Below are 101279 nucleotides of genomic sequence, written 5' to 3' on the forward strand. Positions count from 1 at the left end.
CATCACACAGGAGGCAGCCTTTTCTGATTGGTTTCTTAGTGATACCCCTTCAAGGTTCCTCTGTGTATTTTATAGGTTGATAGCTTTCATCCTCATGAGAAAAAAACATAGGTTATTTATCCATTTCCCTACTGGAGAACATCTTGGTTGTATCTTAGTTTTAAAAATTATGAATAAGGCTGCTAAAAATATTCACGTACAGGTTTCTGTGTGGATATACATTTTCAAGTTATTTGGGTAAATATTAAAGAGTACAGTTGGCCTATTGGGTTTTGAGACCCAACAAGACCTCTTGGACTTTGGTCCCTGATTTTTTCCTGGGGTACACAGGCATGACTTCTTCAGTGGAGTGGACCAACAGGATGGTGAGGCCCACTAGTCTCTCACACACAGACAACCTGTTGCCTTTACCAGGTCAAGGCACACTGTTGCCTTTACCAGGACAAAGCAAAAGTTTCTAGAAGTCCAGTTAACAGAAAGCAAGAGTTCCATCCCATGAACAGTGCCCCACCCTGGAGGGAAACCATGCTCCAGAACAGAGTTCCTCCAATGCAGCACAGATCTCCTCCAGGTAGGCACAGCAGGGCCCAGCTCTCACTCTTGCCTTGTCTCAGTAAGCCCCAGCTTTGCCCTGCAAGGATGTCTCTGCCACAAGAAGATCATAATTAACAGAGACAGTGCCTGTTTCAGCAGTCAGAAAGCTGTTTTCTAACAACAAGTAAAAACATAATTGATATTTCCCAGTTCTCTCCTGAGATTATTTTCCCCCTCACTCTTTACAAGTTGAAAAGGAAAATATAAATACATATATACACACACATATATAGAGGATATTTATCATATATATAAGATACATATGAATAAATACAAATAAAAAAGTATGTTAAGGGTTCAAACTGTGTCCCCTAAAAAGCTCCAGTAACTCTGAAGGTGACCTTGGAAATAGGAGTTTTTGCAGAAGTGATTAGGTGAAGATGAGGTCAGACAGCAGTAAAGTGGGCTCCTAACAGAACTGTTGCTCTTCAAAAAAGAAGAGAAACTTGGACATGCAGAGAAGGAACCACATGAAGACAGAAGCAGAGTCTGCGGTGATGCAGCTACAAGCCAAGGGAGGCCAAGGATAGGCTGACTCTCAAGAACCAAGAGGCCAAGTAGTCTTCCCAGAGGCCCATGCTGTCACCTTGACTTCAGGCTCCAGCCTTCAGAACTGCAAGCAAATATATTTCGGTAGTTTTCAACTACCCAGTTGCTGGCACTTGGTTCTAGCAGCCTCAGAACATGAGTCTGGGGCACAGTCACCTGACTCTTGAGTCTGCAGAAGAAATGCTTGAGGCCTTGGCAGGTGCAGCCACTTGCGTGAGATCCCCAGCAGGGACCAGGCAGTGAGAAAACCCAAAACACAATGCACCTGATCCGGCATGCAGTACTCACTGCACAGTAAGAGCTCTCCTCCCTTGTATGACAGCCTTACCTGGGGAACAGCCTTATCTGTGCAACAGGTGCAGGCAGACATCAGGATGCTCTGGATGTTAAGAGGTTGCAGCAACCAAGATAGAGGGGCGGCGGGGGGGCGGGGAGGGGAAAGTGTGATGAATGAAGAAGGGAAGATCAAAGGAGAAAGTGATTAATCTTGACAGAGCTCCATGCCAGGTGGTTTTCTCACACTGTCTCATTTACACCCCATGACCACCCTTTGGTGTGAGCTAATTATCCTCATTTTTCAGATCAGAAACTGAATCACAGAGAAGCTAAACATCCTGCAGTCAATTCGTGGTGGGAATTCAAGTCTGGGACTCCACACTTATCAAATTCTACATATGCTTTCTTTAAAAAAATTTTTTATATAAGTTTTGGAACCAGACATACAGAGAGAGAGAGAAGAGAGAGAAGCAGCAGCTCCACTGCCTACTCTCCAACGCCAACAATGGCCAGGACTGGTTCAGGGCCAAAACAAAGAGCCAGGAATATAATCCAGGTCTCCCACACAGGTGGCAGAATCCCAACAGCTTGAGCCATCGCTGCTTTCACCCGGAACCTTCTGGGACAGGCTAGGTACAGGAATCAAATCTTGTCACCCAGATGTCAGATGTGGCATCGTGGCTGACAGGCTAAATGCCTGCTCCTACTTGCTCTTTCTGCTCATTTCTTGCTCATTTCATCTCTCCCCATGTCTCTAATTGCTACGTCTATGCTGTGGTTCCCTAATGTATATCTGCAGACCCCACTCCCAGTTCAATATTTCCATTTCATTGTCTCACAGGCATCTCAAAGTCAATAAAACTTAACTCATCACCTTCCACCAAAGGCCTGAATGTACCCAAACTAGAAACCTGGGATCACCCTTTGTGTCTCATGCCCACCCCCTTAATCACCCTCAGGACACATTCCCAACACTCCAAGTCCTATTCATTCCTGCCTAGTCCCTGCCCACTGCGTCTGCCCTGGTCTGTAGCACGTCCTTACGCCAGGTTTAGCAGTCTTCTTTAACCAGGCCATGGCTCCCTCTTTCCCTCCTGCGGTCTAGTTTCCCCTCATGCATTCACAGAAATGATTTATTGACTCCTAAACATGATCCCATTTCTCTGCTGCTTCACTCCATGCAACAGCCTCTGCATATCCATACATGCTACTCACTGTCTTGCCTTCACGTCAATCAACTCCACTCATCACAAACTACTGATGAAGCAGGCATTTTGCTATTCTCCTTTCATAGGGGTAAAGATAGGGTGCTGAAAGAGCAAGTAGTTTGCCCAGGTTCCACAACTAGCAAGAGGCAGAGCTGGCCCTCTTGCCAGTACCCTAAATATCCTTCTGCTGCCAGGATCACTTTCCAAACCCTTATCATAGTCTACAAGGGCCAGTAGAGTCTCCAACCCTCCTCATTCTCATTCTCTCTTGCTTTCTGTTTTTCAAATAAATGAAGTTACAAAGGAAGGAAGGAAGGAAGGAAGGAAGGAAGGAAGGAAGGAAGGAAGGAAGGAAGGAGAAAGGGAAGGAGGGAGAAAGGGAAGGAGGGAGAAAGGGAGGGAGGAAGGAAGGAAGGGATTTTTAAAAATTTCATTGTCACCTGCATGCTTTCTTTAAACACACCTGCCAGTTGCTCTAAGACATGGAGGATGCTGAGGACTTGTGGATTGAAGGCAGAACAAAGGAGCTGCTGTACCGTGAGGCTCTGTGACTGTCCAGCCAAGAGGCACCGTTTCCTGATGCAATGTGTGTGCCTAAGGCGAGCATCTCGTACTCCAAGACCACCTGCAGATGGTGTGGGAGTGTAGATTTTGACTCAGCAGCCTGAACCAGCCCTGGGTTTCTGCATTTCACACAAGGTCCCAGGGATGCTGACATTGCTGGACCAGGGACTACGCACAGTAACACATGCTAAAGCACACCACTGTCCCCACCCCCATTGCCTCTGAGGGACGCTTTCTTGATCTTTTCCCTTCCAAATGGCTCCTTTTTTCTTTTTCAAGACTTTATCTATCTATTTATTTGAAAGTCAGAGAGGTTCCATCTGCTAGTTCCATCTGGGTCTTAAGCACTGGGCCCTCCTCTGCTGCCCTCCAAGGCACATCAGCAGGGAGCTGGGTCAGAAGTGGGACATCCAGGACACACATGGATATCACAAACGCCTGTCTCCAGCTCCCGGCTACCCAAGAGAGAACTGAATGTGGACTTTTGCCACAGGGACCAGGGACTGAGCAGCAGGTGGTGAAAAGCTGGGTCACACTAGGGCATCGTGTGCACAGGTTGTTTGTTGGAGACGCCTGTCAGCTGCGACTGATTGTCACGACATAGACTTCAATAACTGACAGATCACACAGCTAGTGGCTGGCACCATGCATTTTTCCCCCTTGCTCTATGGCAGCCTCAGGAACAGAGCTCTCAACATCATCATCATCAGGGAGGCAGGCAGCCTCCCTCCAGGTGACGAATCACAGCTGTTGGCTTTGACCTGCTTGGGCCCTGCCAGCATCTCAACCCAGCGTCCTCTTGTAAGCCTCAGTCACCTCTTAAAATCTACCGCTAGGGGCCCGGCGGCGTGGCCTAGCGGCTAAAGTCCTCGCCTTGAAAGCCCCGGGATCCCATACGGGCGCCAGTTCTAATCCCAGCAGCTCCACTTCCCATCCAGCTCCCTGCTTGTGGCCTGGGAAAGCAGGAGAGGACGACCCAATGCCTTGGGACACTGCACCCGCGTGGGAGACCCGGAAGAGGTTCCTGGTCCCAGCATCGGATTGGCACGTACCGGCCCGTTGCGGCTCACTTGGGGAGTGAAACATCGGATGGAAGATCTTCCTCTCTGTCTCTCCTGCTCTCTGTATATCCGGCTTTCCAATAATAATAAAATCTTTAAAAAAAAAAAAAAAAAAAAAGCTACCGCTCGGAGGGCTAACATGGCTTCCATGCACACTTGGCTGGAGTTGCAGAGGCAGGGCCACCTGGGAAACACAGCATCCTCCGCCCATACAGCCACCCATGGCACTGTGGGCTAGGAGGAAGGAGTGGCTACGGTCGTCTCTGCGGGGCTAGATCCTTTCACCACCTCTACGCCTCCTCCTCACCCACTTCCCTGGCCAGGCCTGGGGTCTTCTCCAAGTCACCTTTCCCCCCAACCCCAACTCGTCCTAGTCATGCAGCTTCACCCTCTGACCTCACCCACACCCTCCCTGGCAAGGGGGATGTCTTCCCAGCCACTCTCCCTCCACCTCCTTGATGTCCTTCAGGCATCTTCTGCATTGCCCCCTCTTCCTGGAGTCCCACACAGGAAGCCAAGCAAGGGTCCCGGAGTCTTTCCCACCTTCTTAACTCCTCTCCCCTCTCTCTGTCTGGAGGTTTGACTTGGCCCAAAGCTTCTCCTGCTTGGTCCCCTTTCCTAGTGCTTAAAACACTAGTTAGGGCCCAGGTCCCACACTGGCCAGTACAGATGCTCCAGGTCACAGCTCCAGGAGCTGAGATCCTACCACCCACCCACCCACGTGGGAGAACTGGATTGCCTTTCTGTATTTCTGGATCCCTGCCATGCCACCCCCAGCTACTGCTGTCACCAAGGGAGAGTGAGTCAGCAAATGGTTCAGTGTGTGTCACTTAAGACACTCCGGGATCATGAGAACCATGCCCACTGTCTTTCAACATGCGTGTGAGCGACCATAGTGTAGCCCTGAGCTGTGCCTCCTGCAGGATACTGTCCACCAAACTAGGGAGGAATGTGGGAGCGATTCCATGGATACCATGTGATGAGCTAATGGCTGATCCTTGTCCCTGAACCCCATCTGGCCTTGCCTTGTCCTTACCAAAACAAGTCCGCTGCTTGGCACCATGGGGCATATGGGATAACAGAAATGCAGCAGGAACAGGCAGCAACTCAAGGGATCAGCACATCAGGAAATCTACCGCCCACCTCAGGGACCCAAACTTTCATGTCCATGCAGCAGGCGGCAGACATGGTGACAGAGGTGGCAGTGCCCCCGGACTGTGGAGGGCAAGAACGAGGTTGCTGAAAGGAGAGAGTTAAGGAGCCAGCAGCCCACACAAACACCTTCCACGCTGCACTCCTGGCCATTGCTTTGCCGTGAATTTAAATGCATTCTGTCACACTGAGTTATGTCACCCAGAGGAAATGCCCAACTTGGCGACGTTTTTAAAGATTATTTTTTAGATCACCTATCACTATCCATTTGAGGAACGATTGTTCAATCTGGAAAAATAAATTCAAAACTGTCCCCATCTAAGCAAGATGGAAAAATAACTTTCTCTATTCTTTCCTTTCATATATATATATATATATATATATATATATATATATATATATATATATATTTGCCAGAAGGTTTATTCCTGAAGGACAGATCTGAAAATCGGCTTTCACCTTGACAATCTGGCTGAATGTGAGCACCTCAGTAAGCTGAACATCCTGCCTTGTCCTACAGGCAGACAAATGCAAACACAGCCAGCTGTGTAACCTAGGGCAATTCATTTAACCTCTCTGAGCCTTAATCTCCTCTGTGGTTTCCCTGTGATAACAACATTGACCGTGATCATCAAATGAGATGACGCCCTGGACAGGTCTTGAATGTGAGACAGATGTAAGTTGTCGGATCCACTAAACTGTCAATTCCTCAAGGGCAAAGAGCAGGCTTGGGCCAATTCTGCCCTTCCAAGAGAGCTTGTACAGGCCGTGGCACCTGGGAAGTGTTTAATAAAATGTTAGCTGGCCAGCTGGCTAGACAGAAAGGCCAACGGGGACTGGTTTGATAGACGGATGCATAATGAGGTCAGGAGCGCTGGAATGGGTGCAGTGAAATAGCTACCCAGAAAGCAAGCAGACGCTTTAAATCCCTCATGCGGTGCTCTCCCATCTCCATGGTGCAAGTACTCCCCTAGCGGCTCTTGAGCACTGACCACAGAGCTGGAAGCAGAGGCACACAGTAAGCTCTGGGGAGTCTGTAGCAGCCAGCACCTGTGTTCTTAGGATGCAGGAAGGTAGAGGTGTGGCAAGGTGGGGTGGAAAAGAGGGGAAGCGGGGGGGGGGGATGGAAAGAAGGAGAACCATGAATACTTACTATAGTGAGGACCAAGGGGCCAAGAGAGCCTTGGGAGGAATGTGGTCCACAGAAGCAGATGTTGGCCAGCACGTATCACGAACTGTGTCAATCCCATTATCTATTTATTTACCTTATTATTGATTTATTTACCTTAGTATCTATGTACCTTATTATTCATTTGAAGGGCATGGAGAGAGGGAGAGTCCTCACATCTACTGATTTACTCCCTCAAACATCCACAACAGCCAGGGCTAGGTCAGGTTAAAGCCAGGAGTCAGAAGGCCACCCCAAGCCTACCATGTGGGTGACAAGCCATCCTCAGTCGCCTCCCAGCATTGGCATTATCAGAAAGCTGGACCTTGAACCCAGACACTCCAAAATGTAATACACGTTCTCAACATGTCTTAACCACTGCCCTAAACATCTACCCATTTTCTGCAGTAAATGACTTCTTAAGCACCGAGCAGGAAAAGGGTCTGTGAGGGTACTTCATGAAAATGAAATTAAAAGATAAATTTCTCAGGGACCAGCACCATAGGATGCCAGTTTGAATCATGGCTACTTCAATTCCGATCCAGCTCCCTGCTACTGTGCTTGGGCTCCTGCATCCACATGGAAGACCCAAAAGAAACTCCTAGTTCTGGCTTTACACCAGCCCATCTCTGGCCATTATGGCCATTTGGAGAAGTGAACCAGCTTTTCTGTCTGCTCTTGTTCTCTCTCTTTCAAATAAATAAATAAATAAACATTTAAGGAAAAAAAAGATAAAGTTGTCTTGTTATAAGAAAGCTTGAAATTTGTGCATAATTTTTCAAAGCCACTCATACCTAAAATGAAATCTTACTTGGAAACACAGTAATAATGACTGCTGGTATTTCTTGGGCACTTGCTATCTGCTGGTTGCTTGCATACCTCATAGAATCTCTCTGATGAACTGGGAGGCAGATGTTCTTCCTATCCTCGGTTTACTGATGTGGTTGAGGCACTGGTCTAAGATCACAAAATAAAAAGGCTTTTCAGGTGTTGGTGGCCATCCTAATCATTCTGCTATCTTACCCTAAGAAGTAGGAAGGAAAAGAAAGGACTACCCATACAACTGCCCATGCAGGCTATAGGCCCAGTAACTCCAGCAGCTACACAGAGGACCAGGGTCTTGGGAAAGAGGCATGAGGAACAGATTAGTCCTGGTTTTCCCCAGGCCTGGCTGGGTATCTTAGGAAAGCTTCTCTGAACTTCAATTCCCCCTCCTAGAACATGCAGTGGTTGCCTTTTATGAGTATCACAGATGATGCCCTGGTCAATTCTGCTCCCGAGAAGGCTCCTGGGGGTCAAAAAGACTTTCTCCAAGAAGCTGCACTGTCTGGCGCTGAGGCCTCTAAGACCCCATGGTCTGTTGGATTTAGAATGCAGCCAGCACTGAGCTTATAGAAGGTTCCTGAAGGACCCTGATAAGTAACCATTGCTCCAATGAACGTAAATCTCACAGTATTGGCATTATTATTCTCAAGCACACTTATTTCAGGAGTCATTTCTGTGGACTGTGAGTTTAGTTCCTAGACCACCTTGCTGTATCATTTCACAAATGTCATGCAATTAAACCCATTTTGTGGGAATGAAAAATAAGAAAAATGAACACAACAAAGCGGTCTATCAACTTGAGGGGTCCATCCACTGGGACTCACATCCCTTTGAAATACCTGGGGAAAAAAAATCAAAAGGTCAACTTTTCTCTGCGGAGAAAAAGGCAACACTCACCCAACTTTGGCTGTAACTTGGGGACTGAAAGGACTCGGGGACTCTGAGTCCCAGGAACCAAGACAAAGAAAGAGTTTGGCCACGACAAGACGGTCAGCAAGACTCCAGGTAATTCTTCAGGCCTTCACTTGGGCACCCGCAATCAAGACAGGAAAAATAGTCCAAAGCCACCTGACACCGGCTGAGACTGTAAAATGGAGAACACTCTTGATAAATAAATCCCTTAATAAAATACAAGCAATTAAGCTAAAAGTCCTATCAAAAGTAGCCTGTCACTCAGCAGCCTGACACTTAATTGAATTTCACTTTCCATCCCCTGGCTCCTTCCCCCAATAAACAAATTCATTCTCCACACACCAGGTTTGCCCAACCCAGAACCTAGTGAGAGTCAATCAACTAATTGACACAACAAAGACTTCCCTTTAAAAAAAAAGTTCCCCTTAATAAAAGAGAAGGAAAATTTTATAACCCCTGTGCCTGATATCAATTTCTCCATGGTTAACCCTCTCCTCTTGCTTGGCTATCTGGCAGTGGGAAGTGGGGGTTGTGGGAGCCTCCAGACCCAGAAACGAGTCGGATTCCAGCCTCGCCCCAGAGTTCACTGTGTGACCTTGGGAGGCTGCTCACCTCCTCTGCATTTCACCAGCTATAACATCAGGGATAGAGCTGGGAGGATCCCAGGGCTGCTTGCAGCTCTCACTGCTACTTTTTCTAAATCAGGGGTCAGAATTTTGGCAGTGTCCTCCTATGATACACAGGGAGCCAGCACAGCTGTCAGGAGCTCTCACACGGCACCAAACCTCTTTGTGCACCACAGTCCCTCACACACATGCAAGGAAACACACACATACACAACCATTTAGACACATGCCCTTTGCAGAACAAGTCCCTATCAAGGCCAGACACGTGCATGCACATGTATGCATACACACATACATACACACAACCTTGAGAGAGTAGATCTTTGTAGGGCTATACACAGCTAATTCCTTCACCCAACACAAGCACACCCATTATACAGCAACCCCCAGTCGCTCCCTCCCAGCCTCCTCTCCTTTCCATGCCAACAGCCATGCACATGAGCTGGACTCCAGCAAATGTCTCCTCTGAGCAGGCCAGAGGATCTGAAAATCTCAGCCGCTTGACCCACCAGGATCAAACTTTCTTCCATTCAAACATGGGCTCCGGAGAGCCTCCCCTGTGCAGATGCTGCCTGGGGAGAAGCAGAGTGAATCATAGAAGCACAGCTTCCTGGAAGTGGCTCCATTACTAGCAGTACCCAGCCCCAGACCCCATGTGTGTGCCCAGCCGATTCCCTCATAGGTAAAGGGCTCCATCCCTAAGTGCTGGTTAGCCAGGACTCTCCATTAGAGGCAGTAGTTTCGTGACATTATGGGCAGCAGTGACTTTAGGGCCTAGCCTTTCAAGACAGGAGACAGGCAGCACAAACAAGGGTAAGAGAGGCTGGGAACTGGGTGTTGGGAGGCAATGCCATGCAGGCATGTGAGCAGCCCAGCTCTATAGCCCACTGGCTGCAGGGCATGGGAAGTCACCTAGCGTCTCTTGGCTTCACGTCCCTCATCTATGGAATGGGAACAATAGTAGTGGCTACCCAAAACAGACTGGAAAATTGCAGTGACTGTCTTCAAAAAAATTTACAGATTATGGGTATTATGAAAAAATAATGCACGATCTCAGGTTTTGCACCAAAAAGAATGAACCTTTCTTCTTGATAAACTTTTTTAAAAGATGTTTGTCCTATTTCTTTAAAAGGCAGACCAACAAGGGGAGTAACAGAGAGAGAAGAAAGAGAGAGGGAAATCTTCTCTGGCCAAATGGCTGCAATGGCTAGGGCTGGGGCAGGCCAAAGCCAGGAGCCAGGAGCCAGGAATTCCATCCCGATCTCCCACGTGAGTAGCAGAGACTCCAGTGCTCAGGTCATCCTCAACTGCCTTCCCAGGAACATCAGCAACGAGCTGGATCAGAAGCGGAGTAGCTGAGACTGACCCAGGCTCCGACATGCAAGGTTCCAATATAGCATATGGGCATCATTTCAAAGCGATCACATCTACCTGGGCAGAACCTTCGGAACATGTACCACTGTGACCTTAGGTTGTCATCGGGTGGCCTTTCTCCATGCTCGGGTACTGGACGGTAAGGAGGCTAGGTATGGCCTTTCCCCTTCTCTCTCCCATCCCCCCAGAAACGGAAAGAATAAATAGAAAGCTTGGAAACAATGATCACACCCACTTCTCCCTAACCCTAGATCCTTCCCACCCTGATCGACTATGTAATCATCTAAACTTTTTTAAAAATTCACAAGGGAAAAAAAAGACACAGAATATGGGCATCGTTTAACCTGCTGTGCCACAAATTTGTTTACTCCAGGTGCACTGTTCCTTTGCTTATATATATATATTTTTTTATGAATGCTCTGAAGTACCCACCTACTTGCCAGTCACTGTTCTAGATGGTTGGTGCTGCTGTGAAAGCTAAAATGGGGTGATGGCTCTTGGTGTCAGGCACAGGTCCCAGGGGGGTGGAGCAGGCAGGAGGCCCTGCTGGTAGTGGGACCCCAAAGTGAGTGAGGAGGGAGTGGCTTGGGAACTCTGATGCAGAAGAAAGTGAGGCTAAAGCAGAAGGGGGCAGAACAGCCCTGCACCCCCAGGCTGCCAGCCACACTCCCCAGCCTGCAACTCCTGAAGAGAGGCAATGCCTTCACCTTGATGCCTCTGGAAGCCCTTCCTGCCTGGAGGCCTGGCTGCTGCCCTGTGTGTTTTCTCAAAGCCAGGCAGGGGGAGGAGAGATGGACTGGGGGTCCCAGCTCTCCCCTGCTAGACCAGAGTGGCTGCTGCTCCCAGCACCCCGTGCCTTCTGCTTAGCCCCTCTCCCTGTCTCTGTTTTCGTGTTTTCTTCTCTTGCACTGCCAGTGTGGAGCACATCTCTCAGAAAATACTTGCTTTTGAAAGTTGTTGTCATAACAACCACTTCATTACCCGCCAGGCCCAGTATCTCAGAAATGCAGAATCTTTCCTTAAAAGCGTGCGCTGCACATCAAAGGGGAATAGGAGCTCATTATTTTTACATTATTTTGCAGGCAAATAGATATTTTCCAATACACATTTCTTTTCTAAGTTGATTTTCTTGTTCAGTGAAATGCACATTTCTTTCTTAACGCTTTCCTGCCTGCAGGCTTCAGGGCCTAGAAATTCAAGCTCCTCAAAGCAAGCAAAAGAGAGAGAGAGAGAATTTCCTCTCCAGTCATCCAGCCTTCAGCTCTCAACGTGGCAGCTCATGAAGGGTGGCTTGCTTGAATTCACAATTTGATGGCACCCAGAAATCTAGAAATGGAAGGTGTTGTGAAGCTTACACAAGCCTTCGCCGATTCGACTTTGTTCATAACAAGTAAAGCTAATTATTTAAGGAGCCAGAAGGAGCAAACCAAATAAATGCAACCATTTGCAATGTTCCAGGATTTGGTTTTCTGCGAGGGTGCTGTCAGCGTTTCAGAGCTCCTTGTAAGTGAATGCCTTGTGTGTCACCCGACCCTTGCCGGCAGGTGAGCCCAGGGGATCTCTGCTTGCTTACCTCGCTGCTTTACCGCCTCTCCTGAACGATGCCCAGGCTGCAGGTGCACCATACGTATCTGATGCATGGACCAACCAATGGGCATTCTGCGAGTACTGCACCATCTAACAATTCTGCCCAAACAGGTCAAAGTTCCCATTATACAGATGAAGCGTGCAAGCCTCAAAGAATTTAGCACGATGCTATCATGATACAAATATCATCATGATAAGATAGCCTATAAGGTTACACGTAAGAAAAATGCACATAACCTAGGCTCCTGACTTCCCATGGGTTGATTTTTTTCCTTAGGGACAAAACAATAGGAACAAGAAGGCTATGATTAGGCCCAGCTTCTCGCAGCACCAGTCCACCAAGCTGCTGCCTGCTGGCTTGTATGCACTTGTACTCCTGTTCCATTCCGCAACAAGAAGGACCAGCCCCCGGGGGAGCCACAGCCCACTGGATCCAGCAGCCTGGCCTCCAGTGGCGTCCATCCTCTTGGCTGATTTCACGATCTCTGGCAACAGAAACTTGGCAGGTGCCCCTGGGGATCTGCTCCGTTCCCTCTGCAGGTTTGGGAGATGCGCCCGCGTCAGCGCCTGTGACTGACCACCACTCACCTCTCCGCTAGTAGCAGCTCGTTCTTCCCAGACATCTACTCTGTGCTCTGTAAATGCTCATTTAATCCTCCAGGACCCTAGCACAGGTGGGGAACGTCTGGCCCAGGAACTGTATAAAACCTTCAATGTCATTTATCACAGGTGTAACTTGAAATTCAATCAATCCATAACAGGTTTTTTTTTTTAATTTATTGATTTTCATTGGAAAGTCAGATTTATAGAAGAAGGAGATAAAGAGAGAAAGCTCTTTCATCTGTTGGTTCACTCCCCATGTGGTCACAATGGCTAGAACGGAGCTGATCTGAAACCAGGAGCTTCCAATTCTCCCACGTGGGTGCAGGGTCCCAAGGCCTTGGGCCAACCTCTACTGCTTTCTCAGGCCACAAGCAGGGAGCTGGATGGGAAGTAGACAAACCAGAACATGAACTGGTGCCCATATGGGATCCCAGCGCACACAAGGTATTTAGCCACTGAGCCACCATACCTGGCCCCAAACAGGTGAGCTATTAAACCAACAATTTTGCATGGCCAGTGAATGTTACAAATACCCAAGTGGGGTCCAGCGTGGTAGCCTAGCAGCTAAAGTCCTTGCCTTGAATGCACTGGGATCTCATATGGGTGCCCGTTCTAATCCCGGCAGTCCCACTTTCCATCCAGCTCCCTGCTTGTGGCCTGGAAAAACAGTCAAGGACAGCCCAAAACCTTGGGACCCTGCACCTATGTGGGAGACCCAAAGAGGCTTCTGGTTCCTGGCTTCAGATTGACTCAGCTCCAGCCATTGTGGCCATTTGGGGAGTGAGTCAGTGGATGGAAGATCTTTCTCTCTGTCTTTCCTCCTCTCTGTATATCTGACTTTACAATAAAAGTAAATAAATCTTTAAAAAATATACCCAAGTGGTCACTGACACACACACACACACACACACACACACACACAAAAGGCCCAGGATGGTAGCCTAGTGGCTAAAGTCCTCCTCTTACATGCACCAGTATTCCATATGGGTGCCGGTTCATGTCCTGGCTGCTCTACTTCCCATCCGGCTCCATGCTTGTGACCTGGGAAAACCTGAGAAATGGCCCAAAGCCTTGGGACCCTGCATCTGCATGGGAGACCCAGAAGTTCCTGACTTTGAATTGGCTCAGTTCTAGCCATTGCAGCCACTTGGGGAGTGAATCAGCAAATGGAGGATCTTTCTATCTCTCTCTTTCTTTGTAAATCTGATCTGTGCCTTTCTAATAAAAACAAATAGATCTTTAAAAGAAAAAAAAGGGGGGGACTAGTAACTTGTCTAGAGTGACCCCCCTGCCCCACCCAACTGGTGAGCAGAGAATTAAACCCAGAACTTGCAGGTTGCAAAGTTTATATTGCTGTCCAGAACCCCTCCCCAGGTGACTCAAGGCTACTGGGAGGCACACTAGGCCAGACACAGGAGACAGCTCTGTTCTGACCCTGAGAGGCCCTACAGTGCTGTCTTTGTCTCTTGTAACTGCACTCTCCATCTCACTGTCAGACTCGCAGCTGCTCCTTCCTGCCGACAACCCTTCCTATACTTCTGATCTCAGGGACTGGAGTGTTGAAAATGACACAGCTATGTGTGTGATGACAGGCCAGCCAGCACACTCAAAGGCAAACAGGATCTGTGAGGTTTGCTCCCAAGTCCAGGCGGGAGATGATTCTAGGTGATGTCAGGCCTGTTCGAGTGAATTCTCCCCGTACATGCCGTCCGTGGGCATCTGTGGGCTCCACGCTGCGGGATCTTTCTGTAGCTCAGCTGATGGCCAGTGCCTAACAAGCTGAGCCTCTATCAGTTCTGAAGCCCCATCGCACAAAGCAGGCAAGAAAAACACAAAAGCCCTTTGCAGCTTCCAGCTCCAAGGTGGAAGTAAGAGCTCTGGCACCATTGAAAGGGATGGTGGGCTGGCTCAGGGCAGATCCAGGCCTTTCACAGGCCGCCTATTCACTCCCCTCTCCTGGGAGGTCCCCTCGCATCCTCTGTGCTCACAGCTCTCCCACATGTGGCACCTGTGCAGAACATTCGGGACACCTAGCAGAGGTAGGTGTCACCCTGGCAGCCTCCTGCCACTCAGCAGGGCAGTCCTCTCAGGTCCACTCCCTCGTCTGCCCACCTGTCCATGAGACCACTCCCTCACTGTACTGACTCCTTCCAGGCTCCCATATACATTTTTCATAAAAAACTACATCCTTCCCCCCTCCCCTTGCCTCTCCCGGAGGAAGCAGCTGTGCCTGTTAGGCAACACACTTCCACCATCTTGATGCCTGACATTCACAGCTGGTCCCTGCATTCTGTTCCAAACTAGTTTACATTTGAGCAGTTCCTTCATTCATTAATGAGTTTTTAAAGAATCTTTGACACATATTGAAAAAAAAAAGATGGCACGGGAGGACATGTAGAGCAGCAGGAAAGAAGCCATCAGGACAACCACACCCCTAAGCAGCGCCCCGTGTGAGGCTGGGCTCTACTCCTCTGGGCTCCAGCTTCCAGCTGATGCTCATCCCAGGAGGTAGCGAGTGATGCCTCAAGCATGCGGGGCCTTCCACTCAAGTAGGAGACCCAGATGAAGCTGCTGGCTCCTGGCTGACCCAGTCCTGGCTGCTGTGGGCCTTTGGGAAGTGACATAATGGATGGAAGACCTCTTTCTCTCTTTCTCTTTCTGTTTCTCTTTCTCTTTCTCTCTCTCTCTCTCCCTCCCCTTCAAATAAGATGAAAATAAGTACAATTTCTTTAAAAAGAACGAATCTGCCCCTTTGGGGGCTTTCACTGTGGGTGTGAGCGCTCCCTTTAGTACAATGCCTGGTACAAGGAACGGTATCTGTCTTCACGGGTAAGGACAGCCCTTTGCTTGTCTCCTCACACTTCTTCAGCAACCTCCATGGCGATGATGTAAAAGCACTTCCCCACCCCCCGGGCCTGCAGCTTACGTTTGGCGACTGTGCCCCTTTAATGGATGCAAACATTTCTATTGTAGGAACAGGCACAATGGTCTCCATGGAGACATGGTCCCAATGACTAATTAGACAAAAGAGAGCATTTCTGAAGCCTTGGAACACATCCTGGATGTAATACACGAGCGTCCTCATGTTCAGTGGATGTATTCCTCTCATTCTCCTGGAAACGTCAACAAAAGGCCCCTGGCAACCTGACCTTGTGACAGAATCGGGCTCCAGCCACCTGGCCAGGCTCTTCTAGAGCCTCAACTTCACTTTCCCAATCCCAGCACGCATTCCCAAAGCAGCCACAGGGGCACTGGGCTCTCTTTGGTTCCACTTACTCACACTCATGAAGCCCAGTAGGACCAGGGATGCTGCACGCTATGACACCTTGTCCTGTCACATCCGCCTGACTCAGCCCCGGCTGCCCCACAGAGCACACCCCAGCTGCTTTGCTAATGTAGTCCACGATACGGGGTTGGGTTCTTCTTGAGGCCCAGAGCAATGAGTCCTCACTCTGCCACATTCTCCCAGGAGGTATAATCCTAGGGTATTATATTAACAAAATCTCAGAAATAAGAGATTTGTGGTACTGCCTCAGTGAGCTTTTGCACATTCCTGTACTTATCCCACCATGACCCCAAGCTAAAGAGAAGGTGTTCGGAACACGAAATAACCAAACCTCAAACTTAGAGCTCAGATGTTTCAGATACATTGGGAAATGAGTCCAAAAGTCACTTTCCCAGCAAGAAAAAGAATACTTGGGTAGAAATAACTAAGCACCAATTAAAAACTGTGGTGGCAACTCTGCAAGCACAAGTCCAAGAAGAAAGTACTCAAAGGACAGTCGTCTTCCAATCTAGAAGAAAACCTAGCACTGAGACTGGAAGTCAATTCCACGTGAATGCTCTGTGCTACACAACCACACATTATAAACAGGATGTGGGGGCACAACACTTCAAAGATGAAGTGATTGAACATGAAAAAAAGAGACCCAAAGAAACAAGTTGAGACCCAGAGAGCATGAAAGAACTCATACATTTGAGCTAGCATTGTGACACAGCAGGTTAAGCTGACATTTGTAATGTCAAATCCCATATCAGAATGCCACTTAGAGTCCCAGCGACCACACTTCCTGTTCAGCTCCTGTTAATGCACCTTGGAAAGCAATGCAACATGACCTAAATGTCTGGCTCCTGCCACCCATGTAGGAGGCCACGGTGGATTTCTAGGCTCCTGGCTTCAGTCTAGCTCAATCTTGGCTGCTCTGATCATATTAAGAATGAACCAGCTAATGGAAGATGTCTCTCTCTTTCATATTCTCTCCCTTGTCTCTCTCTGTCTCTCTGATGTCCTGCCTTTCAAGTAAATACTTTTTTTAAAAAAAAAGATTCATGAATTTATAACAAATGTAAAAATAGAAAATGATGAAATGAGATTACAAAGAGAGATATAACAAAAGTTAAGAGACTCAAAGACAGGAAGGCAGATGCCAGCATGGTGGCACATGGAGTTTAGCCACTGTCTATAATGTCAGCATCCCTTATGAGCAATGGTTCAAGTCCCAGCTGCTCCACTTTCAATCTAGCCCTCTGCAAATGTGCCTCAGAAGGCAACAGATGATGACCCAAGATCTTAGGCCCCTGAAACCAATGTGGGAAACCCAGATGAAACTCCTGGCTCCTGGCTTCGGCCTGGCCCAGCCTCCGCCAGTAAGGTCACTTAGAAAGTGAATTAATAGGGCTCGGCAGTGTGGCCTAGTGGCTAAGGTCCTTGCCTGGATCCCATATGGCCGCTGGTTCTAATCCCGGCAGCTCCACTTCTTCTCTATCTCTCCTCCTCTCAGTATATCTGACTTTGTAATAAAAATAAAATAAATCTTTAAAAAAAAAAAGAAAGGAATTTCACATAAAAAAAAGAAAGTGAATTAATAGATGAGAAATCTCTGTCTCTCCCTCTCTGTGTCACTCTGCCTTTGAAATAAATACATCTTTCTGAAAAGTGAATGGATTACTTATAATTTACAAAAAGAAAGAAAATGGAGTTACATAGGGTACATCGAAAAACTTCATGAAAAAATAGAATTAAAAGATAAAACGAAAAAAAAAAAGATAAAATCATTTTACAGGGCCAGGGCAGTAGCAGAGCAGGCCAAACCTCCACACGAGGCACTGGAATACCATATGGGCTTCTGGTTCAAGTCCCAGTCTCCACACCTCTGATCCAGCTCCCTGCTTATGGCCTGGAAAGGCAGTGGAAGATGACTCAAGGCCTTACGCCCGGAAGAAGCTCCTGGCTTCCAAGTTTGGACTGGCTCACTGCAGCCATTTGAGGAATAAACCAGAAGATGGAGGATGTCTCTCTCTCTCTCTCTCTCTCTCTCTCTCTCTGTTAAAGATAGATAGATAGATAGATAGATAGATAGATAGATAGATAGATAAAGTTGATTTTGGTGCAAATAAATGGTTTAAATCCATGCATAGTTTGTTCATAATACAAGCCTTGTAAAGATCCCATGTCCAGAAGACAGAGCAGATCAATCATTCATCTCAGCTATATGTTGGCAGCGAAATATGGGGCAAACGGAGACTTTATGATGGACCATATCAATCAGTGGACGACCTCATCGAGCGAAACTGGCAGCGATTCATAACTGGAGAACTATTAACACCACTTGACCACATATTTCAGAGCATGCCCCACATCCGGGACTCGGGGTGGGCGGGAAACCGGGTGGGACTTCTCCCTCAATATCCCCCTTTACCTCAGATACATGATGGACACAATATGGACATAATAGTATTACCCACTTCCCTATCCCCCTGAACCTTTTTTTTTCTTTTTCTTTCTTTAACTGTAATTAACTATGTAAAGATTGTCAACAACAACACAATAAAATAGATTAAAAAAAAAAAAAAAAGCCCCCATGTCCATGTTCCTGAAAGGCAGGATACCTGTAAGGGAGGGTGGTGACAGAAGTCAGGGCTAGCCAGAGCCATCCTGAGGGCTGGCAGCAGCAGCAGCCACAAGCCTGTGGGATGCGGATTCAGAACCTGGCCCCCTTCCTGGCCCTGCTCAGCCAAAGATACTGCTTCCCCCTCCACCAACACACATACACTTAGCAGAAGGGTGAGGAATTAATTCCCTGCAGAGCAAAGCCAGAGGCTCAAGAATCAATGTCAATCACGGTTCATGACAGGCAGGCGATGCTATGTTGAAAACACCAGAATTAAGTCTGAATCCCCGTGCTAAACAGTAGGGGACAGAGGTTCTCTCCTTACCTACACCCCAGCTGGCTGAGAGGCTGGGACCCTGAGGCAGAAGAGCAAGGATTCCCCAAGAGAAACTAGCTCTGGGGGAAACATTTGGAAACATTCAACACCGGGGTGTCCAACAGGATACCTTGATCCTGACTCCTGCCCAGAGTGAGGCCCACCAGCCAAGAAGAGCTTCCAGCGATGCCCGCTTGACTGTGAACAGAGCCTGGGATCATCAGACAGCGGGAGAAAGCTCCAACTATGAAAGCAAAAAACAAAACGAGGAGAAACCTCCAAAAAATAAATCACACAGTAGGTGATTGACAGTAGGAATGCTGGGAAATCTCAGCGGAGAACGGCTGTCCAATGCAAGCAAGACACTTGTGGGAGGCCAGGATCCCATATCCGAGCACTTGAGTTTGAATTCCAGCTCTACTCCTGATTGCGGGTTCCTGCTAATACACACCTGGAGGGCCTGGCGCAGTAGCCTAGCGGTTAAAGTCCTTGCCTTGCACATGCCAAGATCCCATATGGGTGCTGGTTCTAATCCCAGTGGCCCCACTTCCCATCCAGTTCTCTGCTTGTGACCTGGGAAAGCAGCCCAGGATGGCCCAAAGCCTTGGGACCCTGCACCCGCGTGGGAGACCCACAAGAAACTCCAGTCCCTGGCTTTGGATCGGCTCAGCTCCAGCTGTTACGGCTACTTGGGGAGTGAACCAGCAGATAGAAGATCTTTCTGTTTCTCCTTCTCTCTGTTAATATGCCTTTGCAATAAAAATAAATAAATAAATCTTTTCACAAATGCACAACAAATGCCCAAAATGGTTGGCCTAAAGGAGAAAAGACATAGCAAAATAACCATATTAGTTAGAAACATGGATAAAGTGCCCAGTGCAATGGCTCAAAAGCTGAATCCTCACCTTGCAAGCAGCAGGATCCCATACGGGCGCTGGTTTGTGTCCTGGTTGCTCTACTTCGCATCCAGCTTCCTACCAATGGCCTGGGAAAGCAGGAGAGGATGGTCCAAGTCCTTAGGCTCCTACTACTCATGTGGAAGACCTGGAGGAAGTTCCAGCCCTGGCTGTTGAAGCCATCTGAAGAATCAACATTTGGGAGCCCAGTACGGTAGCCTAGAGGCTGGGCTCCTTGCCTTGCAACTGCCAGAATCCCATAAGGCACTGGTTCTAACCCCGGCAGCCCCGCTTCCCATTCCAGCTCGCTGCCTGTGGCCTGAGAAAGCAGTCCAGGATGGTCCAAAGCCTTGGGACCCTATATTTGCAGGGAGACCTGGAAGAAGCTCCTGGATTTGGATGGTTCAGCTCCAGCTGTTGCAGTACTTGGGGAGTGAATCAGCAAATGGAAGATCTTCCTCTCTGTATATCTGCATTTCCAATAAAGATAAATAAATCTTAAAAAAAAAAAAAAAAAAAGAATCAGCAGATGGAAAATCTGTCCCAGTCTGTTGACTTTTAAAAAGTAAGGAAATAAAAGTGAATTTTCAGTAATAAATTTGCAAGTATTGCAGCATTAAAAAAAAAGAAGTAAATCATTTATACAAGAGAAAAACAAGCCATCAGGCTGAACTCAGGCTCAGGGACAGTTGAAGCCAGAAGATCTGGGAGGAATGGGTACTTAGCATAAAATGGTGGCAGAGTTGGCATGCACTGTGGTACAGCCAGCTGTGACACCAGTATCCCAAGTCTGAGCATCATTTGAGGCTCAGCTGTTTTTCTTCCAAACCAGCTCCCTGCTAATGCTCCTGGGAAAGCAATGAATCACAGACCAAGCATTTGGCTTCCTGTCACCCACATGGCGGACCTGGATGCCTGAACTTGGCCTTGACCTGGCCCAAAGCTGGCTATTGAAGCCATTTAGGTCTACAGTCATACCCACCCTGAACGCGCCCAATCTCGTCTGATCGCGGAAGCCATTTGGGATATAACAACAAACTGAAGAACTCACTTGTTTCTCTCTCTCTCACCTCCAAATAAACTTTTTTTAAGGTATTACAAATGCTGTTAACCAAGATCCTATTTGCACAGAAATTAAGTATAAAGGGGACCCGGAGACATTCTGAAACATTAATGAACCAGAGTATATCAAACCAAAGCATGAATCTCTCTTATAAAACAACTTGATAATAAAATCTAGTACATTCAGAGAGAAATAAAGACAATAAACTTGTCAATGGAGATATTGGGACAAAATGATTGCTGTGAGCAATGAATCCAGTTAGAGTTGAAACCCAAAGTGTGTGCAAGCTAATCTCACAACTATAAAAATAATAATGGAGACAAGGAACAAGATATGGAGAAAAGTCTGAGGCTAATGAACTGTTCTTCATGGCAAAGAGTTCATTCATAGCAGCACATAAACATGCCGTCTGGGGCAGGTGTTGCAGCATACCTGTTGGGCAACCATTTGGGATGCCTGCATCACAGATCACAGTGCCAGTTCAAGCCCCAGTTACCTGCTTCCTGCTAATGTTCCTGGGAAGACAGAAGATGGCACGAGTCCTTGGGTCTTTGCCACTCATATGGGAAACACAGATAGAGTTTCTGATTCCTGATCTCACCCTGGCTCAGGTCCACACTTGGGGCTGATAGTGGGACACTGGGGCTGACACTTGGGACAGTGGATGGAACTGTCATTACGCTTTAAAAGATATAAATCTTGAAAAGATAAGAAGATTCACTCGTTTTTTTTAAAAGAAGCATATCATTTACCAGCATGATTCTCAGAGAGGCGCCAGTTAGATCTGTGGTGAAGTACATCTCAGCTATCAAAACTACTTAGCTTGCAAAACTGACAATGGCCAGTGCTGGGGAGGACAGAGAGCAACCGGCACTCCTGTGCATCGCCCACCAGAATGCAATGCGTCCGATACTCAGCAAGAGTTTGGCGGCTTCTTACGCAATGGAACACTTACCATATACCCCAGTCATTTCAATTCTAGATATTCATGCAAAATCCTGGATGCGATGATGACAGCAGCTTTCTTCAAACAGGCCAGCAACGTCCTTTACCTGGTGACTAGGCAAACAGGTGGCACACATCTACCCAAAGGAGGCAACACTTACAGCTGTGGAAGACTGACACACACAACAGATGACGCACAGCACAATCCCCAAGAAAGTAGAAAACTACCTTCTGGGTAACTAGCTGATTTTTCCAAGACAAAAGCACAGATACAGAAAGCGGATCAGTGGTAGCCAAGGTCTGGGTGAGAAGGTGCCCAATGGGGCATAAAGAATTGTGGAGGGATTCTTCCACATCTTGCTTAATTCAAGACTATGTATCTGTCAAAACTCACAGCACTAAAAAAAAAAAAAACCTCACAGCACTAACTCTTACATATTCTGTGAAGATTGGACTCAGAAAGGACAAGAATGGGAAAGTTCAGTGGCATTTTTTACAAACTATGCTTGTCGGGCTCAGCACAGTAGCCTAGTGACCTTGCTTCCACTGGGATCTCGTATGGGTGCTGGTTCATGTCCTAGCAGCCCCACTTCCCATTCAGCTCCCTGCTTGTGGCCTGGGAAAGCAGTCGAGGACGGCCCAAAGCCTTGGGACCCTGCACCCACATGGGAGACCTGGAGAAAGCTCCTGGCTTTGAACTGGCTCAGCTCTGGCCATTGCACTCACTTGGGGAGTAAATGAGCAGATGGAAGATCCTCCTCTCTGTCTCTTCTCCTCTCTGCATATCTGACTTTCCAGTAAAAAATAAAGAAATATATTTTTTTTGAAAAAGCTGTACTTGTCTTCTGATTTACTTGGGAAAACACTTGTGTTGCTTTCTTAAAAAAAAAATTACATTGGGACTGGTGCTATGATTTTTTTTTTTTTAAATGGAACGCTTCACGAATTTGCATATCATCCTTGCGCAGGGGCCATGCTAATCTTCTCTGTATCGTTCCAATTTTAGTATATGTGCTGCCGAAGCGAGCACAGGTGCTATGATTTAACACATTAAATTGCTACCTGCAGTGCCAACATCCCATGTGGATGCCCAGGTGGGTGTTAGTTTGAGTCCTGCCTACTCCACTTCTGATTCAGCTCCCTGCTAGTGTGCCTGGGCAAGCAGTGACAAGTGGCCCAAGTCATTAGTTCCCTACCCCAATGTGGGAGTCCTAAGAGAAACTCCCAGGCTCCTAGCTCTGGTCCTGGCTAGAGCAGCCTCGCTTTGCAGCCATTTGGTGAGAGAACTAGCAGATGGAAGATCTCTTCCTCTTTCGCTCCCCTCTCTCTGCAGTCCTATACTTCAAATAATTAACAAAAATTTTTTTTTAAAAAAATCCCATCATTGGATTTAACATTTTATCTGAGAATGCCACCATTGAGTGAGTTTATAATAATATAATAAACTATATGGATATTTGCATCCAATTTCAATCTTACCTCCAATTGTAATGCTTTCCCTGATTTCTCGTTGAACTTGGAGAATGTTTTAGGAATTAATTTCACTGATGGTGACAGTATTTGATTGAGATTCAGAAATTCCTTTGATTTTGCTTATTTCCCTTTCTTCTGTTTATGTCAAGTAACTTCCTTCAAAGAATTTTTTCTTTAAGAGGCAGAGAGATGAACAGTTCACCAACTTGCTTGTTTCACTTTCCCAAACGTCTACAATGACCAGATCTGCCCAGGAGTCAAAGCCTGGAGACAGAAATTGGATCCAGGTCTCCCATAGGTGAGGCAGGAACCCAACTTCTTAGCCATCACGCTGTCTCCAAGGGTCTGCATTAGCAGAAGCCACAGTCAGGAGCCAGAGCCAGGAATTGAACTCAAGTACTGCAATATGAAACATGGGTGTCTTAACTGCTAGGTTAAGTGCTTGCTCCTAAAATTACTTCTTAAGGCTTCAACTTTCAAAAAAAATCCCATTTTAAAAAGGCATTCCTGTCTATCACATTGTCTAGAAACTACACACAGAAAAATAGTTTAGGTGACAGTTTTGCGGGAGGAAGGTTGGGAGGTACTTCTACTTTCATCTTCTTGCATTAAAATACGTTAGTGCTTTTTAACGAAAAGACCAAGTCTTTCCCTGATCCCATCCCAGTTCTTTCCCCGTCCTGCCACCCTCCCTGTGTGGCTCTCCTTGGCTGTCACCACGCCCGTCCCCAACCCCTTTGGGGATTACACATCCTCCCTCTCTACTTCCTGGGGAGTGCCTCTGTGCACACCTGGGTCTTCAACACACAGTGCTGGAATAAAGGAGGCCACACGCCAAGGGTGCCAGAGGAGAAATCCTTTGTGAGTTCTGCAAGTAAAGAGCGTCTGGGGATTCTAATCCTGACCTCAGGTGACAGCTTCAAGAGAGAAACAAAGGGAAGGAGGGGACCAGCCTTGAAAGCCCTCAGCTCCTGGGAGCACGAGCAGCTCAAACATGCCAGCCTACCACCGAGTGCCAACTCTCTCCTCCCAGAAGGGCCTGACCCTTGGATAGAGCTCCATAGGCTGAGATTCTAGAGCCACAAGTAAAGCAAGTGAATTTCAGAATGGGACAGTGAAGCCTGGAAGACAGAGGCCGAGTCGATGATTCCATGGGCGACTTCTATCTGCAAAGCCAGCACTGTTTGTAAACCATCTTCCAAGACTGCACCATGAGCTCATCTGTTACTGCCCTGAGTAATGGACTCAAACCACACGCACTGTAGAACAGATATAGGTGCTGAAGCTGAGTCAGCTCTTTAGCCAGTGAATGAGTGCAACCCACAACCTGGCACATCTCTTTTCTCTTTTGATTCTTATACATCTCCAACTCCTCCTGCAAAGTGATGCAACTTTGGCCCTGAGATAAGTGCAAGTGTTCGTGTTGGCGGTGAACTACAGAGGAAACGAAGAAAAAGCGAAGGCCTCCAAGAAGTGATGATGTAGAACTATGAGCGGACTTTAAGACATTGATGAAAAAGGCATTAAAATAAGTTTATTCTGGTATAAAAATCCTTCAAATCCATGCCTAACAGAGTTCTTCAAAATCATCACAGGAGGGACCAACACGTGGCATAGTGTCAAAGCCATGTCTGTGATGCTAACATCCCAGTTGGGTACCAGTTCATGCCCTAGCTGCTCTACTTCCAATCAAAGCTTCTTGCTAATGACCTGTGAAAAGCAGTGGAAGATGGCCCAAGTGCCTAGGTCCCTGCCAGCCATGTGGTGGACCCAGATGAAGTCCCTGGCTTTTGGCTTTGACCTGGCCCACCCCTGGCCATTGCTTCCACTTGGAGAGTGAACCAACAGTTGGAAGACCTCTATCTCCTTCTACCTCTCTCTGTAACTCTTTCAAGTAAAATAGATAAATGTTTATAAAAACGCATACTGTGGCCAGTGCAATGGCTCAATCAGCTGATTATCTGCCAACAAGCATGGCATCTCATATGAGTACCAGTTCGTGTCCTGGCTGCTCTACTTCTCATCCAATTCCTTGCACCCATGCGGGAGACTTGGAGAGGATTGGCTCACCATTGCAGTCATTTGAGGAGTGAACCAGTGAATCTGATCTGCCTTTCCAATAAAAATAAATAAATAAATAAATAGAATTGCAGCTACTTGTGGCTCCCACACCCCCTATGGGAAAGCCTGCCTGGAACCCTGGCTCTGATCCCTAAATTCCTATTCCAGCATTCCTGCCAGTATGAGTTCTGGGAGGTAACTGGACTCACTTATCTAGGGTCCCCTGCCACCCACACGGGAGACCCAGAATGAGCTCCTGACTTGGGTCTTCAGCCGTGGTGTGCATGTGGAAAATGAAAGCCCAGCTAGAAGATATAAACAAACAAAATTTACATCAAATATAAACAAACAAAATTATAACAGTCAAGGTGCTATCATCTCTAAATGACACAGGTCACTAAACCCACAGGTAGTCCCTACTGTGTGGAGGTGAGGTTCAAGTACACACACAACCAACTCCTTCTTCAGGGTCAGACAACCAATGGCAGCCAGCAAGCACACTTACGATGCTTGGAAGGACGCACCTGCCATGCACCTGATCTAGTCTGGCTCAGGTTCAAGGGCATTGTTCAGGGGCAAAAATCACACACTTTCAAAATGAACACTGCAGGTGCTCAAGGCAGCTGGGGAAGCAGGCCACACAGGGCAACAGCCCTGGACATCACCCAGTTCAGTTCAGGCGCAGGATGCCTCACACCACAGAGCTTGTGGAAAGCTTGTGGGCAATGAAACCTGCCTGCCTGACAGTCGTAGGCCAGGAAGTGGAGGACAGGCAGAGAACTCCCTTGCTCACCCACACAACAGGCGCTGCTTTGATCCGAGACCTCCAAGTCTAAAAACTATTCATTAATGTCATTATTTGATACCATGAGGATTACATGAGCTGGTGGGGGGTCAGTTCCCAAAATCAAAGAGGGCTCAAAACAAAGAGGCTGGAGGCAACATGCCACCTGTGCCCTCACACAGTCAAGATGAAGACGCAAGGCCATCACACAGTCAAGTGCCTAGCCCTGCACTTGGCGCTCACAAAGCACCAAGCCATGTTGGCTGTGCTGCTAGCTCATGAATGTTCCCTGGTGAGGCTCAGAGAAGGAACATGACTCTAAAGAGGTTCGGGGGCTTGGGAACCAACTGAGTCAGTCTGTGGTTCTGGGCTACATTATGCCCAAGGTTAGAACTTCGGGACTTACACATCTCCATGCTAGGTTCACTCCTTAAATTTCCATCCTCAGACTAGCCACAGTGACCTCATATCCCCAGATCAAACTGCTGGCACACAGGGGAAAAGTCAAGATTGGTCTGTTCTCAGTGGGGTCTGGAGTCACTGGACTCCCAAGGTGGGCAGCAATCGACAGTGGGGAAGGAAAGCAAAACAACCCTCGTGGAGACTCTTAAAGCATCCAAGGGGAAACTAGAGCCAGAGGAACCAAAGGAGGCATCCAAAATCATACCTGTAGTCCACCCCACAGAACCCTCAAAGCCAGAATGATCCTCTGGTCTAGTCTTTCTTTTGCCAGATTGGGGAAACCAAGACCCAAAGCAGGGAGGGAGTTAGCCCAGGCCATGGGCTCAACACAACAAAGCCACCCCTCATCCTGCTCCCAGGCCCAGGGTCTCATGCCCTTCCATCCCCAGCAGGACGACTCTTTGTACTTGCTCTGCACCTGGCCAAGACCTTGGCCATGAGCTGCCCCGAGACATTCTGGGTAGCTGAGGCAGGGTGCTCTGCTTTGTGTCACACCTGTGGCAACAGCTGAGTTCAACTGAATGCTCACAGTCATTTCGCTCAAAGCAGGCTCAGCTTCTATCTTTTGGGGTTTCAGAATGAATCAGGCTTCCACCGGCTCCTGCTTCTGCCTAATGGCAGGGCTATATACGGTAACGTTGCAAAAATGATTCTGATAATTAGTCATCCGGACCAGGGGAAAGACAGCAGCAGACTCTCCAATCTCACTTTGTTTTCATCAAGAAAATGATGCCAGCAGTAATTCTCGCCCTACTTAAAACACGCTCCTCAGCTAGGCCCCACGGTCGGTCAAGTGCACCAGCCCCTACCCCGCCAATAGCTTCCCCACACCTCACTCCTTACTTTTTTTTTCCAAGATATTGCTATTTATTTATTTAAAAGGCATAGGACCCAGCACAGTAGCCTAGTGGCTAAAGTCCTTGCCTTGCACGCACTGGGATCCCATATGGTCACCAGTTCATATCCCAGCGGCCCTGCTTCCCATCCAGCTCCATGCTTGTGGTCTGGGAAAGTAATAGAGCATGGCTCAAGGCTTTGGGACCCTGCACCCACATGGAAGACCCGGAAGAAACTCCTGGCTCCTGGCTTCGGATCAGCTCAGCTCCAGCCATTGCGGTCACTTGGGGAGTAAATCAGCAGGTGAAAGATCTTCCTCTTTGTCTCTCTTCCTCTCTGCATATCTGGCTTTCCAATAAAAATTAATAAATATTTAAAAAGAAAGAAAGAAAGGAAGAGAGAGAAAGGCATAGAGACATAGAAGTCTCCTCACCAACTGCCCACAACAGCCAGAGCTGGGTGAGGCAGAAGACAGGAGGCAGTGATTCAATCCAAACACCCCATGTGATGCCAGTGACCAGTGACTGGGACCATTACGGTCTCCTTGCAGAACGTGCGTTAGCAGGAAGTTAGAACGGGAGATGCAGCCAGAACTTGAACCCAAGCACTCCAGTACAGCACTGGCTCCCTGGGGCACCTCAGATTCCTGCCGGTCACTCTGTAGGCAGGCAGATCCCTCCACTCACAGGCTTTCTACCACCTCGGTCCTGTCCAGATCCATCCCACACACTGACACCAATTATGTTTTGGGAATTATAGTGGAGGCCCCACGCCTGTCAGGACACTTAATCTTCTTTGCCAGACAGATCTTACTGTCTCATTCTGAGGATGAGAAGGGTGAGGACTGAAGGACGCTGGCCCTCATCTGCCAACACACCCTGCCTTCTTGCAGTGTGCCCGAGATGAAGAGCTCAATTCCACCTGCAGTTTCTGCAGACAAGGCGTCCCTGCCTGACACATCCCTGCCCAGTTAACTCCTGCTCACCCCTGAGAGCAACTCAAGTCTAACTTTCTAAGGAAAGACTCTCTCACATCCTCCCTTAAACTCCCTACACTCTCTTTTTTTATTATTATTTTTAATTCATTAATTACATTGTATTATGTGACACAGTTTCATAGGTACTTGGGTTCTCCCCACCCCTCCCCACCTACACTCTCTTTCAAAGCAGTGGCTTTGAGTTGTCATTTCATAGCTAAGGGATTATTTGCTGTGATCTGGCTCTTCCACAAAAGCATGGATTCTGGGAGGGCAGAGATGGGGTCTGTCTTGTCTACATACCCAGAAAGAACACATTACAAGGGTTTAGTGGCGATATATTGGAAAGTGGGTGGGTAGATGGATGGTGGCTGGATGGGCAGGTGATGGATGGATGATGGTGAATGGACAAATGGGTGGATAGATGAGAAATGTTTTTTTTAAAACAGTTCCACTCAACCAAGTAAAAGGTGGGTCAAAATGCCATCTGACCACTTGCTGTGTGTGATAACCACACACACACACACACATACACCCCACCCCACCTCCCTGGAGCAAGGGCCACAGCCTCACCTTGGGAACTCCCACATCTCCCACACATCTGGAGCTGCAAAAATACACCTATTTTCCTTGGGAGGTCCAAGAATCTACAGTTAACAAGCCCCTATGGAGTTCTGAGGGACAGGTGACCCAAACCCACATTTGAGGATCCCTAACTCAGGGTGAATCCAAACCAATCTGAGTCCCCAGGGGGAGCTGCCCAGCACCCTACCCCACAGCCTGTCCTACAACTTTTAGGGATGTCAGAAGTGGGGCCTTGCTGCCCTCTGCTGGTGGTAGGAGTGCTGCCGCTGCTGGGCCTCCAAGCCCCGCAGCACGGGCCTCCAAACAGGCGGGGTTCCTCTTGGCCCAGTTCTGCGTGGGACCAGAGGCCCTGGGGTCCACTCCCTGGCCATGTTCTGACTCCAGTGATCTCACCAAGACTTTTTCTCCCACTTTTTAATTAAAACACTATGTTTCCCAAACTGTGCTTTTTTTGGATAACACCTTGTTCATTTTGCGTTTCTCATTCATTTGCTACTTTAACTATTAGTCATCATTCCCCACATTAATTGTGAAGACTTCATTTGAAGAGAGAAACTTAAATACCCACATGAAAAGGAGGAATAGTTTCATTTAAAAACAAAAGTGAGAAGGCCCAGCACGGTAGCCTAGAGGCTAGGCTCCTCTCGTTTGCAACCACCAGGATCCCATATGGGCGCTGGTTCTAACCCCGGCAGCTCCATTTCCCATCCAGCTCCCTGCTTGTGGCCTGGGAAAGCAGTCTAGCACAGCCCAAGGCATTGGGGCCCTGCATCCGCGTGGGAGACCCAGAACAGGCTCTGGGTTCTTGGCTTCAGATCAGCTCAGCTCCAACCACTGTGGCCACTGGCAAGTGACTCAATGAATGGAAGATCTTCCTCTCTGTCTTTTCTCCTCTCTGTATATCTGTCTTTCCAATAAAAAGTAACATAAATCTTTAAAAATTTTAAATTTTTACAAGGCTTACTGAATTTTAAAAATAAAGATTCCTATTTTTTTGAGAATAAAAACTGGCAGGTGGGCAGCAAGAGACACAGCACCTATTCTGATTGGTTGACACTCATGCTCTGCCAGTTGCCACCCATGTTTCTGATTAGCCCTGCTGATATGCATCAAAATTCATGTGACAACTCAAATAAAAATTTTCCATCAAAGATTGGCACTGTGGAATCATAGGCTAAAGCCTCAGCCTGTGTGGCACCAGCATCCCATATGGGTGCCAGTTCAAATCCCGGCTGCTCCATTTCCCAACCAGCTCCATGCTTATGGCATGAGAAAGCAACAGAGGATGGCCCAAGTCCTTGGGCCCCTGCATCCACACAGGTGACCCAGAAGTAGTCCCTAGCTCCTGGTTGCTGACTTCAAAGCAGCCCATCTCTGGCCTCTGCAGCCAGATTTGGAAAGTGAATCAGCAGTGCAAGGCAAGGACTTTACCCACTAGACTATAATGTTGGGTCCAAATAAAAATAAATCTTAAGTAAATACATAGCCTGGGCCTGGTGCAATAACCTATTGGCTAATTTCCTTGCCTTATATGCACCGGGATCCAATATGGACGCCGGTTCTAATCCCAGCTACTCCACTTCCCATCCAGCTCCCTATTGTGGCCTGGGAAAGCAATACAGGATGGCCCAAAGCCTTGGGACCCTACACCTGCATGGGAGGCCCAGAAGAGGCTCCTGGCTCGACTTCAGGTCAGCTCAGCTCCAACCATTTGCAGTCACTTGGGAAGTGAGCCAGCAGGTGGACGATCTTTCTGTCTCTCTGTACGTGTGACCTTCCAATGAAAAATCAAAAAACCTGTTCATCACATACCGCCAACTATGACCACCTACCTCCTGTGGGACGTGGTAGGTATTACCCAGCCCTTTACAGTCAGACCCTAAGGATCTAAGTGGGCCATTACCAGTGAGCCTTACAGAAAGTACTGGGTTAACACCAGGCACCTCCTCACCCAGCAAATGTGGAAACAGGAATATTCCCAATGCTGAGGACGCTGACCCCACAGGTGCAAGGGAGTCCCCCAAAGACTCTGCCTGTGTCTTCCTGCTCCCTCAGAGAAGCAGCCTGAGCTGAGGCTGGCTAAGGCACCAACCATTCTCCCCCTCCACTCCTTGTTCACTTAGCCTTTCCTGCGTCCTCTTCCTCCCAGGAAATCAGAGTGCAGTTCATGCTAAGCGTTCACAGGCAACCCCGCCTCCCCTCCTGGCACAAGCAGGGAGCTGGATGGGAAGTGGAGCAGCTGGGACATGAACTGGCATACATATGGGATCCTGGCTCATGCAGGGTGAGGATTCAGCTATTGAGCCATCACACCTGGCCCTACAGAAGCATCTAATTAGGTGTCAAAAATATCACACACAAATGTTTTTAATATTTATGTTGGCACAAAACTATTTGAATTCCAGGAATATTTATTTCCCATTATGCACTTTCTCAAGAAATTTTGAAAACTCTTACAGGGAATGAGGGATCAGGAGAGGGATAAGTAAAGAAAAGGGCCTTTGTTTTCCTGAAAGGTGGTAAAACGTTTATAAAACTTCAAATTCTGATGAGTTATCTGTGTTAAGACGTGGAGGGACCACTCAGAAACGACGGGTGGTACAAAATAGTGGGAAAATATGGCCAATTTAAAAAAAAAAAAAACTATTTCAAAGAAGGAACAAGATAAATGGAGAACATAAGAGACTTAAATCCAGCTCTGTTGGACATCATACTCAACATGTACAGTCAAATCAACACAACACAGAAGGTCACAATCAGTCTGGAACAGCAGCTTTCCCCACGCCACCTACCCTGCCGAAGAGTGGACAGGAAGTGACCTCTCCGTGATGATGAAAGCTGCCCATTGTGACCGCTGCTGACATCACAGCATCTCTCGCACTCTCAGGGAAGGGGTTAGGTGTATCTCCTTCACCTCCCTGTGCAGCTGAGGCGATCTTTGGCTCTTTAAGCTGCTTGATGTAGCTCGTCTGTCTCAAGTGCTGTTGGCTAGCTGTGGTCTTCGCGTAGCTACTGCTGACGGCCTCCGGCCCCTCTTCTGATCCACCACCGGTGGTTCCAAGAACAAGGGGCTTGGCCTAGAGATTTCCAAGGGCCAACACTAGGCAGAGGACAACCACCTGGTATACCAAAGGACTTTTCCAGGAGATTCCGGGCAGTGCAAGACCCTGCTCTAAGAACAATCCCTCATGGAGCCAGAAGTCTTAGAAATCTGCCCTTACAATCCACACCACCGGATTCCACTCAGCAGATTCCAGTACCATCTGGCATCCTGTAGGAGAAAGAATCCCAAGAAAGCCAAAAAGATGGCCAGCTGCAAATATAACGCCTGCCACGTGGTTCCCATTAAGAAGCTGGGAGAGCACGAGGCTTCCTGCGTCAACAGAAGCTCCATGGAGGAAGAGAACAACTTGAGCCCTCTGCAAGTCAACCTCCCAGGCGCAGAGCCAGACAAGGATCCGCTGCAGCTCTCCCCCTGGCTTTCCAGTTCTGACATCTGGAACGTCGAAGGTGCCGACTGCCACCCGATGTTCATCCTGAAGACTTTTGTCCCACAAAAGCTGGTTTGTCAAAGTGATGTGAGAGAGTCGGCAACAGAGGAGACCAATGCCCAGAAGATCCTCAGACCAGGACAGTAAAAATGCCAGCCACAGGAAGGACCACAAGTGCATCCATCATACGCGTGCAACATGCAACTCATTGGAATAAAAGGTGTGCAAAGTACGCCCCAGCCGGGTAGCTTGTCTTTCTTTACCTAGTGTACGGGTAGACATCCCAAAGGCTCTAAAATGCTCCCCTGGCCAAAGTGTGTATGTGTGTGGGGGGTGGGGAGTGGGCACTGGGATTACATCAGGAAGGATGGAAGGCGATCTCTGCAGTCAACCGATGGAAATCTATAAAATCACACACGTACACTGTGTTGGACTGGGTGAGATTCCACTCCTAGAGTTTTGATCCTAGGATTTTTGAAGCAGGAACTTCAAACAGTTCCTAGAAAATGTATATTATTAGGAAGAAGCTTAACAGTATTTAAAAAAAAACTTCTGCCTCAAAATGATCTTTAAATTCCATTTCCCCACATAACTCACGCAGAACGCGAGGCAGGTGCAGGATAATGCATTGTAGCAGTACTAGCAGATCAGAAGGGCCCACTTCTGTGCACTACCTACCGCATGGCCACACTATGAAAACAGGACATGGCTCAAAGACCCAGCAGGGAAGCGCTTTCTGCACTGACAAGGAGATTAGGACCTACCGAGGAGCTTGGCAACCATCTTGGATCAAGGGCCAGAGAGTGAGTCTCTGCCCTCCACGCAGTGTAGGTGGCCACCTCTGGGCTCTGGCATTGCCCTGGGTGATAGGAGAGCCAATGAAGGCAGGTTCCAATGAAAGTGCGGAAACAGGCTGGGTCTGGCTTCCTGGTAAGAGAAAAGCCTGAGGGCCCAGCGGCGTGGCCTAGCGGCTAATCGCCTTGAACGCGCCAGGATCCCATAAGGGCGCCGGTTCTAATCCCAGCAGCTCCATTTCCCATCCAGCTCCCTGCTTGTGGCCTGGGAAAGCAGTCAAGGACGGCCTCATGCATTGGGACCCTGCACCCGTGAGGGAGACCCAGAAGAGGTTTCTGGCTCCTGGCTTCAGATCAGCACAGCACCGGCCGTTGTGCTCACTTGGGGAGTGAATCATCGGACGGAAGATCTTCCTATCTCTCCTCCTCTCTGTGATTCTGACTTTGTAATAAAAATAAATAAATCTTAAAAAAAAAAGTCAAGCCTGAACAGTCTTACTCAACCGCCTTGGGGGAGCACAGGATGGTGTGCCTGGAGCCTCTCTCCAAGGCCACGTCAGAGGAGGAGTATGACCATGGGCTCCCTTTACCAGAAGAGATGCTCCTCCCTATAGGCCCTATAGTACCTCTGACGGGTTATCTGGTTCAAAGTTAAAACGTGTTACTTATTTACATACATAATGAAGTACATGGAAGCAGATTTCCTATCTGCTAGTTCACTTCCCAAACGCCCACCAACAGTCAGGGCTGGGCCAGGCCACAGCCAGGAAGCAGAAACTCAGCCCAGCCTCCCATCCCACTTGGGTGGCAGGGACCCAGCTACCTGAGCCATCATTGGTGCCTCCCAGAGTCTGCACTGGCAGGGATAGCAGAGTACTGAACCTAAGTACTCCAACACAGTCCCTAGGTCATATCCACCCCTAATGCCTACATTTTATTTGAAAGAGTTGCAGAGGGCCCGGCGGCGTGGCCTAGCAGCTAACGTCCTCGCCTTGAAAGCCCCGGGATCCCACATGGGCGCTGGTTCTAATCCCGGCAGCTCCACTTCCCATCCAGCTCCCTGCTTGTGGCCTGGGAAAGCAGTTGAGGACGACCCAATGCATTGGGACCCTGCACCCGCGTGGGAAACCTGGAAGAGGTTCCTGGTTCCCGGCTTCGGATCGGCGCGCATCGGCCCGTTGAGGCTCACTTGGGGAGTGAATCATCGGACGGAAGATCTTCCTCTCTGTCTCTCCTCCTCTGTGTATATCTGGCTGTAATAAAATGAATAAATGTTTAAAAAAAAAAAAGAAAGAAAGAAAGAGTTGCAGAGACAGAGGTCTTCCATCTGCTGGTTCATCCCCCAAGTGAGGCATTTGCTCAGTACCTATGCTGTGCCAAGCCTGGCTGTTCACTGGGCAGAGGGCAGGCACTACTGCCAAGGGCATGGCCCCATGCATCCTCCCACTCTAATAAGGGGTGCACTGGGCACCTACGCCCAAGCTGGCACTGGCTGTCAAACTGACCTGTCCATACACACCTTCAACCTGAACATTTGTAGGTGACATGCAAGAGAGGTCTTCAAAAAGCTCAGACAACACCATTTTTAAGTCCCCAGCACGAGGAAAGCCATGATCAGAGAAGCTGACACCCAGAGTCCACATCGGGGGAAGAACTGTGTTCCAAGGGCTCCAAGACATGTCTGGCCACTAGTGGGCACACACAGTTCAACTCGGAGGTGTTTAATCACGGTCCTGGTTCAAGCAACACCTCCTTGATGTCTGGGGACAGCTAAGCTTGCAGACCTCTCAGGACAGCGTCTGCTGAGGATGGTCAGCTCAGGTGGTCAGGCTGCTCCTGGTCCATCATTGACCCACCCAGGGTCTCCCCACACACTGGCTTCCCATGCACCCCAGCTCCATCACTGCCATCACTTCTATCACCAGGAAGAGAATTTCTTCTTAGTAAAGAATCAGTGTTCACTACTGCTACCCTACAACAGAGCAGGCTGCTAAGTAACCAAATTCCCTCTCCCATTTGCAGAGGTCTAAAAGTGAAGCTCGGAAAACTGCTTTAGGGAGGATGATCAAGAAGGCACCAAGAGTGGAAAAACACAACGGCCTGCTAAGGCCAGTGCTTCTTGCTGCTGTAAGCACACCAGTGGCCACCAGGCGGCAACAGAGCACCCCAGCCTTGCACAGAATGAATCGGTCCAGCAGCACATAACTTTTCCCAACTGTATTATCTAATGCAAACACAAAAGAAGCAACTGAAAATAACAGCACTTTCATGACTTCCCATTCTCTTTGACTTCCAAAACAACTAAAGGCAGAGGCCGAGAGAGAGCTCTATTCAGCCAAGCAAGCAGCCTCACTCCTAACCGTGGGTGCTGTGGAGTGTTTGGGAGTGAGGCAGCACATGGAGATCTCCCTCCTTCAAAATAAGCAAGTGCATATACCAGTGAGCTGGGTGCGACACAAAGATTAGTCACTCCTCACTGGGGGATGGAAGATTTCTCTGCACACTCCTCCTAAACATGCTCACCTACACTGTTGACATATATCCTGTTAGAATTATAGACTTAGACCACCCGAAAAACAGCCAGGTTCAGCGAAATCATGTTTCAATGCTATAAACTGCTAAAGACTAAAATTAAAATAGGCATGAGACAGCTGAATAGCAATCTAAGCCATTTTAAGGTGTGTAGAACACGGTTGAATATAAACCAAAATTGAAATGTCTATGAAGAAGTCACAGGTTGTGGTTGAGAACCTGCATTTCCTATTAACATATTGGTTAATCAATACCATGTCAATTAATGCCATAATGTTGTAAATGGCTGCAAATATTATGTTGGGACTTTTAATTGATTGGTATGATACTCTGCCGGCTCTACCTTTAGACCAGAGATGGTCTCACCAAGAAACCATTGAACTTACCAGGACAATAAGATGCTGGACTTTATGCTCCAATGAAAGAATGTCAACTGAATTTGAACTATGGAAATGCAACAAGGTGGAGCAATCCACCGTGGGGGGAGGGTTTTGGGAGGGGCAGGGGGAATCCCAGTGCATAAAAAAATGTATCACATATGCAATGTAATTAGTTTTTAAAAAAAAGGAAATGCAATAAAAATATATGTTAAAAAAAAAAAAAAGCAAGTGCAGGGTCTGGTGTGGTAGCTCAGTGGCTAAAGTCCTCACTCTGCTTGCACCAGGATTCCATATGGTTACTGGTTCCACTTCCCTGCCTGTGGCCTAGGAAACCAGTAGAGGACGGACCAAAGCCTTGGGACTCTGCACCACATGGGAGACCTAGAAACTCCCGGCTCTGGCCTAGCCCCACGCTGGCTGGTAAGGGTATCTTTCTTTCCTTCTTTGTAACTCAAAAATTTTTTTATAAGATTTACTTAGTTTTATTGGAAAGTCAGATCTACAGAGAAAAGGAGAGAGTCAAGACCTCCTGTCCACTGGTTCACTCCGCAAGCAGCCACAATGGCCAGACTCGAGCTGATCCAAAGCAAGGAACCAGGAGCCTCTTCCGGGTCTCCCACACAGAAGCAGTGTTCCAAGGCTTTGGGCCACCCTCTACTGCTTTCCCAGGCCACAAGCAGGGAGCTGGATAGGAGTGGAGCAGCTGGGACTTGATGGCGCTCATAATATGATGCTGGTGTGTGCAAGGCAAAGATTTAGCTACTGGGCCCACTTTCAAATAAATCTTTTAAAAAAAATAATAAATAAAAAATCGAAAAGCACCTAGCAGCAGCATCTTGGAAAGCAATGCAAATGGGACACATGGTGGGATACATGTGGGATACATGGTAAAGCAACTCCAGGCACACCACTGCATGGGCATGGAGCCACTCCCCACTTTCCCATCGCCTGCAGATAGGTTCTCCTCGGGGATTCAAACTTCCCAGTGCCAAGTCCTCTCTCCTTCCCACAGGCTAGTCCAGACCCAGCCTCAAGCCACTCCCTGGCCTCCAATTGCCCCAGTCCCTATCCTCACTGAGCTGACCACTTCATCAACCACAAGGTTCCCTCACACTCAGTTCCTGCTTGGTAACAAAGTACCAGCACCTGCCAGCTGACCGTGACACTGAGTGGCCATTTTCCCAGAGTCTCGTCAGCTATTCAGGTACTCCGAGCTGGGCCACATCCCCTGAGACTGAGTCGGCCAGGATACCCCTAACCACCTGTAGGGTCTGAATTTGGAACTCTCACCTCCCCCAGCTTGGCAGTCCACAGGGCCCACACAAGGTTGCAAGGAGCTATGGGGCTTGGCCAGCACTAGAATGATCAACCAGTCTCCATATCCAGGGACCTCCCAGCTCGTCTTGGTATCCCACACCACCCAAAACCACATCCTCCCATAACATCTGCCCATCCATCAGGGAACCCCAGCACCCCCAATCTGCCCCAGCCTCTCCATGCCGTCTCTAGCTGCTTAAGTTCATCCCCAGCCTAGAGGTACCTGCCCACCTCCATCAGCCAAGGGACCAAGAGCTCTTAGGATGGCTGGGCCTTGATTACCAAAGTCACCCCCAAACCATACAGGCACCAAGTCCCTTCCCAGCCACCATGGTGGTCAGGACAGTCAAACCTTGTCATGGCTGTCACCTCCCACCTCCTTGGTGGTCATCAGCAACCCCTTCCATCCTCCACTTAGTAGCCCAGCTGCTGTCACCTCCACCGTGCCACCCAAGTGCTCTACCTCAAATACCAGAAGCAGGCCTGGCGTGGGGAAGTGGACGGAGCAGGGGGTTTAAAAGACCCCCAATGTGTCATGTGTGAACCCAACAGCCCACTGTGCAGTTCACGGGGAGGACACACCCTTCTCTGAGGCTTCTTACAGCACCTGGCAATGAGACAGCAAGACCAAGGGAAGCAGGCGCCAGGGCAGCCGGGGCCAATTCTGAAGAAGTGAGACCTGCAATCCACCTGCAGCCAGGTGCACTCCCAGGCTGGTGGGCCCAGGAATCTGCATCTTTAGTCAGAGGCAGGCAACTCCACAGTCAGTCCTCTTGCAGGTCTGCCGGGCTGCAGTGTGGCTGGGGACAGAGCTGGGGGGGCACAGGTCAGGCCATATGTGAGGGGTCTGGGGCCACTAGGCCTGCCCTGACTCCCACTCAGCCTTAGCCACTGTGGCCAGAAGGCTCTGCCTGGCAATCCCTGTGCCCGGTCTGACCTGGCAACCTGGCTCAGCAGAGACCAAAGCCAGACAAGGAACATTGAGGCCGAGATCCAGGTTCCCAGAGAAGGCTCTGCGGGGAAGAGCGGCAGCACACAGAAAAAAAAAACTAGTTTATTCTTTAAAAATTAAAAAAAACGAGCCAACAGGAGCTGGACAAGAAGGAAGCACCCCTGCATACATTCCCTGGCCCAGGCAAGGGTCTGAGATGAGGCCAGGCCCGGCCAGAGCTTGGGAGAAGCTAATAGGGCCCCGTGCAACACGGGGAAGGAAACAGGTAGGCCCAGGGGCAGGACTTTGTTCTGTTAGCACCAGGAGCCGCCCGCAGCTGTGCGTGGCCAGTGTGTGACCCTTCTGCCCCCACCTGAGCAGTCTGGGAGGGGCTGGTGGCAGAAGGCAGTCACCTGTGGGTGGCTCTCACACCCACACCCCTGTAAACACGAAAGAGTGGCTCATGCCCGCCAAGCTCTCAAGACAGGACAAGGGTCCGAGATGTTGAGCTGGGCTTCAGGCGGCCCAGGAGCTGTCGGGCCTTCTCCTGCATGAAGAGCTGGTCCCTGGTGCCCCCACAGGCCACCATCTTCCAGGCGCTGGTCATCTGAGGAGAGACAGGTGTTACCATGCAGCAGGGACAGCAAGAGCCTGGCAGACACTGAAGGTCCCAGCCAGGGATGCGGGCGACGGTGTTCCCCCGAGTCCCAGAAGCCATACTCCCATCCCAGAAGCCAGACGCCCTCCTGAGCCTCGCTGAGCAGCCCTGGCAAAGCCGCTCCCCATGTCTAGGCTTTGCCAACTCCTAGCCAAGAGGCTGCCCTAGATCAGACCTGGCCATACTCCAGGGTAGACCCTCCTTGGGAGGACAAGCTGCAGGTGGCAGGCAGGAGCAGGGCCAGCCTGCCTGAGGTCAGACACATACTGAGTAACCAAAACAGAGCTGGCAGCTTAGTCACGAGGCCCCAGCCATGGCAGGGGGAGGGGGAGTGGGAGGGGCAGAAGCAGGGTTGTCTCCAGGTATGGGATCAGGGGAGGTTTGTGGCCAGAGCTCAGGGAGCAAGTTACTCAAGCAAAGCCAATCACAGGGATTGGTCCCGAGGGGAGCTGGATGAGAGCACTCACCGGGGCGGGCATTGCCAAGTGGCCACGGGCCTTCGGCGCTGGCCCTGCCCTCTCCGGCTTGGCCTGCAGGAAGCCCTGGTTGAGCAGGCTGTTGTCCTCTTTGATTCCAGACAGGGTGTGGCAGGTGGAACCCGAGGCGATGCTGGTTGGCTGAAATCAAAGGCAAACCCAAATCACCATTTGGCCAGGAACGGTCTCTGCAGGGAGGGAGGCCAACAGGGAAGAAGACCGGCAGGGAGGCCACCCCCTGCCCCCAGGACCTCGTAGCTCCGGAACTGCTGAAGGGCCACTTCTCTAAGCTTTGGTTTCCTCTGGGTGGGGGGAGGGTTGTAACCATTTGCACTCAAAATAATAGGTAAAGAATTTTTAACAGATCTCTCTTACTTAAAAAGACTGTAAGAAAACCTTTGGGCCCATATAGGCCTGCATACCAGGAAGGTAAGCAGCCAGAGAGATCTTCAGCTCCACCCTCCAGGCAGGGTTCAGAGAAAAGGACCCGAGGGAGCATGTGGCAGGAGTCTGGACTGAAACCCAAGGCTTAGCCAAAGCTAAATCTGGGCAGACACTTTACTCCTTCCTTGTAGTCATTACTACATGCAGCCCGGGCAATGCCAGCGTCAGGTCTGCCGGAGGGTGCTGGGACCCCTGCCTGGCTGAGATCCCGGGTCGGAGAGGTTTCCATGCAATGACCCGGAGTGCTGTGCTTAGACCTACAAGACCCACCTCCCAGAGCCCTCTGTGTTTCAGGGTGTGTGGCCCACCACTTACCACAGCCAGACCCTTGGGCACTGTGGACACGACCAGCTTCACATCCTCGTCCACAATGTCAAGAGCCAGAGACTTGCGCACTTTCTTGATGGGGCTCCGCCGCAGCTGGGGAGAGGGGAAGGCCGTGGTTAGGACGGGGTTCACAGGTGGCCCCAGAACCAGGCCCTGCAACAGAGAGATCTGCCACCACTGGCAGATTCTGGGGTCTTTAAAACCAGTCCACAGGACACAGCTGACTGCCAGCTAGCTCCTTACTAGCAGTGGACCAACACCCCTCCCCCAGACAGGTCTCGGAGAACAGCAGCACACAGGTGGTGTGAACCCAGCACAAACATCTGGTACCAGGAATGCTCCAACCCTCTCAGCTTGCACCCAAGAAACCAGCCAGGGGTCTGCCCCACTCCATGAGGGGCTCTAGGGTGATGTCCCCTACCCAGCATCATGGCCCCAAACAGCTGCCACCCTGGCTCACAGCCACTCACTCCCGCCACCCTGAGGGCCTAAAGCCAACTTTGGTCAACCCACACACTAGGCACTGAGTCCACTCAGGTAAGGAGTCCCTGCAGCTGCCCTCCTAACCACACCCACCTGACACCCTCTCCATCCTCCCAAGCTAGCCACACAAGACCAGTGGGCAGGAGGCTGGCCCGAGAGTTGGGGTCCACACAACTGGGTCCTCCTGCGGCTGGGGGTGCCTCATAACTTGCCACACTTGAGTTCCTGGCTCACAGACTTAACCGTCACAAGGATGCCCTTCACCTCCCCAAGCTCCAACCCACAGTGTCAGTCTAGCATCTGTCCCCAGCAACCCGCAGCCTCTCACCCCAGGCTTCCTCTTCTGCTTCTCAGGCCTCAGGTCGTCCTCCACGATGAGTTCAATGCCGGCCTCAGAGCGCAGCACCTCCTTCAGGTCTTCCTCCAGGTGTGGGGTCTGAGGCTACAGGTAGGGGGAATAGCAGGAGGTCCCACACTCAGGCTGTCTGGTGCCAGACACAGCCTGCTTGCTGGCATAGTGGGGCATGCCAGGACAGAGGCTGGGGGCCTAGACCTACCTTACAGGTGGCACTCACGGCCACTAAATGTTCTGCCTGGGTTAAGGGGATGGCAACCTTGACCCCGAGAGGTGGGTGTGGCTTAGCCTCTGTCAGGAACAGTCATCTGTGTAGTTGGAAGCTCAGGCCCAGCCCAAGGCTATACGGTTGTTGATCGGACAGCCTGCCTCTGCCCACAACCCAGGCTGACTAGTGGATTCACTCAGCTCCATGGCCCAGAGCTGCCTGGCCGCACACCTTAACTCCAATGAGAACAGGCGGGTGCTAACCATTTAGCACTCCACATACCTCACTGGCTGTCCGCTCAGCCCCTGGAGTCCCCACTCAAGACTGGCTTTGCGGCCCCAACCCAGTCCCCACTGTCCCAGAGCCTCCCACAGGGGAGGCAGGGGTGCAGGCTGCTGGCTAAGGCTCTCTCTGGCTGGGTTGTTCTCTCACCTCCCAGGATCTTCCAACACCTGCTGTTTCCAGGAGAAACGCAGCAGATCAGCTATGGGTATGGGCAGTGGGAAGGGGCTCACTGTTACAGCAGGACGCCCAGAAGGGACATCCATGCTGGCCAGCGGGGACCCCAAGTGACTCCTTGTGTGGTCCGACGGACCAGGAGTTACTCAAAGGGCTTAGATGCGAATGGAGCACAGCCCACCTCCCCTCGGCCTTGATCTTTCTGGCACTCACCTCCTCCCCTGCTTTTCTCCCCAGCACTACATGTCTACCACCCATGTCCTCTACACGCTAAAGAAACCAGGTCTGCAGCATGGGCCACAGGCCGCCAGGCACACTAAAGGTGCCTAGGAAAGTGGGGCCTGACAATTCCCAGCTTATCCACAGGTCAATTGCTTTTGGACCCAACTGTGATCAGATGAGGCCCAAGGGACAAAGACCCACAGCGGTGCCCAACACCACATACCAGGGGCTTCAGGGGCCCGTACTTCTCCAGGGCGTTCTTGAACGGGGTGGGTGTGTGTGGAGTGTTGTCCATGGAGTATTTCTGATCAGGGGTCACGAACCTGCAGGGACCACAGGAGGCAGTTTTGTGGTGGGGGACGGGGACAGGTGGTCACCAAGCTAGCTGCCCATTACTCTGACCTCCACCCAGGTCCACATCAGGGGCTCAGAGAGGGGCCATTCCAAGAAACAGAAGGCAACTAAGAGTTGCAGAGGAGCCAGCTAGGAGCCACAGGCAGTGACGGATGGTGCTGGATGGCTGAGAAGGCCGCTCGCCGCAGTCCAGGCTCCAGGAGGCAGCAGGGCAGGCTAGGATCACGACACTGCAGTCCTGTCCCACCTCTCTCCAGAGGATGCATGATAAAGGGTAACACGCCAGGCCGGCAGCCATGAGCACCAGTCCAAGTCCATCACTTCTGACCCAACTCCTTGCTAACAGGCCTGGGACAGCAGTGGAATATGGCCTAAGGCCTTGGGCCCTTGCACCCATGTGAGAGGGAGACCCAGGGGAAGCTCCTGGCTCTGGACTTCAGTATGGTCCAACCCTAGCTGTTGTAGCCATTTGAGGAGTGAACAAGCAGATGGAAGATCAAATAAATAAAATCTTAAAAAAAAAAAAAAAGACACCAAGCCCAGCATTTCCGCAGGTGTTCGCAGTTCACCTCAGTGAGTACACCAGAGCAGAGAAACCCTGGAACGCCCAGGCTCAGAAGCAGAATTATCGAAACGCACCCTTTGTCTGGGAGAGAACAGCCCATGCATGGCCCTTGCCTGGGAGCAAACGACGGGGCAGGTATGGGCGGACACAGGGCCAACTTCAGCTCTGCAGCCAGGTACCAGGCTCCACAGCATAGCCCCTCATGCAGGGTGGCCTGAGTCACGGGAAGACACCACCTGGCTGACTCAAGGATGCAAAAGACGCCCTGGTGGTCAGAACCTGGGGTCCCCCAGGGAACTCTGGAGAAGCCAGAGAGCTAGGAAGAACGCACAGTTCCCTGACTTGAGATCCAACAGTTTCCAGAGTCTCCCTAAAACCATTGCTATCCTGCACATGGCATACAGAGGTCCCTGCAGGTCATGTGAGTGCCCCACAGTTCAGAACACAGCTAAAGGTCAACCCTGAGTCCCACGAGGTGGCATCGCCATGAGACACAAAGTTTTTGGGCCACATGACCCACGCCTGAAACCTCTACAGCATCAGCAAGGATGGGCACAAGCCCATGCCAAAGAACCCACAGAACTGACTCAAAAGTGGGGTGCACCAGGCTGCTTGGAGGAGGCACCAGAGCACTCAACAGGAGACCCAACTGGCACACCAGGCAACAACGCCACCCACCACCACCAAGGTCAAGGAACTGGTTCACGTTAACAAAGTGAAGATGAAAAAGAGATAGGGACCGATGGAGGGAGGGCTTGCTACAGCAAAAGTCACTAGGGGCAGGTGTTTGGGACACCCTCATCCCTTGTTAGAGTGCAGGTGTTCGAGTCCCAGCTCTGCTTCCCAGAAGCTGCTCCCAGTGCTCGAGCCCACGCGAAGGTCCAGCTGGAGCACCAGGCTCCACGCTTTGGCCTTGTCCGGCTCTGGCTGTTACAGGTGTGGGAGTGAACCAGCAAATTGGGGATCTCTCTCTTTCAGATAAAAAGAAAGAAAAAAAAAAAAAAAAAAAAAAAAAAAACCAAAAAGAAATGGCAGAATGTTAGCATACTTGAAGATGTGTCAATAAAATGATTCAAAATGAAATAGAAAATTAAAAATAAACATGGCATCAGTAAGCTCTATATTCAGACTGTTGGAAACCCGTAAAAGCCACATGCCAGGGGACAAGCATCTTTAAACCACTGGACAAATTCTACAGAACATTCTCACTGTGTTCCCGCAGCCAATGAGGTGAGCAGAGGAACAGGGAAATCTCTCTCTCGCAGACACTGCTCCCAGGAATGGGCACAGCTGGCCTGGGATGAGGTGGTGTTGTGTTGGCTTTGGAGGGCAGGGACACAGAATCCCAGAGGGATGGGGACTGCAGCCCCGCTGTCCTGTTCAGGAACCCACTCCCACACAGCTAACCTGCCCTTTCAGCTCCAAAAACATGGGAAGACCACAGGGTCACATATTCCATGGCCATTTAGATTCTGTAAGTGGCGCAGGGAAAAAGAAAAAAATTTTTAATCTAAAAAATGAGGGCCAGCGTGGTGGTGCAGGGGGTTAAGCCTCTGCAACACTTGCATCCCATACAAGTGCCAGTTAGTCATGTCTGCTCTGCTTCAGATCCAACTCTCTGCTAACACACCTGGAAAAGCAGTGGGCAATGGCCTGAGTGGACCCCTAGCACCTACATGCGAGCCCTGGATCAATCCAGGTGCCCGGCTTCGGGCTGGCTCAGCCTTGGCCACTGTGGCCATCTGGGGAGAGAAGCAATAAATGGAAGAGCTTGTTCTGCTTAACTCTGCCTTTCAGAGAAACAAACAAACACCGAGGAAAAGCAAACTGGAAGAACTGGAACACACTGTAACAGCTACAAGGGCACCCTCAGGGGTCTCCTTGGGACAGCCAGGCTGGTGCTGTGTGGGCAGGGCTGGGCAGGTAGGAGAGCGCACTCACGCAGCGTGCTTCTGGTGCAGCGGTGTCTTGTCCCTGTGCAGTGGTGTGGTCACCACCACCTTCTGGCTGCACACTGGGGTGGACGTTAGGGAGGGACTCTCCAGCTCCAGGGTGTCCTGTTTGTTCCAGAAGTTCAGAAACTGCCATGGGAGAGAAAGGACAACATGATGATCTGCCTACGGATTTTCAAGACCCAAGCTGGGCTCTCCCAACTTCCAGGGACTCCATCACGGAGAAAAATGCAGGCACTCTATAAGGACTGGCCAGAAACCCGCCTGTGCAGCACACACCTGGGAGGGCGAGAAGGGCAGAGTCTTGACGGGCGTAGTCTTGGGCGTGAGGCTGTTGCAGTCCAGGAAGGACAGATTGGCACTGCTCTCGGTGACAGGTGAGAGCGCCACTCGCCGCTTCTTCTGCCGCTTGAGCACCGAGGGCGGTGTGCCGATGCCTGTGCCCCCGACGTCCGTGCTGGGGGAGATGGGAATCAGCTCGCCTCGGCTGCTGCGGCTCAGGTCCGAGATGGTGTGGCCATCCAGGCGGTACTCGGTCACGCTGGACGCCGGGCCCGTAGGCTGGCGCGGTGTCAGTGCCTGTGGCTGGGACGGTGCCCGAGGCTGCACTGGGCTGCTGTGGATGCTGCCCTCTGCAGAAGGCTCCTCGGGGAGGTCAAATTTACTCAGATCACACCAGGCATCGGGGTCCTGCACAGAGGGAGGGAATGCAGCTGCCACACAGTTACCCAGCAGCATGACTGTGACCTTCCCCACCCACCTATGAGCCGAGGCCTCCCCTGGCCGAGTCACTGAACAGAACACGAGACGCTCCCTCAGCCCCCCATCTTGCCACCTTTACACAGTGGATTACAACATAGGCTCCGCAGAGTCCCATGTTGGCCCCTACATAGGGTCTCCAGGTTCAGACTCCACTGAAGAAGTCAGCTGACCAGGACGTGCAGGAGACTGGACCACATCACTCCTAAGGGCGGAGGAGGTCAACTCCAAGCAGGCTCACCGCAAGCCCAGGTTCCAGCCTCAGCGAGGCCCAGAACTGATAGCATCCAACAGACCAGAATTACACTTTCCAAGGGCTGCCTAGAGCGACTTCTGCAAACACCGACTCGCCATCAGCCACTACCAGGAACTCTGGAGGGTGCCGAAGCTAAGCCTACCAACCTCCTCCCCTCTCAGTGAGCAAGCCCGCCCCAGTCAGCAACTCTTCCACCCACGTCCTAGACTGCTAACAGATGAGGGGCACACACATTGGGTAGCCACTGCAAGCCGGGCACCAAGTGCACACTCAGTGCCTGTGTATAGACTGAACATCCCTAATCCAAAAATCCTAAACTCTGACACTTTCTTAGCATGGAAAAAAAACTAAGAGTAGAAGATTCCACGGCATGAAATCTTGTTTCATTTACAAAATGAAAACAATGTAAAATCACCTTTAAGCAATGCATACACGAGACAGAAATGAATTTCACCTTGTACTTGGTTCTCATTTCCACAATATTAACCAAACTACACAAATGGTCCAGATTTCCCAACACTCGATCCCAAGCATTTCCAAAGGGACATGTAACCTGCTCTGTGTTGAGCCTGGGCCAGCACAGCGTAGGTCCTCAACAACAAAACAGTGACCTCTCCCCTCCTCTGTGGCCATCAGGAGGGAGGTGGCTGATGGTGCTAGACAAGGCCTGGCCCAGCTCTCACCTCCACAGCCCCTCAGCACCTAGACCACAGGGCTGCAGGGGGAGCCACAGTGCTATCTGTGAAAATGGAGTAGCACCTGCTACTCTCCCATTGCGAGCAGCAGCTGACAGTCCCTGAGGGGTACAGCAGGCACCCCAGGTGGTACAGCCCATGTGTGACACTCAGGGTCAGCAAGGAGCACAGCAGACCCTCCCCTGGAGACAGCACTGCCTAACCCTCAGGGAGGAGTGGAGGCACCAGGCTCACCCACCCAACAGCCAAGACACAACTGACAGGATGCCCCAGGGACTGGACTCAGGCTGAGTAGAAGGTGAAGCAACAGTACCGCTGTTCTCGGAACAGACTGGATGCCCCTTGCATGGGGAGGTAAGGGTGCGGGGCTCCACCACTCGGCCCCAGCCCGCAGGACCGGCTGTTGCAGCAGGAGCTGAGATGGTGGGTCCAGAGGGCTGCCTTTGTCCTGCCCTGTCACCAGAGCGAGCACAGTGTCGGCTGGGGCAGGGTGTCTGCTCCACCCCAGCCTTTCTTGATGCCCTCTTCCAGGAAGCCCAACCACTTCGTGCTGCAAACATCACTCTCCCCCATGCTGCTGCGTGCCATCATCCTCCATGCAGTGCCACCAGAACTTCCTGGAGGCCACCTCAGTGAGCCCAGGTCCTGGCACTCAACCCCCAGCACCGAGACCCTCAGTGGCACAAAGCAGTGAGCACTCCCAGCCGCAGGTAGCCACATACCGACTCGATCAAGTCCAGGGCTTCTGAGAAGCTGGAACTCACAGCAGGGATGAGGAGGTTGGCGGCCTCCACTACCCACTTGTAAGGCAGGCTTGTCTCCGGCGGGGAGCCCTCCTGGTCCTCACGCTTGGGGAACTCCTCCGAGGGCTCTGGAGTGCGCAGGCTCTCTGGCTGTGCAGGGACAAACGTCAGCTCTGCAGACGAGGCAGGGGTGGCCTCCTCCTCGCTGCCCTCCTCCTCCTTCACGACGGGGGGCGCCGGTGGCCAGCCTGTCACCAGACCGCCCTGCGGATCACAAAGGGGACAGTCTGGATTTTCTGGTTGAGGTACAAATTAGGCAATAGCTTCTAGCAGGATACACACCAGGTCTAACAGTGAGGGAACTTGGAAGATGACGAGCCCCACACTCTTAATCTTAGGAGACCAAAACAGGCTGGCGACAGCATGAGAACATACCTGCTTCTGGCTGCACCAGGGCAGGATGCGCAGGAAGACGAGACCCAAGGCCTGAACCGGCCCAGGTGCGTGTAGTCACGGACATGGGTGTCCTAGCCCTGACGCAACCCACAATGAAGGATTGAGGCTGAGAAGGGCATTAAGCAACAACCAGCAATCAGAAGGCTCAGGAGGGGAAAGAAAACTAAAACACTAATACAGAAAGAACGAATGTGGTAAAGGCAACTTTCCTGAATGCTTGACATTATTTCAAAATGAAAACTTTGAAAAATGCATGTAAATAAATGTGTCAGGTTTTTTTGGAAGGTTTATTTATTTTTGTTAGAAAGGCAGATTTACAGAAAGAAGAGACAGAAAGATCTTGCATACCCTGGGTTACTCCCCAAGACGGCCGGAGCTGAGCCAAGCCAAAGCCAGGAGCCAGGAGCTTCTTCCAGGTCTCCCATGCGACTGGAGGAATCCTAGCAGTTACAAGGCGAGGATTTAGCCATTAGGCCATCACACCAGGCCCATAAATCTTTAAAAATAAATAAAATGCAAAACAAAACACAGTAAGTTGCATGTAGCGCTGTGGTGTAACTTGTAAAGCTACCACCTGCAAGGCCAACATCTTCCATGGGCACCATTTAAGAGCCCTGTCTGCTCCACTTCTGATCCAGCTCCCAGCTGATCAGAAATACAGCAGGAGATGGCCCAAGAGCTTGGGCCGTCACACCTATGTAGGAAATTTGGATGAAACTCCTGGCTACAGCCTGGCCCAGGAAAGGTCGTTGCGCCCATCTAGGGAGCAACCAGCAGGCGGATAATCTCACTCATTTTCTCCGCTACCTCTCTGTAGCATGTTCAAACAAAAAAAAAATGCATATGGGGACTGGCATGGTAGCCTAGCAGCTAAAGTCCTCGCCTTGCACATGCCAGGATCCCATATGGGTGTCAGTTCTAACCCCGGCAGCCCTACTTCTCATCCGGCTGCCTGTTTATGACCTGAGAAAGCAATTGAGGACGGCCCAAGGCCTTGGGACCCTACACCCGCGTGGGAGACCCGGAAGAGGTTCCTGGCTCCTGGCTTCGGATCAACTCAGCTCCGGCCATTGCAGCCGCTTGGGGAGTGAATCATCGGATGGAAGATCTTCCTCTCTGTCTCTCCTCCTCTCTGCATATACAACTTTCCAATAAAAATAAATCTTAAAAAAATGCATATGGCTTATAAACACTACAAACAATAAGGAAAAAAAAAAGGAAAAAATCAGAAGGAAATCCCTTGCAGCCACAGGCCTCCAGGCAGAACCCTGGAAGCGGGCATGCTTACCCTGGCAGAGCCATGCAGTCTGCGAAACATCTGTGGAAAGCACATATGGTGCAGCTGAGCCCCAGCTCTGCTCCCCACTCCAGCTTCCTGCCAAGCCACAGCCTGGCAGGCAACAGGTGACAGCTCAGGAACTTGGGCCCCTGTGACCCACAGGGAGTTCCAGGCTCCCGGCTTCAGCCTGGCCAGGATTAGGCTATGTGTGTGGGCATCTGGGGAACGACCCAGCAGGTGGGCACTGTCAGCCCCTTGTCTCTGCCTTTCAATTAAACAAAGTAAATTTATAAAAAGAAAAGCAAGCTCAAGTGATTTACTAAGGTCCCTTGCAGGGAAACTGAGTGAATCAGGAGGCCCAGGAACTGATTCGGTTCCACCAGGTAACTCCTTGGCAGCCTGCTACTGGTCTGTAATTTCTTTTTTTTTTTTTTTTTAAAGATTTATTTTTATTGCAAAGTCAGATATACAGAGAGGGGGAGAGACAGAGAGGAAGATCTTCCGTCCGATGATGCACTCCCCAAGTGAGCCCCAACGGGCCGATGCGCGCCAATCCGAAGCCGGGAACCTGGAACCTCTTTCGGGTCTCCCTGACGGGTGCAGGGTCCCAAAGCATTGGGCCGTCCTCAACTGCTTTCCCAGGCCACAAGCAGGGAGCTGGATGGGAAGTGGAGCTGCCGGGATTAGAACCGGTGCCCATATGGGATCCCAGGGCTTTCAAGGCGAGGACTTTAGCCGCTAGGCCACGCCGCCGGGCCCTGGTCTGTAATTTCTAACAAATTGGTAGCAGAGCTGGGCACCAGCCTCTGCTCCAGCACCTCGACTTCCTGCCTCCACGGGCAAGTGTTTCCATGTCCTCTCACCCACTACTGTGACAATGACAAGGTACAAGTCCCCAAAAGGCTCTCAAGTTGCCCTTGGGTCTGTTCAAATCCCAATCTGTTCTCCCTGGAGCTGAGAGCAAGATCCCACGGGACTGGAGGCACAGTGGTGCCAGGGAGAGGGTGGAGGTTTGGACAAGAGTGTTCTCATTTACTGACTAACCTCGGAGGAGCCACGTGACCTCCCTGGTCTGCGTGACCTTTCCCTGTGTGTAAAGCAAGAACACTGAGGCACATCACCCAGGGCTGCCATGCAGATCAACAGCCGGGCTACGTAAGGGATCCTCACGGGGAGCTGGTGTCAGTGCAGCCGCCAAGAGAACAGAAATGGACAGTTTGACAGCAGACAAGGAGGTAAGATAAAAATGTGGTCACACATTTATGGCAGGTATAATGGGAGGCAGGGGTTGCCAGGAACTCTTTAAAAGCTACCACATGGGCAGCCAGTCTAGCAGTTTCTTACAAAGCTATACTCAACACACTCAAAGCATTCACACAAGAAAATGGCCAAGCTCTGGTGCACACCACCTGGTGACTCCAGGCCCACACTCTCCACGCACATCGTTGTAAAGATGGAAAGGCAACCAGGAAACCAGGAAGCAGGTGCCTCCGTTGGGGTGGGGAGTCAGAAGCTGGCCACGCACAGGAACTTTGGAAGTCAAGAGACCATCTATATCTAGATCATGGTGGTTATGTAATCACATGACTTCCTAATTCAACCCTACACTAAACACAACAAATCCTAACATAGAATATAAATCCGTATGTTTACCAACATGCTTTTTACCTATTGTTCATGTATTTGACAGGCAAAGCAACAGTGAGAGCAGAGAGAGGAACTTGCATCTACTGACTCAGTCCCCAAATAACAAAGGACAGGGCTAGATCCGGCAGAAGCCAGGAGTCAACTCTGCCCAGGTCTCCCATAAGAATAGCAGGGCCCCGGGCCCGGCGGCGTGGCCTAGCAGCTAAAGTCCTCGCCTTGAACACCCCAGGATCCCATATGGGCGCCGGTTCTGATCCCAGCAGCTCCACTTCCCATTCAGCTCCCTGCTTGTGGCCTGGGAAAGCAGTCGAGGATGGCCTAAGGCTTTGGGACCCTGCACCCGTGAGGGAGACCCAGAAGAGGTTTCTGGTTCCTGGCTTCAGATCAGCACAGCACCGGCCGTTGCGCTCACTTGGGGAGTGAATCATCGGATGGAACATCTTCCTCTCTGTCTCTCCTCCTCTCTGTATATCTGACTTTGTAATGGAAATAAATCTTTAAAAAAAAAATAGCAGGGCCCCAAGTTCCCATGCCATGATCCTCTGCTTTTGAGACACAGCAGGAGGAAGCTGGACTGTAAATAGGGAAATACAGCAGCCAGGACTCAAACCAGCACTAGGATGCTGCTGGCTCAGGTGGCACGTTAACCCACCGCAAAACACTTGCCCTTCCTCCACCTTTTACTTTTGGAGGAAGTTACTCGGATTGGGAATTATGATGCCCACGTCCCATACTGGAGTGCCTTGGTTGGTATTTCAGCCCAGGATTGTGACTTCTATTTCTCACTAACATCCACCCTAGCGGGTAGTACCGCGTGATCCCTAGAGTCTATGTTCGGAACACAGTCCAGGCCTCCGCTTTCTGTCCAGTCCTCACTGTGCAAGCATTCACATATATACATGAAAGAAAGCTGTTTGGGCTGGCAATGAGCCACAGTGGGCATCTGGACATCCCATATGTGCACCACTTCAAGTCAACTGCTCCACTTCTGGTCAAGCTTCCTGTTAATGGTCTGGGGAAGCAACAGAGGATGGTCCAAGGGTTTAAGACTCCACACCCACCTGTGAGACCCCAAACAAACTTCTGGCTTTGAAAAGGGAACCAACCAGTGAATGAGTGAATGGAAGATGTCTCTTTCTCTCTGTAACTCTCTCAAACAAAATAAATCTTAAAAAAAAGAAGCAGTTTCCAAGGACAGAAGGTCAAAGCCAACTTTTTACCTGATGTCACCCCTAACCAGGTGTGACCCTTCCATGGGAAATGGAAAGATGAATGCCCCTTACAAGCAGACGTATGTCACAGAAAGGTGCCATACATATGCACCTGCCTCAACATCCTGTGACAGAAATTGATGAACTCACCGAGATGGAGTAGGATAAATCTAACATTAAACCAGCTGCAGACCCATCTTTGTGGCTCATGGGGTAAGCCTCGGTTCATGACACCAGCATTCCACACTGGGTGCCATTTGCATCTAGGCTCCCTGCTTCCCACCTAGCATCCTGCTTCTGAGCTGGGACAGTACCTGAGCCCCTGCCACCGACGTGGGAGATAATAAAGCTCCTGGTACTCCTGGCTGTGGCCTACCCTAGACCCTGTTATCCTGAGCATTTGGAAAGTAAACCTGCAGATAAAATCTGTCACTCTGCCTTTCAAATAAGTCAATCTTTAACACACACACACACACAAAATATCCAACCAGCCAACCGCTTGTCCCCAAGCGGCCCCACCTGGACTTCCGCAGACTGGGCACTCTGGGGGCTGTCCTTGTCCTCGAGCCCCAGCACCAAGTACACGGGCTTGCAGTCTTTGGACTCACTCAGGAAGCCTCCCGTGTCCACCTTCCTTTTGATGGTGGAGTTCCAGTGATTCTTCACAGCATTGTCCGTCCTGCGGGGAGCAAACAGGACGTCAGCATCCCAGGCCAGAGGCAGTGAACCCCACACCCAGCAGGGGCCCCCACTTCAGCTGCATCAACTCCAAGGGGAAGTCAAGTCCTGCTGGTGTAACCCTTCACCACTGAGAGCATTTCCACAGACCTCCAAGATGAGCAAATACACAATGCAAGAAGCGGGGCACACAGGCTAAGCAGACAGGTGCTTGTCATGAGGAGTCTCATCCATCAATGTACAAAGGCACTTGCAAAGTTAGTGGAAATGGGATAAAAAAGGTTATCTTTATTTGGGGGGCTCGGTGTTGTGGCACAGCACATTCAGATGTCGCCTGCAACACCAGCATCCCAAACAAGCACTGGTTCGAGCGCCAGGTTGCTCCACTTCTACGTCAGCTCCCTGAGAACATGCTTGGTAAAGCAGTGAAGATGGCCTGCTACCCATGTGTTCCTGTTACCCATGTGCAAGACACACATGGGGCTCCAGGCTGAAGCCTGGTCCAGCTCTGGCCACTGTGTTCTGGTCACTGGATAGTGAACCGCAGATAGAAGATCTTCCTCTCTTTAACTCTGCTTTTCAAAACAAAAACAAAATCAAGAAAGCAAAACAAAAAAACAAAATCCACAATTTTCCCCCATCTTTTTTCTAAACTTTCTGAAAACCTTTCATATATATGGATTTCAAAAATGCTTCACACCTCGCCCACTGGAGAGCGTGAGTCGAGATGTGGGCAAACCAGACCGGGCAGGGCTACAACATCTGTGGGCTTCATGTGAGCCAGATCAGGGAAGAGCCAGGCTTGTTGACTGTCCCTACTGGTGTAAGCACAAATCAGTTGGGCTTTGCCGCAGCATCAGATGGCAGATGCTGGCTCCGGTGGCTAATTCTGTCAAGTTATACTGAAGAACCACCCGGAAAGTGCATGATCTGGGAGTGGGTCCAGTAAGGAAATAGTGGGCACCTCCCTCTTGGGTTACCACTTTCACTGGAGAGCATGAAAACCAGGACTGAGGCAGATGTGGCTGGGCAGAATAGCACCCACCAGCATGTGTATGGTCTGGACAGTGGAGTTGGTTTGGTTGAACTAGGCTTCAATGCCCACTGACATGTATGAAAGCTGAATGGGATGTGGGACAGAGTGGACTAGTCTGTTGTACATACTGGCAAGCATGGGAACCAGGGTAGGGGGTGGGCCTGGTGGAGGTTATTGGGAGTCGCCCAGATTAGGCTGCAGCTCCCACTGGTTTGTGTGAGGGCCAAGTATGAAGTGGGCAGAATCAGGCTGGACTGCAACACCCATTGGTTCATGTGGAAGACAGGGCTGGAAACAGAACTGATCCAGTAATTGCAACCATCAGCTGACAGGGGCGATGAACTGTGCCAGATCCTGTACTGGCAAGTACACACATGAATCTGGTCTGAGATCACCTCAAAGTTTCTTTGGGGATCTCCCCAATCGAACTGGCGGACTCAGAACCCCAACCATGAAGAGAAGTGCAGGTTCCATGGTCTGCCAAGGAGTGCAAGTCTCAGAGCCAAGCCTCCTTAGAGGCTCAGATGGAGCAGTGGACAGCATAACCAGGTATACATTTAGAATATGACAGTCGATCGGAACATGCAGAGGACAGAACAAATCAATCAACCACCCCAGCCATATGCTGGCAGTGAAAAACTGGCAAATGGAGACTCTAAAGTGGACTATGTCAGCCAGTGGATTCTGCAATGACTTCATCGTGCTTGGAATGGCAAGACTGGCAGCAATTCATAACTGTTGAACTATCAAAACCACTTGAGCAGGACCCTTGGAGCATGCCCACACCGGGAACCTAGGATGGGTGGAAGGCTGAGTGGGGTTTTTCCCTGTATCTCCCCCTTTACCCCAGATACCGGAAGAAAAAAAAAAAGCAATGATGTGGAAACAATAGTCTTACCCACTTTCCTGGAGCCCTTGACCCTTTGTGGCCTAATCATCTATGTAAAGATTGCCAAAAATAAAGGGGAAAAAAAATGTCCCAGACCAGTGCTGGCCTTACTGTGCCTCAAATTATGCTGTCCCCTGAGATGCCAATATACCTTATCACATGGCACCAGGCTTGAGTCCTGGCGACTATCACGGAAACTTCCTGCTAATATGCATTCTGGGGGGCAGCAGATGATGGGCACACGCACAGGCTGCCACCAGCCTTTGGACAGAGCTGGTGGATACTGGATTGATGGCTTCAACCTAGCCTACCCTTAGCTGTCGTGATCCCTGGGTGGTAAACCTGCAGATGGAAAACCTTTCTCCATGTGCCTCTCTGCTTTTCAAATAAAAATAAATTTTAAAATAGGGTGTCAGTAAAAAAAAAAAGAAATACGTAAGCCCTTGTAAAAACTTTTAGTTGAAATAATTTCCAAAGAAATAATAGAAGGTAAAGTCAAAGAAATTTCCCCAAAAAGTAAAGCTAAAGAGCTGGAAAAGAAGAAAAAGATGAAAATATCCCGCTGGTGCTATGACATAGGTTAAATGTACCAGCACCCCATACAGGCAATTGGTTCGAGTCCCAGCTGTTCCATTTCCAATCCATTTCCTTGCCAATGTGCCTGGGAAAGCAGTGAAAGACAGCCCAAGCCCTTGGGCCCCTGTGCACATGTGGGAGACCCAGAGGAAGTTCCTGAGACTTGGCACGGTAGTCTAGTGTCTAAATCCTTGCCTTGCATCCGCCAGGATCCCATATGGGCACTAGTTCTAATGCCTGCTGCTATACTGTCCAACCAGCTCTCTGCTTGTGGCCTGGGAATGCAGTAGACGATGGCCCAATGCCTTGGGACCCTGCACCCCCATGGGAGACGCTAATAAAGCTCCTGGCCCCGGGCCCGGCAGCATGGCCTAGTGGCTAAAGTCCTCGCCTTAAACGCCCCAGGATCCCATATGGGCGCTGGTTCTAACCCCCGGCAGCTCCACTTCCCATCCAGCTCCCTGCTTGTGCCTGGGAAGGCAACCAAGGAAGGCCCAATGCTTTGGGACCCTGCACCCAGGGGGGAGACCCGGAAGAGTCTCCTGGTTCCCGGCTTCGGATCGGCGCAGCACCGGCCATTGTGCTCACTTGGGGAGTGAATCATCAGATGGAAGAACTTCCTCTCTGTCTCTCCTCCTCTCTGTATATCTGACTTTGCAATAAAAATAAATCTTTTTAAAAAAAAAAAAAGCTCCTGGCTCCTGGTTTCGGATCAGCTCAACTCCAGTCACTGTGGCCACTTAGGGATTAAACCAGTGGATGGAAGATCGTTCTCTGCCTCTCCTGCTCTCAAAAAATCTGCCTTTCCAATAAAAAATAAAATAAAGCAGGGCCCGGCATGGTAATCTAGTGGCTAAAGTCCTTGTCTTTCCAATAAAAATAAATAAATCTTAAAAGAGGATCCTGGTTCCTGGCTTTGGACCAGCCCAACTCCTGCCACTGCAGCTATTTGGGGAGTGAGCCAGTAGAAGGAAGATTTCTCACTGTTTCTCCTCTCTGTCATCTGCCTTTTGAATAAAAATAAAGCTAAGAAAAATAAAACAAACCCTATCAGTGTCTTGGGAGGTCCTACAGCTGAGGGTGTGGGTTAGAGAACTGCACAAAGCCACAGCACTCCCGGGGAAGCTCCGCCCACACACAGCATGCCCATCACCTCCCAGAAGCCCAGCCTGACACCCCAGCCCCTCACCTCCCGGGCAGCATCTTGGCGATCTCGGCCCAGCGGTTGCCCAGCACCTTGTGGGCCTCGCAGATGATGCGGTCTTCCTCCTCGGTCCAGCAGGACTTTTTCACCTCAGGGTTGAGGTGGTTGTGCCAGCGCTCACGGCACTGCTTCCCCAGCCGGCCCTTCAGGTGCTTGGCGATGAGGGTCCACTGCTTTGTGCCATACTTCTTGACCAGCTCGATAACCTTGGAGAGAAGCTTCTGTGAGGCCAGTGAGCCCAGGGGGCAAGGGTCCTGTCTCCCTGCTCAGAGCACAACCAACCCAATCAACACACAGAACAGCAGAGATGAGGACCTGCCTGCATGGGTCCATGGCACCAAAGGCTACCACCCCACAGGAGGCCCAAGTGAACCAAGGTAGGCAGAGACCCTCCCGCTGAGGCTGCCACAGGCCCATATAGCATGTTTTGTAATCACCAGGTGGCACTGGTCGGCCAATCCAGTTTACTGAGCAAACTGTCCCCGTATTGCTCAGACCAGAAACTACAACATTCACAGCCTCCCAAGCAGGTTCCTCCTGAACTCTGGACACACACACTCTTGTGCACACAGAAGAGTGGACACTTTGGGGCAAAAGGGTTTTGATAAGGAATGCAGGTACCAACATGATGATCACCAACTCCACACCTAAAATTTCACTTGTAATTGTTTAAAAACTTAGGGTAGGTGATACGGTACAGTAAGTGAAGCTACTGCTTTCAGTGCCTGCATCTCATCAGAGGGCCTGGTCCAAGTGCTGGCTGTTACACTCTGATCCAGCTTACGGCTGATGTGCACCCACATCCAGGGAGGCAGCAGATGATGGTTCAAGTATTTGTGTCCCTGTTACCCACACAGGAGACCCAAATGAGGTTTCTGTCTCCTGGATGGCCTGGTACAGGCCCAGCTGTTGCAGGCATTTGCCTTTCAAATAAAACAAAAACAGACACATTTACTGTAATAACACACACACAAAAAATCTAGTTCCTTTTTCACCGACCTCTTTCCCCCGGGGCTGTACATGCCCAATGGGATGCCTTCCTGTGACATCTGAAAGAACCAGAGACTCCAGAGAAAGCCCAGGAGTTCTTTCTAGCCTGGGGGGAACCCCTGCAACTCCCCAAGTCTTGGTGTCCACTGGCACCCACTCAACATGACTGTGGGAACCAAAAGAACAAGTCCTGGGGCCACTGCTGTGACTCATATGGTAAAGTTACAGTCCACAACAACACAAGCATCCCATGCAGACTCTGGTTCAAGACCCGGCTGCTCCACTCAGCTCCCTGCTAATGTGCCTGGGAGAGCAGCAGAGGATGACCCAAGTGCTTAGAACCCTACCACTCACATGGAAGACCCAGAGCAAGCTCCCAGCTCCTGGCTTCAGCCTAGAACAGTCCATTACTGTGGCTACCTGGGGAGTGATCCAGCAGATGCAGCTCTCTGTGTGTCTCTCCCTGTAACTCTGCCTTTCAAGTCACACACACAGCACTTACAAGGCTCAGCCCAGAAAAAGGCTCTCCGGTCACAATCACTGTAAGCCACTGCCATGCCCAGCGAGCACATGCACCACCCACCCAACCCTCGTAACAGCCCTAGGTGGAGGGGGACACTGTCGCTGCTTCCCCCTACGGATGGGATCACGAAGCGAAGTGTTGTGTGCAACAGTTCCAGCTCCTGCTTGGAGACCCGGAGGATCAGGACCCAGAGCCTCGAGTTGGGCAGTGTGGGAACATCCAGACCAACCGAAGGAAAACTCATTCACTCCCAGGTTCAGGTGCACATTCACGCCTGCAATGGGCCAAGCAGCTTCACTGTGCATGTGGCCCCACAGATGGACCAAAGCCCAGGGCACACAGGTGACCCTGTGCTCAAAATTACCTTCTGGTCCTCCTCTTTGGTCCAGGGCCCCTTGACAAGGTCTGGATTCAGGACTCTCAGCCACCGGTACTGGCATTGCTGGTCAGTGCGGTTCTGAGAGGAGAACAGAAAGAACAAACAGGAAGTTGCGAGAACCTCTGAACCATGGGCTGGGGCCCTACCAAAGCACTGGGCTCAGGAACTGAGGTCCGGTCCTCTCCAGGTGATGGGCACCATTCCCCACAACCTAGGACACATGTGGTTGCCCTTTGCTACAACCAAAGGCGCACTTGGGGGCCCATCCCCCACCCAAACCAACCCTGTCTCAGCCTCAAGGGGCTTCTGATACCCCTGCTCTCAGGAAGTGTTAGTATTCCCAGAAGCACCAGCAGCAGCAGCCCAGGGGACCCAGGCAGGAAGCCAGAGGACAGACATCTGCAGCCTGGGCCTGTAATAGCTGCGGAAGCCCCACCTGCCGCCTCACTGTTAAGGAACCCAGTCCCCACCTGCTGTGCAGGAAGGGATGCAAATACACATGCCACTGGCCCAGCCACAGACCCTGCAGAGCCCTAAACACAGGAGGCAGAAGGCAGGTGTGCCTGGCGGCTTCCTCCAGGACCCCACAACTGCCCCTAGGAAACGCCAGGCCTCCTGTGAAGCAGGTTTCCTGTGGAAGCATCTAATAAGGTACTCCCTTCTCCGCTTCGGCAGAGGGCGAGTCCCTGGCCCATTGTTGGGGCCATGAGAGCCCCTGCCATACTCACAGGAAAGTGGCTGGCCAGAAACTTCCAATCTTGCTGTCCGAACTGCCGCACCAGAGCCCTCAGCTGCTCGTCCTGGCAACAAGAGGAAGACAGAGGGGTTCCACTCGGGGGTTCCGGAGCTGCCCCACAGGCACCTGAGATGCCAGGCCCTGTAAGAACAGCTTAGTCCCTCTCACCCTGTGCTAGGATGACCTCCTGCTGTGTGCCAGGTGAGTGACAGAGCAGCAAGCAGGAACCTTATAAGCGGCTTACGGTCTAGGGAAAGCTACTCAAACTCTCAGACGGGAGGAGAACTTCCCCTGCAGGGGATGTAACACAGAGGCCCTTGATAATTGTCTATTGAGAAAGACAGAGGAATTGGTTGCTAGAATGCAGAAAGCAAGTGAATGAGAGATACAAGATGATTCTGCAAGGCACCAGACCTCATAGAATTCCTCGGCCTGTGCAGCAGGCTCAGCTACTGAGGCATCGGAGCAGTGGGCATTTATAGTGCCACATGTGTGGGTCCAGTGTGATGACTCAATGAGCTAAAATCCTCCCCTTGCTGCAAGCACCGGATCCCATACAGGCACTGGTTCATGTCCTGGCTGCTCCACTTCCCATCCAGCTCCTTGCTGATGGCCTGGAAAAGCAGTGCAGGATGGGCCAAAGCCTCGGGACCCTGCACCCACATGGGAGACTTGAAAAAGCTCCTGGCTCCTGGCTTTGAATCCGCTCAGCTCTGGCCATTGCAGCCATTTGGGGAGTGAACCAGTGTACGGAAGATGGGTCTCTCCTTCTCTGTGTAAATCTGCCTTTTCAATAGAAACAAATAGATCTTTTTACTACCACATGCTTGTGACAGAGTTCCTTCATTGCTGCAAGAAAAGGGACAGGAGAAGACTGAGTGGACACGAGAGGCCATCACCACACCCCGACCAGAGGTGACAGGACTCGGCCCTGGAGATGGAGAGAGCCAGGGAATGGAGCGAAGGTGGAAGACAACAGTGTCCTGAAAAGGCGTTCCATCATACCAGTAGTTGACCTTCTTTCACCGCTTCTCAATTATGGAAATGTATAATGATGGAGTACTGGGGTCTACCATATCCAGATGTGGGGGTATAATGCAACATGCATCCCTGCTTCCAGACGAAGATGGACTCCGAGTGAAACTATTGGACATGCGTAGACAATGGGATGCTGGACTGTCTGTCACTGTCCGTACCAGCAATGTCAGGGTACACTTAAATAAAAGACTGATTGAATTATGACTCCTTATGAAGGACTATACCATTGTAGTAAAATGGGGAAAACCTGTCGGGGGGTGGGAGTTTGGGGGGAAATCCCAGTCTATATGAAATTGTACCACATAATTCAAAAATTCAAAACAAAAATGTATATATATATTTTTTAAAAAAAAGGAAACTTGGAAAAAAGAAAAGGAGCTCTGTGACCCAAAAAGCGGATCTCAGGACCATGATGCGAGACGTAAACGGACACACCAGATGGTTCCCGCACACGGAATTCTAGAAAATGTGAACTGAGCTACAGGAACAAAAAGGAGACAGTGACTGAACCAAAGGGACAGCAAGGAGAACAAAGGCTCTATTGGGGGTGGTAGAATGTTCTGGAGTACAACTACTGTTATTTGTAGCTATAAACACATGCTAAAACTCACAGCACTGTGGGTCAAATGGCTGCAGCTGCTGCTACATAAAGTTATTTCTTTTATTTTTTTTTTTAAAGATTTATTCATTTTATTACAGCCAGATATACACAGAGGAGGAGAGACAGAGAGGAAAATCTTCCGTCCGATGATTCACTCCCCAAGTGAGCTGCAACGGCCGGTGCGCGCCGATCCGAAGCCAGGAACCTGGAACCTCCTCCAGGTCTCCCACGCGGGTGCAGTGTCCCAATGCATTGGGCCGTCCTCGACTGCCTTCCCAGGCCACAAGCAGGGAGCTGGATGGGAAGTGAAGCTGCCGGGTTTAGAACCAGCGCCCATATGGGATCCCGGGGCTTTCAAGGCGAGGACTTTAGCCGCTAGGCCACGCCGCCGGGCCCCAAGGTTATTTCTTTTATTAAAAAAGATTTATGTATTTTTATTGGAAAGGTAGATTTACAAAGGAGAGATAGAAAGATCTTCCATTCGCTGATTCATTCCTCAAATGGCCCCAACATCCAGAACTGAGTTGATCTGAAGCCACTAGCCAGAATCCCCTTCCGGGTCTTCCATGTGGGTGAAGGGTTCCAAGGACTGGGCTGTCTTCTGCTGCCTTCCCAGGCCAAAAGCAGGGAGCTGGACGGGAAGTGGAGCAGCCAGGACTAGAACCGGCATGCACATGGAATCCCAGCAATTGATGGGGGAGGGTTGGCCAATTGATGCACCAAGCTGGGAGACAGTATTTCTCAATTTTATAAAAATAAAATACACGTGGGACTCGGAGCGATGGTTCAGTGGCTAAACCCTCCCTTTGTATACGTCGGGGTCCCATATAGGTGCTGGTTCGTGTCTTGGCTGCTCCACTTCCCAACCAGTTCCATGCTTGTGCCCTGGAAAAAACAGCAGAGAACAACCTAAAGCCTGCACCCTCGTGGGAAACTCGGAAGAAGCTCTAGGCTCAGCTCAGCTCTGGCCATTGTGACCACTTGAGGAGTAAACCAGTGGGTGGATGGAAGATCTTTCTCTATCTATCTGTAAATCTGCCTTTTCAATAAAAATAAATAAATATTAAAAGGAAAAAGGGTTCAGACCAGGGCTGGGCCAGACCAAAGCCAGAAGCCTGGAACTCCATCAGGGTTTCCCATTTGGCTGGCATGGGACACCTTGCGCTGCTCCCCCAAGCACAGGAGTGGGGAGCTGGGCTGGGCTAGTAGCAGGTAGCAGGTAGCAGCTAAAGCCACAGTGCCACAACCCAGGCCCTGCCCTGGGCTCTTTTAGCCCCAAGCTGGCCCAATCTCTCCCCAGGATTTCCTTAGCTCACATAAAACACAAGGAAAACATCCAAAGGAGGTTGGAATGGGTTGGAATGGGTCTCCACCCACACAGTTCCCCAGCTTTAAAACCTCCTATGGCCTCTGGGGCCAGGGAAACCAGCCCAGTACTTCACAGCACAGCCTCAGGCCCTCCAGCAAATCTATCTTGCATCTCCATCCGCCCTTCAAGTACCTGTTCCTCTACCCCACTCCAGGCCCAGCTGTGCCCCGGGACACTTTATACAGTTTATCTTTCCCAGAGCTGAATTTCAAATCCTCATCCAGCCTCAAGTCCCTACCGCCAGCCAGCGGCCAACAGCTCACACAGGCCAGTGCGGACTCGAGGCCCTGGCAGGCTGCAAGCCTTGTATGAGAAGAGACTGCGGACTGCAGGTGCATCAAAGGGTCCTTCAAAGGCCAAGGCGCATCTCATGGCCATGCCAGCGACCTTAGCTCTCCATCCCAACAGAACTGTTCAGGGTCAAGAACTTGTCTTAGGTGCCAGTGCTGTGGTGCAGTATGTTAAGCCATGGCCTGCAGCATCAGGCATCCCAACGGGCACCAGTTTGATTTTGGGCTGCTTCACTTCCAACCCAGCTTTTGGCTAACACACCTGGGAAAGCAGCAGATGATTCAAGTCCTTGGGGCCCTGTCCCCATGTGAGGGATCTAGAGGAAGTTCCTGGCTTGAGCCAGCTCAGCATTAACTGCTGTGGTCCCCTGCTCCGGGAAATGAACAACTGGATGAAAGATCTGACTCCCCGCCCCACCACCTCTTTTAAAATAAATAAATCTAAACCTTAAAAAAAAAAAAAGTTTTGCTTATTCTCCTAAATCTAATATTTTGTGGGCTAAAATATTAGATTTTCCATCCTGGGTCCCCAGGATGATGGGCAGAAAAGACAGGCTTAGCACTCAGCTAAAGGAACACCTGAAGCGACCGAAGACAGTTACGTCATTACACAGTAAGTTAAAAACAAAAGACACAAATAGCAAACAGGCAAAAACAAACATTTTTTTTAAATGGAGTATGGTAGCCTAGTGGCTAAACTTCTCGCCTTGCATGCACTGGGATCCCAGATGGGTGCCAGTTCTTATGCTGGCTACCCCACTTTCCATCCAGCTCCCTGCTTGTGGCCTGGGAAAGCAGTTGAGGACGGCCCAAAGCCTTGGGACCCTGCGTCTGCGTGGGAGGCCTGGAGGAGGCTCCTGGCTTTGATTTGGCTCAGCTCCCACCATTGTGGCTACTTAGGGAGTGAACCAGCAGATGGACGATCTCTGTCTCTCCTTACAGATTTACAGATTCAAACTCTGTAAATCTGATTTTCCAATACAAACAAATTAATTTCTTTTTAAATGGGAAACTACACACACCAAGGGAAATGAGGCAGAATGGGCACTATGGCTCGGGAGCATCCCATATTAACGTGTGGGCTCCGGCTTCCTGCTACTGCAGGGAGGCAGCAGGGGACGGTTCAAACAATGGGATCCTGACCACAGGAGATTACAATTCCCAGCTGGGAAAGCCTAGGAGCCTGAGTACTCGGGCTCATGCCACCCACTCTGTGTGCTGCTTTGCTTTCCAATAAACCAATTTTGGGGGGTGGAGAGGGGAGTCCAACCCACACCATGATGGCGTCACACATGCCAACTTACAACACAACCTGACGGGGCATCCAGCGTCAACAGCCAGTTCCCCAGGCTACCAGGACCCCTCACCTCCTCAGCTGCCTTAGCACTCACCTCCTCATGGGTCCATTTGACCTTGCACTTGCTGTCCCTCTGCTCCAGCACGTCGGAATCGGTGTCCTGGTAGTGCAGCTCGTCCAGCTCCTCCCTGCAGGAAGAGCAGGCTGAAGATCAGTGAGCATCCACACACTCTTACAGCACTAACAGTGTAAGGGGACCCCATGTGGCTACAGCGGCCACCCAAATCCAGGAAAAGATGTGGGGCTGTCAGCTTTCACTTCTCCCACTTCTGAAGACACAAACTCCCTGCCTTTCTTTAAAAAAAAAAAAAGTTTTAATTGGGCCTGGCACAGTAGTCTGGTGGCTAAAGTCCTTGCCTTGCATGCGTCAGGATCCCATATGGGCACCGGTTCATATCCTGGCTGCTCCACTTCCCATCGAGCTACCTGCTTGTGGCCTGGGAAGGCAGTCGAGGACGGTTCAAAGCTTTAGAACCCTGCACCAGCATGGGAGACCCAGAAGAAGCTCCTGGCTCCAGGTTAGCTCAGCTCCAGCTGCTGAGGCCACTTTGGGAGCAACCCAGCAGATGGAAGATGTTTCTGTATCTCCTTCGCTCTGTAAATCTGACTTTAAAAGCTTTAGTTGCATAGAGTTTAGGCTATTTTAATTTTTTTATTCTTTACTTTCAGGAACCTTTTAGTGATTTCAAATCCAACATGAAAAATAACAAGATTTCTTGAATAACATTAAGATACTCAAAACCAGACTCTCACTGTAATATTTTTCCATCTATGGGGCCAGTGCTGTAGCACAGCATCCCATATGAATTCTGGATCAAATCCAAGCTGTTCCACTTCTGATCCAACTTGCTGCTGTTCTGTCTGGGAAAGCAGGAGAGGATGGCCCAAGTGCTTGGGCACCTACACCTGTGTGAGACCTTAGACGAGGCTCTTGGCTCCTGGCTTCAGCCTGGACCAACGGCCATCTGGAAAATGGACCAGCAGATGGAAGATCTCTCTTCTCTGTGTCTCCCTCCTCCTTCCTGTAACTCTGTCTTTCAAATTTTTTAAAAAATTGTTTTGCCATTTAGAAACATATGGATCGGGCCCAGTGCGATGGCCTAGCGGCTAAAGTCCTTGCCTTGAAAGCACTGGGATCCCATATGGGCGCCGGTTCTGATTCCGACAGCTCCACTTCCCATCCACCTCCCTGCTTGTGGCCTGGGAAAACAGTCAAAGATGGTCCAAGGCTTTGGGACCCTGCACCCACGTGGGAGACCCAGAGGAAGTGCCTGGCTCCTGGCTTCAGATCGATCAGCACAGCACCGGCTGTTGCATTCACTTGGGGAGTGAATCATCGGACGGAAGATCTTCCTCTCTGTCTCTCCTCCTCTCTGTGAATATGACTTTCCAATAAAAAATAAATAAATCTTCTAAAAAAAAAACGAGAACGAGTAAACTGGCAGAGTTGCTGTTAGCCCGAAAGAGAGGAACATATCCAAACCCAGCAACACATCAGTCACAAGAGGATTCAGAATTCTACCCTACCTGTCATTCCTGACCCAACTCACAATCCTCTACCATCCCCAAGTACAGACCTACAGGGCACTGAGAAGGGAGCTGCCGCTGGCCCCAAGTCACAAGGCATCCACACACTCCAAAACAAGAGGCTTCCAGGGCTCACGCCACTTGCCAAGTCCACAGAGCCAGGCTCCAACAAGCCCCTTCACTCAGTACCCCCTCAGTCCTGCCCTGATGATGCCAGCCTGGGAAAGCAGAAGCAAGGCAGTGCCTTCAGTGTCCTGGGCTCCACTCCAGGCCACTATGAGTCAGAGGCTGTGCCGGAAGCAGGGCACTGGGGCACCAGAGCCAGACAATGTGCCCAGGGCTGGGCTGGGGGAGTGCCCTGGGAAGGGCAGAAGTGGCTGAGAACCTGGGTACGGCATCCAGGAATGACACTCCTGACTCTCAAGGCGGCACAGGGTCTGACAAGCGCACAGGAGCAGGCTTGGACATCGGCACGCTCCGCAGTTAGGCCCTGGGCAGCTGCCCTGTCCACTTTCCACGGACCAGATGCCTCCCCAGGCAGAGGCTCTAATGAGAGCTATCGGGCCCTTCCCCTCAGCCCAAGGAGACACCCAAGACTCCCCCAAGAGGGGGCTGCAACGAAGCAGGGAGGAAGTGGACAGGGCCAGGGCACACAGGTGCAAGCACCCTGTGACCCCGCAGTTCTGGGACTAGGTTCCACTCGGCCGCTACCTATTCTCAGGGGGGACTAAAATGGAGACCGTGCAGTTCCTCCCTTTGCCCCAGGGGCCGCCAGCACATCAGCCCCTCCACCCCAGCTGCCCCAAACTCCTCGTGGGGAATAGAAAGGGAGGCCTCGGTGCAGGACCCACGCGGGAGACAAAGGAGCCCCCTCTTCACCCGGGCACACCGCTCAGGACCGGGAAGCAGGCTGGGGGTTGTCCGCCGGCAAACAAGAATCCCCAGCCAGGCTGGCGCGACCTGGGCCCCCCTCCCACGCCACCTCCAGGCCTGGACCCGCACTCGCGCTGCCTCAGTCTTCCCGCTGCGGAGGTCTCCTCCGTGCCCCGCAAAGGCCTTCCCAGCTGACGCTGGCCGGCCCACCCCCACCCCGCAATCAGGCGGGAGACAGATGACATCACTCCCGGCTTGGCCAGAGTGCCCGGAGACCCGCGCGTTTCGTCTCCGAGGCCCAGCAGGTCCCGGGGACTGACCGAATGTCCCCCTCCCCCGACAGCCCCTCAGCTTTTGCGCGGTTCCAGTCATGCGTCGCGGCATTTCCCGCAGGAACTCAATCCTGGTGCCAACTGGGGGACCCGCGGCGAGGGTGCAGGCGGGAGCAGAGGTCGGAGAAGGGGCGAGGGAGGGAAGAGGACCCCCCCACCCCCACCCCAGTTCCAGCCAGCCCGGCTCGGCTCACCCGCGCGTCCGCCGAGACATTCCCCCCCGGCCCGGGCCGCGCCGCGCTCGGCCACCAGCTGGCTGAGACCGGAGCGGGAGCCGGGCCGGGGTCAGAACGCGGGCTGCTCCGGGTCCCCGGGCCCCCCGGGCCCCGCTCGGCAGCGTCGGAGCGTCCACGGGTCTTGCCGCCCTCTGAGAGGAACTGCAGCGGCGGCCGGCGCGCACAGAAGCACTTTTCTATCTCCCGCCAAGCGCGTCGGCGCCGCCCGGGCCTGGCGCGCGGGCGCGGAGGCGGGGCCTGAGGGAGGACCAAGGCGGGGCTGCGCGCCGGGGCTCCGCCGGAGCCGCCCGGGGCCAGGTGCTGCGTAGCAAGCAGGCCGGCCGCTGCTCCTCTGCGGACACCCAGGGTCGAGCTGGGTCGGCCACCCAGCGCTGCTCCGTGCCGACCGCCTCTACCCACTCCTTAGGGCGGCCCCTCGATGCGCCTTCGACCCTCTCCTCCGAGCGCCCCTCCTCAGGTGCAGACCTGAGCCAGCGTCTCCGGAATTTGCCTCCTTGCTCCTAGCCCTCAGGATAAATTCTTTACAACAGGCTTTACTGGGTTCTCGGCCAGCTCGCCGCCTCTAGTAAGGGTGGAGAATCTTTACTTTTCTGCCTAAGGCCATTTGGTTGATTGTAACATCAATCGCAGGCGGTACAAAAGATTCAACTTAAAAAAAGAAAATAGCCTGCTGCCCCAGGCAGGACAGTCCCCCGTCCACGTCCCTAGCCAGAGGCGGCAGTCTTCTTGCTTTCGCTGGGACCACCTTGGGCCTGGAAGTGCCGCCCCTTCCACCGAGCTGCTTCCTGTTTATCCTCCGTGAGTGTGGTCTGCTGCCCTTGCGGACTTGGGCGTTTTTCCCTCTGAACTGTGAGCCCCCTTACAGCTTCTCCCCCAGAGCCCAACACTAGACCTGATCCAGGAGGGAAAGGTATGTTGACTTAAGCGCCAATTTACCTCCTGCTAGAGGTTTAACAAGGATTTTCCATTTCAGGCTGTCAGTGTCTGCCTACCTCCTACTTGGCAGCCCAGCTGGGCTTCCTGGAAAGAGCTGAGATGTAGGTAAATGAACAACAGCAGGAGACAAGACCACCAGGCCCAAGTCCAGCCTCCTAGCCCGTTAGGCCTCAGGTTAAACTGCTGTGCAGTGCAGCCAGCTACTAGAAACCTCCACAGCCAGACTTCATGAGGTGCCATTCCCAATCCAAACACTTGCAACTGATTCCAGGCAAATCACCTAACTAACCTGAGCTCCAGTGTCCACATCTGGACTGGCCCATGATGTATGTAAATTTTACATTTATTTTGCTTTTTTAATGTCTTTGAAAGGCAAAATGATCTCAGGTTTGCTGCTTCACTCTCTAAATGGCCTCAGCAGCCAGGGCTGCACCAGCGTAAGGCCAGGGATCCGGAGCTAAACTGGGTCTCTCATGTGGGTGACAAGGATCCAGGCACCTGTCACCCGATCACCTGCTGCTCCCCAGGCTACACAGCAGTAGAAAGCTGAAGTCAGATGTGCCAGGTTTTGTATGAGGGTGTCCCAAGCACCTGTCTCCTGTGAACATACATTAATGCATTTAATCCTTATGACAGCCCTATGTGTTAGATGCTAATATTACCCTCTTTTAGCAGATGGAAAAACTGAGGCACAATACCTTGGCTGTCTGTTGCAAGGGACGAGGAAATGGTTTCCCTCCTAACTCCTGAGGTTCTTTGGGACATGAGTTATACTGACACAGAAAGGACAAAAATATAATGCTGTGCATATCTGATCCAGAGTTGGGTGAAATAACTGAAGCTCAAATAAATAAATAAACACTGAAGCTCCTATAACTTCCTGTGTTTTAGAAAGGGATAGGGGATAGATCAGGTCTGGGGCCACAAGTGCCATCTGGACATTGGGGGCTGTGGATTGCCCAGAGAAGAGGGACCATTAAGAAATTACTTTACAAGAGAGCAATGACTTCTGGGCAACTTCGATAGATCAGACCACTGCACTATTAGATAAATAAGGGGGCTAAGACTGGGTGGCTTGGAGCGGAGGGAGGGGGAACCAGAAGATGACTCTCGATCAGGCTAAGGCACCCACCTATGTGAGACAACTGGACTAGGATAGTTGGCATCAGCCACCTGCAAAAGCTAGGGCTGGGCAACCTGCCTGGCAGGTCTAGGCCACAGTGCCTGCCAGTGAATGTCAGGGCAGGGGTTGGACCACATTAGGCTGGGCTGGTTCACATGAGAGCCAGGAATGGGGACAGGCTGGGCAAGACTAAGCTGCAGCACCCACCAGCAAGAACTAGGATTGAGGGCAGGCTGGGCCAGGCCAGGCTGCAGTTATCTGATGGCAAAGGCCAAGACATGGGGTGGGCCATTCCAGGCAGGGTCAGTGAAACCACCAGCACTGCATAAGATCTGTGGCTGGGGCCCTGGCGCAGCAACCTAGCAGGCAAAGTCCTTGCCTTGCACACACTGGGATCCCATATGGGCGCTGGTTCTAATCCCAGCGTCCCTGCTTCCCATCCAGCTCCCTGCTGTGGCTTGGGAAAGCAGTCGAGGATGGTCCAAAGCTTTGGGACCCTGCACCCGCGTGGGAGACCCAGAAGAAGCTCCTGGCTTCGGATTGGTGCAGTTCCAGCCATTGTGGCTGCCTGGGAAGTCAATTCCAATAAATTTTTTTTTTTTAAAGATTTATTCATTTTATCACAGTCAGATATACACAGAGGAGGAGAGACAGAGAGGAAGATCTTCCGTCCGATGATTCACTCCCCAAGTGAATGCAACAGCCGCAACGGATCGATGCGCGCCGATCCGAAGCCCGGGAACCTGGAACCTCTTCCAGGTCTCCCACGCGGGTGCAGTGTCCCAATGCATTGGGCCGTCCTCAACTGCTTTCCCAGGCCACAAGCAGGGAGCTGGATGGGAAGTGGAGCTGCCGGGATTAGAACCAGCGCCCATGTGGGATCCCGGGGCTTTCAAGGCGAGGACTTTAGCCGCTAGGCCACGCCGCCGGGCCCAAAAATTTTTAAAAAGATAAATCTTAAAAAAAATCTGTGGCTGAGAGTAGGCCTGGTATCAGAGCTAAGGGAACCCCCTTACCTGACTAGTTCCCACTAGTGTGCTTAAGGGCCCAGGTTGGTGGGCTAGTAGATGGGGCTGGGCACAGAACCTGCCAGGCAGCTGTACCACCAGTGTGTGTGTAGACTGATGCCCATGACAGAATGAGCCGGACTCTACACTAACTGGCAAACATGGGCAGAGTTTTCCAAGGGTGTCACTTGAGTGATTTTAATAGTTCTGAGCAGTCATCGGCTTCACTGCTCCAGGAATGAGAAAATCTTTGCAAGGCCTGTTAGTTGACAAAGTCCACCTTAAGGATGCTGCTAATCACTACATCAATACCTACTTAAAAGGTGGTTATAGGATGAGATAAACTGTTTACAGAGAACTGCCCCTGGCCTATTATATATTAAATGAAACTACTGTACTGCTGTTAGTCATTTTTATAACTGTGACCCTTCAATGATTTACACTTGACCCTTTCTATTTGTCCCTTCCCTCAGGTCCAGGAAGCTGCTTTGCTTGCAGCACACTCTTAAATGGATGGCTGGTCCCATTTCAGACAGGAGCAAGATCTGTACTGTGGGTCTTGCCCAGGGCAAGAGATAGGGAGCAACTGCAGACTCTACCTGGAAATTGAAACCGAGGCCATTTGACCACTAAACCAGAGCTGGCGGGGCCTGCAGTCCGACCAGCAGCAGTTACACCACCCTGGTGCCAGATGGAATCTGTTGATGTCTGAAGTGTGCACTTTCCAGTTCTCATCTGCCCAGCACACAGCTCCGGGAAAGGCGCCTCCCAGCTTCCAGGGCGCTGCCGCACATGGGGGTGGCCCTGGGGGCCCGCAGAGGGCACTCTGCTGGGAATCTTGTCCTGGCCTTTCCCTCGTTGGACAGGGAGGGTCCAGCCACATAGTCATTCCACAGTGGGTCACACTTAAAGCTCCAGACCTAGAGCTTAGCATTGTGTTGGAAAGCCAAGGATTGGGTCTACTCGTTAAATAAATCTTTTATATATATACATAAATACATAAAAAAAATCTTTTTAAAAACACTTACCCATCAAGTCACCCTAAGGAAAAAAAAAATTGTCCACACAATTTTACAGACTTGTACACAGCTTTATTTGTAATAGCCCCAAACTGGGAACAAGCCCAATATTAATCAACAGATGACTGGAGGCACAAAACACGTATATGCCTGTGGTGGAGTACTACTCAGCAATAAAAAGAACAGCAATGTATATGAATTCCAAAATGACTATGCTGAAAGAAGCCAAACAGGACACACTGTGCCTGAATTCATGAAACGCTCCAGAAAATGCAAGCAAGCTGGCAGGGACAATGGCTGCAGAGAAATGGGATACTAAAGAACCGAAAGTATGGGGAGCAGACAGCCCAGCTCAGCAGGCCTGACCTCAGGGGAGCCTCCTTCACCCCTGGGAGCAGCGAGGGCCATCAGCTCCGCGCGTCTGTCCAGGCGCACGCTGGCCCCGCTGTATCCTCACCTCAGCTACCAAGCGGAACAGCTCAGTGGTTTAGGAATCCTCCCCAAGATCTCTGGGGCCTGAGGAGAGTGGGATGGGGCCCAAGTGCCAGGTCTGGGATACTTCCCAGGTGCACGCCGGGCCCCGCCCCAGCACCTCCGGAGGCGAGAAGGGAGGACAGCAGCTGGCCCGGCTCCGCCCGGCCTGTAACCCAACAGGCGCACCTTCTCTTTTCACATGTTAATGGACACAGCGGACCCCACCGGCCGTCCCAGCGAGACTGCGAGTGGGGGGAAGAGTGTGATGGGACGACGGAGGCGCGCCCTCCAGGTGGCCACTGGAGTGCACACATGGTGGAGCCACTGTGCAGCGTCCAATGAGGCTGGCCCCGCGGCCGCACCGGCGGCACCACCTTCTCTCTGAAGCCTCTCGGGTCGAGGGCTTTTGAGGTGCTTCATTGGGTGCCGAGGACAGAAGTGACCCAGAGTCCACTGCCGGCCGCCGCCGGCGCGCAGGGCATCGCGGGAGTCGCGCCCCTGACGTCACCGAGGCGCCTGCACGCTGAAGCCCCGGGGCGCAGCACCAGCCGCCTGCGGAGCTCCTGGGGGAGGGCTCTCTCCAGCCTCCCCTTGATTAGCTAGTGAACTACAGCAGGGCAGGCCCAGGATGATGATGATGATGATGCCTTATTAGGTGTTTTGTTAAAGTGTGTGTGCGCCACATACCAAGGTTTTTTTTTTTCATGTCTCCTGAAGGCATTGGAAGAAATCGCGACCAGTGGGGGTTAGACACAAGGAAACTCAGCCGCCAAAGACAAGATTCTTTACGTTGCTTTATTTGAAGGCCAGAGAGACAAGACTCTGCTCGTTCCAAGGTGGAGCTGGCGGCAGGGATCGTGGCAGTGGGGATCCAACCAGTACTATCACCTGCTGCCTTCCACGGTGGCGGGAAGCAAGAATCAGGAGTGGGGGCCGGTCTGTTGGCTCAGCTGGCTAATCCTCAACTTCCAGGTGCGGCATCCCATATGCGTGCAGGTTCGTGTCCACTGTGGCGCTGTGACACTGGCATCCTACGTGAGTGCTTTGAGTGTGGGGTTCCTGTCCTGGCTACTACACTTCCCATCCAGCTCCCTGTCTGCGGCCTGGGAAAGCAGCAGAGGACGGCCCAAAGCCCTGGGACCCTGCATGGGAGACCGGGAAGAAGGGCCTGACTCCCAGTTTTGGACTGACCCAGCTCCGGCTGTTGCAGCCACTTGGGGAGCGAACCAGCAGGTGGAAGATCCATCATTTCCTCTTTCTTTCAAGTAGTATCTTTTTAAAATAACTAAGTGAGTACAATGTGTGACTCTAGACAGGCTGTTAAGTGCTCTCCATTCTGGCTTGAAAGTTGAGACTACATTCAGAAGGCTTCAAAAACATCCTATGAGTGTAGGTTTTGTTAGGTATTGTTGCCAACTACTCCAAATCAGTGCCTTAAAACTGCCATTTTAGGGGCTGGCGCGTTGGCTCAACTAGCTAATTCTCCACCTCCAAACACAGGCATCCCTTATGGGTGCTGTTTCATGTCCCAGCTGTTCCGTTTCCCATCCAGCTCCCTGCTTGTGGTCTGGGAAAGCAGTCGAGGACGGCCCAAAGCCTAGGGACCCTGCACCTGCATGGGAGACAGGAAAAGGCTCCTGGCTTCGGACTGGGTGTTATGGCCACTTGGGGAATGAACCAGTGGACAGAAGATCTTTGTCTTGCCTTCTCTGTAAATCTGCCTTTCCAATACAAATAAATCTTTAAAAAAGAAAAAACTGCCATTTTATTGTCTTCATGGAGTTTTTGGGTCTGGAATTCAGAAGGGCACAAAGCAGCTTGTCCCCTTTCCATGACATCTGAGCTTCAGCTGAGATGGCTTACAGGCTGGATGACTTAATAGCTGGGGAGGAATCCTCTGGGGACTCCTTGTTGTCATCCTGGCCGGGTGATGCTGGATTGGCTGGGCTTGCTTTGTTGGTAGCCACAGCATCCAGGTGGGCTACCCACACGGCTTCACACCACCTGTACACATGGAGGCTTTGGGCTCCAGAGCTGAGGAGGCAGGCAAAAGCATTCAGAGGGCGGGTATGGAGACCCCACCTGTCAGTGCTATGGGATGCAACATGCTTTCAGCAGCTCTGCACTCTTCTAAACTGGCTTTTGGGAGTCCCCAAGGCTGGTTTCCAGTGTATTCCAACAAAGCTCTCTGTGTTTCCATACATAAACCTCCCCACACAGGAAGGTGCCGTCTCTTCTACTACCACAGGACAACATCAGACAGCCTCCTTGGGACATTAGAATTTAAACTGGTGATAGAACTGAGTGCTTCAAGAATTTCGATGAGGGAAGGAAGTAGTGTGTCCTGGGGCAGCCTGGAAATAAAGCAGAGTCATGTCTATAAGGAAGATCTCTAACTACTATCTTCTCTTTTTCCTCAGGTCCTGTGGTGTAAGCGGATTGTGGGTTAAGCTGGTTTTGTATCCTTTTGAACTAGTCCAGAAAACTGCCCCCGAAAACCTCAGAGTGAGGTGTGCCTTTAATAAGGGACTCAAAGTCAGACGTGAGAGTTAAAAAAAGACTTCAATGAAAAAAACTGTTTCATGAATTATAAAAGTAGAGTATTGCAGATAATTTTTTAAATGGAACATATCTTACAGAAAGACTTTGTAAATTAGAAAGCCCGTACCTCATTGGGTACCATGAAGGATGCAGACTTCCCAGCTCACAAAGCAGAGTGTAGAGTCAGTCCAGCTGAAGCACTGAGGAGCAACTGAAAAGCAGTTTACAAAGAGTATCAGGAGGCAGACAATGCTTCAAGAGGCACAATCCTCAGAAATTATTCTGGAATGCCATTTCACTTGTATCAACGTCATGTTCCTGTGTGAGAGAATAAAACAGAATTTTAGTGTTTCTATAAAAAAGAAAAAAACAAAACCTAAAAACAAGAGGTTATGAATCACGATTAAATGGGATACATACGTAGAACTCTGGTTTTAAGGCTGATTCCAGCTCATGCTATATAGAACTGAAGATGCTGAAACCCAGTGCTCAGCGCAAGGACCTTACCTTGCTTCTTACCACCTCATTCTGAGGCCCTTTACTGTTGTATCATGGCATAACAGGTGAGGCACTCAGCGCCTGCTTCCCCAACACCTCCCATGAAGACAGTAACGTCAAACACACGCCTCAGAGGCCTGCGACCCGGGTGTAGGCGGCCCTGCACACAGTTACCCTTTGCCTCAGTCCCACTCCACAACAGAGGGGTCACAAGGGCCCCCAACCCTCCACGGTCACTGACTACATCAGTGAGGTTACAGGCTGAGGAGCTGAGCTGCCTGGGGACCCAGGCCCCCTTCAGTTCAACAGGAACATCACATGGCGACACCCAAGCGCGCTGGCTGCCATCAGGGGAAGTGTTGTCAGGAAACCACCCAAGACCCCATATCACATTTCACTGCTGAGGAGCAGTGGATTTGTTAGGTTGTAACAAAGATTAGAATTGCTACACTACTTTATAGCATTTTTCTTTCTTCTGAATCATGAATGCATTTTATAAATTTTTCATGAATGTATTTTTAAGTCTAAACATTCTTTGAAAACACAGAAATCACTATTTTGGTCACCTAGCAGATACTGACAGCCACTGCAAAATGAATGTCTGTCACATATCACCAGCAGCACAGTCTAGGGAGGACACCAGCCCCTGGAGGGCTCTCACCGCAGGGGCTGTCAGCTGTGTACCTGGTTTAATTTCTTGAACTCCACCACTTGAAAGAAGATGTGCTCCAGGACATGTTTGGCATCTTGTTGGTCCTTTGGTAGTTTGCTGGTCACTCCAAGAATGTCACCACATTTCCTGACATAGAATTCCAGGTCTTCTTCAGTACCTAAACACAGTTGGGGTAGTTAGATAAAACTCCTAACTTCTGCTGTTCTTAAAGTCCAAATGTACTGTGTTTTAGGGGCAACTATTTCGTTCCACATCTCTCAAGATTGCTTGCTTCTCTAGGGCAGTAAGACTACAAGACTTAAACAATGACAAACAGATTGCAGATATACTGCTCTCATGAATTAGTACAAAAGTGTGACACTCTTAGTTAGAATAAAGCCAAACTAACATTTTTTTAAATTAAAAAAAAATTTTTAAATAAATCCAAATTAACATTCTCTTAATGCCCAGATCTATTCTTCCTCTGTTACAAAGAACAGAAATCACCACTAGGAAATCACACTGTCTGCAGGCAGAAAGGGCCAAATCAAAAAGGACTTATGGTTATTTTAAAATAACATTTATTATAATAGAAAGCAAAAAGAAACAACTATAATTCCAACAAAATATATCTCTGTGAATCCATCCTGAGCAGCCCCATGCTAGGATATTTTTTAAAGTTCATGGAAAACAGAAAAACACATCTATTTTGGTGAAAAGAATTGCCATGTTTTTTTTTTTCTTCAAAAAGTTCATGGAAAATGTATATTACCAACAAAATGATGCACACCTGGAGGATATGGCAGTCATCGGAACCTGCAGAGGACATCGGATACCACAACAGAGGACAGAACAAATTGATCAACTACCCTAGCCATGTGCAGGCAGTGAAAATCTGGGCAAACGGAGACTCTAAGGTGGACTATATCAGCCAGTGGATTCTGGAGCGATTTCATTGTGCTTGGAATGGTGAGACTGGCAGCAGTTCAGGACTTGAGCAGTGCCCTCGGAGCACGCCCCACACTGGGGACGCTAGGATCGGGGGAGGCTGATGGTGAGAATGTGGAAACAATGGTCTTACCCGCTTTCCTGTAGCCCTTGACCCTTTGTGCCCTGATCAACTATGTAAAGATTATCAAAATAAAATAATAGTTGAAAAGTGATACACAGATTTCAGAGTATTTTGCAAAAAACAAACTTCTATTAATTCTGTTTTCTAGGAATGTTCTGAAATTCTCTCATATCTAGGATGGTTAGCTACTGCTGCCCTTTTAGTAATGGCAGGATTCATCTGATGGCTAGGTCTAGGGGATCAATTCTGAGACTTCTGATTTTTTACTTGGCATCATGTTCAAACTTATGGGCTAATGAGCCTCAATAAGACAAACTCAAAGCTTTTACTCAGACCAAATCTCAGAAGCTCATGGTTAAATAAAACTCGCGAAAGAAAAGAAAACGTAAAAAATGGCCAACTTACACTTATTGGTAATCTGAGCAAGCCGTGCCTTCTCAGAGGAGAACGTCTCATCTAAGTCAAACAGCTCCAGAGGAGGAGGCGGTAATTCCCTGAAACTAGGAGGGAAAACCTGCAGGAGACAAAGTCTTTCATGAAAAAGCTCGTCCGCAGCATAGCCAGTCACATGAACGAGGGGCCAACTCAGCCCTGGCCCTGCCTGTGAGCCGGCTGCACGACCACCACCTCCTCCTGCTCTGCTCTCACCCGTTACATCCACTGGGAGCAACCAACCAGAGCCAGCTCAATTATGACCCTGAACTAACCAGCTCAGCAACCATTATCAAGTCACTCAACACAACACCACAAAGCTTCAGGCTAGGTCCATGCTAACAACTTTTTTCTTATTTAATTATGAGTTCTTCAGGGACAGAAATTAGTTGGGAAAACAGATGTACATTTGTATAACCAGTATAGAACTTGGAGACAAAATGTGTAGGTATGAACCAATGGGGTTCTGGTAGAAGTGTTAAAACCACTACTTTTCAAAACTGAAAGCCTGTTTGTAACATTTGCCATTTTCTGGGGGTATAAGCACTCCCACCACAGCCAAGTTCAAGCCACCAACTTGAAGTCCACTGGGTCACAACATTGCAGAATATAAGGCAAGTTGAACTAATGCTGGGCTGAAAAGCTGTGAGTACCTACACGCATGACATTCCTCTGGACTGTTAAGAGAATTGTGCTGTGGGGAGAACCCAAGTACCTATGTAACTGTGTCACATAATACAATGTAATTAATGAAGTAAAAATAATAAATAATTAAAAGGGAAAAAAAAAAAGAGAATTGTGCTACGAGTGCCTAATCTCTCCTCTTTTTCACCTAGGAGGCCTCATATAAGCTCCCCAACCCCATGAGATGGAAAAACGCTTAGCAGTCAGAAAAGCCATGCCCTTGATGTTGCCAGTGAACCACATGGAAGCCCCCATGGAATACTAACAGGTTTGGGGGCTGACAGAGCTTAGACACAGTCCTGCCAGGCTGGCAAGGTAAGGCCAACACCAGATCACCGAGCACACCTACTCACCGCAGGCTGCAGAGCCGGAAGTGGCGTCTCAAACTGAGGCTGGATGAGCTGAAGTGGTTCGTGTTTCACGTTCAGTTGCTCGTGAGCCCTGTGTTAACAAAATAAAATTTAAAAAGCAGGAACCACAATGAGACGCTGTCACAAAGCACCACTAACCACCACACTGTTTTCTGCATCAAATGTGGGGATTCAGCGATGGGCAGTTAGGACACCACGTGGACTGCCGACATCCCATATCTGAGTTTCTGGGTTCAGGTTCCAGCTCCACTGTGGTCTCCAGCTTCTTGCTAATGCACACCACGAGAGGTACCAAGTTATAGCTCAGGTACTTGAGTCCCTGGCACTCACAGAGACCCAGCTGAGTGCCTGGCTTACGGCTTCCACCTGGCCCAGTGCAGATGGTGCAGATTGGAGTTCTGCCTCTGTCTCTGTTCCCATTTGTCTGCCTGAATGTAAAAATTGAAAAAGGTGGCGGCTCAGCACTCTGACGTGTGTTGCTGTGTCTATTGTATGGGCCCTTTCAGCAATCCTCTCCATTGTAATAAATTATTATCTATGTAGGACTGAAAGCATGCTTCTTTTTTAAGATTTATTTTTTATTTTTATCGCAAAGTCAGACATACAGAGAGGAGGAGAGACAGAGAGGAAGATCTTCCGCCCAATGATTCACTCCCCAAGTGACCGCAATGGCCAGTGCTGCGCTGATCCGAAGCCAGGAGCCAGGAACCTCCCCCAGGTCTCCCACACAGCTGCAGCGTCCCAAGGCTTTGGGCCGTCCTCAACTGCTTCCCCAGGCCACAAGCAGGGAGCTGGATGGAAAGTGGAGTTGCTGGGATTAGAACCGGCGCCCATATGGGATCCCAGTGTGTTCAAGGTGAGGACTTTAGCTGCTAGGCCACCGTGCTGGGCCCGCTTTTTTTCTTTTTTTTTAAGAATTACAGAAAGAGGAAAGAATGGAGTAACGTGACACTTGCCTCAGGACAGGTCTCCATGAATGTTATTTATCACTGATATGGAACAGGAGGGAAGTGCAGCAGGAGGCTAAGAACAAGTGATGTCATCAGACGCTTGCGGAGCAGCTGCTTAACTCTGAGCAAGTTTCCTACCTTTCCCTGAGCTTCAACCTCCTGAAAAGTGAAACGTGAGAACTATGCTCCACTTTTTAGCACTGGTGCTAAATGCAACAGTCTTTGCAGGCTCCTGGCAGAAGCAGGTGCTTAACAGATGTTTGGGAAACTTAACTTGATAGCATATCCTTCAGTTATCACATATAAGGTTTTATAATACAAGCTAATCAAATACACAACAATAGTTATCAATTACTTCATAGACCAGCACATGCAATCACATGATTCTTGGGCATCAACGAAAGAACCTGTTGTTCTTTTTTTATCCCATCTGTTTGGCAAAACAAGAGTGGCTAAGCGGATATATCAGCCCACCTGGCTGCAGCCACATGGGGGAACAATGCTGGAAGAAAACACAAAACCAGGCTGGCTTGCGGAAGACACGAGCTTCAAGGAGGCCTGTAGCATTACATACACAAGACAGTATATGGGAGATCCACTCCTGTCCTCTCCCTCTCCCACTTCCCTAAATGAAGGATTTCAAAAAGTTCACAGAGGGGTGAGTACTTGGCACAGTGGTTGTGATGCTGCTTGGAATATAAACATCCCGTATCCCAGCGCCTTGGTTTCCGAGTGCAGAGTCCCGGCTCTGCTTGCAGTTCCACCTTCTGGCTAAGCACACCCTGGAGGGCAGCAGCTGACAGCTCAAGCACTTGGGTCCCGGGCGCCTGTGTGAGAGACCTGGTCTGAGTTTCAGGCTGCAGGCTGCTGTGGGCATCTGGTGAGTGAATCAGCAGAGAGAGATCTCGCTCTCTGTCTTGGCTCTATCTTTCTATTTCTCAGACTTTCAAATAAAAATTTTTCAGAAGCACAGGGAAAATGGAATTAAAATATATTAATTTTGGTAAACATTTTTGAAATCTCTGCATAGTTTTTACTGCCCCTCCCTCCCCCATATAACTTCTATCCAAAATCTCGGTAATTTTCACCTAATGTTTCACATTTCATCCAAAAACAACTCCCAAAGACATGATGAACTTTGAGTTTTCATGTCTTCTGCACTCACCTTCCCCATGTTTCCTCTGTATTACCAAACCACGATCCCGCTCATCTAAACACCTCCTATCCCAACTTCTCTTCCCCTTCTCTCTTCACGCCAACCTTTCTCCTCACTCTCGCTTATATGGTCCAAGTATCTCTCTACTGGAATATTACATCCAGTGACTTTGAGGGAGACCCAGACTGAGTTCCTGGCTCCTGGCTGTGGCCTGGCCCAGCCCTGGCTGCTATGAGCATCTGCGGAATAGACTGGTGAACAGGAATGCTCTCTGTTCTCTCTCATTGTCCCTCCAATAAATATTAACAAATAAAACACCTAAGGCAACAGCAGAGGTGAGATGCCTCATTATGATAAAGAAAAGTGCTGTCTCTACGGCACTGGCAGCTGAGAGCCAACCTGAACCCCACCAGCCCCAGCACTGGGCAGCCGGTCCCCAGCATCTCACAGCCTTCCTGACAGCTTGTAGACGGCACTATCTCTACCCGAGCCTGACTGGCTTGTGTTCATGGGGAACCTCTCAGCTGCACCACACACAGAGCACCTGGCATGACCCATTTTTTTCTTCCTGCCTTCTCAGGGCCACTCTAGGGCACTGTCAGTAGCCCAATCCACCAGGAAGAAAGGAGTCTCTTAGGCATGTCCATCTCAGCCTCTCATGGATGTGTGCCATGGATTCTTTTTCCCCGAAACATCTCTCAAGACCACAGCTACTGCTCTTACCAGTTCCCCTCTCTACCTTCCTGGTCTGCTGCTGCAGTCTGATGATTGTACCGACTGCTTCAAGACACTGCATTGTTTTGGAAATCAGATTCCAGCATGTCCCTCCCGGTTTTTAGCGAGGTCGTTCTTAGCACCCTGCTGACAACCCAGCCTGGACACGCGTGGCACATGTGAGTGGCTGGGCCTCTGCTCATAAAACAAGCTGGCTGCAGGATGCTCTCCTCTGACACCTCCACCTCTCCAGTCTTCTCACCAATACAAGGCACACAACACAGGGTCAAGCAGACACAATGTCTCCAAGAAACGTTTGAATGATTCAACATGCAGCTAAAAGAACAGCTCTTCCACAAAGGCCTTGTCATTCACCTCAATCACAATCAATTTCCCTTTCTTCATCATGCTCCTACTTCTAATTCATACTTTGCATTTAAGATCTGTACAATAGCTCCATATCAGAGCTTGTGTCTGCATCCTCCATAAACTAAGTTCTAGGCACAGCAGCTCAGATGAACTGCAAACAGTGGCTGGGACACACAGGGGCTAAGAACTGCCTGCCAATTCTGGGCACCAGCCCCGCATTCCTACTCCTCTCTCAGTTGGCCTCTTAAAGACCTAACACATCTGGTGTGCCGCTTTGGCCATGACCCTGACTCCCATCCCCAGGTTCATGTTTTCACTCTGCATGCTCAGTATGGACAGCAAGGCAGCTTAGAGGGCCCTGGGTACTGACTTGATGACCTTGGGGAGGGAGGCAGTATCCAGTTGGTAAATGGATAAGTCGAAGAGCGTGGTGAAGTCCCGCGGGTTCTCATCGCCCTCCTGGAGACACACCCGAAGCCGCTCAGACAGGGTGGCTGTGTCAGGCAACATCATGTAGTCAGAAATCTGAAAGACAGCGTTCCTTTCAGCAGGGCAGGAGCCAGAGGTTTAGTCTGCCAGGCCTCCAATAGCTCGGGTCTCGATCTGCAGAACTCCCTTGTTCAGAGTTCACCATGCAGGATCACTGTTAACTAGACTGAGAAAGGCCACTTTATGCGGAAGGCATAATAAAACCCATCAGGCTACCCAAATTTCCTGTTATTCATACTGGAGAAACACATACCCACACTGCTCAATTTCTTTTGAATTTCATCATCCTTGATACGAAATGCTCAGCAGTTAACCTTACCACCCTCATCAACTAATTTCCTACCCATATGGGATCCTGGTGTGCGCAAGGCAAGCACTTTAGCCACTAGGCTACTGTGCCGGGCCCAAGAGAGAAATAGTCTTAAAAGCAAAACAATATGGGCGCCAGATTGTGTCCCAGCAGCCCCGTTTTCCATCCAGCTCCCTGCTTGTGGCCTGGGAAAGCAGTGGAGGATGGCCCAAAGCCTTGGGACCCTGCACCCGTGTGGGAGACCTGGAACAGGATCCTGATTCCTAGCTTCAGTTCGGCTCAGCCACTGTGGCGACTGTGGCCATTTGGAGAGTGAACTGGCAGATGGAAGATCTTCCTTTTTGTGTCTCCTTCTCTCTGTAAATCTGACTTTCCAATAATAAACAAACCTTAAAAAAAAAAAAAAGACCAGCATTGTAGTGCAACAACTTAAACCTCCACCTATGATGCCAGACTCCCATATGGGTGCTGGTTCAAGTCCCGGATACTCCACTTCCAACCCAGCTCCCTGTGAATTTGTCTGGGAAAGCAGCAGATTTGACCCAAGTGCTTGGGTACCTGCCCCCATCGTGGAGGAGACCTGAATGGAGTCCCCAGTTCCTGGCTCTGGCCTGGCCCAGCACTGGCCACTGCAGTTATGTGGGAAGTAAACCAGCAAATTAAAGATAATTCACTACCCAAGTGACCGCAACAGCTGGAGTTGAGCCAGTCCGAAGCCAGGAGCCTCATCCGGGTCTCCAGCACAGGTGTAGGAACCCAAGTCCCTGGGCCATCCTCAACTGCCCTCCCAGGACGTAAGCAGCGAGCTGGACGGGAAGCCGGGCTGCTGGGCATGAACGGGTGCTCATATGGGATCCCAGTGTGTGCAAGGTGAGGATTCAACCACTAGGCTACTGTGCCAAGCCCATAAAATAAATCTTAAAAAAAAAAAAGTAATCCCCAGTTCTGAAAAAAGCATTTCTTCAACAGATACTCATTTTGGAAGTCTGGGCTAAAGAACATATTGAAATATCGGCATAATCCATATATACATACAGATGTATGGACTCCCACTCCAATTAATTTTATGGTTAAGTTATGGTTACTTTTTTTTAAAAGATTTATTTATTATGCCAACAGTGTCCTGACCCATGTAAAGAACAGATAGTTGGAGTTATAAACTGGTAGACTATTTTACTACAAAACACAGGGGACAATGCTGGGAACAGAGAAAGGGATAGGGTAGTGGGAGATGGAGGAAGCTCTACTCCTACAAAATTGTAAAACAGAAAAAAAGAATTAAAAAAAGGAAAAAAAAAAAGGATTTATTTATTTTCATTGGAAAGGCAGATTTACAGAGAGGAGGAGAGACAGAAACATCTTCCATCCACTGGTTTCACTCCCCAAGCAGCTGCAGTGGCTGGAGCTGTGCTGATCTGAAACCAAGAGCCAGGAGTCTGGAGCCAAAAGCCTCCTCCAGGTCTCCCACATGCGTGCAAGGTCCCAAGGCTTTGGGCCACCCTGCACTGCTTTCCTGGGCCACAAGCAGAGAGCTGGATCGGAGTGAAACAGCCAAGACATGGACTGACGCCTGTAGATGATCCTTGCGCTTGCTAGGCAAGGAAGATTTAGCTGCCGAGCCATTGTACCCTGATTTTTTTATTTTGTACACTATAGTTTTTCTCTCCCAAGAAGGCATCAAGCCTTTCTATCTTTCTTATAGACAAGGTAACAGACATATGCTGTCTGCCCTGGGAATCCCTGAAGTGGTGCTTAAAAATTTCAGCTGGGTCAGGTTCTCCTTCCCTAAGGACGGCCTCACTGATTTATCACCTCGTACCTCGGGGTCCTCGGCATCAATCTGGTTCAGGTGGATGTCGTCTGTGGTGAGCCACTGGAACACAACATCCTGCGTTTCACAAAATAAACACAGCGTGCGTCAGTTATCTGGACCACATGAGAGGCAGCAACAGAGAAAATGAAGTCACTCAAGAAAACTGATACAGAGAAAAAATGTAAACCATTGATTCAACAAGGAAAAGCAGCCTTCTATTGGTAAAATCACATGAAAATATAAAGGTCTTCAAGTGTAATACTTATTATCAAAAAATAGCCTCTCTTAGGGAACTCTGATACCTAATCACAGATTAGACTTTATCAAAACCTGGCCACAATCCCAAAGCAAACTCTGTTTAATGTGATTAGAGTAGGAAGTTAATTCATCTATTTATTCAAAGATTTTATCATTTATTTAAAAAGCCGAGTTAGAGAGAGGTCTTCTATCTACTACTGTTAATTCTTCAACTGGCAGCAATGGCCAGAGCTGGGCTTGGTCCAAAATCAGGAGCCAGGAGCTTCTTCTGGGTCTCCCACATGGGTGCAGGGGCCCAAGAACTTAGGCCACTTTCAAGTGCTTCCCAGGCACATCAGCAGGGAGCTGGATGAGAAGTGGGGCAGTAGGGACATGAACCGGCACCCATATGGGATGCTGGTGTTACAGGCAACTACAGCTTTATCCATCAGACCACAATGCTTGCCCCCCCACAAAACCTTATTTTTAAAGATTTACTCATTTATTATTTATTTAATTGAAAGGCAACGTGACAGGGAAAGGAGAGACAGCGAGACTGCCTATCCATTGGTTTACGCCCCAAATGCCTGCAACAGCTAGGGCTAGGCCAGACTGATGCCACAAGCCAGGAGCCTGGAACTCCATGTAGATGCCACCACCTGCTGCCTTCCAAGGCGACTACCAGAAAAAATAAGGAAATCTTAAAAAAAAAAAAAGAAAGAAAGAAAAAGAAAAATCCAGGGCTGAATTGAAAGTGAGACACCAGCATGTGTACCAGGTTCTCAATGTGGGATGTGGCAGCTGTCCTCCGCCTGAGCAACTGCAGTGCCTTCACTGCCTTCCCCACTCAGTGACTGGTCCTATATGTAATCCTGTGGACCAGCTCTCAGGCCACAGCCCCTCCTCTCCAGTCACACCTCCATCTGCCTGCCTGGCTGCCTGGTCTTGTCCACAGAGCTGGCTGTGCCCAAGGCTACTGAAAGCTTCACAAGCGATCCCCACGGCTTTGAGCATACAGTCCAGGGTCCCTAGTTAACACGGGAGGCCCACGCCGTCATGGTGCTTGCCTCTCACCCCTCCTGAGTCAGCTCCCATCATAATCTCGGCATGATTAGCAATGACCTCTGGATTCACTGATCCGTTCTCATGTACTTCAACTTCCTCAAAATAGGGGCTACATCTGATTCTGATCTATACTTTGCACTCTTTCTTTTTCTATTTTTTTAGATTTATTTTATTATTATTATTTATTTATTTTTTTTTTTGGAAAGGCAGATATACAGAGAGGAAGTTCTTTAGTCCATTGATTCACTCCCCAAGTGGCCGCAATGGCTGGAGCTGAACCAATCCGAAGCCAAGAGCCCAGAGCCTCTTCCAGGTCTCCCACACAGGAGTAGGGTCCCAAGACCCTGGGCATCCTCGACTGCTTTCCCAGGACACAAGCAGGGAGCTGTGGCCTGGGAGCTAGATGGGAAGCAGGGCACCTGGGATAAGAACCAGCACTCTTATGAGATCTTGGCATGCACAAGGCAAGGTCTTTAGCCACTAGGCTACCATGTCAGGCCCCTACTTTGCATTCTGACTGACACATGATGGGTATGAAAAGCTGGTTTGAAGTAAATAAATCTTAAAAAAAAAAAAAGCTGGTTTGAAATGAGTAAATTAATTGACCAATATTTCTCTAAGTGACAAGAATATCAAATTTACACGTTATATATAACTGTGATGAGACAGAAACACTTACCATGATTTTGCTGTTTTCTTCTTTATCCAAATATTGGTCACTGAACATGTGACAGGAGCCAAGCACTGCCAGCTTCCCCCCCTGGTTCTGTGGATGACAAAGCACTGTCAGGTACTGAGAGCCTGAAACACACTGCACGTATCCCGAACCCCAGTCATCATCAGCTTTACATTAGCAGCTATGGTAAAGACCAGCAGGTGTCAATTCATACCCGGATTTTAACAGTCTAGAAAAATCAATTCTTACAGCAACTACATGTTTGCCTGCCTCTCATTTTAAATCCTTCCATGTTTTTATCTGACTTCAAGACAAAGTAAGCTGATTCTACAGCATGTTCCCTTGTTAGGTCAGTCGACACAGTGTTAGAGACATCATTGAGTACCAACTAACAGTGTTCAAGATACAAACAACTGAGCCACAGTATGAATAATTCATGCAAGAAATAAAAGCCTATTATTACTTAAAATTTCTTTCAACATTAAGAGCTTTTCTCCAAGATTCATTTATGTTTTTATTTTTAAAGATGTATCTATTTTTATTGGAAAGTCAGATTAACAGAGAGAAAGAGAGATTTAGAAAGATCTTCCAGAGAAAAGTTTTCCCAGAAAACTCCAAAAGGAGTTCCAAACTTTGGCCTGGCCTAGCTCTGGCCATTGCAGCCAGAGAGAATCAAGGAACTGAAGATTTCTTTGTTGCTTTGCAACTCTGCCTTTCAAATGAAGTTTTTAAAAATAATGAGCCTTTTCAGCTGTTACATTATATACTAAAAAAGGCTTTTAGTAATGTGGGAAAAAGCAGCTATGATGACATTAGGTTTAACAGGTCTACCACACATTGCCTAGCTCAGTGTGCAGCCCCGAAGTAGGTGAGCAGGAAGGTAGGCTGGGAATGAGGCTGGGAGTCACATGAGAAGGACAAGGGGAGATCCTCTTTCTGTTCTCATCTCTGTTTTTCTGGTTTTCAACTGTAAACAAATACTGCTTTTGTTATGAGAGAAGAATATACTAAAAAAAAAAAAAAAAATCCAAAGTGAAATTCCTTTTTTTCTGGGTAAACCTATCATAATGAACAGGTACAATCATCAACATATCAGAAAGGAAACACACCTGGGGCTGGTGCAATAGTTCATAGCTAATCCTCCACAGTCAAGCATCAGCATCCCATTTGAGCACTGGATTGTGTCCCGGCTGCTCCACTTCCTATCCAGCTCCCTGTTTGTGACCTGGGAGGGCAGTGTAGGATGGCCCAGGGCCTTGGGACCCTGCACCTGTATGGGAGACCCACAAGAGCCTCCTGGCTTCAGATCAATCCAGCTCCGGCCATTGTGGACATTCAGGGAGCAAACCAGTGGATGGAAGATCTTTCTGTCTCTCCTTCTCTGTGTAATTCTGTCTTTCCAATAAATCTTTTAAAAGGTTTATTTATTGGAAAGGCAGTTACAGAGAAAGAGGGAGAGACAGACGGAGATCTCCCATCCTCTGGTTCAAACCCCAAACGACCACAGTGGCCACAGTTAGGCCAGGCCAAGGCAAGAGATAGGAGGTTCTTCCAGGTTTCCCATGTGCGTACAGGAGCCCAGGCCATCGTCCAGCACTTTCCCAGGCACATTTGCAGGGAGTTGGATCAGAACTGGAGTAGCCAGCACAAACAGGCACCTGCATGAGATGCCGGCATTGCAGGTAGCTTTAGCACCTACACCACAATGCTGGGCCCATACCTGCTCATTCTGTTCTTCCCTGAATGGCTTCTGCTTACACTGTTGGTGAGTGACCACACTCAGATCATCACTAGACAATGCACTGTTTCCCCATAAGAAGTGTGTAGACACCTGAAATACTATGTCACAGGACTGGCGCCAAGGCCACGAGGACATACAGAAAGCCTCTCTGGAAATGGCAAGGTAATTTTACTTTAAAGATAAGAACAACATTTATACACTTATCTGAGAAAGGCTGTACCTTCGCGTGATAGAAAGCCAGAATGGGTCTGTTGAGCGGGAAGCAGACAGAGCCTGTGGACAGAACAGCCACTGCTGGTTTCATGACACTCAATGTGGCACCGAAAGGATAAACAAAGGTGAGAGCCCTGTAAGAAATGAAGGAAACATATTGAGATTTTAAAATCAGGTGTTAAAAAAATTCTGAAAACAATTTCAGTGTTTCTCCAGCAATGCTGATTCTCCATCTTCTAGGTTCTGCTTTGATATTTCAAAAATGGAGACAGCTTGAACTACAAGCTTATGAAAGCATTTAGCAGACATGAATGTAAACTAATAGGAAAGAGTTGTACCTGGAAACTACAGCAGCCACTGTGGAGGGGAGGAAGAGGCCTCACCTAAGGACTGAACTACGCGCCCATGACCCTGGTGGATCTGGCCATGACCTCCTTGGATCTGGCCGGCAAGCTCTCTAGGAAGCCTTGTGGCCCGGAAGGGCATGTCACCAGATGAATCACAGATCTGTGTGCCCCACAGATCTGCCCTGGAGCCCCTCCTCCACTCTCCACTGTTGTCAAACAGATGGAACACTAGCAAGAGTCAGTGTGACCTGGGGCAGCCCACCCCTAAAGGAGTGTGGGAGGTGGGGCTGAGGGGCAGATACTGGGAAGAAGCACCCACAGAGCAGGTGCTGAGTTTCCCTGGAAGATGCACTGCCTCACAGCATGGAGAGAAAACAGTCTAAGCTACAAATGGGAAAGGGTATATGGGGAAGCACCTGTTTGGAATATATTAAAAAGGTTTTCATTTCCCTTAAGAACATCAAAAAAAATCTTTTCACTATTATTTTCTTCCAGTGGTAGTTCTCCCGATTCCCTCGGCAGAGCCTCATCTAGCCCTGTGGCTTCTGTGATCATAACACGACAGAGAAGAGCTATCTGCCCCCACATCTACCTTCCCCTCTTCTTCTCCCTCTCCCCTACCCGAGGTATTGCAGCAAAGGGAATGCAGCCCACGAGCTCCCAGCCAGGAGCTGCAGGAAGCGAGCAGTCAGCTCAGAAGGAAACAGGGCGAGTGGGAGAAGCAGCTGTACAGACGGCAACGTGTATCTCCATCTGCCTTTTCCCCAGGTGCACGCCAGGGAACAGAGCACGAACACGAGGCACGGGACAGCTATTATTTACACTCCTCTACTGCGCTAAAAATTAAGCTAGAATGACACTTCAATAGGATATTTGGGGGCCAGGGCAGTGCTCAAAAGGAACGAGCCTCAAGTTGTTCTCCACCAGCTGGCACCACCATCCCACATGGTTACTGGTTCATGCCCCAGATGTTCCATTACGTGATCCAGCTCCCTGCAAATACCCTGGGAAAGCAACAGAGAATGGTCCAAAACCTTGTGAAATTGCACCCTTATGGGAGACCTGGACGAAGCTCCTGACTCTCAGCTTCAGACTGAACCAGCTTTGTCCACTGTAGCCCTTGGGGAATGAATCAATGGATGGAAGATCTTTCCCTCTCTCTGTAACTCTGACTTTCCAAGTAAAATAAAATAAAAAGGGGGGGGGGAGGGGAGGACAATTGCTAAGTTTTAAGACTTAAACCTTTTTTTTTTTTTTTTTTTTTTTTTTTAAGATTTATTCATTTTATTACAGCCAGATATATACAGAGGAGAGACAAGAGGAAGATCTTCCGTCCGATGATTCACTCCCCAAGTGAGCCGCAACGGGCCGATGCGCGCCGATCCGAAGCCGGGAACCAGGAACCTCTTCCGGGTCTCCCACGCGGGTGCAGTGTCCCAATGCATTGGGCCGTCCTCAACTGCTTTCCCAGGCCACAAGCAGGGAGCTGGATGGGAAGTGGAGCTGCCGGGATTAGAACCGGCGCCCATATGGGATCCCGGGGCTTTCAAGGCGAGGACTTTAGCCGCTAGGCCACGCCGCCGGGCCCAAGACTTAAACCTTAAACAACCATTCCCCTGAGAAAGACTGGCAAAGTAGAAAGCTTGGGAAACAGGTTTCCAGAACAGTATGTCTTTAAGATGAAAACAAGATCAGTGAATACGAGCTAAGAATACTTAAGGAGCTGAAACAAAGCCAGGCGGCTACAACAAGGTGGGAGAAGGTATTGCACTAAGAAAGGTCCTCCCTCCTCCACAATTATAAAATACTTACCTATAATTATGAAATATTTACCTACACTTTCTTTTAGTAGTTTTATGGTTTCATTTAAAATCCACCCAGGATATAGTTTGGAGTATGGCAGAAAAATGACAATGTTATTCCAAATGATTAGCCAAAATTATGCCATCTATCCCCAATAATTTGAAACCTGACTGCTACTGCTCTCTAATAATTACTGTTTGGGTCTGATTCTAATCCATTTTCTATTATTTCTACATGTTGTTTAAATTACAAGAACTTTTTTTTTCCATTGTTCAAACAAACTGTTTTTTGGGGAGAGGGGTGTGGGGTGTTGAAAGGAGGAGAGGATTACTTTTGTAATCAGAAATGACAACTTTTTTTTTGAAATAATAAAGCCCTTGAGGTCGCTCAGTCCCCCTCACAGGTGGTCCCAGCAAACACTCACTGTGCATTGTTTCCACTGCTGTCCTCATCTATGATGCCAGGCACGGCCTTCCCAGCAGCTCGGCTAATTTCCCTTGAAGAAAAGAATTTAAATCTAGTCAACCAAAAAAAAAAAAAACCAAAAAAAACAAAACAAAACAGGGAATTCCATGCTGTATTCATTAATAGCAAGTATAAACTAGATGCAAGGATTTTACAGATTTTAAGATAGCTTTTTTTTTTGAGAGGCAAGTGAGACAGAGAGGCATACACAGAAAGCTCCCAGCCAATGGTTCACTCCCCCAGTGCCCACAACAGCCAGGACTGAGCCAGGTAGAAGGCAGGAGTCCAGAAATTCAGTCTGGTCTCCTTCAAATGGCAGGCACTCAGCTACTTGCGCCTTCATCTGCACTGCAGGGTGCGCATTAGTAGGAAACTGGAATCGCAACCCAGGCATGTGAACACGGGACAGGGTGTGGGTATCCTAACTGGCACCTTAACTCCTAAGCTAAATGTCCACTCCATGACAATAATGTTTAAAACTGAATGAAAGTGCATCACACACAAACATCTCTTTTGGGAAGCTTGTAAAAGCACCAAGATGGCAGAATCAGTTCCTCTTCCAAGAGTCCACAGTCTAGATCCTGGGCTATATCTCCAACATGCATGGCACAAATTCAAGCTTGGAGTGAAGAAGTCTGAATACCGTTATAAGTTCGCAGGGGACATCCGGTGCTGCTCCCTCAGGCTTTCGCCTCACGCTACCCCAAGGATCCCCCTGACTTAGGATTTAGGATTCAAATCAAAGGCTGCAGACTCCACTCCAGCCTCCCAAGGATGACTGGACACAGGCACTCAGCCAGTTCAGGATGGGTTAGGGCTAGGGTTGCCACCAAGGACAGCTTAAATGCAGCAAATCCCAGGGCGACCCTTGCAGGGCATGCTGGGACTGCAGCACAGTCCCTCATCCTGGACTTGACATGCAGACGTGGGAGCGGTGGAAACTACCCAGCCATGTGTAAGGACAGTAGAGTCACGAGCAATTAAAACTGGAGCCCTGGGCCCGGCGGCATGGCCTAGCGGCTAAAGTCCTCGCCTTGAAAGCCCCGGGATCCCATATGGGCGCCGGTTCTAATCCCAGCAGCTCCACTTCCCATCCAGCTCCCTGCTTGTGGCCTGGGAAAGCAGTAGAGGACGGCCCAATGCATTGGGACACTGCACCCGCGTGGGAGACCCGGAAGAGGTTCCAGGTTCCCGGCTTCGGATCGGCGCACATCAGCCCGTTGCGGCTCACTTGGGGAGTGAATCATCGGACAGAAGATCTTCCTCTCTGTCTCTCCTCCTCTGTGTATATCTGGCTGTAATAAAATGAATAAATCTTAAAAAAAAAAAAAAAAAAAACTGGAGCCCTGATGACATGAACTTTTCCATCAATTCATACGCAAAGCCTGCTCTGATTCTGGGATTTTTTAATTACATGAACCAACACAGCCTCTTTATTATTTAACTGACTTGTATAAGGTTTTCTTGTTACTTGCAACTACAAGCATCCTGACAAAAGATCAACACACAGTCAGATTTTAAAAGTTGGAGGAATATAATCTGACATGTAAGAAGCAGCAGTATGACGAAAAATAAGAATTAAAAAAAAAGCAGTAGTACTATAATAAAATAGTAAAATAAGGGTCAGTGCAGTGGCACAGGTGGTAAAACCTCTGCCTGCAATGCTGACATCCCATATGGGCAGCAGCTGAAGGTCCAGCTGTTCCACTTCTGACCCTGACCGGCTGCTCCCTGTTAATATGCACTGAAAAGCAAAAGTCGACCTGTATTCATGCGGGACATCTGGAAGAAGCTCCAGACTCCTGGCTTCAGCCTGAACTAGCCCCAGACACTGCAGCCATCTGGAAAGTGAACCAGCAGACAAAAGATCTCCCTCTCTCTGTCTCTTCCTCTCTCCATGTAACTCTTTAAGTAAGTGGACATTTTAAAAATAAATAAAACACTATTTGAAGATGGAAGGAGAAGTGGGAGGAACACGGGAGAAGGGGAAGACTCCCAGGGAAGAGATGGGTGCTGTTTATGAAGACTTCTCTGCCTTTCAACACGCTTACCTGTTCAAGACTCCATTGGAAACAAGAGCTTCTTTAGGGTGAAAATATTTGTAGTAGACATTTCTGACCACAGCATCTTCAAGTGAAGAGAAAGGAAGGCGCATTTTAAATTAGAAATAAATTCGGCATTACAGACATACACGAATTTAAACCTGAAAGGAACTCTACTGGAACACTCCTCCCTTTAGACTGGAAGTGGCCTAGGCTCGGAAGGCACAGGCTGCTGGTCAGATCAGAATGCTGGACCATATATACACACATCCGTGATAGCGGTGGGTCCAGGATGGCCAGAACAGAGCTAAGCCACAGCATCCGGGAAATCAACCCAGGTCTTTTCCCAAGTGGGTGGCAGGAACCCAACTAACATGAATCATCAACTGCCGCTTCCCAGAGCCGCCTTAGCAGGAAGCTGGAATTGGAAGCCAGAGGAACGTGAACCTAGGTACTATGAGATGGGATACGTACATCTTAACTGCATCTCAGCCGCTAAGCCAAATGCCTGTCCCTGCCTCTACTTAGAGGAAGGACAACAATTACCATTATTAACCATGATTCCGTACTCCTCTAGCAGAAAGTTAATATTGGTATCGAATCGGGATTCTCCACCTTCCCCTAGCATCACCAGGATATCTCCACCACTGTCGAGAAACTTCTTCAGGACTTCAAACTACAGAAAGGTGAAAAAAAAAAAAGGATCTGTGACTATATACTCAAAGGATTTCTGTCTATAATACTGTGAATAAGACCTTAACTAGTCAGAGAATGCACAGGAGATAACATGAAATTTATTCTGTTGGGAGCTGGGTCGAAGTGGAGCAGCCAGAACTCCAAGCAACACCCACACAGGCACTGCAGGCAGTGGCTTAAGCCATGATGCCACAACAGCAGCCCCACATTTATCATTCTTTATTCTATGAAACAGAATAAAAACCCAGCATAATTTCTAATGAATTTTTCTGATTTCCACAATATCAAAGGATCAGCCAAAAAGTAGATGGCTGATATATGACTAGCCACGCTAAGGCACCGTAAAGCAATCAGCTCAGCTAACCATGACGACATCCCCACAACAAGGACAGACGAAGTGACTGCCTAAAAGCAACACCACAGGTGGGGAAGACGACTCCGAGGCCCGGATGTCAGAGCCCACGCTGACTCACGCCCGCACCGCCTCTTCATGGACGTGCCTTACCTCAGCCGCAGTGAATTTTTCCCTTGGCCCCGCTGTAATCCACAGTTTCACCCCAATTAGCTTCTCGGATGTGATTTCATCTTTTAAGCTAGAAACGACATTTTTAAAACAAGTGTTAGCTCTATCATTTAAGCCAACTTTATGATGAAGTCTTTTAGCCTCTCAGCCGTACAGGTGGCCTCCTGAGGAAGGAACTCAGAGGCATCTGGTCTAGCCTGGCCCTCTGGGAGGGAGACTCTCCTGCAGAGGTGTTCCACGAGTCGCCGGGCCTCTACTCAAACACTTCCGAGGAGCTCCAAGGAGACCACGCCAAAGCACAAAGTCCGCCTACTGCTAATTCGACCACATCTACCACTCCTTGTGTGTGACTTACCAAGAACACCCATAAAGGCAGAAATAGTCCCATTCTCACTTGCCCTCTCTCTGAATTGAAGTTTTGACCCAAGTTAAAACAGGGATTTGGAGGACGACAAAATATTTTTCAATTGACAACAAATATTCTCAATATTTGAAAGAGATTTTAATAATTACTTCCAATCAATCTTTACATTGAATTCCTTCCACCTAAAAAAAATACATTTTACATAGAAAAATAAGGACTCTGTCATTTTACCACGCAGGCCACCTTCACTTAGAAGGGAAAATCACAGGCACAGACCGGTTACCTCTGAATTTTCCAATTACTCCGAAGTTTCTTCTGCATGGATTTGTAGCCATTGTTGGTGGTAAACACCTCCTTCTTGTATGCATTGAAAAGAATGGTGCTCCTCAGTTCTTTCTCCATGGTTGCCTTAGGAAAGAAAGACGGGATCAGAAATAAAGGAAAGTAGCAACGATATCCAAAACAAAAACATGGGGAAAAGCCTTCCACAGTTATTAGGAAAGGGCATGCAACTGCAACTTGCCTGGAACACTGCTACAGGTCCCAGTGCCCGACAGTGCCATGCAGACACTGCTACAGGTCCCAGTGCCCGACAGTGCCATGCAGACACTGCTGCAGGTCCCAGTGCCCGACAGTGCCATGCCTGGAACACTGCTGCAGGTCCCAGAGCCCGACAGTGCCATGCCTGGAACACTCCTGCTGCAGGTCCCAGAGCCCGACAGTGCCATGCCTGGAACACTCCTGCTGCAGGTCCCAGAGCCCGACAGTGCCATGCCTGGAACACTCCTGCTGCAGGTCCCAGAGCCCGACAGTGCCATGCAGACACTGCTGCAGGTCCCAGAGCCCGACAGTGCCATGCCTGGAACACTCCTGCTGCAGGTCCCAGCGCCCGACAGTGCCATGCCTGGAACACTGCTGCAGGTCCCAGCGCCCGACAGTGCCATGCAGAGTCACAGCTGCAGAAACCTGAGGCCAAACCAAACCCGGCCCACTCCTGCCCTGGCCTTGCTGCCTGCCTGTTGCCATGGCCTTGTCCAGTCTTCACCAGCTTTCACCTGAGACAATGCTTCCAATCTGATTGGACCTGATTACCCAAAGACTATTACTAGTAAATATGGGGTGTAATTTCCTAGACTCTTTTCACACATCTGCTAATATGCAATTTGAGGGCAGCTATGGTGGCACAGCAAGTTAAACTGCCACTTGGAATGCCCACACGCCACACTAGAGCATGGTTCAAGTACCAGCTATTCTGTTTCTGACCCAACTTCCTGCTAATGTGCCTGGAAAGGCAGCAGATGGTGCAAGTACTTGGGTTCCTACCCCCCGCAAGAGGAGATCCACTTGGAGTTAGGGACTCCTGGCTTCAGCACAGCCCAGCCCTGGCTGTTGTAGGCATTTGAGGGATTAGAGCAGCAAATGATGATTTCTGCCTTTCTCTGTCACTCTGTCTTTCAAACATTTAAGTACACGTCTTTTTCTCTTTTTTTGAATGGCTATGAACTTTCAGTTTACTGGAAGCTTAAAATTGGGCTAAGTGTGACACAGTTGCCTAAAATGTTTTTAAATTATTGAAAAAATGCAATGATCAGCATCATGCTGCAGGTTTTCAGTCCCAGCAGTTGTTCTGTGAGTTAGTTCCTCATTCATTCAACTGACATTAACGAACATCTGCTATACTCTAGGTGCTGTATTTAAGGGGACAACAAAATGAGGATAATGCTTTCCCTTCTGAAACCCACAGTCAAGGGAAGCCTTGAGATAAGTTACTCTCATTTTCCGATGAGGAAACGTTCCAGTGTATCTTCCACAGAGTTAGTAAGTGGTAGGCCTGGAGTATTAATCAGTCAGTTAGGCTCCAAGACCTAGAAATGTGAATCACATTTCATTACAGGCATGGCAAACACAGGAAGTGATAACTCCACTATAGCTTACAACAATATCACACCCAAAGACTGTTCAGATCCGTGTTATGCCTGTAAGAGGAACATTTGGTAAACACATGTTTTAAAAACAGAGTTTTATAAAGTAGGCCCTCATCACATGTTCTGCCTGTGGCATAGGTTCATCCAATCTGTAACTGACATCTTGCCGTGTCTGCATGTACAGATCCAGCGTTCTTTCAAATAGCCACACAATATTCTATTTGATGGCTGTACAATAATTGAACCAGCCATACACTGATCAACATATTTTTCAAATTTTTGCCAGCAAAATGGTAAAAATATCCTGGATTCAGTGTACTCATGTGGGCGACCCAGATGAAGCTCCTGGCTCCAGCCAGACTCATCCTTGGCCACTGCAGCCATTTGGAGAATGAACAAGTAGGTACAAGACTTCTCCTTCTCTCTGGCTCTGCTTCTCCCTTTCTGTAACCCCCTATTTTTCAAATCAATAAATAAATCTTAAAAACAACAACAATACACAGTGAGCCACTCCGAGCAATGTGGTGAAACTTTGCATCCCCTCTGCCCTCTCTGCTCTGTCCCGCCCTGGCTGTGCCCAGTGTACCCTCTCTGCTCTGTCCTATCCTGGCTGTGCCCAGTGTACCCTCTCTGCTCTGTCCCGTCCTGGATGTGCCCAGTGTACCCTCTCTGCTCTGTCCTGCCCTGGCTGTGCCCAGTGTACCCTCTCTGCTCTGTCCCGCCCTGGCTGTGTCCAGTGTACCCTCTCTGCTCTGTCCTGTCCTGGCTGTGCCCAGTGTACCCTCTCGGCTCTGTCCCGTCCTGGCTGTGTCCAGTGTATCCTCTGCTCTGTCCCGTCCTGGCTGTGTCCAGTGTATCCTCTCGGCTCTGTCCCGCCCTGGCTGTGTCCAGTGTACCCTCTCTGCTCTGTCCTGCCCTGGCTGTGCCCAGTGTATCTCCATTGTACATGCAGCCTACCCATGGCCCAGTTGTAACACAGAATCAAACGGCTTGCACTCCAGGAGCCCTGTGTCATCTAACTTCAACACAAGAAAGCTTAAGTGCAGTAAGACATTTTGACAGTGAGTTCCTGCAGCGTAATTGTTGGGTCTTCTTGCCACTCTCTCACTGCGTCTAATTTATCAATTAAACTCTATCTTAGCACACACACAGCATGCATGGGAGCAGGAGCGCCATGGTGTCAGGCTCCGTCGGCTCCTTGTGTTTCTTCTGATTCTGCCCATGTACTCCGGCAACATGTCTACTGGGTTCCACATTTCTCTACTCTATTATTAAATTATTATTTTCTCAAGTCTGTCTCTAGACTTCTCTCCTAGTAAGTGTTGCTTTTTTTTTACTTTGCTATAGTTTCATTTGCTGATCATATACATTTTAAATTTTACAGAGCCAAGAGTATTCATCTTTTTCTTTCTAGCTTCCAGATCGCATGACACATTGGGAAGAGTTTTTGTCATTTCAGGATTACAAACACACCCAAAAATGCTTTCTTCCAGTACTTTCCTAATGTCATTTTTTCACCATTAAATTTTGGTCCAACCCCCATAACTGGACTGCCAGACTCAGAACTACAATCACAGGGAATACTACAGGGTCTGTAGTCTGACAATGGAGTGCACGTGTCAGACCCGAGCCTTCTCGTGGCTAAGACGGAGCAGTGAACCGCATGCCTGGATGCACGTGGGGGATATGGCAGTCCACTGAGGCCTGCAGAAGATGTCCAGTACCATAGCAGAGGATGGAGGGCAGAACAAACTGGAAAGCTACCGCAGCCAAGTGTTGACAGCAAGTATCTTGTCGAATGGAGACTCTGAGGTGGACTACGTCAGTCAATAGACCTTGGAAGGAGTCCCTCAACCTTGGAGTGTTTCAGAACTATTGAAACCACTTGCGTAGTGCCCTCAAAGCAGCTCCACATCGTGGACCCTGGGATGACATTGGGTGGCCATTCCCCATCCCCTGGTACTGAGGCGGTTGGGAGGCGACTGTGGCTTCTCGCCTTGTCCCCCCCAAACCCTTCTTCCAGAAACAGGCAGAAGAAAGGAAGTTTGGAACCAATGCTCTCCTCTACTTTCCCCTAATCCTTGACTATTCCCACCCTAGTCAGTTATGTAAACATCATCAAAAATAAAATAATAATAATTTAAAACATAAATTTGGTCCATGTGCAACTTACGTTGGTACTCAAAATGAGCCTCATTACTGTCCATTTTTTCAGTTCTATTTTGTAATATCCTCTGGATTACATAATAAAACACTATATGGAACTGGGTCTTATTCTGATTTTATTCTATCCTGCCAGCTTGTAAGCCTCTGCCCCAGTCCATGCTAATTTAGTGTCTGTGACTTTGCTACATACTTTGTTCTGCTGGATAGCTAATCTTTCCCCCACGCCCCTTATCTTTACTCTTCAGAATATTCCTGGCTAGTCTCACATTTATTCTTCCAGTGCATTTTTTAAAAAATTTTTATTGGAAATTCGGATATACAGAGAGAAAGATCTTCTGTCTGCTGGTTTACTCTCCAAGTGGATGCCATGGCCAGAGCTAAGCCAATCCAAATCAGGAGCCAGGAGCTCCTTACGGGCCTCCCACATGGGTGCAGCATCCCAAGGCCTTGGGCCATCTTCACCTGCTTTCCAAGGCCACAAGCAGGGAGCTGGATGGGAAGCAGAGCAGCTGAGACTAGAACCGGCACCCATATGGGATCCCAGTGCGTGCAAGGCAAGGACTACAGCTGCTAGGCTATCGCACCGGGCTCTCAGTGCAATTTTAAAACCATTGTTTTCCAGATGAAAACCAATCCCCCCGAGATGCCACTACTGTGACACAGTCATCTTTACATGTCCCATTTCATCCGGAAACACCTACTTCCCACCGTCTGTGTGTGGGACAGCATCCTGCTATGTTTGCGGCTGCACAAACTACACCACAGTGAACTTGGCCACTGCCTTCTTGGACATCACGTCGGCATCCACAGCCCTGGCATTGACACACATCTGCCTCCTACAAACAGAATGTGGCGTTCTGCAGCGAACACCAACACCTCTGCCAGTCAACAGTTGATCCTGTCGGGACTACCCTCAGCTACGTTTCCTTAATTCGGGGCAGGACTTTAAAAATATCTTTCCCAAGAATCAGCACGGTCCAACCGCCTTTGTTTTCTCATTAAAAAATCTCACTCGTCAAACCCACATGTCTGCAACCGAGTGAAAGACCACAGTGGCTTCCACAACAGTGTCTGTCCAACGCTCTATTGCACCCAGCAGAGGTGAGGGAGACTCGGTCCCGGACGATACCTGCGCTGTCCGGGGCTGGCCCGGAGACCCTCGCCAGCCTCCAGGACGCCCCGCGCCCCGGCCAGCCCGCCGGGATCGGAATCCTGCTCACCTGCGGCCCGCTCACCATCTTCACCTCACGCCGCCCAGCATCCCGAGCTCGGGTCTCCTAGGCCGCTTAGCAACAGTCCAGACGCGGCCGTGCGCCCAACGCGGCACCACCTCCGACGCACGTGATGACGACAGAGCGGAAGGCGCCCGTACGTCGCACGTGCTCGGGGGTGGAAGCAGGTGGGCGGACGGGGCTGTACCATTATTTTCGGCAAGGGGGTGAATCTAAACACGATGGGAATTAACGTTCTACTCAAAGAAACCAGATTTATTTTTTTCTTAATAGCTGTTGTTATTAGAAGCTTGGGGGGGGTGTCAGGACTCTAAGAGCACAAGCTAACGACTACTTTGAGGGAAGAGAGGACTGAAGGCTTCCGGCGGGGACTAGTGAACCCCTCAATGGCCATCCCCAGGGCGCAGGCGCAGAGAGCCGGGGTCGTCGGGGGCGGGGCCTTGCGGCCGTCGCTAGGATGGAGCGGGGCTGTTATTAGGGACTGTGGGTTGCAGGCTTGTGGGATCCGCTTCCTGGTGGCCTAATGCATGATGCGTGATGCGAGAGCACTGGGAGGCCAGGGAAGACTTCGCGGAAGAGAGTGGACTGGCGAGTGAGAATGGTTACAAGGGGTGTTTATATTAACCCCTCATCTTGGAGCTCCCCAGGGAAACCTATCGCCCTCTAGCAATCCGCAGGCTAGATCCAAACATGAAAAATATAACGGTATCAGGAAACTGTGAAAGAGGGGCAGGTTCGTTGAGCTGCTAGACATTCATAAAGGCAAGGGCTGGGAACGGCCTTTTCGGGCACAGACTTTTGTGCCCATGAGCCGTGACCCCACGCAAGATGCTGCCCTGCGGTCGCCTGCAGAATGGGAGCGCGCCCAGCGCGGTAGCCTAGTGCCTAAGTCCTCGCCTTGCACGCACCAGGAGCCCATTTGGGCGCCGGTTCTAATCCCAGCAGCTCCACTTCCCATCCAGCTCCCTGCTTGTGGCCTGGGAAAGCAATTGAGGGCGGCCCAAGGCATTGGGACCTTGCACCCATGTGGGAGACCTAGAAGAGGCTCCTGACTCCTGGCTTCGGACGGGCACAATTCCAGCCATTGCAGCCACTTGGGGAGTGAATCGTCAGATGGAAGATCTTCCTCTCTCTTTCTCCTCCTCTCTGTATATCTGACTTTCCAATAAAAATAAATAAATGTTAAAAAAACAAATGGGAGCATCAAAGGCTGTGCCTGACGGGAGCCGGCAATTGCGGCTTTGACTGACACTTATATTTATCTTGAAGGTGTTCAGGATATTAGAACATACACATGGTGTCGCCCCTTCAGCACGGCTATCACAGAAAGCTTAAGGAGGGTGAGAGAGCTTTTCTCGGGGAGGCCGTGCTTTGGTGCACACTTGGGCAAGCTACATCTTTAGTGCGAGATAAAGTGATGTGTCGGCTGAAGGTTGGGACTGATGTTGGAGATCCTTCTGTCTGTCTTGCAGTCGTTATTTGCTGGAAGACCAAAAGACCACCTGCCCCAGCGCTGCTCCTGACGTTGACAGGTCTAGAGAAAGGGCATTACGGCAGGTGGCCACCACGTTCAGTTCCCAGCTATGCCTCGTACCAGCTGAGTGACCTTAGGCGGACTGCTTAATCCCTCTGTTAAGTTAATAATTTCTGAGTGTGGATTTACTGTGAGGACTGTAGGTGATGCGTATGAAACTTGGAATTTGCTCAGTAAGCACAGGCACAGTGCTGCTTTTCTTCATTTTTATTTTCTGTCCTGGTGAAAGTTGGTTGTACCTTTTACAATCTTAGGAAAGCTAGAATCACGTGCTTCATGACCCACAGCTGAGTACGTGCTCTTGACAGTACGATCAGACAGTTAAGACGCTACAAAGCATTTGGCTTTGGCAGGTTGGGATTTTGAGCTCCCCTTACCATCGTCCATGTCTGGCAGTGCTAAGGTGGAAACCAGTAGTGTTTGTTTCAGAGTTCTTAGCTCTCTTCCCAACCCCACTGTGATCTCCAGTAGGTGACATCACTGACGTTTTTCCCACAGTCTCAGCCTCACCCCCCGTGAGTCCTGAGGCAGGGGACTTGGTACGTAAAAACAGAAGGGAAAGAGTGGGACTGAAATCAGAGGGAAATGCAATAAAACCATCAGGACACACTGACCCCAAGAAAGTATGTCCTCTGATCCCCAAACCAGAAGGCTAGGAAGTCCACTGTGAGGTGGGAACCACGGCTTTGGGGACCTTATCCACTGCCTTGTAGACAGGGGTCAGGCCACATGCATCATCCCATGAGTGTGGGGTGTCCTGACTGAGGAGCTGGGATGTGCTCATCCCGTCCAGTCGGCCACCTTGAGAAAGGACTAGTTCCAAACACAGGCAGCATCATGGATGGCCAGCTCACCAAGTCTTCAGCCGCCACCCGCTCTGTCCAAGGCCTGAGCTTCCCGTGTCAGGAGAAACCCAGCAGGACCTCGGAAGCCAGGCTCAGACCTGGCTGGTCACCCAGTGACCTCTGCCAGCCAGTGCTTATCCTGGCTTTCATTAGCCAAGTTGGCAGTCCTTGTGCTTGGGCCTCAGAGGGAGGGGCCAGCCAGCACAGAGCTCACCTGGGAGAGCCCTGGAGCCAGCTCAGTGGACTCTTGTCCTTAACTAGCTCTGTGACTCACAGGCAAGGAACAGCTTTTCTATTTCTTCATTGGTTTAAAAAAAAAAGATAGGATAGTGGTCATTCCTACCTTAGAGTGTGTCAATGAAAATTGGTAACAGACACA

The 101279-nt window shown here is 49.8% G+C and overlaps 3 protein-coding genes and 1 non-coding gene across 5 annotated transcripts; 1 reads left to right on the plus strand and 3 right to left on the minus strand.

Moving 5' to 3' along the window:
• Positions 1 to 22533: 22533 nt before the first annotated feature.
• Positions 22534 to 22640, minus strand: LOC131483061 (U6 spliceosomal RNA). Its single transcript, XR_009247492.1, has one exon. It is a non-coding gene; the product is annotated as a U6 spliceosomal RNA (small nuclear RNA).
• Positions 22641 to 31640: 9000 nt separating this feature from the next.
• GTSF1L (gametocyte specific factor 1 like) lies at positions 31641 to 32511 on the plus strand. The gene has a single exon (XM_004585816.4). The coding sequence runs from the start codon at positions 31977 to 31979 to the stop codon at positions 32424 to 32426; it is 450 nt and encodes a 149-aa protein (XP_004585873.2). The 5' UTR covers positions 31641 to 31976; the 3' UTR covers positions 32427 to 32511.
• A 5831-nt stretch (positions 32512 to 38342) lies between these two features.
• MYBL2 (MYB proto-oncogene like 2) lies at positions 38343 to 66627 on the minus strand. The gene is made up of 14 exons (XM_004585815.2): positions 66375 to 66627; positions 63483 to 63576; positions 58786 to 58857; positions 58043 to 58135; positions 56151 to 56371; positions 52302 to 52461; positions 47169 to 47453; positions 45016 to 45426; positions 44726 to 44865; positions 42089 to 42188; positions 40950 to 41063; positions 40127 to 40231; positions 39359 to 39508; positions 38343 to 38840 (listed from the first exon to the last, which is right to left on the minus strand). Exons 1-14 carry the CDS (start codon positions 66392 to 66394, stop codon positions 38712 to 38714), a joined length of 2094 nt encoding a protein of 697 aa, XP_004585872.2. The 5' UTR covers positions 66395 to 66627; the 3' UTR covers positions 38343 to 38711.
• Positions 66628 to 73475: 6848 nt separating this feature from the next.
• IFT52 (intraflagellar transport 52) lies at positions 73476 to 98650 on the minus strand. Of its 2 annotated transcripts, XM_004585814.4 has the most exons (14): positions 98510 to 98650; positions 93482 to 93606; positions 92817 to 92904; positions 92162 to 92291; positions 91625 to 91700; positions 89533 to 89604; positions 86966 to 87092; positions 85008 to 85094; positions 83033 to 83101; positions 80785 to 80939; positions 77208 to 77295; positions 76144 to 76252; positions 74699 to 74844; positions 73476 to 73834 (listed from the first exon to the last, which is right to left on the minus strand). In XM_004585814.4, exons 1-14 carry the CDS (start codon positions 98525 to 98527, stop codon positions 73787 to 73789), a joined length of 1338 nt encoding a protein of 445 aa, XP_004585871.2. In that variant the 5' UTR covers positions 98528 to 98650; the 3' UTR covers positions 73476 to 73786. The 2 variants fall into 2 exon arrangements, with proteins under 2 accessions (XP_004585871.2, XP_058535587.1); XM_058679604.1 differs by lacking the exons at positions 93482 to 93606; positions 98510 to 98650 and adding an exon at positions 93430 to 93463.
• Positions 98651 to 101279: the final 2629 nt, after the last annotated feature.

The sequence above is a fragment of the Ochotona princeps genome, chromosome 22, assembly GCF_030435755.1.
Source record: "Ochotona princeps isolate mOchPri1 chromosome 22, mOchPri1.hap1, whole genome shotgun sequence".
Taxonomy (NCBI): Eukaryota; Metazoa; Chordata; class Mammalia; order Lagomorpha; family Ochotonidae; genus Ochotona; species Ochotona princeps.

What these genes read in the sequence shown, in the direction of transcription:
- GTSF1L (XM_004585816.4), top strand. Translation starts at nt 31,977, where the DNA reads ATGGAGCCAGAAGTCTTAGAAATCTGCCCTTACAATCCACACCACCGG.
- MYBL2 (XM_004585815.2), bottom strand. Translation starts at nt 66,394, where the DNA reads ATGTCTCGGCGGACGCGCGG. An exon ending in CCAAAGAGGAGGACCAGAAG is followed by an intron (nt 56,372 to 58,042) that starts GTAATTTTGAGC and finishes CTTCTCTCCAAG; the next exon opens with GTTATCGAGCTGGTCAAGAA. An exon ending in TGCCCAAGGGTCTGGCTGTG is followed by an intron (nt 39,509 to 40,126) that starts GTAAGTGGTGGG and finishes CTTTGATTTCAG; the next exon opens with CCAACCAGCATCGCCTCGGG.
- IFT52 (XM_004585814.4), bottom strand. An exon ending in TCCAATGGAGTCTTGAACAG is followed by an intron (nt 89,605 to 91,624) that starts GTAAGCGTGTTG and finishes CTTTTCTTCAAG; the next exon opens with GGAAATTAGCCGAGCTGCTG. An exon ending in TGCTCAGATTACCAATAAGT is followed by an intron (nt 74,845 to 76,143) that starts GTAAGTTGGCCA and finishes AACTGTGTTTAG; the next exon opens with GTACTGAAGAAGACCTGGAA.